Genomic DNA, 118,611 nt, shown 5'->3' with positions numbered 1-118,611 from the left:
CCTCCTCTATCTGGCTGGCTTTCACTCAGTGTTTGGGTGCATCCCAGGTCAACCCATTCCCCTTCTAATGGCATTATTTCATTCTTTTTCCTGGCTGAGTACAGCCCTTGTATACCCGTAGGACCTCCTGTTTATGTATTCATCACTCGCTGGACTATTTTGTAGTTTGTTGTCCTTTGCGATTGCTAAATACTGCGGCAAATGAAAGTTGGGGTGCATGTATCTTTTTGAATTCATGGATTTTCCGGGTAATGCCCAGGAGGGACAGCAGAAATATATGGTTTTATTCTCCTTTGTTTTCTAGCAACTGGTATACAGTGCTTTCTAGTGCGGTTATCAATGTCACATTCCACTCAACGAGTTGGGAAGGTTCCCTTTTCTCCACACTCGTTCCCCATCGTTCGCTTGTTTGGAGACTTTTTGTTGCTGGCCATTTTGCATGCTGCGAGGTGATGCCTCGCTATACTCGTGGGTTTGTATTTCTTCATATTGATCGATTTTCTGCAGTCGTGGCGTGGTGTTGAATTTTTTTTTAACAGTGTTGAGTAAACTTCCCTCTTGAAATTTGGCTTCCTGAAAGTCTGTGTTGTTGGAATTATTTTTCGGTTACCTAAATCAGCTCACTTTTGAGACACGTGTCTTTAAAAGCCCACAGCTTTGTGAATTAGGTGCCCTGAAGCACCGGGTTAAGTTTTTGTTACGGAAAACGTCCACAAGGCGCAGCATTTTCCTCGTGCCCAACTCTTTCCTGGCACCAAGAGCTTCAGGTAAGAGTAAACTTCCTGCTTGTGAATTAGAGGGAGGTGCCAGAGGGAACACCCAAGGACGTGTGTGTCACTACCTCTCCCCCGTTAGCTTCACGCCCGCGAAAATTCCGAAGCCTGGCTATAGCACCCTGCTGGGGCTGCTGCGCTGTGTAGGTGGGGTGACTCCTGGCAAGGAGGCTGGATGGTGGGAACCCCACCACCAGCAGCTTGGAGGCTCGGTCACTTTTTGAATCTCCTGCAGCCCAGATGATCCCCATGGTTCGGTGCACTTGGCTTCCTTTTAGTCTAGGAAGGCCACCCAGCTTCTGAAGTTTTGCTTCCACCCATAAAGGAAGAGACACGACAGCTCTAAGGGGCTGCATTTGCAGGCACATGGTTCTCAGTCTCTCTGCTCCACCTCAGTGCACCCCTTGGAACGCACTGCTGCTCGGCTGCGGGATGTGACACCAGCGCATATCACCGAGGCGGAGGTGAAAAGTGCCATTTCTGGCCTTTTGTATTCATTTTTAGTTTAATTCTTATGCTATGTTGCATTAGGGGTAATTTACAGTGTGGTGATTGCTGTAGGTGTACTGCAATCTGATTCATTTAAACATATAATACATCTATGTTTTTTGGATTCCTTTTCCATATATGTTTATTGCAGAACGTTGAGTAGAGGTCCTGGTGTTGTACAGTAGTCCTTGTCGAGTGCGTGTTTTATGCATATGTTTATAGGTATTTTACTGTGTGTGTGTTCATGTGAACCGCCTAACTTATATCTCCTCGCCACCTATGTTTTTTGGTAACCCTAGGCTTATTTTGAAAGTCGGTGATTCTGTTTCTGTTTTGTGAACTAGTTCAGTTGTATGTATGTTTCCATTCCTCCTATAAGTGATATTATATGCTATGGGTCCTCCTCTGTCTGACTGTGTTCACTCAGTGTTTGGGCATCCCAGGTCCATCCATGTTCTTTCCAATGGCATTATTTCATTCTTTTTCCTGGCTGAGTAACAGCCCCTTCTATACACGTAGGGCCTCCCCTGTCTCTATTCATCACTAGCTGGACTATTTGTTTTTGTGTCTTGGCGATTCTAAATAGTGCCACAAATGAAAGTTGGGGTGCTTGTGTCTTTTTGAATTATGGATTTTCCCGAGTAATGCCAGGAGTGGGCCTGCAGTAGTATAGGGTCGCTCTCGTCCGTAGTTTTCTAGGAACTGGATACAGTGCTTTCTAGTGGTGGTTACCAATGTACATTTCGACTCACCGAGTGGGAAGGTGCCTTTTACTCCACACTCGTTCCCCATCGAATGTTTGTACACGTTTTGATGCTGGCCATACTGTCTGCTGCGGGGTGATGCCTCTTTATACTTCTGATTTGTATTTCTAGAATAATCAGCGATTTTCCACTTCCAGTCGTTGTCCGGGGTTTTTTTTTTTAAACAGTGTGAGTAAACTTTCCCTTTTGAAATTTGGCTTTTTGAATGTCTGAGTGTTCGAATTTTTTTTCAGTTACCTAACCCAGGTCATTTCTGAGGACACGTGTCTTTAGAAGCCCCACAGGCTTTGTGAATATTAGGTGGCCTGCAGCACCGGTTGTAAGGTTGTTGTTACGGGACAAGTCCACAAGGCGGCAGCATTTCTAAGTGCCCACAACTGGTTCCTCGGCAACCAAACGCTTTAGGAAGAGTCATCTTACTGGGCTGTGAATTAGAGGGGAAGGTGCCAGAGGGAACACCCAAGGGCGTGTGTGTCACTACCTCTTCCCTGTTAAGCTTCACGCCCCGGAAAATTCCGAACCCTGGCTAAACCACCCTGCTGGGGGTGCTGCGGTGCATAGGTGGGGTGACTCCTGGCAAGGAGGATGGATATGGGAATCCCATCACCAGCAGCCGTGGAGTCTCGGTCGCTTTTTGAACCTCCTGCGGCCCAGACAGGCCACCAGGGTTTGGGAGCACGTGGCTTCCTTTTAGCTTTAGGAAGGCCCACCAGATTCTGAAATTTTCGTTGCACCTAGAAAGGAAGGGACACGACAGCTTTAAGGGGCTGCATTGGCAGGCACATCCTCCTCAGGTGTCTCCGCTCCACCTCAGTGCACCCTTGGGACCCCCAGGCTGCTGAGGCTGCGGGGATGTGACACCAGCGCACATCACCGAGGCCGGAGGTGAAAAGTGTACCCATTTCTGGCCTTTTTGTATTCATTTTTAGTTTAATTCTTGTGCTATGTTGCATTAGGGGTAATTTACAGTTGTGGTGATTGCTGTAGGTGTACTGCAATCTGATTCATTTAAACATATAATTATATCTAGGGTTTTTTTGGATTCCTTTTCCATATAGGTTATTGCAGAACGTTGAGTAGAGGTCCTGGTGTTGTACAGTAGTCCTTGTCGAGTGTGTGTTTATATATACGTTTATAGGTGTTTTACTGTGTATGTGTTCATGGGAAACGCCTAACTTATATCTCCTCGCCACCTATGTTTTTAGTAACCCTAGGTTTATTTGAAAGTCGGTGAGTCTGTTTCTGTTTTGTAAACTAGTTCAGTTGTATGTATGTTTCCATTCCTCCTATAAGTGATATATATGCTACAGAACACAGTCTGTCTGACTGTGTTCACTCAGTGTTTTGGAATCCCAGGTCCATCCATGTTCTTTCCAGTGGCATATTTCTTTTCTTTTTCCTGGCTGAGTAAACAGTCCCTTGTATACACGTAGGACCTCCCCTTTCTCTATTCATCACTCGCTGGACTAGTTGTTTTTGTGTCTTGGCGATTGTAAATAGTGCCGCAATGAAGTTGGGGTGCTTGTGTCTTTTTGAATTATGGATTTTCCCGAGTAACGCCCGGAATTGGGACTGCAGAAGGACAGGTTCACTCTCTCTTTAGTTTTCTAGGAACTCGGATCCGGTGCTTTCTAGTGGCGGTTATCAATGTACATTTCCACTCAACGAGTGGGAAGGTTCCCTTTTCTCCAGACTCACTCCCCCATCGATTGTTTGTAGAGTTTTTGATGCTGGCCATACTGCCTGCTGCGAGATGATACCACTTTATACTCTTGATATGCATTTCTAGAATAATCAGCGATTTTCCACTTCCTGTCGTGGTCGGGGTTTTTTTTTTTTTAAAACAGTGTGAGTAAGCTTTCCCTTTTGAAATTTGGCTTCCTGAAAGTCTGTGTGTTTCGAATTTTTTTCAGTTACCTATCCCAGGTCATTTCTGAGGACACGTGTCATTAAAATCCCCACAGGCTTTGTGAATATGAGGTGCCCTGAAGCACCGGTTGTAAAGTTGTTGTTACGTTAAACGTCCACAAGGCGGCAGCATTTCTTCGTGCCCAACTCTGCTTCCTGGGCAACTAAAAGCTTTAGGAAGAGTCATCTTACTGGGCTGTGAATTAGAGGGCAAGGTGCCAGGGGCAACACCCAAGGGCTTATGTGTCACTACTTCTTCCCCCGTTCAGATTCAGGCCCCCGAATATTCCGAACCCTTGCCAAACCAACCTGCTGGTGGTGCTGGGGTGTGTAGGTGGGGTGACTGCTCGCAAGGAGGCTGGATGTGGGGACCCCACCAACCAGCAGCCGTGGAGGCTCGGTCACTTTTTGAAGCTCCTGCAGCCCAGACGGTCCACCAGGGTTTGGGTGCACTTGGCTTCCTTTTAGCTGTATGAAGGCCCACCTAGATTCTGAAATTTTAGTTCCACCCAGAAAGGAAGGGACACGACAGCTTTAAGGGGCTGCATTTGCAGGCACACCCTCCTCAGGTGTCTCCGCTCCACCTCAGTGCACCCTTGGGACCCCAGGCTGCTGAGGCTGCGGGGATGTGACACCAGGGCATATCACCGAGGCAGGAGGCGAAAAGTGTACTCACTTCTGTCCTTCGGCGTTCATTTTTAGTTTAATTCTTATGGTATGTTGCGTTAGGGGTAAATTACAGTGTGGTGTTTGGTGTAGGTGTACAGCAAGCTGATTCAGTTACACATGTAATATAGCTGCTCTTTTCCAGATTCCTTTTCCGTATAGGTTATTGCAGAACGTTGAGTAGAGGTCCTGGTGTTGTACAGTAGTCCTTGTCGAGTGCGTGTTTTATATATATGTTTATAGGAATTTTACTGTGTATGTGTTCATGTGAACCGCCTAACTTGTATCTCCTACCCCACTTTCTTTTTGGTAACCCTAGGTTTATTTTGAAAGTCGGTGAGTCTGTTTCTCTTTTGTAAACTAGTTCAGTTGTATGTACATTTCCATTCCTCCTATAAGTGATATTATATACTATGGGTCCTCCTCTATCTGGCTGGCTTCACTCAGTGTTTGGGCATCCCAGGTCAACCCATGTCCCTTCTAATGGCATTATTTCATTCTTTTTCCTGGCTGAGTAACAGTCCCTTGTATACACGTAGGACCTCCTGTTTATGTATTCATCACTCGCTGGACTATTTTGTAGTTTTTGTGCCTTTGCGATTGCAAATACTGCGGCAATGAACGTTGGGGTGCATGTATCTTGTTGAATTCAGGATTTTCCCGGGTAACGCACAGGAGAGGGACAGCAGAAATATATGGTTGTATTCTCCTTTGTTTTCTAGCAACTGGTATACAGTGCTTTCTAGTGGCGGTTATCAATGTACATTTCCACTCAACGAGTGGGAAGGTTCCCTTTTCTCCACACTCACTCCCCCATCGCTTGTTTGGAGACTTTTTCGTGCTGGCCATTTTGCATGCCGCGAGGCGATGCCTCGCTATACGGTGGGTTTGCATTTCTTCAATATTGAGCGATGTGCTGCATCGTGTCGTGGTGTGAATTTTTTTTTAAACAGTGTTGAGTAAACTTTCCCTCTTGAAATTTGGCTTCCTGAAAGTCTGTGTTTTTGGAATTATTTTTCGGTTACCTAAATCAGCTCACTTTTGAGAACACGTGTCTTTAAAAGCCCCACAGGCTTTGTGAATATGAGGTGCCCTGAAGCACCGGGTGTAAAGTTGTTGTTACGGAAAACGTCCACAAGGCGGCAGCATTTCCTCGTGCCCAACTCTTTCCTGGGCAACCAAGAGCTTCAGGTAGAGTAAACTTCCTGCGTGTGAATTAGAGGGGAAGGTGCCAGAGGGAACACCCAAGGACGTGTGTGTCACTACCTCTTCCCCCGTTGAGCTTCACGCCCCGGAAAATTCCGAAGCCTGGCTATAGCACCCTGCTGGGGCTGCTGCGCTGTGTAGGTGGGGTGACTCCTGGCAAGGAGGCTGGATGTGGGAACCCCACCACCAGCAGCCTTGGAGGCTCGGTCACTTTTTGAATCTCCTGCAGCCCAGATGATCCCCCATGGTTCGGGTGCACTTGGCTTCCTTTTAGCTCTAGGAAGGCCCACCCAGCTTCTGAAGTTTTGCTTCCACCCATAAAGGAAGAGACACGACAGCTCTAAGGGGCTGCATTTGCAGGCACATGGTTCTCAGGTCTCTCTGCTCCACCTCAGTGCACCCTTGGGAACGCAGGCTGCTCAGGCTGCGGGGATGTGACACCAGCGCATATCACCGAGGCCGGAGGTGAAAAGCGTGCCCATTTCTGGCCTTTTGTATTCATTTTTAGTTTAATTCTTATGCTATGTTGCATTAGGGGTAATTTACAGTGTGGTGATTGCTGTAGGTGTACTGCAATCTGATTCATTTAAACATATAATACATCTAGTGTTTTTTGGATTCCTTTTCCATATAGGTTATTGCAGAACGTTGAGTAGAGGTCCTGGTGTTGTACAGTAGTCCTTGTCGAGTGCGTGTTTTATGCATATGTTTATAGGTATTTTACTGTGTGTGTGTTCATGTGAACCGCCTAACTTACATCTCCTCGCCACCTATGTTTTTTGGTAACCCTAGGCTTATTTTGAAAGTCGGTGATTCTGTTTCTGTTTTGTGAACTAGTTCAGTTGTATGTATGTTTCCATTCCTCCTATAAGTGATATTATATGCTATGGGTCCTCCTCTGTCTGACTGTGTTCACTCAGTGTTTGGGCATCCCAGGTCCATCCATGTTCTTTCCAATGGCATTATTTCATTCTTTTTCCTGGCTGAGTAACAGCCCCTTCTATACACGTAGGGCCTCCCCTGTCTCTATTCATCACTCGCTGGACTATTTGTTTTTGTGTCTTGGCGATTCTAAATAGTGCCACAAATGAAAGTTGGGGTGCTTGTGTCTTTTTGAATTATGGATTTTCCCGAGTAATGCCCAGGAGTGGGCCTGCAGTAGTATAGGGTCGCTCTCTCCTTAGTTTTCTAGGAACTGGGATACAGTGCTTTCTAGTGGTGGCTACCAATGTACATTTCGACTCACCGAGTGGGAAGGTGCCTTTTACTCCACACTCGTTCCCCATCGAATGTTTGTACACGTTTTGATGCTGGCCATACTGTCTGCTGCGGGGTGATGCCTCTTTATACTTCTGATTTGTATTTCTAGAATAATCAGCGATTTTCCACTTCCAGTCGTTGTCGGGGTTTTTTTTTTTAAACAGTGTGAGTAAACTTTCCCTTTTGAAATCGGCTTTTTGAATGTCTGAGTGTTCCGAATTTTTTTTCAGTTACCTAACCCAGGTCATTTCTGAGGACACGTGTTTTTAGAAGCCCCACAGGCTTTGTGAACATTAGGTGGCCTGCAGCACCGGTTGTAAGGTTGTTGTTACGGGACAAGTCCACAAGGCGGCAGCATTTCTAAGTGCCCACAACTGGTTCCTCGGCAACCAAAAGCTTTAGGAAGAGTCATCTTACTGGGCTGTGAATTAGAGGGGAAGGTGCCAGAGGGAACACCCAAGGGCGTGTGTGTCACTACCTCTTCCCTGTTAAGCTTCACGCCCCGGAAAATTCCGAACCCTGGCTAAACCACCCTGCTGGGGGTGCTGCGGTGCGTAGGTGGGGTGACTCCTGGCAAGGAGGATGGATATGGGAATCCCATCACCAGCAGCCGTGGAGTCTCGGTCGCTTTTTGAACCTCCTGCGGCCCAGACAGGCCACCAGGGTTTGGGAGCACGTGGCTTCCTTTTAGCTTTAGGAAGGCCCACCTAGATTCTGAAATTTTCGTTGCACCTAGAAAGGAAGGGACACGACAGCTTTAAGGGGCTGCATTTGCAGGCACATCCTCCTCAGGTGTCTCCGCTCCACCTCAGTGCACCCTTGGGACCCCAGGCTGCTGAGGCTGCGGGGATGTGACACCAGCGCACATCACCGAGGCCGGAGGTGAAAAGTGTACCCATTTCTGGCCTTTTGTATTCATTTTTAGTTTAATTCTTGTGCTATGTTGCATTAGGGGTAATTTACAGTGTGGTGATTGCTGTAGGTGTACTGCAATCTGATTCATTTAAACATATAATATATCTAGGGTTTTTTGGATTCCTTTTCCATATAGGTTATTGCAGAACGTTGAGTAGAGGTCCTGGTGTTGTACAGTAGTCCTTGTCGAGTGTGTGTTTTATATATATGTTTATAGGTGTTTTACTGTGTATGTGTTCATGGGAAACGCCTAACTTATATCTCCTCGCCACCTATGTTTTTTAGTAACCCTAGGTTTATTTTGAAAGTCGGTGAGTCTGTTTCTCTTTTGTAAACTAGTTCAGTTGTATGTACATTTCCATTCCTCCTATAAGTGATATTATATACTATGGGTCCTCCTCTATCTGGCTGGCTTCACTCAGTGTTTGGGCATCCCAGGTCAACCCATGTCCCTTCTAATGGCATTATTTCATTCTTTTTCCTGGCTGAGTAACAGTCCCTTGTATACACGTAGGACCTCCTGTTTATGTATTCATCACTCGCTGGACTATTTTGTAGTTTTTGTGCCTTTGCGATTGCAAATACTGCGGCAATGAACGTTGAGGTGCATGTATCTTGTTGAATTCAGGATTTTCCCGGGTAACGCACAGGAGTGGGACAGCAGAAATATATGGTTGTATTCTCCTTTGTTTTCTAGCAACTGGTATACAGTGCTTTCTAGTGGCGGTTATCAATGTACATTTCCACTCAACGAGTGGGAAGGTTCCCTTTTCTCCACACTCACTCCCCCATCGCTTGTTTGGAGACTTTTTCGTGCTGGCCATTTTGCATGCCGCGAGGCGATGCCTCGCTATACGGTGGGTTTGCATTTCTTCAATATTGAGCGATGTTCTGCATCGTGTCGTGGTGTGAATTTTTTTTTTAAACAGTGTGAGTAAACTTTCCCTCTTGAAATTTGGCTTCCTGAAAGTCTGTGTTTTTGGAATTATTTTTCGGTTACCTAAATCAGCTCACTTTTGAGAACACGTGTCATTAAAAGCCCCACAGGCTTTGTGAATATGAGGTGCCCTGAAGCACCGGGTGTAAAGTTGTTGTTACGGAAAACGTCCACAAGGCGGCAGCATTTCCTCGTGCCCAACTCTTTCCTGGGCAACCAAGAGCTTCAGGTAGAGTAAACTTCCTGCGTGTGAATTAGAGGGGAAGGTGCCAGAGGGAACACCCAAGGACGTGTGTGTCACTACCTCTTCCCCCGTTGAGCTTCACGCCCCGGAAAATTCCGAAGCCTGGCTATAGCACCCTGCTGGGGCTGCTGCGCTGTGTAGGTGGGGTGACTCCTGGCAAGGAGGCTGGATGTGGGAACCCCACCACCAGCAGCCTTGGAGGCTCGGTCACTTTTTGAATCTCCTGCAGCCCAGATGATCCCCCATGGTTCGGGTGCACTTGGCTTCCTTTTAGCTCTAGGAAGGCCCACCCAGCTTCTGAAGTTTTGCTTCCACCCATAAAGGAAGAGACACGACAGCTCTAAGGGGCTGCATTTGCAGGCACATGGTTCTCAGGTCTCTCTGCTCCACCTCAGTGCACCCTTGGGAACGCAGGCTGCTCAGGCTGCGGGGATGTGACACCAGCGCATATCACCGAGGCCGGAGGTGAAAAGCGTGCCCATTTCTGGCCTTTTGTATTCATTTTTAGTTTAATTCTTATGCTATGTTGCATTAGGGGTAATTTACAGTGTGGTGATTGCTGTAGGTGTACTGCAATCTGATTCATTTAAACATATAATACATCTAGTGTTTTTTGGATTCCTTTTCCATATAGGTTATTGCAGAACGTTGAGTAGAGGTCCTGGTGTTGTACAGTAGTCCTTGTCGAGTGCGTGTTTTATGCATATGTTTATAGGTATTTTACTGTGTGTGTGTTCATGTGAACCGCCTAACTTATATCTCCTCGCCACCTCTGTTTTTTGGTAACCCTAGGCTTATTTTGAAAGTCGGTGATTCTGTTTCTGTTTTGTGAACTAGTTCAGTTGTATGTATGTTTCCATTCCTCCTATAAGTGATATTATATGCTATGGGTCCTCCTCTGTCTGACTGTGTTCACTCAGTGTTTGGGCATCCCAGGTCCATCCATGTTCTTTCCAATGGCATTATTTCATTCTTTTTCCTGGCTGAGTAACAGCCCCTTCTATACACGTAGGGCCTCCCCTGTCTCTATTCATCACTCGCTGGACTATTTGTTTTTGTGTCTTGGCGATTCTAAATAGTGCCACAAATGAAAGTTGGGGTGCTTGTGTCTTTTTGAATTATGGATTTTCCCGAGTAATGCCCAGGAGTGGGCCTGCAGTAGTATAGGGTCGCTCTCTCCTTAGTTTTCTAGGAACTGGGATACAGTGCTTTCTAGTGGTGGTTACCAATGTACATTTCGACTCACCGAGTGGGAAGGTGCCTTTTACTCCACACTCGTTCCCCATCGAATGTTTGTACACGTTTTGATGCTGGCCATACTGTCTGCTGCGGGGTGATGCCTCTTTATACTTCTGATTTGTATTTCTAGAATAATCAGCGATTTTCCACTTCCAGTCGTTGTCGGGGTTTTTTTTTTTAAACAGTGTGAGTAAACTTTCCCTTTTGAAATTTGGCTTTTTGAATGTCTGAGTGTTCCGAATTTTTTTTCAGTTACCTAACCCAGGTCATTTCTGAGGACACGTGTCTTTAGAAGCCCCACAGGCTTTGTGAATATTAGGTGGCCTGCAGCACCGGTTGTAAGGTTGTTGTTACGGGTCAAGTCCACAAGGCGGCAGCATTTCTAAGTGCCCACAACTGGTTCCTCGGCAACCAAACGCTTTAGGAAGAGTCATCTTACTGGGCTGTGAATTAGAGGGGAAGGTGCCAGAGGGAACACCCAAGGGCGTGTGTGTCACTACCTCTTCCCTGTTAAGCTTCACGCCCCGGAAAATTCCGAACCCTGGCTAAACCACCCTGCTGGGGGTGCTGCGGTGCATAGGTGGGGTGACTCCTGGCAAGGAGGATGGATATGGGAATCCCATCACCAGCAGCCGTGGAGTCTCGGTCGCTTTTTGAACCTCCTGCGGCCCAGACAGGCCACCAGGGTTTGGGAGCACGTGGCTTCCTTTTAGCTTTAGGAAGGCCCACCTAGATTCTGAAATTTTCGTTGCACCTAGAAAGGAAGGGACACGACAGCTTTAAGGGGCTGCATTTGCAGGCACATCCTCCTCAGGTGTCTCCGCTCCACCTCAGTGCACCCTTGGGACCCCAGGCTGCTGAGGCTGCGGGGATGTGACACCAGCGCACATCACCGAGGCCGGAGGTGAAAAGCGTGCCCATTTCTGGCCTTTTGTATTCATTTTTAGTTTAATTCTTATGCTATGTTGCATTAGGGGTAATTTACAGTGTGGTGATTGCTGTAGGTGTACTGCAATCTGATTCATTTAAACATATAATATATCTAGGGTTTTTTGGATTCCTTTTCCATATAGGTTATTGCAGAACGTTGAGTAGAGGTCCTGGTGTTGTACAGTAGTCCTTGTCGAGTGTGTGTTTTATATATACGTTTATAGGTGTTTTACTGTGTATGTGTTCATGGGAAACGCCTAACTTATATCTCCTCGCCACCTATGTTTTTTAGTAACCCTAGGTTTATTTTGAAAGTCGGTGAGTCTGTTTCTGTTTTGTAAACTAGTTCAGTTGTATGTATGTTTCCATTCCTCCTATAAGTGATATATATGCTACGGGTCCTCCTCTGTCTGACTGTGTTCACTCAGTGTTTTGGAATCCCAGGTCCATCCATGTTCTTTCCAGTGGCATTATTTCTTTCTTTTTCCTGGCTGAGTAACAGTCCCTTGTATACACGTAGGACCTCCCCTTTCTCTATTCATCACTCGCTGGACTATTTGTTTTTGTGTCTTGGCGATTGTAAATAGTGCCGCAATGAAAGTTGGGGTGCTTGTGTCTTTTTGAATTATGGATTTTCCCGAGTAACGCCCGGAATTGGGACTGCAGAAGGACAGGTTCACTCTCTCTTTAGTTTTCTAGGAACTCGGATCCGGTGCTTTCTAGTGGCGGTTATCAATGTACATTTCCACTCAACGAGTGGGAAGGTTCCCTTTTCTCCAGACTCACTCCCCCATCGATTGTTTGTAGAGTTTTTGATGCTGGCCATACTGCCTGCTGCGAGATGATACCACTTTATACTCTTGATATGCATTTCTAGAATAATCAGCGATTTTCCACTTCCTGTCGTGGTCGGGGTTTTTTTTTTTTTAAAAACAGTGTGAGTAAGCTTTCCCTTTTGAAATTTGGCTTCCTGAAAGTCTGTGTGTTTCGAATTTTTTTTCAGTTACCTATCCCAGGTCATTTCTGAGGACACGTGTCATTAAAATCCCCACAGGCTTTGTGAATATGAGGTGCCCTGAAGCACCGGTTGTAAAGTTGTTGTTACGTTAAACGTCCACAAGGCGGCAGCATTTCTTCGTGCCCAACTCTGCTTCCTGGGCAACTAAAAGCTTTAGGAAGAGTCATCTTACTGGGCTGTGAATTAGAGGGCAAGGTGCCAGGGGCAACACCCAAGGGCTTGTGTGTCACTACTTCTTCCCCCGTTCAGATTCAGGCCCCCGAATATTCCGAACCCTTGCCAAACCAACCTGCTGGTGGTGCTGGGGTGTGTAGGTGGGGTGACTGCTGGCAAGGAGGCTGGATGTGGGGACCCCACCAACCAGCAGCCGTGGAGGCTCGGTCACTTTTTGAAGCTCCTGCAGCCCAGACGGTCCACCAGGGTTTGGGTGCACTTGGCTTCCTTTTAGCTGTATGAAGGCCCACCTAGATTCTGAAATTTTCGTTGCACCCAGAAAGGAAGGGACACGACAGCTTTAAGGGGCTGCATTTGCAGGCACACCCTCCTCAGGTGTCTCCGCTCCACCTCAGTGCACCCTTGGGACCCCAGGCTGCTGAGGCTGCGGGGATGTGACACCAGGGCATATCACCGAGGCAGGAGGCGAAAAGTGTACTCACTTCTGTCCTTCGGCGTTCATTTTTAGTTTAATTCTTATGGTATGTTGCGTTAGGGGTAAATTACAGTGTGGTGTTTGGTGTAGGTGTACAGCAAGCTGATTCAGTTACACATGTAATATAGCTGCTCTTTTCCAGATTCCTTTTCCGTATAGGTTATTGCAGAACGTTGAGTAGAGGTCCTGGTGTTGTACAGTAGTCCTTGTCGAGTGCGTGTTTTATATATATGTTTATAGGAATTTTACTGTGTATGTGTTCATGTGAACCGCCTAACTTGTATCTCCTACCCCACTTTCTTTTTGGTAACCCTAGGTTTATTTTGAAAGTCGGTGAGTCTGTTTCTCTTTTGTAAACTAGTTCAGTTGTATGTACATTTCCATTCCTCCTATAAGTGATATTATATACTATGGGTCCTCCTCTATCTGGCTGGCTTCACTCAGTGTTTGGGCATCCCAGGTCAACCCATGTCCCTTCTAATGGCATTATTTCATTCTTTTTCCTGGCTGAGTAACAGTCCCTTGTATACACGTAGGACCTCCTGTTTATGTATTCATCACTCGCTGGACTATTTTGTAGTTTTTGTGCCTTTGCGATTGCAAATACTGCGGCAATGAACGTTGGGGTGCATGTATCTTGTTGAATTCAGGATTTTCCCGGGTAACGCACAGGAGAGGGACAGCAGAAATATATGGTTGTATTCTCCTTTGTTTTCTAGCAACTGGTATACAGTGCTTTCTAGTGGCGGTTATCAATGTACATTTCCACTCAACGAGTGGGAAGGTTCCCTTTTCTCCACACTCACTCCCGCATCGCTTGTTTGGAGACTTTTTCGTGCTGGCCATTTTGCATGCCGCGAGGCGATGCCTCGCTATACGGTGGGTTTGCATTTCTTCAATATTGAGCGATGTTCTGCATCGTGTCGTGGTGTGAATTTTTTTTTTAAACAGTGTGAGTAAACTTTCCCTCTTGAAATTTGGCTTCCTGAAAGTCTGTGTTTTTGGAATTATTTTTCGGTTACCTAAATCAGCTCACTTTTGAGAACACGTGTCATTAAAAGCCCCACAGGCTTTGTGAATATGAGGTGCCCTGAAGCACCGGGTGTAAAGTTGTTGTTACGGAAAACGTCCACAAGGCGGCAGCATTTCTAAGTGCCCACAACTGGTTCCTCGGCAACCAAAAGCTTTAGGAAGAGTCATCTTACTGGGCTGTGAATTAGAGGGGAAGGTGCCAGAGGGAACACCCAAGGACGTGTGTGTCACTACCTCTTCCCCCGTTGAGCTTCACGCCCCGGAAAATTCCGAAGCCTGGCTAAACCACCCTGCTGGGGCTGCTGCGCTGTGTAGGTGGGGTGACTCCTGGCAAGGAGGCTGGATGTGGGAACCCCACCACCAGCAGCCTTGGAGGCTCGGTCACTTTTTGAATCTCCTGCAGCCCAGATGATCCCCCATGGTTCGGGTGCACTTGGCTTCCTTTTAGGTCTAGGAAGGCCCACCCAGCTTCTGAAGTTTTGGTTCCACCCATAAAGGAAGAGACACGACAGCTCTAAGGGGCTGCATTTGCAGGCACATGGTTCTCAGGTCTCTCCGCTCCACCTCAGTGCACCCTTGGGAACGCAGGCTGCTCAGGCTGCGGGGATGTGACACCAGCGCATATCACCGAGGCCAGAGGTGAAAAGCGTGCCCATTTCTGGCCTTTTGTATTCATTTTTAGTTTAATTCTTATGCTATGTTGCATTAGGGGTAATTTACAGTGTGGTGATTGCTGTAGGTGTACTGCAATCTGATTCATTTAAACATATAATATATCTAGGGTTTTTTGGATTCCTTTTCCATATAGGTTATTGCAGAACGTTGAGTAGAGGTCCTGGTGTTGTACAGTAGTCCTTGTCGAGTGCGTGTTTTATATATATGTTTATAGGTGTTTTACTGTGTGTGTGTTCATGGGAAACGCCTAACTTATATCTCCTCGCCACCTATGTTTTTTAGTAACCCTAGGTTTATTTTGAAAGTCGGTGAGTCTGTTTCTGTTTTGTGAACTAGTTCAGTTGTATGTATGTTTCCATTCCTCCTATAAGTGATATATATGCTACGGGTCCTCCTCTGTCTGATTGTGTTCACTCAGTGTTTTGGAATCCCAGGTCCATCCATGTTCTTTCCAGTGGCATTATTTCTTTCTTTTTCCTGGCTGAGTAACAGTCCCTTGTATACACGTAGGACCTCCCCTTTCTCTATTCATCACTCGCTGGACTATTTGTTTTTGTGTCTTGGCGATTGTAAATAGTGCCGCAATGAAAGTTGGGGTGCTTGTGTCTTTTTGAATTATGGATTTTCCCGAGTAACGCCCGGAATTGGGACTGCAGAAGGACAGGTTCACTCTCTCTTTAGTTTTCTAGGAACTCGGATACGGTGCTTTCTAGTGGCGGTTATCAATGTACATTTCCACTCAACGAGTGGGAAGGTTCCCTTTTCTCCAGACTCACTCCGCCATCGATTGTTTGTAGAGTTTTTGATGCTGGCCATACTGCCTGCTGCGAGATGATACCACTTTATACTCTTGATATGCATTTCTAGAATAATCAGCGATTTTCCACTTCCTGTCGTGGTCGGGTTTTTTTTTTTTTTTTAAACAGTGTGAGTAAGCTTTCCCTTTTGAAATTTGGCTTCCTGAAAGTCTGTGTGTTTCGAATTTTTTTTCAGTTACCTATCCCAGGTCATTTCTGAGGACACGTGTCATTAAAATCCCCACAGGCTTTGTGAATATGAGGTGCCCTGAAGCACCGGTTGTAAAGTTGTTGTTACGTTAAACGTCCACAAGGCGGCAGCATTTCTTCGTGCCCAACTCTGCTTCCTGGGCAACTAAAAGCTTTAGGAAGAGTCATCTTACTGGGCTGTGAATTAGAGGGCAAGGTGCCAGGGGCAACACCCAAGGGCTTGTGTGTCACTACTTCTTCCCCCGTTCAGATTCAGGCCCCCGAATATTCCGAACCCTTGCCAAACCAACCTGCTGGTGGTGCTGGGGTGTGTAGGTGGGGTGACTGCTGGCAAGGAGGCTGGATGTGGGGACCCCACCAACCAGCAGCCGTGGAGGCTCGGTCACTTTTTGAAGCTCCTGCAGCCCAGACGGTCCACCAGGGTTTGGGTGCACTTGGCTTCCTTTTAGCTGTATAAAGGCCCACCTAGATTCTGAAATTTTCGTTGCACCCAGAAAGGAAGGGACACGACAGCTTTAAGGGGCTGCATTTGCAGGCACACCCTCCTCAGGTGTCTCCGCTCCACCTCAGTGCACCCTTGGGACCCCAGGCTGCTGAGGCTGCGGGGATGTGACACCAGCGCATATCACCGAGGCAGGAGGCGAAAAGTGTACTCACTTCTGCCCTTCGGCGTTCATTTTTAGTTTAATTCTTATGGTATGTTGCGTTAGGGGTAAATTACAGTGTGGTGTTTGGTGTAGGTGTACAGCAAGCTGATTCAGTTACACATGTAATATAGCTGCTCTTTTCCAGATTCCTTTTCCGTATAGGTTATTGCAGAACGTTGAGTAGAGGTCCTGGTGTTGTACAGTAGTCCTTGTCGAGTGCGTGTTTTATATATATGTTTATAGGAATTTTACTGTGTATGTGTTCGTGTGAACCGCCTAACTTGTATCTCCTACCCCACTTTCTTTTTGGTAACCCTAGGTTTATTTTGAAAGTCGGTGAGTCTGTTTCTCTTTTGTAAACTAGTTCAGTTGTATGTACATTTCCATTCCTCCTATAAGTGATATTATATACTATGGGTCCTCCTCTATCTGGCTGGCTTCACTCAGTGTTTGGGCATCCCAGGTCAACCCATGTCCCTTCTAATGGCATTATTTCATTCTTTTTCCTGGCTGAGTAACAGTCCCTTGTATACACGTAGGACCTCCTGTTTATGTATTCATCACTCGCTGGACTATTTTGTAGTTTTTGTGCCTTTGCGATTGCAAATACTGCGGCAATGAACGTTGAGGTGCATGTATCTTGATGAATTCAGGATTTTCCCGGGTAACGCACAGGAGTGGGACAGCAGAAATATATGGTTGTATTCTCCTTTGTTTTCTAGCAACTGGTATACAGTGCTTTCTAGTGGCGGTTATCAATGTACATTTCCACTCAACGAGTGGGAAGGTTCCCTTTTCTCCACAGTCACTCCCGCATCGCTTGTTTGGAGACTTTTTCGTGCTGGCCATTTTGCATGCCGCGAGGCGATGCCTCGCTATACGGTGGGTTTGCATTTCTTCAATATTGAGCGATGTTCTGCATCGTGTCGTGGTGTGAATTTTTTTTTAAACAGTGTGAGTAAACTTTCCCTCTTGAAATTTGGCTTCCTGAAAGTCTGTGTTTTTGGAATTATTTTTCGGTTACCTAAATCAGCTCACTTTTGAGAACACGTGTCATTAAAAGCCCCACAGGCTTTGTGAATATGAGGTGCCCTGAAGCACCGGGTGTAAAGTTGTTGTTACGGAAAATGTCCACAAGGCGGCAGCATTTCCTCGTGCCCAACTCTTTCCTGGGCAACCAAGAGCTTCAGGTAGAGTAAACTTCCTGGGTGTGAATTAGAGGGGAAGGTGCCAGAGGGAACACCCAAGGACGTGTGTGTCACTACCTCTTCCCCCGTTGAGCTTCACGCCCCGGAAAATTCCGAAGCCTGGCTAAACCACCCTGCTGGGGCTGCTGCGCTGTGTAGGTGGGGTGACTCCTGGCAAGGAGGCTGGATGTGGGAACCCCACCACCAGCAGCCTTGGAGGCTCGGTCACTTTTTGAATCTCCTGCAGCCCAGATGATCCCCCATGGTTCGGGTGCACTTGGCTTCCTTTTAGGTCTAGGAAGGCCCACCCAGCTTCTGAAGTTTTGGTTCCACCCATAAAGGAAGAGACACGACAGCTCTAAGGGGCTGCATTTGCAGGCACATGGTTCTCAGGTCTCTCCGCTCCACCTCAGTGCACCCTTGGGAACGCAGGCTGCTCAGGCTGCGGGGATGTGACACCAGCGCACATCACCGAGGCCGGAGGTGAAAAGCGTGCCCATTTCTGGCCTTTTGTATTCATTTTTAGTTTAATTCTTATGCTATGTTGCATTAGGGGTAATTTACAGTGTGGTGATTGCTGTAGGTGTACTGCAATCTGATTCATTTAAACATATAATACATCTAGTGTTTTTTGGATTCCTTTTCCGTATAGGTTATTGCAGAACGTTGAGTAGAGGTCCTGGTGTTGTACAGTAGTCCTTGTCGAGTGCGTGTTTTATGCATATGTTTATAGGTATTTTACTGTGTGTGTGTTCATGTGAACCGCCTAACTTATATCTCCTCGCCACCTCTGTTTTTTGGTAACCCTAGGCTTATTTTGAAAGTCGGTGATTCTGTTTCTGTTTTGTGAACTAGTTCAGTTGTATGTATGTTTCCATTCCTCCTATAAGTGATATTATATGCTATGGGTCCTCCTCTGTCTGACTGTGTTCACTCAGTGTTTGGGCATCCCAGGTCCATCCATGTTCTTTCCAATGGCATTATTTCATTCTTTTTCCTGGCTGAGTAACAGCCCCTTCTATACACGTAGGGCCTCCCCTGTCTCTATTCATCACTCGCTGGACTATTTGTTTTTGTGTCTTGGCGATTCTAAATAGTGCCACAAATGAAAGTTGGGGTGCTTGTGTCTTTTTGAATTATGGATTTTCCCGAGTAATGCCCAGGAGTGGGCCTGCAGTAGTATAGGGTCGCTCTCTCCTTAGTTTTCTAGGAACTGGGATACAGTGCTTTCTAGTGGTGGTTACCAATGTACATTTCGACTCACCGAGCGGGAAGGTGCCTTTTACTCCACACTCGTTCCCCATCGAATGTTTGTACACGTTTTGATGCTGGCCATACTGTCTGCTGCGGGGTGATGCCTCTTTATACTTCTGATTTGTATTTCTAGAATAATCAGCGATTTTCCACTTCCAGTCGTTGTCGGGGTTTTTTTTTTTTAAACAGTGTGAGTAAACTTTCCCTTTTGAAATTTGGCTTTTTGAATGTCTGAGTGTTCCGAATTTTTTTTCAGTTACCTAACCCAGGTCATTTCTGAGGACACGTGTTTTTAGAAGCCCCACAGGCTTTGTGAATATTAGGTGGCCTGCAGCACCGGTTGTAAGGTTGTTGTTACGGGACAAGTCCACAAGGCGGCAGCATTTCTTTGTGCCCAAAACTGGTTCCTCGCCAACCAAACGCTTTAGGAAGAGTCATCTTACTGGGCTGTGAATTAGAGGGGAAGGTGCCAGAGGGAACACCCAAGGGCGTGTGTGTCACAACCTCTTCCCTGTTAAGCTTCACGCCCCGGAAAATTCCGAACCCTGGCTAAACCACCCTGCTGGGGGTGCTGCGGTGCGTAGGTGGGGTGACTCCTGGCAAGGAGGATGGATATGGGAATCCCATCACCAGCAGCCGTGGAGTCTCGGTCGCTTTTTGAACCTCCTGCGGCCCAGACAGGCCACCAGGGTTTGGGAGCACGTGGCTTCCTTTTAGCTTTAGGAAGGCCCACCTAGATTCTGAAATTTTCGTTGCACCTAGAAAGGAAGGGACACGACAGCTTTAAGGGGCTGCATTTGCAGGCACATCCTCCTCAGGTGTCTCCGCTCCACCTCAGTGCACCCTTGGGACCCCAGGCTGCTGAGGCTGCGGGGATGTGACACCAGCGCACATCACCGAGGCCGGAGGTGAAAAGTGTACCCATTTCTGGCCTTTTGTATTCATTTTTAGTTTAATTCTTGTGCTATGTTGCATTAGGGGTAATTTACAGTGTGGTGATTGCTGTAGGTGTACTGCAATCTGATTCATTTAAACATATAATATATCTAGGGTTTTTTGGATTCCTTTTCCATATAGGTTATTGCAGAACGTTGAGTAGAGGTCCTGGTGTTGTACAGTAGTCCTTGTCGAGTGTGTGTTTTATATATATGTTTATAGGTGTTTTACTGTGTATGTGTTCATGGGAAACGCCTAACTTATATCTCCTCGCCACCTATGTTTTTTAGTAACCCTAGGTTTATTTTGAAAGTCGGTGAGTCTGTTTCTGTTTTGTAAACTAGTTCAGTTGTATGTATGTTTCCATTCCTCCTATAAGTGATATATATGCTACGGGTCCTCCTCTGTCTGACTGTGTTCACTCAGTGTTTTGGAATCCCAGGTCCATCCATGTTCTTTCCAGTGGCATTATTTCTTTCTTTTTCCTGGCTGAGTAACAGTCCCTTGTATACACGTAGGACCTCCCCTTTCTCTATTCATCACTCGCTGGACTATTTGTTTTTGTGTCTTGGCGATTGTAAATAGTGCCGCAATGAAAGTTGGGGTGCTTGTGTCTTTTTGAATTATGGATTTTCCCGAGTAACGCCCGGAATTGGGACTGCAGAAGGACAGGTTCACTCTCTCTTTAGTTTTCTAGGAACTCGGATCCGGTGCTTTCTAGTGGCGGTTATCAATGTACATTTCCACTCAACGAGTGGGAAGGTTCCCTTTTCTCCAGACTCACTCCCCCATCGATTGTTTGTAGAGTTTTTGATGCTGGCCATACTGCCTGCTGCGAGATGATACCACTTTATACTCTTGATATGCATTTCTAGAATAATCAGCGATTTTCCACTTCCTGTCGTGGTCGGGTTTTTTTTTTTTTTTAAAACAGTGTGAGTAAGCTTTCCCTTTTGAAATTTGGCTTCCTGAAAGTCTGTGTGTTTCGAATTTTTTTTCAGTTACCTATCCCAGGTCATTTCTGAGGACACGTGTCATTAAAATCCCCACAGGCTTTGTGAATATGAGGTGCCCTGAAGCACCGGTTGTAAAGTTGTTGTTACGTTAAACGTCCACAAGGCGGCAGCATTTCTTCGTGCCCAACTCTGCTTCCTGGGCAACTAAAAGCTTTAGGAAGAGTCATCTTACTGGGCTGTGAATTAGAGGGCAAGGTGCCAGGGGCAACACCCAAGGGCTTGTGTGTCACTACTTCTTCCCCCGTTCAGATTCAGGCCCCCGAATATTCCGAACCCTTGCCAAACCAACCTGCTGGTGGTGCTGGGGTGTGTAGGTGGGGTGACTGCTGGCAAGGAGGCTGGATGTGGGGACCCCACCAACCAGCAGCCGTGGAGGCTCGGTCACTTTTTGAAGCTCCTGCAGCCCAGACGGTCCACCAGGGTTTGGGTGCACTTGGCTTCCTTTTAGCTGTATGAAGGCCCACCTAGATTCTGAAATTTTAGTTCCACCCAGAAAGGAAGGGACACGACAGCTTTAAGGGGCTGCATTTGCAGGCACACCCTCCTCAGGTGTCTCCGCTCCACCTCAGTGCACCCTTGGGACCCCAGGCTGCTGAGGCTGCGGGGATGTGACACCAGCGCATATCACCGAGGCAGGAGGCGAAAAGTGTACTCACTTCTGCCCTTCGGCGTTCATTTTTAGTTTAATTCTTATGGTATGTTGCGTTAGGGGTAAATTACAGTGTGGTGTTTGGTGTAGGTGTACAGCAAGCTGATTCAGTTACACATGTAATATAGCTGCTCTTTTCCAGATTCCTTTTCCGTATAGGTTATTGCAGAACGTTGAGTAGAGGTCCTGGTGTTGTACAGTAGTCCTTGTCGAGTGCGTGTTTTATATATATGTTTATAGGAATTTTACTGTGTATGTGTTCATGTGAACCGCCTAACTTGTATCTCCTACCCCACTTTCTTTTTGGTAACCCTAGGTTTATTTTGAAAGTCGGTGAGTCTGTTTCTCTTTTGTAAACTAGTTCAGTTGTATGTACATTTCCATTCCTCCTATAAGTGATATTATATGCTATGGGTCCTCCTCTGTCTGACTGTGTTCACTCAGTGTTTGGGCATCCCAGGTCCATCCATGTTCTTTCCAGTGGCATTATTTCATTCTTTTTCCTGGCTGAGTAGCAGTCCCTTGTATACATGTAGCACCTCTTTATGTATTCATTACTCGCTGGACTGTTTGTTTGTTTTTATGTCTTGGCGATTGTAAATAGTGGCGCAATGAACGTTGGGATGCATGTGTCTTGTTGAATTATGGATTTTCTCGGGTAACACAGGAGTGGGACAGGAGAAAGATAGGGTTTCATTCTCCGTAGTTTTCTAGCCACTGGGATACAGTGCTTTCTAGTGGCGGTTACCAGTGTACATTTCCACTCACCGAGTGGGAAGGTTCCCTCTTCTCCACACTCACAGCCCCATCGATTGTAGACTTTTTGATACTGGCAATTTTGCCTGCTGGGAGGCGATGTGTCGTTACACTTTGGATTTTTATTTCTCCAATAATGAGCGATGTTCTGCATCTTGTTGTGGTGTGTATTTTTTTTAAGTGTGTGTAAAGTTTCCCTCTTGAAATTTGGGTTCGTGAAAGTCTGTGTGTTTCGAATCCTTTTTCGGTTACCTACTCCAGGTCATTTTTGAGGACACGCGTCATTAAAAGCCTCATAGGCTTCGTGAATATGAGGTGCCCTGAAGCACAGGTTGTAAAGTTGTTGTTCCGGGAATCGTCCACAAGGTGGCAGCATTTCTTCGTGGCCAACTCTAGTTCGTTGGCAACCAAAAGCTTTAGGAAGAGTCATCTTACTGGGCTATGAATTAGAGGGGAAGGTGCCAGAGGCAACATCCAAGGACTTGTGTGTCTCTACCTCTTCTCCGTTAAGCTTCACGCCCCCGAAAATTCCGAACCCTGGCTAAACCACCCTGCTGCGGGTGCTGCGGTGTGTAGGTGGGGTGACTCCTGGCAAGGAGGCTGGATGTGGGAACCCCACCACCAGCAGCCGTGGAGGCTCGGTCACTTTTTGAAGCTCCTGCATCCCCGACCGTCCCCCATGGTTTGGCTTCGCTCAGCTTCGTTTACCTGTCGGAGGGCCCACCTGCAGCTGGTAATTGTGGTTCCATGGAGAAGTGACAGAAAGTACAGCTCTTTGGGATTCTCCTTTGTGGGCACATCCTCTCCTGCTCTCCCACCTCCACTTCAGTCCAGCTTTGGGTCCGAAGGCTCCTCATGCTTAGGGTATATGATACCAGCCTAGATCACCCTGGCTGGAGGGGAATGTAGTAGGCATTTCTTTTCTTTTCTTTTTTAATTTAATACTTATGGTATATTGGTATACAGTTGATTTACAATGTGGTGTTTGTTGTAGGTGTACAGTAACCTGATTCATTTATATGTATAGTTATATCCTTTTTTGTTTTGTTTTCCATATAGGTTTTTGCAGAACGTTGAGTAGACTTCCTTTTGCTGTACAGTAAGTCCTTGTTCATTATTTTTTGTATATTATTGTGTATATATTAATCTAAATGTCCTTATTTATTTCTGCCCCTGAGCTTTCCTGTTTGGGAATCCTAAGTTTGTTTTCTAAATCTGTGAGTCTGTTGTGTAAATAAGTTCATTTGTATCATTTTTTTAGGTTCCAGCTATAAGTGATATCATATGCTATTTGTCTTTCTCTGACTGACTTCACTTAGTCTATGATCATCCTTGTTCCATCCATGTTTCTTCCTTTGGCATTATTTAGTTCTTGTTTATGGCTAAGAGTCCATTGTACACAGGTACCATATCTTCTTTATCCATTCATCTATATGTGGGTATTTTGGTTGTTTTTGTGTCTGGGCTATTGTAAATAGTGCTGCAATCAACAGTGGGGTACATGTGTCTTCTTCAATCATGGATTTCTCCAGAAATACACCCCCATGTGGGACTGCTGGAACGTAGGGTAGCTCTCTTTTTAGTTTTATAGTAATTTCGATACTGCCCTTTATAGTGGCTGTTACCAATGTACATCCCCACGAACAGTTTAGGAGGATTCTTATTTCTCCACACCGTCTGCAGCATTTAGTATTTGTGGACTCTTTGATGGCCATTGTGACTGCAGTGAAGTGGTAGTTCCTTGTAGTTTTGACTTGCATTTCTCTAATAACTAGTGATGTTGAGCATCTTTCCCGTGTCTGTGGACCATCTGTACGTGTTCTTTATGAAATGTTTATTCTTCCTATTTTTTATTGGTTTTTTTGGTTGTTGTTTTTTATAAGCTGTTTGTGTATTTTGGAAATTAAGCCTTTGTCATGAGATCACTTCCAAATATTTTCTCCCCATCTCAGGTTGTCTTTTCGTTTTGTGTATGTTTTCCTTTGCTGCACAAATGCTTTCAAGTTTTGTTTAGGTCCTATTTCTTTGCTCCTCCTTTTATTTCTATTGCTTTGGGAGACTGGCCTATGAAAACATTGTTATGTTGTATGTCAGACAATATTTTGCCTATGTTCTCTTCTAGGAGTTCCGTAGTGTCGTGTCTCATATTTAAGCCAATCTGAGTTTATTTTTGTGCATGGCATAAGGGAGTGTTCTAATGTCATTGATCGATCGATTTACATGCAGCTGTCCGACTTTCCCAGTACCACTTGCTGAATAGACTAGACTGTCTTTCTCCATCGTATATTCTTACCTCCTCTGTCGAAAATTAATTGACCATAAGTGAGTGGGTTTTTTTCTGGGTTTTCTATTTCTGTTCCATTGATCCATGTGTCCATTTTGTGCCAATACCATGCTGCTTTGATTACTGTAACTTTGTAGTATTGTGTAAAGTTTGGGAGGATTACTCCTCCAGCTTTGTTCTTTTTCCTCAGAATTACTTTGGCAATTCTGGGTCTTTTGTGGTTCGATAGAAATTTTAGGATTATTTGTCCTAGTTTTGTGAAAACTGTCATGGGTAATTAGACAGGTATCACCAGCCTATGTTTTTTTGTTTTAAAAAGAAGACACACTAATCCAAGTGCTTTTAAATAATTTCATTTAAAAAGATCATCCCAACAGCACCCCCCGCCCCCCACTCCCACGTCACTGCAAGTCGGTAGGGCAAATGTACACGTGGGCCCCAAGGAGACCCCAAGTGGCCTTTACAGTGCCACCCCTTGGCATGTTGTGCTTCCCGAGAGCCCTAAGAAAACCCCATATAGAAAAATACAAGGAATATGCTCCAATCTCAGCCAGAGAAAAATACAGCTTTTAGGGGGTGGAAGGGGCATGTCCCAGGGGCTGTACCCAAAATGCATAGGCAGGCAGGACGCTCACTGGGGGACAGGTGTCAGGAGGTGTCAATTCTGGGGGGTGAACAATCCCCATGAGAAGACAGAGGAATATTGCATATAAGAAGGCCGGCATGGCCAGGAGATCCACCCGCCGGGCCTGGTTGCATACGTCTGGGGGAACCGCAGAGGCCTCAGCCCGAGGAGGGCAGAAAACTGTTCAGGGTCGCTGCATCGTCCTCGGCTGCTGTCGAGCGTAGCTTTCCCAAGCCCAGCGGGCAGACATGGTTCTGCCCTGACAGGCAGGCCAGTACCTACTCAGAGACTGTCAACCCCTTAATTGTCCAGAGGGGGTCAGACCAGAGGGGTTCAGACAGCAACGAGAAGGGACCCAGGGTGAAAGGAAGAGATGTCTTGACTCCCTATCGAGTCCCTTGAGTGGAAGAGCCTTTTTCAGGCCTCCAGGGGATTCAGGGGTAGAGGAGGATGAAGGTGGGAGTGGGCACCCCGTTTTCCTGAGACACTGTTAAGAGCTGGGCAGGGGCAGAACAGGTCCCAAGACCTGGCTGAATCCTTTCTGCCCACCTCCATCTCAGGGGCCACAGCCCAGACCACCAGGTGGAGACCCCGGGCCCTTCTCAAAACCAGAAGGGTTTCTGGACTGCAGAAAATGAGGAAAGCGATGTTAAGGGATACTGGTGCTTCCAGATTTCAAGTGAGAATCAACTTCCTTGAATGACCACTTTGGACACTGTCACTGCTGGGTGTGAGAAAGGATGGCCTGTCTCCCCTGCCTGTCTGTCTGTCTGGCTCTGCTTCTCTCTCCTCCTTCACTGATTTATTAGGCTAGGAGCTCTATCATCTTACATATCCTACTTATTTCCATGGTTTTCCCATCTTCACTGTAATAGCAGCTGAATGGAACCCCCTGGGTCTTTTGTCCTGAAATGACTCCCACCCACCCTGAGGGGCCTGGGCTAAGACGGGTGTACTCATATGGTCCAGTGGCCACACGTCCTACTAAAGCAGCAGGAGGGGCTGACAGCCCAAAGCCTGACACCAAGCTCGCCCAATGGGCCCAGAACTGAGGTCTCAAACTACAGAGGCTTCGACCAGAGTCTCAGAAATGAAAGAACCCCTCAAAGGGCCAGTGCTTCCTGGGAATCCAGACACCCCAGTTCAGAGTCTCCTAAGTGGGGATGCTGGTAAGCCCTGAACACCAGACTCTGGAGAAGGGAAGTGGCTGGACTCTTCCGCTGAGCAGCCTCCTTCCTGGTGGGAGGCTGCCCAGATGAAGTAGCCCCCACCCTCCCGCGACCGCACAGGTGGGATCAGGTCCCGCCTTGCTCACCTCCTGAGACAGGGCGCTCACTCCTCCCTCACAGCACTCAGGCTCCATGGCTCTTCTGGGAGAACACTCCTTACGTGGAGCTGAGCTGTCCCCGCACTAGACGCTCTTCCCAGGGGTTCTGGAGGTACCTGGGGCAGCCCCTGTACGCCCAGCTGAGCAGCCTGCCTTGACCCCTACTGGGCAGGCCCCACACTGGGCATCTTGGAGGTCCAACTGGAGAAAGACCTCGATATCACCGCAACTGGGCCCGGCCCCCTGTTGCCGCAGACATGGAGAAGAGTCTGGTCAGAGCCTGCCAGATGACAGATGGATGAGTGGGTGGCCACTTCTTCAGCCTGGCTGCATGTGTGGGCGCCAGGATCTTCCAACGTGTCCAGACCATGTGCTGACTTCAAAGCATCCGTGGGCCTCTGGGGCCTGGTGCTCGTGGAGCCCGGCTGCTCTGGGCCAGCGGGTTGCGGCTGATGACCAGCTCCACGACATCGCCCGCCTCGGCCAGGAGCGGCACCGTCAGGCAGCAGTCAAGGTCCCGCGTGTGAACGTGGTTGACCTGCACATGCACAGCCATGGGGCAGATGGCGTCAGCTCAGCATGCACTGAAGTAGGTGAGAATTTCCTCAAATACAGACCCTGCCCAGCCCAGACACAGGGTGAATCTTAACACTCACACAGAGGAAGGCACTCTCATTTCAAGTCTTTCAACCCTTCCATGCATCCTTCACCCTCCAGCACCTGCATGTCTCCATTTTTTTTTCTCATCTGAAAAATCTTATTTATTTTTTGTGGTACACGGGCCTCTCACTGTTGTGGCCTCTCCCGTTGCGGAGCACAGGCTCCAGATGCGCAGGCTCAGCAGCCATGGCTCACGGGCCCAGCCGCTCCGCAGCATGTGGGATCTTCCGGGACCGAGGCACGAACCCGTGTCCCCTGCATTGGCAGGCGGACTCTCAACCACTGCGCCGCCAGGGAAGCCCCTTATTTATTTATTTTTTAAATGTTTCTTTATTGTGGTAAAAGTCACATAAAACACTATTTTAACCATATTTAACTGTACAGTTCAGTGGCACTAAGTGCATTCACATTGTTATGCAACTCTCACCATCATCCATCTCCTGAATTTTTCACCTTCCTAAACTGAAACTCTGTCCCCATTAAATACTAACTCTGAAATCCGCCCCCAACCACTGGCCCCTGGCATCTACCAGTGTACTTTCTGACTATATGAATTTGGCTATTCTAGGTACCTCATATAAGTGGAGTCAAACAGTATTTGTCGGGGACTTCCGGGAAGATGGCAGAAGAGTAAGACGCGGAGATCACCTTCCTCCCCACAGATACACCAGAAATACATCTACGCGTGGAACAACTCCTACGGTGCACCTACTGAACGCTGGCAGAAGACCTCAGACCTCCCAAAAGGCAAGGAACCCCCCACGTACCTGGTTAGGGCAAAAGAAAAAAATAAACAGAGACAAAAGGATAGGGACGGGTCCTGCACCAGCGGGAGAGAGCTGTGACGGAGGAAAAGTGTCCACACACTAGGCAGCCCCTTCGCGGGCGGAGACTTCGGGTGGCGGAGTGGGGGAGCTTGGGAGCCGCGGAGGAGAGCACAGCAACAGGGGTGCGGAGGGCAAAGCGGAGAGATTCCAGCGCAGAGGATCGGGCTGACCGGCACTCACCAGCCGAGAGGCTTGTCTGCTCACCCCGCTGGGGCGGGCGGGGCTGGGAGCTGAGGCTCCGGCTTCTGTCGGAGCGCTGGGAGAGGACTGAGGTTGGCGGCGTGAACACAGCCTGCAGGGCGTTAGTGCACCGCGGCTAGCCGGGAGGGAGTCTGGGGAAAAATCTGGACCTGCCGAAGAGGCAAGAGACTTTTTCTTCCCTCTTTGTTTCCTGGTGCACGAGGAGAGGGGATTAAGAACGCTGCTTAAGAGAGCTCCAGAGACGGGCGCGAGCCACGGTTAAAAGTGCGGAGCCCAGAGACAGACATGAGACGCTAAGGCCGCTGCTGCCACCACCAAGAAGCCTGTGTGCGAACACAGGTCACTATCCACACCCCCTTCCGGGAAGCCTGTGCAGCCCGCCACTGCCAGGGTCCCGGGATCCAGGGACAACTCCCCCGGGAGAACGCAGGGCGCGCCTCAGGCTAGCAATGTCATGCTGGCCTCTGCCACCGCAGGCCCGCCCCACACTCCGTTCCCCCCCCGACCCCCCCCCCCCCCCCCGGCCTGAGTGAGCCAGAGCCTCCGAATCAGCAGCTCCTTTAACCCCGTCCTGTCTGAGCAAAGAACAGACGCCCTCCGGTGACCTACACGCACAGGCGGGGCCAAATCCAAAGCTGAGCCCCTGGGAACTGTCAGAACAAAGAAGAGAAAGGGAAATCTCTCCCAGCAGCCTCAGAAGCAGCGGATTAAAGCTCCACAATCAACTTGATGTACCCTGCATCTGTGGAATACATGAATAGACAACGAATCATCCCAAATTAAGGAGCCCTGTGGATGAAAGGCTCTTGGTGCTGCAGCCAGGAGTCAGTGCTGTGCCTCTGAGGTGGGAGAGCCAACTTCAGGACACTGGTCCACAAGAGGCCTCCCAGCTGCACATAATATCAAACAACGAAAATCTCCCAGAGATCTCCAGCTCAACGCCAGCACCCAGCTTCACTCAACGACCAGCAAGCTACAGTGCTGGACATCCTATGCCAAACTAGCAACACAGGAACACAACCCCACCCATTAGCAGAGAGGCTGCCCAAAATCATAATAAGTCTACAGACACCCCAAAACACACCACCAGACGTGGACCTGCCCACCAGAAAGACAAGATCCAGCCTCATCCACCAGAACACAGGCACTAGTACCCTCCACCAGGAAGCCTACACAACCCACTGAACCAACCTTAGCCACTGGGGACAGACACAAAAAACAACAGGAACTACGAACCTTCAGCCTGCAAAAAGGAGACCCCAAACACAGTAAGATAAGCAAAATGAAAAGACAGAAAAACACACAGCAGATGAAGGAGCAAGATAAAAACCCACCAGACCTAACAAATCAAGAGGAAATAGGCAGTCTACCTAAAAAAGAATTCAGAATAATGATAGTAAAGATGATCCAAAATCTTGGAAATAGAATAGACAAAATACAAGAATCAGTTAACAAGGACCTAGAAGAACTAAAGATGAAACAAACAATGATGAACAACACAATAAATGAAATGAAAAATACTCTAGATGGGATCAATAGCAGAATAACTGAGGCAGAAGAACGGATAAGTGACCTGGAAGATAAAATAGTAGAAATAACTACTGCAGAGCAGGATAAAGAAAAAAGAATGAAAAGAACTGAGGACAGTCTCAGAGACCTCTGGGACAACATTAAACGCACCAACATTCGAATTATAGGGGTTCCAGAAGAAGAAGAGAAAAAGAAAGGGACTGAGAAAATATTTGAAGAGATTATAGTTGAAAACTTCCCTAATATGGGAAAGGAAATAGTTAATCAAGTCCAGGAAGCACAGAGAGTCCCATACAGGATAAATCCAAGGAGAAATACACCAAGACACATATTAATCAAACTGTCAAAAATTAAATACAAAGAAAATATATTAAAAGTGCAAGGGAAAAACAACAAATAACACACAAGGGAATCCCCATAAGGTTAACAGCTGATCTTTCAGCAGAAACTCTGCAAGCCAGAAGGGAGTGGCAGGACATATTGGAAGTGTTGAAGGAGAAAAACATGCAACCAAGATTACTCTACCCAGCAAGGATCTCTTTCAGATATGATGGAGAAATTAAAACCTTTACAGACAAGCGAAAGCTGAGAGAGTTCAGCACCACCAAACCAGCTCTACAACAACTGCTAACGGAACTTCTCTAGGCAAGAAACACGAAAGAAGGAAAAGACCTACAATAACAAACCCAAAACAATTAAGAAAATGGGAATGGGAACACACATATCGATAATTACCTTAAATGTAAATGGACTAAATGCTCCCACCAAAAGACACAGATTGGCTGAATGGATACAAAAACAAGACACATATATTTGCTGTCTACAAGAGACCCACTTCAGACCTAGAGACACATACAGACTGAAAGTAAGGGGATGGAGAAAGGTATTTCATGCAAATGGAAACCAAAAGAAAGCTGGAGTAGCAATTCTCATATCAGACAAAATAGACTTTAAAACAAAGACTATTAGAAGAGACAAAGAAGGACACTACATAATGATCAAGGGATCGATCCAAGAAGAAGATATAACAATTGTAAATATTTATGCACCCAACATAGGAGCACCTCAATACATAAGGCAAATACTGACAGCCATAAAAGGGGAAATCGACAGTAACACATTCATAGTAGGGGACTTTAACACCCCACTTTCACCAATGGACAGATCATCCAAAATGAAAATAAATAAGGAAACAGAAGCTTTAAATGATACATTAAACAAGATGGACTTAATTGATATTTACAGGACATTCCATCCCAAAACAACAGAATACACATTTTTCTCAAGTGCTCATGGAACATTCTCCAGGATAGATCATATCTTGGGTCACAAATCAAGCCTTGGTAAATTTAAGAAAATGGAAATTGTATCAAGTATCTTTTCCGACCACAACGCTATGAGACTAGATATCAATTACAGGAAAAGATCTGTAAAAAATGCAAACACATGGAGGCTAAACAATACACTACTTAATAATGAAGTGATCACTGAAGAAATCAAAGAGGAAATCAAAAAATACCTAGAAATAAATGACAATGGAGACACGACGACTCAAAATCTATGGGATGCAGCAAAAGCAGTTCTAAGAGGGAAGTTTATAGCAATACAATCCTACCTTAAGAAACAGGAAACATCTCGAATAAACAACCTAACCTTGCACCTAAAGCAATTAGAGAAAGAAGAACAAAAAACCCCCAAAGTTAGCAGAAGGAAAGAAATCATAAAAATCAGATCAGAAATAAATGAAAAAGAAAGGAAGGAAACGATAGCAAAGATCAATAAAACTAAAAGCTGGTTCTTTGAAAGGATAAACAAAATTGATAAACCATTAGCCAGACTCATCAAGAAAAAAAGGGAGAAGACTCAAATTAATAGAATTAGAAATGAAAAAGGAGAAGTAACAACTGACACTGCAGAAATACAAAAGATCATGAGAGATTACTACAAGCAGCTCTATTCCAATAAAATGGACAACCTGGAAGAAATGGACAAATTCTTAGAAAGGCACAACCTGACAAGACTGAATCAGGAAGAAATAGAAAATATGAACAGACCAATCACAAGCACTGAAATTGAAACTGTGATTAAAAATCTTCCAACAAGCAAAAGCCCAGGACCAGATGGCTTCACAGGCGAATTCTATCAAACATTTAGAGAAGAGCTATCACCTATCCTTCTCAAACTCTTCCAAAATATAGCAGAGGGAGGAACACTCCCCAACTCATTCTACGAGGCCACCATCACCCTGATACCAAAACCAGACAAGGATGTCACAAAGAAAGAAAACTACAGGCCAATATCACTGATGAACATAGATGCAAAAATCCTCAACAAAATACTAGCAAACAGAATCCAACAGCACATTAAACGGATCATACACCATGATCAAGTGGGGTTTATTCCAGGAATGCAAGGATTCTTCAATATACGCAAATCAATCAACGTGATACACCATATTAACAAATTGAAGGAGAAAAACCATATGATCATCTCAATAGATGCAGAGAAAGCTTTTGACAAAATTCAACACCCATTTATGATAAAAACCCTGCAGAAAGTAGGCATAGAGGGAACTTTCCTCAACATAATAAAGGCCATATATGACAAACCAACAGCCAACATCGTCCTCAATGGTGAAAAACTGAAAGCATTTCCACTAAGATCAGGAACAAGACAAGGTTGCCCACTCTCACCACTCTTATTCAACATAGTTTTGGAAGTTTTAGCCACGGCAATCAGAGAAGAAAAGGAAATAAAAGGAATCCAAATCGGAAAAGAAGTAGTAAAGCTGTCACTCTTTGCAGATGACATGATACTCTACATAGAGAATCCTAAAGATGCTACCAGAAAACTACTAGAGCTAATCAATGAATTTGGTAAAGTAGCAGGATACAAAATTAATGCACAGAAATCTCTGGCATTCCTATACACTAAGGACGAAAAATCTGAAAGTGAAATCAAGAAAACACTCCCATTTACCATTGCAACAAAAAGAATAAAATATCTAGGAATAAACCTACCTAAGGAGACAAAAGACATGTATGCAGAAAATTATAAGACACTGATGAAAGAAATTAAACATGATACAAATAGATGGAGAGATATACCATGTTCTTGGATTGGAAGAATCAACATTGTGAAAATGACTCTACTACCCAAAGCAATCTACAGATTCAATGCAATCCCTATCAAACTACCACTGGCATTTTTCACAGAACTAGAACAAAAAATTTCACAATTTGTATGGAAACACAAAAGACCCCGAATAGCCAAAGCAATCTTGAGAACGAAAAACGGAGCTGGAGGAATCAGGCTTCCTGACTTCAGACTGTACTACAAAGCTACAGTAATCAAGACAGTATGGTACTGGCACAAAAACAGAAATATAGATCAATGGAACAGGATAGAAAGCCCAGAGATAAATCCACGCACCTATGGTCACCTTACCTTTGATAAAGGAGGCAGGAATGTACAGTGGAGAAAGGACAGCCTCTTCAATAAGTGGTGCTGGGAAAACTGGACAGGTACATGTAAAAGTATGAGATTAGATCACTCCCTAACACCATACACAAAAATAAGCTCAAAATGGATTAAAGACCTAAATATAAGGCCAGAAACTATCAAACTCTTAGAGGAAAACATAGGCAGAACACTCTATGACATAAATCACAGCAAGGTCCTTTTTGACCCACCTCCTAGAGAAATGGAAATAAAAACAAAAGTAAACAAATGGGACCTAATGAAACTTAAAAGCTTTTGCACAGCAAAGAAAACCATAAAGAAGACCAAAAGACAACCCTCAGTATGGGAGAAAATATTTGCAAATGAAGCAACTGACAAAGGATTAATCTCCAAAATTTATAAGCAGCTCATGCAGCTTAATAACAAAAAAACAAACAACCCAATCCAAAAATGGACAGAAGACCTAAATAGACATTTCTCCAAAGAAGATATACAGAGTGCCAACAAACACATGAAAGAATGCTCAACATCACTAATCATTAGAGAAATGCAAATCAAAACTACAATGAGATATCATCTCACACCAGTCAGAATGGCCATCATCAAAAAAATCTAGAAACAATAAATGCTGGAGAGGGTGTGGAGAAAAGGGAACCCTCTTACACTGTTGGTGGGAATGTAAATTGATACAGCCACTGTGGAGAACAGTATGGAGGTTCCTTAAAAAACTACAAACAGAACTACCATATGACCCAGCAATCCCACTACTGGGCATATACCCTGAGAAAACCATAATTCAAGAAGAGTCATGTACCAAAATGTTCATTGCAGCTCTATTTACAATAGCCAGGAGATGGAAACAACCTAAGTGTCCATCATCGGATGAATGGATAAAGAAGATGTGGCACATATATACAATGGAATATTACTCAGCCATAAAAAGAAACGAAATTGAGCTATTTGTAATGAGGTGGATAGACCTAGAGTCTGTCATACAGAGCGAAGTAAGTCAGAAAGAGAGAGACAAATACCGTATGCTAACACATATATATGGAATTTAAGAAAAAAAAAGTCATGAAAAACCTAGGGGTGAAACAGGAATAAAGACACAGACTTACTAGAGAATGGACTTGAGGCTATGGGGAGGGGGAAGGGTAAACGGTGACAAAGCAAGAGAGAGGCATGGACATATATACACTACCAAACGTAAGGTAGATAGCTAGTGGGAAGCAGCCGCATAGCACAGGGAGATCAGCTCGGTGCTTTGTGACCGCCTGGAGGGGTGGGATAGGGAGGGTGGGAGGGAGGGAGACGCAAGCGGGAAGAGATATGGGAACATATGTATATATATAACTGATTCATTTTGTTGTGAAGCTGAAACTAACATACCATTGTAAAGTAATTATACTCCAATAAAGATGTTAAAATGAAAAAAAAATAACCCATCTTCCACATCCTTCAAGGACTAGAAGTGAATACAGACCAAAAAAACAAAACAAAACAAAAAAAAACGGTATTTGTCTGCACATCATGTATATTGGAATGCATTTTTAAGGTTAACTTAATATATGTCCTGCAAACAGACTGGACCTTTTTTTCCCCCCGTGCTATACAGTAGGTCCTCACCAGCCATCTACTTCATATATAGTAGTGTACACACATCAATCCCAATCTCCCAATCCATCCCACCACCACCCCCACTTGGTGTCCATATGTTTGTTTTGTACATCTGTGTCTCTATTTCTGTTTTGCAAACAGGTTCATCTCTACCTTTTTTTCTAAATTCCACATATATGTGTTAATATATGATATTTGTTTTTTCCTTTCTGACTTACTTCACTCTATATGACAGTCTCTAGGAATAAACCTACTAAGGAGGCAAAAGACCTGTACTCACAAAACTATAAGACACTGATGAAAGAAAACAAAGACAACACAAACAGATGGAGAGATATACCATGTTTTGGATTGAAAGAATATTGTGAAAATGACTATACTACCCAAAGCAATCTACAGATTCAATGCAATTCCTGTCAAATTACCAATAGCATTTTTCACAGAATTAGAACAAAAAATTTTACAACTTGTATGGAAACACAAAAGACCACAAATAGCCAAAGCAATCTTGAGAAAGAAAATGGAGCTGAAGGAATCAGGCTCCCTGACTATACTACAAAGCTACAATAATCAAGACAGTCTGGTACTGGCACCAAAACAGAAATATAGACCAATGGAACAGGATAGAAAGCCCAGAGATAAACCCATGCACCTGTGGTCAACTAATCTATGACAAAGGGGGCAAGAATATACAATGGAGAAAAGACAGCCTCTCCAGTAAGTGGTGCTGGGAAAACTGGACAGCTCCATGTAAAAGAATGAAATTAGAACACTCCCTAACACCATACACAAAAATAAACTCCAAATGGATTAAGGACCCAAATGTAAGGCTGGACACTATAAAACTCTTAGACGGAAGCATAGGCAGCACACTCTTTGACATAAATCACAGGAAGATCTTTTTTGATTCACCTCCTAGAGTAATGAAAATAAAAACAAAAATAAACAAATGGGACCTAATGAAACTTAAAAGCTTTTGCACAGCAAAGGAAACCATAAACAAGACGAAAAGACAACCCTCAGATTGGAAGAAAATATTTTCAAACGAATCAACAAAGGATTAATCTCCAAAATATATAAACAGCTCATGCAGCTCAGTATTAGAAAAACAAACAACCCAATCCAAAAATGGGCAGAAGACCTAAATTGACATTTCTCCAAAGACAACATACAGATGGCCAAGAAGCACATGAAAAGCTGCTCAACATCACTAATTATTAGAGAAATGCAAATCAAAACTACAATGAGGTATCACCTCACCAGTTAGAATGGGCATCATCAGAAAATCTACAAACAACAAATGCTGGAGAGGGTGTGGAGAAAAGGGAACCCTCTTGCACTGTTGGTGGGAATGTAAATTGATACAGCTACTATGGAGAACAGTATGGAGGTTCCTTAAAAAACTACAAATAGAACTACCATATGACCCAGCAATTCCACTACTGAGCATATACCCAGAGAAAACCGTAATTCAAAAAGACACATGCACCCCAATGTTTATTGCAGCACTATTTACAATAGCCAGGTCATGGAAGCAACCTAAATGCCCATTGACAGACGAATGGATAAAGAAGATGTGGTACATATATACAATGGAATATTACTCAGCCAAAAAAGGAACGAAATTGGGTCATTTGTTGAGATGTGGATGAACCTAGAGACTGTCATACAGAGTGAAGTAAGTCAGAAAGAGAAAAATAAATATCTTATATTAACACATATATGGTGGAACCTAGAAAAATGGTACAGATGAACTGGTTTGCAGGACAGAAATTGAGACAGGGACGTAGAGAACAAACGTATGGACACCAAGGGGGGGAAAGCAGCAGGAGGGTGGTGGTGGTGGTGGGATGAATTGTGTGATTGGGATTGACACATATTCAGTGATGTGTGTAAAATTCATGACTAATAAGAACCTGCTGTATATATATAAAAAAAAAAACTACAATGAGGTACCACCTCACACCAGTCGGAATGGGCATCATCAGAAAATCTACAAACAACAAATGCTGGAGAGGGTGTGGAGAAAAGGGAACCCTCTTACACTGTTGGTTGGAATGTAAATTGATACAGCCAATATGGAGAACAGTATGGAGGTTCCTTAAAGAACTAAAAATAGAGTTACCATATGACCCAGCAATCCCACTCTTGCGCATATACCCAGAGAAGACCATGATTCCGAAAGACGCATGCACCCCAATGTTCACTGCAGCACTATTTACAATAGGCAGGTCATGGAAGCAACCTAAATGTCCACCAACAGAGGAATGGATAAAGAAGATGTAGTACATATATACAATGGAATATTACTCAGCCATAAAAAGGAAAGAAATTGTGCCATTTGCAGAGACGTGGATGGACCTAGAGACTGTCTCCATTTTTTAACATCACAAGCAGACCACACGCTGAGCCTCCTGCCTAGAATGTGGGGCATGGGAAAGGGTGTGCCAGGGATGCCCCACAGCTTCTATCTGCCCACTCACATTTCCCAGGCTCCCTTGCTGTTAGTGAGATCACATGACTTAGTTGCCATGAAGTCCGAGGCATTTACTAGAGGGTGGAGCCTCCACCAATCCAGGTGGAGCAAGGCCCACACTGGCCCACAGTGGACATATCATATAAGTGATAAATAAATGTTCATGTGTATTAAACCACTGAGATTTGGGATTGTTTGTTCCTGCAGCATAATTTAGCCTAACCTCACCAATACAACTGTGTTGTCTTTCCCTTTTTTCAGATAAGAAACCTGGGGCTCAGAGCTTCCCTGGTGGTGCAGTGGTTAAGAATCTGCCTGCCAATGCAGGGGACACGGGTTTGAGCCCTGGTCCAGGAAGATCCCACATGCCATGGAGCAGCTAAGCCCGTGCGCCACAACTACTGAGCCTGCACTCTAGAGCCCGTGAGCCACAACTACTGAAGCCCACGCACCACAACGAAGAGTAGCCCCAGCTCACCACAACGGGAGAAGGCCCGTGCACAGCAACGAAGACTCAACACAGCCAAAAACAAACAAACTAATTAATTAATTAATTAAATCTATAAAAAATACAGGATTATTTTTTTTAAAAAAAAAGAAACCTGGGGCTCAGAGAGAGGAGGCAACCTGCTCAAGGCCACTCAGCCAACGTAGAAGTCAGGCTTTCTCCCCACTATGGGGCTAGGAACGGCCACTCCATCGATAGTGCCACCACCCAGCATTACCTGGAGGACCCTGTCAAAGGGCCGGAGACCCCCACGTTGAGCTGGCCCATCAGGGCGCACAGTGTGGACATAGACGCCCTTCTCCAGGAGGCCATCTGAGACACTAAAACCGAAGTCACTCCGTACAGGGTCCTTGTGCAGTGTCACCTGGGAACAGGAGGAGGAGACCTCTGGAGCCCCGATCTTTCCCCCTAGCCTCCCACAGCTGCCTAAGCCCCTTGGTCTGGCATCTGATGCCTCCGGGACCCAGCCCTAGCCCACCTGGCTGCTCTTCCACGTGTGTTACTGCCTCGGCATCGTGCCCAAGCCTTGGCTTCTGGAGCACCCCCTCCCCTCCACCTCCACTGACCCTCCATCTACAGCACTCAGTCACAGTGGAAGCTGTAGGAAAAGGAGTTCCTTTCAGTTCTTTTTCAATCTTCCTGCTTCCATTCCAGGAGAAAGTCTCAGTGGGGTGGACGTGTGTTTTCACCACCCTTTGACACGTCCCATCTCCCCGTCCACCAAAGAGCTGGCTTCAGGCTCAGAGGCTTCTGAAGGTTATTATGGGCTGAGAGGGCTTTTTTCTCTTCTGTGTTTTGTTTTCCTAGACAGTAGCCTATAGATGGCAAAAACACTGGCCTCTCATTTAAGGTACCGATATGCACGCACACACACACATATATACACACACACATATAGAAGCCTTTATATTATACACGCACACGATAACTTAAGTGGGGAAAAAGTGAGTCTACTTAAAGTATCACAAGTGAGTGTGAGTGTGAGTGTGTGTGTGTGTGTATCGCCCAAATGGCAGGAGTTTTGGAAAACTCTACCTTCTATAAAATCTGTGTTTTATTGGTGGAGGAGAATGAAGCCCAGAGAGGGGCGGGGCCCATCTGGAGCTATGCGAATACCCACGGCATCAGGACATGCATCCAGGCCTCCTGTGCTCCCCCAGCACCCACCTTGTGCATCTCCAAGGGTGTCGGCAGCAGCACCTCCTGCATTTCTTCTGGGGAAGCTCGTATCTCCTGGTTCCTCCTCCAGGGCCGGTGGCCAGGCCTGCCCTCTAGGGCCACGTTCTGCACGGTGCCTGTCATGATGGATGCCTGTAGGGACACAGCTCTTCACTCAGATGCTTCCTGCTCTGTGTGCGGTCAACATCTATGGACACCTACTGTGTGCCAGCCTTCAAGGTCACAATGGTGAACAGGATAGATGAGGTCCCTGCCCTCCTAGGGCTCTCAGCCCGATGATGAGCAATCAGAATAATAATCATTGGCATTGAATTATTAGCACTTATACTGCGTTGGACTCAGTTCCAAGCACTTGACACACAGAACTCATTTTATGCTCTACAATATTATGAGCCAGGCAAATAACATCCCCCCCCCCCCGCCCATTTTACAGAAGAGGAAACTGAGGCTTAGAAAGATTAACATTTGAACTCAGAGTCTGGCTCCAGGGTCGAGGGTCTTGACCACTCTGCTAACTTGCTAGTCACAAAAATAAAGAAGATGAAATTACACATGGCAGTAAATGTCACAGAGGCCAAGGTACACAGAATGTGAGAGGCTGGAAACTGGTGAAACTGGTGAAACTAGTGAAACTGGTCAGTATGAGGGATCGGGAAAGCTTCTAGAGCCGAGATCTGAACGATGAGCAAGAAATTGGGAGGAAGGAGAGTCCCCGGCAGGAAGAGGAAACAGCATGAGCAAAACCCCAGCAATGGACAGATGTGGACGGAGGCCCTGCATTTGAGAGAGTGCACAGGATGGGGCTGGGAGGGCAGAAGCTTAACCCTGCAGCACGTCCTCAGTGGCAGTGCTGGGGCCCCAGGGCAGTGGCTGGTGCCACGGAATGGGGGGAAGACGCAGTTAGGGGCAAGCGGGACTGTCAGTGGCCAGCTAGAACAGGGGCAGATGACATGGGGTGGAGAGTGGTGACACAGGACGCCTGGGAAGAGAGACAGATGGAGAGACAGGCGGGGGGGGGGGGGGGGGGGAGATCCATGGTGCAGCCCCAGAGGACAGTGTTAGGAATTGCATAGACCATAAAAGTACAACTTAATCCCTGTGGGAGGCAGGTAAGTGCTTACAGGTAAATTCCTATCTTTAAATGCACGATGTTAGGGAGCAAGAAAGACTGAAGACTAAGGAGTTAAGAAACCAGGAAAAGTATCAAGATTTAAAGACAAAGTCGAAGGAAGGGACTATCGAAGCTAGACATACAAAAGAGTAAGATAGGAAACAATGAAATATGAGACATAGTTAACAAAAACAAAACTTGGTTCCTTGATGACCCTAGTAATTGGCAAGGCTGATAGAGAAAAAAAAAGGCTCAATCAATAATTTTAGGAACAAAAATAGGGCAAAAGCACAGATAAACAGAGTGTAGATTACTGCTCTCAGAATATGAAGGAGCTTCAGAATTGACCCAGTGAGATCCTCCCTAGGTCTCCCCAGGCAGCCTTTTCCATCGTGGGCAAGGCTGACCTCACAGAAAGCCGCACGCACCTCTCGGCCTCTCAGGTCCCATGCTGTTACTGATGTTGACATCCACAAGCTTCCACTGGGCATGCTAACGACATGCACACACAGACCCCAAAACTGCCCTTATGCATCCAAATGTGCACACTGACACACGTGTTCTGACAATACTCAGCATTGTGCATGCATGAGCGTGCTCACCTGCATGCACACACACATGCTCCCAGTGCGCACACACACGTTTTATGCCAAACGTGCTCACATGTGCACACACCCCAATTAATGTGCCACACCACGGTGCTCAGTCACACTTGCACACGGGTCCATCCACAGTCTGTATGCACGTGAAGGCACCTTTACACAGAGGGTGCCAGGAGAGTACCCTTGTACGTGTTACACAAGAGCACAATGCCATCAACGTGCCACCTCCCACGGGGGCCTGGGGGGGGGCAGGGCGTACCTCCAGCTCCCTCAGCAGCTCCGACTGACCGCATGACTCCAGGTCTTCAAGGGCTTCCCCGAACATGCGCCAGAAGCCCTCCTCGCAGGTGGGGCCAGGGGCGGGGCTGTAACGTAGGAACCAGAGAGCGTCAGCTCCTGGCGGGTGGGCTGGGGCCTGAGGAGTCTTCCGGGCCCTGGGGCCCTGCGTTGGGCTCAAGGGGCCATTGGGTGGGCGGGCAGGAAGGCAGGCGTCCTCGGTGGCAGTGCCGGGGGCCCGGGGTGGTGGTTGGTGACACGGAATGGGGGGAAGACGCAGTTAGGGGCAACCAGGACTGTCGATGGCCAGCTAGAACAGGGGCAGATGAGACGGGGTGGAGAGCGGTGACACAGGACGCCTGGGAAGAGAGACAGACGGACGGACAGACAGACAGACAGACAGGAGATCCATGGTGCAGCCCCAGAGGACAACCCCAGGCCCCACCCAGACACAAGGCATTGCAGGACAGTGACAGGGACAGAGCTGGAGCTGGCAAGGACACAGATGGATGGAGACGATGGAGTATTAGGGCTGGGGAAAGGGCTGTGCCACCCTATAACTTCCATCACGGGAGGTATGGCCCGTTACCAGCTCTAAAATCGGGTCTCATCAGAATGGTAACAAGCCACGTTTTCACGTTCACCGTTTACAAAGCCCTTTGCCGTCTACAAAGCCCTGGACGTTATCAAGTGTGCTTTGGTGTGCAAAGCACTCTCTCTCACGAAGGCATGCAGGCTTTCCTCTCAAAGGGAGCGGCCAGGACAGTGACGCAAATTAGGTGCCTCCTTCCCTTCCCGTTTCAGAGATGAGAAGACAGACTGAAGGCCATCTGCTCCATTCAAGTCAGTTCTACAAACGTTTTGAGCCAGGCCCTCTCCTGGGCACAGGGCTATGGAGGGGAATAAGGTGAAGGCTCTGTTCTTAAGGATCTGAGGGTCCCTCATGGAGCGTGTGTGAGCAGCTACTGGATGCCTGGCTGAGCTCGGGATGCCAAGTAGAAGACACGACAGCCAGGTGATTAACAGGTAGACCACCAGTGCCACCAGGAGGCTCACGTGAGCAGCTGTGGGTACCAGCAGAGGGAGGGAGGATCAGGGAAGCCTCCCAGAGGCAGGTCTAAAGGATGAGTAGGCATCGGCCAGGAGAGGGGAGGGGACAGCATTCTAGGCAGAAGGAACTGCCCGACCAGAGCAGAGCCGTGGGAAGCTGGTGGCTGGGGCCGCACGAGGACCAGCATTTCTCCACCGGGTGTGCTCCCCGCAGGAGCATCTGAATTCACCACAGAAACCACCACGTCCCCAGCCCAGGGCTGGCGCTCATAACCATGACTCGAGGGCCACTGCAGGAGGCCATGACCATCTGGGCCGAGTCGGGAGGGTGTGGGTCCGAGCCCTCAGTGTCTCTGGGAACAGCTGAACACCAGGTGTGGGGAGGGCCGGCCAGGCTGCCTCTCCAGCCTCACACCTTTGCCCCTGCTGTGCCCTCCGGCCAGCGTGCCCTTCCCCCACCTCAGCCTTCTGAGATGGCTCTGCTCCACACTTCCTCTCCTCTCCCAGGAGGTGCCCTCCTAAGGCCAGACAAGACTTGCCCATCGCCCCCATCGCCTTGGCACAGGGACTGGCCCCCCGCGCCCGTCCTGGCCAAGAGGGCGAGCCGGTGTCCCCCGTGGAGTCCCCACCACAGACCTAGCTGGTGGCCCCCAGTCGTCTTCCTCTTCCTCCTCGGGGAAGCTCTCGTTGGCAGGGGCTGGGGTGTAGCTCGTCCTCCGGGGCTCGGTGGGTGGGGGACTGCTTCTCAGCCGGCTGCACCGCCACTCATGGGGGGTCACGCCCCGGGCTGCCGCCTGTGGAGTGTAGGAACCTGGCAGGTGGACAGAGCGGGCGCCTATATCCTCTCTGTGCCCTTAGCTTGCCCTCCTTCCTGCCCCATCTCTAGCTGTGCTGGGTGGCCCAGGAGAGGTCTTTGCCCTCTCTGGGCCTGCCTGACTACCCAGAGTCCCCTGAGGACCCCTGCCACCCGGACTCCTACCCCAGAACCCCCTTGATCTCCTGATCAACAGCAGACTTAATGCTGGGGCTCCAGGATCCTGTCCCAGCTCCACGGGGCTCGGCCTGGCCGATCCCTGCCTGAGAGGGAGGTTCACTGTGTTAACCATCCCCTTCTCCCTGCCAGCTCTGAAGGTCTTGCCCCAGGGGGTGATGCTGAGAGATGCTCACCCACTTCTGGAGATGGAGAAGCTGAGACTGAGATCGGGCAGATATCCAGTGAGTGAGGGCCACCTGAGGCTACCTAGAGGCCTCACTCCACTACTCCCTGAGCTGGGCCTTGGGGAGTCCCTGTGGTTCTGGGTCCCAGAGGCCAGAAGGCCAGCCACCAGATTCAGATGCCCCCCAAGGGCACCCATGGGTCTCAACACGCATGGGCAGGGGAGCTCCCCCAGGGGGAGCCCTGGGGGTGTCCACCCAAGAGGGTCTCATAGGATGGGGTGCGAGGGGCTTTCTGCCTTCCCGCCTTCAACGGGATGCAATCAACACTGAGCACTTGCTGTGTGCTGGCCATCGGGCTGGGAACGAAGGAGGCAGAAGTAAGACCACTTGGTCCCAGGCCTCGTGGGGGGATCTGAATGGGCAGCTGCAGTGCTGTGGCTGCCGATCAAAGCCCAGGAAGGCCTGCAGTCCACACTCTCAGGAGTGAGCGGCCCTCAGAATGGCTAATGGGGCCCAATCAGGTCTGCCTTCAGGAAGTGTCCCTAAAGGATGAGGCCAGCAGAAGGGGAGCAAGAAGGGTTAGGCGGAGGGAACAGCCCCTACAAGGGCCCACGGAGAACACGGTGCTTGTCCAGGGGCCCGAGGTGTTACCTGGGCCCCCAAAGCCACCCTCAGTGGCCAAGCTGCCCCAGGACTCCACTGCGCTGTCCACACTGGGCACAGTGGACGAGGATCGGGCTGCCAGCAGGCCGCCTTTCAGCGCCTCTGGCGGGTCCTCATCCGCATCGCTGGCTTCGCTGAGGCTGCCCGATTTGCGGGGTAGGAGGGGGCCTGGGAGGAAAAGCGGGTGTCACTGCCACTGGCTTCTGACCTTGGAGACAAAGGTGCTCAACCAGCCTCAGTTTCCCCACTTCGCCCTGGTTTGGGAACTCACAGGCCCTGGGCTCCCTGAGCCTCCTGCTGGGCAAGCTGACAGGTGAGATGGGAGGCACGCCAATAGGCAAACCCGTTTCAGAGATGTGAAAACTGAGGCTCAGAAAGGCTGCACAGCATGCCCAAGGTCACACGGTGAGCAACAGTGGAGCCCAGATTAGAAGGAAGGCTTTAAAGCTCAGGCTCCATCCACTCCCTACCAAAGCATGGGAGACAGATTCAGGGGAACCTGAGGAATGTAAGAGTGATGGCCACAGGCAAAACAAGCAGGCACCTCAAGAGGCAGGAGGTGATGAAGAGCATGGTTCAGGCCCAGAGGGCCCCACACTGGCTGGATGACCCCAGGCCCATTGCTCCCATCACTCTGAGCCTTGTCTCCTCTGTCTCCACTGCCCCAGGTACCCTCCCACCTCCACGGGGTGAGCAACAATTCAGTGAGGTTGGGCCTCACAAAAGCTTGGCACAGAGGCTGAGGGATCTCTCTTCCTAAATGGGCTGGACGGCGCCCAGGTGTGGGGTGAGGCTCACGGTCTAGCTGCTTCTTGATCTTCAGGGTGACGGTCTCACCGGCCACCTGCAAGAGGTGGATGGCCTCACTCAGTGGCCGGCCCTTGAGGCTAACACTGTTGATGGCCAGGATACGGTCCCCAACGTGGATAGCGCCAGTCCTGGAGAGGGGGCACAGGGTAGAGGATGGGAGTTAGACAGGGCCTTGAAGTGGGGGTCTGCCCTGGGGGAACTCAGGAACCCCAAAGCACAAGCCTGGCTGACCCCAGTTAAACCCACCCTGGGTGGGGGGGAAAGCAAGTGTGATTGTATTAACAGAAGTATGAAGTCTAGCATCTGGGAGGGGATTTTCCTGCTCAAGTGTAAAAGTTAGGTTCTGGAACCAGTGTCCAGCATGAGTTTTGAGGATGGTTTGAATGCCACATACTAGCTGACAACTACTATGTGGTCTTAGGCCAGTTCTTTAACTTTCCTGAGTCTCAGTTCTTTCATCTGTAAAGTAAGGGTGATAATACGTATTTTATCAAATTATAATTGAAGGATGGATGGGTGGAATGAATTCACGTTTCCCTCCAGCTGAAATCCATGTGTAGCCTTTCCCTCTCCTTGGGTCTGTTTCCCCACCTAGAGAATAAGCCTAAGCCCCAGGGTCCAGCTGACTTCAGAGAGGGCTATGGGCGGGGGGATGAAAAGGCCAAGCAGTAGCAGTGTACTAGCCCAATGGTTTTCTACCTGGATACTATTAGAATTACCTAAGGAGCTTTTTAAAAAGTGCAGATGCCTGGCCCCTCCCCCTGACCAATGAAATCGTAACTCTGGGAGCAGGGCCAGGGAAGATAATTCTGAGAAGCAGCCAGGGCTGAGGGTGGGGAGGGGTGGTTGCAGCAGGTGCTGAGAATGCACCTGACCTGGGTGGGGGAGAAGGAAGCAGTGGACTGGAGTGGGGGGTCTTAAACTCTAAATGTAGATTTTGCCCCCAGGTGGGAGCTCACGGAGGGTCAAGCCCCTCCACGCCCAGCATTGCCCAGCAAGCTCCCTGAGGGCCTAGGGGAGTGACTGAGTCAGAATATGGTGGATTTGGGGGGAAGGCCAGAGCTGTGCCATCCAGTACGATGGCCACCAGACACATGTGGCTATTGGGCTTCTGAATTGTGGCTGGCCTGAACGGAGACATGCTGGACGTGTAAAATACACACCAGATTCTGAAGACATAATATGAAAGAAGAATGTAAAATACTTTGTTAATTATTTTTATATTGATTACATGTTGAAATAAGTACATATTTAAGATCTAAAAAATTTCTTTTTACTTTTCTAATGTGGCTGCTAAAAAGTTTATAAATAAATTTGTGGCTCACATTATACTTCAGTTAGACAGCGCTGACCTGGATCGGCCAGGCAAAGGCAGACAGGTTGTCTACTGTGCCCTGAAGGGCTGGCGCACAGTAGGTACTCAGAAAATGCCAGAGTGGATGAAGACAGTTGAGGTCAGAACCGGTCCCACTGGCCTCTGCAGTCTGCTGGACACCCAGCAGGGGGCGATCCAGGAGCACAGACGCCAACAGGTTGACGCCTCAGCCCCAGAATCCCTCCCATCCTCCTGCACCACCCCACCATGGTTTCGCCCCTTGTGCTGTGTCCTCCTCCAAGGGGCCATTCTGCCTGCCAGGCTGGGCGAGGCTTCCCTTTTACAGAAAGCTCTTCTCAGTGCCTGGAGCTCACTGCAAAGCTGTCCAGAGAAAGGCTGTCTCACCCACACTGGGGTTGCCTCCCTGTGACCCTCGTGGGGACCAGTTCCACTTCTGGGCCCAGATCCACCTGCTTCCCCCTCCAAACTGGACAGCCTGGACACCCCTCTTCTCACATCTCTCCCTTCTGCCACAATTTCAGGGAAACTTTGTAGGGGAGAGGATAGCAGGGACCCCTGCCCCAATGCCTCAAGAGAGGTGCCAGGCTGCGCTGGGACCCAGGTACCAGGGACATGGCCCCTGTACTATGAAGGCACATAGCAGGTGCTCCAGAATGACTCACATGCTGACTTTCCAGAAATGGGGTGATCTCCAGGTTTGGGGGAGCAGAGGGATGAGCATACATTTATCCAGCAGTTACCTGAAGTCAGGAGGTCTGCCAGGGGCTGGCCCGCATCTGAGGAACTGAGGCGCAGAAAGGGATGGGACAGGCCCTAGGTCACCCAGGCCATCGATGTTGGAACAAAGGTAAGATCCAGTTTGGCTGATCCCAAAGCCCAGCTCCTGCCCCATGGGGTCCCTGGGCTCACCTGTGTGTCCCCACAGAGCCCCGGCTCACCTCTCAGCCAAGCCACGCTTGGTGAGTCCTGAGATGACAATGGGATCGAAAGGCTCCTCTGTGCCTGAGATGGTGATGCCCAGGGGGCCCCCGTAGCGTTTCAACTCCACCGTGTAGCTGATGGCACCTGTGGTCTCCTGTTCATCTGCAGGGGGGGTAAACATCAGGGCTGGGGGACACCCATCAGGGGTAGGCCGTAGGAATGGGCACTCCCAGAGCCCCGCCAAGCTTTAATGCACTTACACTCATCATACTCATCCATTAATTCACCCACTCCCTCAGACATTAATTCACTGATTTACGCAGCCACTAATACACCGATTCCCTAGGCCACTAATACACCCATTCCCTCAGCCATTAGTTCAACCATTCTCTCAGATTTAATTCAGCCATTCCCTCAGCCATTAATTCACCTATATCCCTCTGCCAGTAACACACCCATTGCCTGAGCTATTAGTTCACCCATTTCATTATGCCAATAATACACCCATTCCGTCACCCATTAATTCATTCATTTCCTAAGCCACTAACAAATCCATTCCCTCAGCCAATAGTTCACTCTTTCCTTCATGCCATTAATACACCCATTCCCTTAGCCTTAATACACACATTTTCTCAGCCATTACTTCACCTATTTCTTCACCATTAAGCCTCCATTTCCTCTTACATTAAATCACTGATTCCCTCATCCAACAATATGTGTTGGATACCCACATTCCCTCAGCCATTAATATACACATTCCCTCATGCCATGAATACACCCATTCCCTTAGCCATTAGTTCACCCATTCCCTCAGCCAATAATTCACCCATTTTATTAGCCATTAATACACCCATTCCCTCATCCAGTAATTGACCCATTCCCGCATGCCATTAATACATGCACTCCCTCAGCCATTAAATCACCTAATCCCTCAGCTATTAACACACTCATTCCCTCATGCCATTGATTCACTCATTCACTCACCTATTAATACACACATTTCCACATCCATTACTTCACACACTCTCTCCCATTAATTCACCTATTTCCTCAGCCATTAATACACCCAATTCCTCATACTGTTAATTCACCCATTTCCCTCAGCTCTAATACACATACTGCATAGCCATTAATTCACCCCTTCCCTCAGCCATTAATTCATCCATTCCTACAGGCATCAATACACCCATTCCATCAGGCCATTAATACAACCATTCCCTCGGCAACTAATACATCTGTTCCCTAAGCCATTAATTCACCCATTCCCTCAATCATTAGTTCACCCATTCACTCATGGTAGTAACGCATCCAATCCCAAAGGCACTATCATACCCATTACCACAGCCATTAATTCACCCATTCCTTCATGGATTTAATACACCAATTCCCTCAGCCATTAATTCATCCATTCCCTCAGTTATTGATTCTCCATTCTCTCAGCCGTCAATTCACCCATTCCATCACCCATTAATTCCCCCATTCCCCCAGCCATTAATTTACTCATTTCGTCAGCCATTAATTCACCCATCAACCAGGCATAATACACTAATTCCCTCATGGCATTAATACACCCATTCCCTCAGCGGATTAGTTCACACATTCATTCATGCCATTAATAGTCCCATTCCCTCAGTCATAGTTCATCCATTCCCTCAGCCATTCATTCAGTCATTCACTCTGCAATTAATTCACCTCTTCCCTCAGCCACTAATTCCCTCAGCCATTAATACAACTCCCTCACGACATTAACACCCATTCCCTCACCAATTAGTTGACCCATTCATTCATTCATGCCATTAACAGACCATTCCCTCTGCCATTAACATACCCATTCCCTCAGCCGTAATTAATCCACTCCATTATTTCACCAGTTACTTCAGCCATTAATTCACCCATTTAATCAGGCATTAATTCACCTACTCCTGCAGCCATTAACACACCCATTCCCTTTTCCTTTAATATATCCATTCCCTCATGCCGTTAATACACCCATTTCCTCATGCCATTAATTCACACCTCTCCTAGTCATTAATTCACCTCTTCCCTCAGCCATTAATTCACCCATTCCCCAGCCATTAATTCACCCATTCCCCAGCCATTAATTCACCCATTCCCTCAGTCATTAATACACACATTGCCTCATGCCATCATTTCACCCATTCCCTCGGCCTTTATTCAGCCATTCCCCCAGCCAACAATTCACCTATTTCCTCAGCCATTAATTCACCATTCCCTCAGCCTTTAGTTCACCCTTTCCTTCATGCCATTAATACACCCATTCACTCAGCATTTTTAATTCATCGATTCCCTCAGCTATTAATTCACCCTTTCCCCCAGCCATTAATTCACTCATTCCCTCAGCCAGTATTTCAAACATTCTGTCAGCCATTATTTCAGGCTTTCCCTCAGCCATTAAGTCACATTCCCTCAGCCACTAAAACACCCATTCTCTCAATGATTTTTTTCCAAAGCACTTTACTTTTATTAAACTCACATTACTCTCATAACAACTTTAGATACAGGTGTTATTTTAACCTTCATTTTGCAGATGAAGAAACTGAAACACTGAGGTAAGTTGTTCACAGTGACAACTTAGTAAATGGTGCAGTTACAAGCAATCTGGCTCTAGATTCTGTGCTCTGAAATAGAAGACTCTTGCCTTTCTAGAATATATGTAATCTGGGAGCTCTTACATTAGGTGAAAATGTCAAGTTATGTCATTATTGGGGTAAAATTGAGGTTTTTTGTTTTTAAAGTTTCTAAGGATCAGATTTATCAAAGCTGCATTGAATATCTACTGATATCCATTGTTCCTGCTCTTACAGAGACAAAAAAGCAACTGTCCCCTGGGATACAGAGCCAGAAACAGCAGTGAGAAGACACCTAACCAAACAAACACAAATCAGCAGAGTAACACAAGAAAACTGCTGGGTCCAGCCCTGCCTAACAGCCTCATTAGTGCCCCTACCTAAATATGTCTTATTTTCACTAATAACTTAGAAAATATCTGGTCAGACAGAATGGCTTGCCTTTCAGAGCAGTAAATAGGTATATCTACCAATTACATATACTGGGAGAAACAAGAACATTTCCAAACACATCACTTTTGAAAATCTCAACAGTAATATTCCCTTGTCAAATAGAAATAATCTAATATTCACTTCTATTTTTTTTCCATGGAAAGGCACTTTTAAAAAATTTATTTAATTTATTTTTGGCTGCATTGGGTCTTCACTGCTGCGTGTGGGCTTTTTCTAGTTGTGGTGAGCGGGGGCTACTCTTTGTTGCAGTGCACGGGCTTCTCACTGCAGCGGCTTCTCTTGTTGCAGAGCACAGACTCTAGGCGTGTGGGCTACAGTAGTTGTGGCACGCAGACTCAGTAGTTGTGGCTCGTGGGCTCTAGAGCTCAGGCTCAGTAGTTGTGGCACACAGGCTTAGTTGCTCTGCAGCATGTGGGATCTTCCCGGACCAGGGTTCGAACCCGTGTCCCCTGAATTGGCAGGCGGATTCTTAGCCACTGTGCCACCAGGGAAGCCGGGAAAGGCACTTTATTTTAAATATAGCAGTGTGTACATGTCAATCCCAAACTCCCAATCTATCCCTTCCTGCCCACCATCCCCCTTGGTAACCATAATTTCGTCCTCTTAAGTCTGTCAGTCCATTTCTGTTTTGTAAATAAGTTTATTTGTATCTTTTTTTGTATTCTGCATATAAGCAATATCATATGATATTTGTTTTTCTCTGCCTGACTTACTTCACTTAGTATAATACTCTCCAGGTCCATCCATGTTGCTGCAAGTGGCTTTATGTCATTCTTTTTAATAGCTGAGAAATATTCCATTGTATATATGTACATCTTCTTTAACCATTCTTCTGCTGATGGACATTTAGGTTGCTTCCATGTCTTGGCTATTGTAAACAGTGCTACAATGAACACTGGGGTGTATGTATCCTTTCGAACCATGTTTTTCACTGGATGTATGCCAAAGAGTGGAATTGCTGGATCATATGGTAGCTCTATTTTTAGGGTTTTTTTTTTTTTTTTTTTTGCGGTACGCGGGCCTCTCACTGTTGTGGCCTCTCCCGTTGCGGAGCACAGGCTCCGGACGCGCAGGCTCAGCGGCCATGGCTCACAGGCCTAGCCGCTCCGCGGCATGTGGGATCTTCCCTGACCGGGGCGCGAACCCATATCCCCTACATCGTCAGGCGTACTCTCAACCACTGCGCCACCAGGGAAGCCCTATTTTTAGTTTTTTTAAGGAACCTCCATACTGTTCTCCATAGTGGATGCACCAATTTACATTCCCACCAACAGTGTAGCAGTGTTCCCTTTTCTCCACACCCTCTCCACCATTTACTGTTTGCAGATATTTTGGTGATGGCCATTCTGACTGGTCTGAGGTGATACCTCACTGTAGTTTTGATTTGCATTTCTCTAATAATTAGCGACCTCGAGCATCTTTTCATGTGCCTGTTGGCCATCTGTATGTCTTCTTTGGAGAAATGTCTCTTTAGGTCTTCCGCCCATTTTTTGATTGGGTTGCTTGTTTTTTTGATATTGAGCTACATGAGCTGTTTGTAAATTTTAGAGATTAATCCTTTGTCAGTCGCATCGTTAGCAAATATTTTCTCCCATTCTCTGGGTTGTCTTTTTGTTCTGTTTATGGTTTCCTTTGCTGTGCAAAAGCTTTTCAGTTTAAGTAGTCCCATTTGTTTTTGTTTTTACTTCCATTACTCTGGGAGATGGATCGAAAAAGATATTGCTGCAATTTATGTCAGAGTGTTCCACCTATGTTTTCCTCGAAGAGTTTTATGGTATCTGGTCTTACATTTAGGTCTTTAATCCATTTTGAGTTATTCTTGTGTGTGGTGTTAAAGAATGTTCTAATTCCATTTTTGCACATGTAGCAGTCCAGTGTTTCCAGCATCATTTATTGAAGAGATTGTCTTTCCTCCATTTTATAGTCTTGCCTCTTTTGTTGTAGATAATTGACCATAGGTGCGTGGGTTTATTTCTGAGCTTTTTAACCTGTTCCCTAAACGATTAATTCACCTATTCCCTCAGCCATTAATACACCAAGTTCCTCATCCCAATACATCCATTGCCTCAGCCATTAGTTCACCCATTCTCTCGTGCCATTAATGAACCATTCCCTAATGGGTCACCAATTCCCCCATGCTATTAATGATTCCCTAAGCCATCAATTCATCTATTCCCTCAGCCATTAATACACCCATTAATTCACCCCTTCCCTCAGCCATTAATTCACTCATTCCCACAGCCACCAATATACCCATTTCCCCAGCCATTAATGATTCCATTTACTCCACCACTAAAACACCATTACCTCAGCCATTAATTCAGCCATTCCGCCAGCCATTAATTCAGCCATTCCCTCAGGCATTAACTCACCTATTCCCTCAGCCATTAACTCACCTATTCCCTCATGAAATTGTTATATCCAACTGTCAGCCATTAGTTCACCCATTCATTCATGCCATTAATAGACCCATTCCCTCTGCCATTAATGCACCCATTCCCTTAGGCATTAATTCACCCATTCCCTCAGCCATATTTAAAACATTGGCTCAGGCATTAATATAGCCATTCCCTCTTCCTTTAATATATCCATTAGCTCATGCCATTAATACATCCATTTCCTCATGCTATTAATTCACCCATTATTACACACATTCCCTCAGCCATTAATTCACCCATGTCACCAACATTGAGTCACTATATCCCTAAGCCATTAATTCACCCATTCCCTTAGTCATTAATTCACCTATTCCGTCAGCCATTGGTTAACCTTTCCTTTGTTATTAAAACACCCGTTCCCTCAGCCATTAATTCAGCCATTCCAACAGCCATTGATTCACCTTTTCCCTAAGCTACTGATTGAGCCATTCCCTCAGTCATTATTTCAAACATTCCCTCAGGCATTAATTCAGCCATTCCCTCAAGTATTAACACACCTATTCCCTCAGTCATTAGTTCACCCATTCATTCAGGAAATTAAACCCATTCCCTCAGCCATAGTTCACCCATTCCCTTTGCCATTAGTTCACCCATTCCCTTTGCCATTAGTTCACCCATTCCCTTAGCCATGAAAAACCCATCCCCTCAGCCATGAAAAACCCATTCCCTCAGCCATAGTTCACCCATTCCCTTTGCCATTAGTTCACCCATTCCCTTAGCCATGAAAAACCCATCCCCTCAGCCATGAAAAACCCATTCCCTCAGCCATAGTTCATCCATTCCCTTTGCCATTAGTTCACCCATTCCCTTAGCCAGGAAAAACCCATCCCCTCAGCCATTAATACACCCATTCCTTCATCCATTAGTTCACCCTTTCCTTCATGGCATTAATACACCCACATCGTCAACCTTTAATTCATCCAGTCAGGCATTAATTCACCCATTCCTTCAGCCATTATGCCATTAATTCACCCATTCCGTCAGCCATTAATTCACCCATTCCCTCATGACATTGATACACCTATTGCTCGGCCATCGTTCATTTATTCCCTCAAAAACTAATACATGCATTTCCTCAGCCATTAATTCACCCATTGCCTCAGCCGTTAAACCGCACATTCCCTCAGCCCTTAATACACCCATTCTTCAGCCATTAATTCATCCTTTCCTTCAGCTAATACACCCATTCCCTCAGTGACTAATGTACCCATTTCTTCATGCCACTAATTTACCCATTCCCTCAACCCTAATACACACATTCCCTCAGCCTTTAAACCATCCATTCCCTGTCCATTAATTCACCACACCTCTAAGCCATTAATTCATCCATTCCTTCACCCATTAATATATCCATTGCCTCATGCCATTGAAATACCCATTGCCTCAGCCATTAATTCATCTATTCCCTCACCCATTAATACACCCATTCCGCCATCCATTAATTCACCCATCCCAAAGCCATTAATTCAGGCAATCCCTCAGCCATGAATTCACCCACTCCTCTGTCATTAACTCACGCATTCCCACGGCCATTAAAACACCCATTCCCTCATGCCATTATAGTTCACCCGTTCATTCAGCGATTTTTTCACACATTCCCTCAGCTATTACTTCAACCATTCCCTCAGCCATTAATTCAGCCATTCCCTGGTCCATTAATACACCCATTCCTTACGCATTTAAATCACCAATTCCCTCAGCCACTGATTGTCCCATTCTTTTAGCCATTACTCAACCATTCCCTCAGCCATTAATTCTGCCATTCCCTGAGGCTTTTTTTTTTTTTTTTTTTTTTGCGGTTCGCGGGCCTCTCACTGTTGTGGCCTCTCCCGCTGCACAGGCTCCGGACGCGCAGGCTCAGCGGCCATGGCTCACGGGCCCAGCCGCTCCGCGGCATGTGGGATCTTCCTGGACCGGGGCACGAACCCGTGTCCCCTGCATTGGCAGGCGGACTCTCAACCACTGCGCCACCAGGGAAGCCCTCCCTGAGCCTTTGAAACACCAGTTGCTGCAACCATTAATACATACATTCCCCCTTGCATTAATTTACCCATTCCCTCAGCCATAATTCACTTATACCCTCAAACATTGATACACCTATACCTTCAGCCATTTTTACACTAATTTCCTCTATGCCTAATACACCCACCTCCTCAGCGATTTGTTCACCCACTCCCTCAACCACTAATTCACCACTCCTCTCAGCCATTAATTCACCCATTCCCTCATCATCAGTTTACACATTCTCTCAGCCATTACACACCCATTCTCTCTCTCATTAGTACACCTATTCCCTCCTCCATTAATTAACCCATTCTTTCCACCATTAGTTCACTCATTCTCTAATCTACTAATTCACCTAGTCCTTCAGGTATTAATTCATCCATTCCCTCAGCCATTAGTCACCCATTCCCTCAACCACCATAGAACCATTTACTAGGCCTCTAATGCACCCATCTCTCAGCCATTAATTCAACCATATTCTCAGCCATTAACTCAGTCATTCCTTCAGCCTGCCATACACCAATTCCCTCAGCCATTAATACACACATTTCTCCATCTGGTTTAATTCGCGCACTCCCGTATCTATTAATTCACCCATTCCCTCAGCTGTTAATTCAGGCATTCCCTCACACACGAATTCATCCAGTCCCTCCGCCATTAATTCACCCATTTCTTGAGTCATTGATTCACCTAAACCCACAGCCATTAATATACTAATTTGCCCGTGCCTAATACACCCATCCTGTTAGTGATTAGTTCACCCATTCCCTCAGCCATTAATTCAAGCACTTTCTCAGCCACTAATACCTCCATTCCCATAGCCATTAAATCACCCATTCCCTCAACATTAATTGATCCCTTCCCACAGCCATTAATTCAGCCATTCCCTCAGCCATTAATACACCCATTCCCTCATGACATTGATACACCCATGCCATTGATCAGTGATGATCAATGGTATGGGTGTATCATTGATCAATCAGCCATTGATCACTTAATCCCTCAACCACTGATACATGCATTCCCTCAGTAATTAATTCAACTATTCAGTCGACCACTAATTCACCCATTCCCTCATCCACTAACTCACCCATGCCTTCAGCCATTACTTCAACTATTCCCTCAGCCCCTAATTCAGCTTTCCCTCAGCCTTTGATACACCAATTCCCTCAGCTATTAATACACACATTCCCACATCCATTAATTCACCCATGCCTGGATTCACTAATTCACCCATGCCTGGATTCACTAATTCACCCTTTCACTCAGCCATTAATTCAGCCAACCCCTCAGCCATTAATTCACCATTCCCTCACCTATTTCCTCAGCCATTATATACTCATTCCCTCCGCCATTAGTTAATACATTACTTCATCCATTACTTCACATATTCCCTCAGCCAATAATTCACCCATTTCCTAAGCCATTAACTCACCTATACCTTCAACCATTAATAAACCAATTCCCACAGGTCTAATACATCCATTCCCTCAGCCATTAATTCACCCCTTCCCACAGCCATTAATACACCCATTCCCTCATGCCATTACTTCACCTGTTAATTCAGTGATTATTTCACCCATTTCTTCAGCTATTTATTCAACCATTCCCTCAGCCATTAATACACCCATTCCATCCGAATTTAAATCACCAATTCCTTTAGCTAGCATTATACTCATTCCCTCAGCCACTGATTCTCCCTTCCCTTTAACCATTACTCAACCATTCCCTCAGCCTTTGAAACACCAGTTCCCACAACTGTTAATACACATATCCCCCCCAACCATTAATTTACCCATTCCCTCAGATATTAATTCAGACACTCCCAGAAGCCAATAATTCAGCCAGTCCTGAATCCATTAATTCAGCCATTCCCACAGCCACTAATCCACTTATACCCTCAATCATTAATTCACCTATACCCTCAGCTATTTTTACACCGATTTCTCATGCCTAATACACACATCCCCTCATGATTATTTCACACATTCTCTCAGCCATTAATACACCCTTTCCTTCATCCATTAATATACCCATTCCCTCATGCCATTAATACACTCATTCCCTCAGTCATTAATTCATCTATTCCTCAGCCATTACACATTTCCTCATGCCATTAATTCGCCAGTCCTCTCAGCCATTAATTCACCCATTCCCTCAGCCACTAATACACCTATTCCCTCAGCAATTCCCCCATTCCATCAGCCATTGATACACCCATTCCTTCATCAATTAATACACCTATCCCTCATGCCATTAATACACCCATACCCTCAGGCATTAAATCGTCTATTCCCTCAGTCATTAATACACACATTTCCTCATGCCATTAATTTACCTATTCCCTCAGCCCTATACACACATTCCCTCACCCTTTAATTCACTCATTCCCTCTCCATTAATTCATCCATTCCATCACACTTTAATATACCCATTGCCTCATGCCATTAATACACCCATCCTCTCAGCCATTAATTCACCCTTTCCCTTAGCCATTAATTCAGCCAGTCCCTCAGCCATTGATTCACTCTTTCCCTGCATCATTAACTCACCTATTACCTCAGCCATTAATACACTCATTCCCTTAGCCATTAATTCACCTATTCCATCAGCCATTAATACACCAATTCCCTCAGGCTTAATAAACCCATTCCTTTAGTGATTAGTTCACCCATTCCCTCATGACATTAATACTCCCATTCCCTCATGTCATTAATAAACCCAATCCTTAAGCCATTGGTTCACCATTCCCTCAATCATTAATTCACAGATTCCCTGAGCCATTAGTTTATCCATTGCCTCAGCCCTTACTACACACATTCCTTCACCATTAATTCATCCATTCCCTCACCTACAAATACACCCATTTCTTCAGGCCATTAATTTACTCATTTCTTCAGCCATAATACCCACATTCCCTTAGCCTTTAATTCATCCATTCAGTCCTTATTTCACTCATTCCCTCAGCCATTAATTCACCCATTCCCTAAGCCACTAATTCACCCATTCCATAAGTCATTAATTTACCCATTTTCGGCTGTTATTCAACTATTTCCTCAGCCACTTATTCAACCATTCCTTCAGACTTTGATACACCAGTACCTTCAGGCATTAATACACACAATGCCCACATCCATTAATTCACTCTTACCCTCAGCCATTAATTGTGGTATTCTCTCAGCCATTTATTCAGCCAACGCTTAAGCCGTTAATTCACCCATTCCCTCAGTCATTAACTCACCTAGTCCCTCAGTCATTAATACACTCATTCCCTCAGCCATTACTTCACACATTCCCTCAGCCATGAATTCACCCATTCTCTCAGCCATTAATATACCCATTTCCTCATGTCATTAATTCACACAAGCTGTCAATCCTAATACAAACTTTTCGTCAGCTATTAATACATCCATTCTCCCAGCCATTAGTTCTCCCATTCTCTCAGCCATCAATACACCATTTCCTGAAGTCATTAATTCACCCATTACTTCTGCCATTAATTCACCCATTCTTTCTGCCATTAGTTTACTTATTGTCCAAACCACTAATGCACCCAGTTCCTCAGGCATTAATTCATCTATTCCCTCAGCCATTAGTTCACCCATTCTGACAGCCATATTCACCCATTTCCTAAGGCATTAGTTCACCCATCCCTTAACCACTAATACACCAATTTTTCAGCCACTATGCAGCCATTCTCTCAGCCATTTATTCACCCATTCCCTCAGCCATCAATTCATCCATTCCCTAAGCGATTAATACATTCATTTCCTCAGCCATTACTTCACACATCCCCTCAGTCATGAAATCACTCATTTCTCAGCCATTAATATACCCATTTCCTCATGCCATTAATTCATGCAATCCATCAGTCCTAATGCCTTTTCGTCAGCTATTAATACATACAATCTCTCAGCCATTAGTTTACCCGGTTCTCTCAGCCACCAATATACCATTTGAGGAAGTCATTAATTCACCCATTACCCCTGCCATTAATTCACACATTCTTTCTGCCATTAGTTCACTCACTGTCTAAGCCACTAATGCACCTAGTTCCTCAGGGATTGATTCACCCATTCTCTCAGCCATTAGTGCACCCATTCTGACAGCCATATTCACCCATTTCCTGACATTAGTTCACCCATTCCCTCAACCACTAATATACCAATTTTTCAGCCACTATTGCAACCGTTCTCTCAGTCACTTATTCACCCATTCCCTCAGTCATTAATTCAGCCAATCCCTCTGCCATTATTACACCCATTCCCTCAGTCATTAATACACCAATACTTTTATGCCTCATATACCTACCCATTCGGTCACTGATTAGTTCACCCATATCCTCAGCTATTAATTCAGCTAATCCCTCAGCCATTAATACACCCATTCCGTCTGCATTTACATCACCAATTCCTTCAGCTGTTAATTCACTCATTCCATCAGCCACTGATTCTCCCTTCCCTTTAACCATTACTCAACCACTCCCTCAGCCTTTGAAACACCAGTTCCCACAACCACTAATACACACATCCTCCATCCCTTAATTTACCCATTCCCTCAGACATTAATTCAGACATTCCCTCAGCCAATAATTTATCCAATCCCGAATTCATTAATTCAGCCATTCTCTCAGCCATTAATTCACTTAGAACCTCAGCCATTTTTACACCAATTTCCTTATGCCTAATACACCCATCCCCTCAGGAATTGATTCACACATTCTCTCAACCATTGATACACCCATTTCTTCATCCATTAATATACCCATCCCCTCATACCATTAATACAGCAATTCCCTCTGTCATTAATGCATCTATTGCCTTGGCCATTAATACACACATTTCCTCATGCCCTAATTCACCACTCCTCTCAGCCATTAATTCACCCATTCCTTAGTCATTAATACACCTATTCCCTCAGTGATTTGTTCACCCATTCCCTCATTAATAGTCATTAGCTCGGCCATTAATTCACCCATTTCCTCAGCCATTAATACACCCATTTCTGCATGCTATTAATTTACCCATTCCCTCAGCCCTATACACACATTCCCTCTGCCTTTAATTCACCCTTTCCCGTAGACATTAATTCAGCCCACCCCTCAGCCATTAATTCACCCATTACCTGAGTCATTAAATCACCTATTCCTTTAGCCATTAATACATATATCCCATCCATTATTTTACTCATTCTCTCAGACATTAATTTACTCGTTCCTTCAGACATTAATTCAGACATTCCCTCAGCCAATAATTCAGCCATACTCATCACCATTAAGTAAGCTATTTTCTCTTCCATTATTTCACCCATTCTTTCAGCCACTAATACACTTATTCTGCAGCTATTCATTTATCCATTCCTTCAGCCATTAATTCACTAATTCTGTTAGGAGTAGTTCACCCACTCCCTCAGCCAAAATTTACCCATTCCCTCAGCCTTTAGTTCATCCATTTCCTCAGCCATTAATTCTCCCATACCCTCAGGCAATAATTCACCCATTAACTCAACTATTAATTCACTTTATCCCTCAGCCATTAATACACCTATTGCCTTACCTATAATACACCCATTCCTTCAGTCATTATTCATCAATTCCCTCAGCCGTTAATACACCCATTTCCTCATGGAATTAATTAACAAATACCCTCAGCCCTAATACCAACTTTCTATCAGGCTATTTTTAAAAACTAATTAATTAATTAGTTTTATTTTTGGCTGCTTTGTGTCTTTGTTGCTGCACACAGGCTTTCTGTAGTTGCGGCGAGTGGGGGCCACTCTTCGCTGTGGTGAGTGGGCTTCTCATCGCCGTGGTTCCTCTTGTTGGGGAGCTCGGGCTCCAGGCGCACGGGCCTCAGTAGGTGTGGCGCTTAGGCCTCAGTAGTTGTGGCATTTGGGCTCTAGAGTGCAGGCTCAGCAGCTGTGGTGCACGGGCATCGTAGCTCCGCGGCATGTGGGATCTTCCCGGACCAGGGCTCGAACCCACGTGTCCCACACTGGCAGGCGGATTCTTAACCACTGCGCCACCAGCGAAGTCCTAATTCACCCATTCTTTCTGCCGTTAGTTCAGTCATTCTCTAAGCCACTAATGCACCCAGTCCTTCTGGCATTAATTCACCTATTACCTCAGCCATTAGTTCACCCAGTCCATCAGCCACATTCACCCACTTCCTAAAAAATTAGTTCACCCATCCCCTCAAATTGTAATACACCCATTTTCTAGGCGACTAGTGCACCCATTCTCTCAATTGTTAATTCACCCATTCTGTCACCCACTAATTCAGCCAATGTCTGAGACATTCTCTCGGCCATTAATTATACTATTTCTTCAGCCTTTCCCCCATTCTCTCAGCCATTAATACACCCATCCCTTCAGCGATTAGTTCACTCATTAGCTCAGCCATTATTTTACCCCAACCTAATGCCGTGAGTTCACCCATTCCTTCAGTTATTATTTCAACCATTCCTTCAGCCATTCTTTCAGCCATTAATTCAGCCAATCCCTCGGCATTATTTCGGTCATTCACATAGCATTTGATATACCAATTCCCTCAACCATTAATACCACACTCCCCCATCCATTACTTATCCATTTCCTTAGCCATTAATTCAGGCAATCCCTCAGCCATTAATTCACCCATTCCATCAGCCAATAATACACCAATTCTTTCTTTCCTAATACACCCATTCCCTCAGCAATTACTTCACCCAACCTCAGCCATTACTTCAGCCATTCCCCCCAGCCTTCAATACACCAATTCCCTCAACCATTAAAACACACATTATTTCATCTGTTAATTCACCCATCCCTCAGCCATGAATTCAGGCAATCCCTTAGCTTTTCACCCTTCCCTTCAGCCATGAATTCACCAAGTCTCTTTCCGCCATTAATTCACCTATACCTTCAGCCATTTATACACCAATTCCCACAGGTCTAATACATCCATCCCCTCAGCGATTAGTTCACCCATTCCTTCAGCCATTAACACATCCATTCCCTCATGCCATTACTTCATCTGTTAATTCAGCGATTATTTCACCCTTTGCCTCAGCTATTATTCAATCATTCCCTCAGCCATTAATACACCCATTCCATCCACATTTAAATCACCAATTCCTTCAGCTGTCATTACACTCATTGCCTCAGCCAGATTGCCCCTTTCCTTTAGCCATTACTCAACCATTCCCTCAGCCTTTGAAACACCAGTTACCGCAACCATTAATACACACATCCTCCCATCCATTAATTTACCCATTTCCTCAGTCATTAACTCACCTATTCCCTCAGGCATTATTTCACCCATTCCCTCAGTCATTTATACACCAATACTTTTAAGCCTAATATACCCATTCAGTCACTGATTAGTTCACCCATATCCTCAGCCAGTAATTCAGCTAATCCCTCAGTCATTAATACACCCATTCCATCTGCATTTAAATCACCAATCCCTTCAGTTGTCAAGTCACTCATTCCCTTAGCCACTGATTCTCCCTTCCCTTTAGCCAGTATTCAACCATTCCCTCAGCCTTTGAAACACCTGTTCCCGCAATCATTAATACACACATCCCCAACATCCATTAATTTACCCATTCCCTCAGCCATTATTTCACCCATTCCCTCAGCCATTAATTCATGCAATCCTTCAGTCCTAATACAACCTTTCTGTCAGCTATCAATACTTCCATTCTCTCAGCCATTAGTTCACCATTCTCTCCATTATTACTTCACAGATTCCCTCAGACATTAGTTTATGGATACCCTCAGTGTTTAAAACACGCATTCCCCCAGCCATTAATTCATCCATATCCTCAGCTATTAATACACCCATTACCCCAGGGACAATTATACCCACTTCCTCAGTCATTATTTCTCCCTTTCCCTCAGCCATAGTTCACCTATTCCCTCAGCCATTAAGTCACCCAACCTCTTCACCATAAATTCACCTACTATCTCAGCTATTCCCTGAGCCATTAAAACACCCTTTCCCTCAGCCATGATTCCCCCATTTCTCAGCCATTAATATACCCATTTCATGCCATTAATTCACACAATCTGTCAGCCCTAATACAAATTTTCTGTCAGCTATTAATACATCCATCCACTCAGCCATTAGTTCACCCGTTCTCTCAGCCACCAATACACCATTTCTGGAAGTCATTAATTCACCCATTCTTTCCGTCATTAGTTTACTCATTGTCCAAGGCATTAATGCAACCAGATCCTTAGGCATTAATTCAGACATTCCCTCAGCCCATAATTCAGCCAATCCTGAAATCATTAATCCAGTCATTCCCTCAGCCATTAATTCACTTATACCCTCAACCATTAATTCATCTATACCCTCAGCCATTTTTACACCAATTTCTCATGCCTAATACACCCCTCCCCTCACCGATGAGTTCACACATTCTATCAGCCATTGATACACCCTTTCCTTCATCCATTAATATACCCATTCCCACATGCCATTAATACACCCATTCCCTCAGTCGTTAATTCATCTATTGTCTCAGCCATTAATATACACATTTCCTCATGCCCTAATTCATCCCTCCTCTCAGCCATTAATTCACCCATTCCCACAGCCATTATATATCCATTCCCTCACGACAATAATACACCCATTCCTTCAACCATTAGTTTACCCCTTCCCTCATCCATTAGTACACCCATTCTCTCAGGCATTAATTCACCCACTCCCTCAGTCATTAATACACACATTGCCTCCTGCCATCCTTTCACCCATTCCCTCAACCATTAATACACCCTTGCACTCAGACGTTAATTCACCCATTCCTTAGCCACTAATACACCTATTCCCTCAGCAATTTGTTCTTCCATTCCCTCATGCCATTAATAGAGTCATTAGCTTGGCCATTAGTTTACCCATTTCCTATGTCATTATTTCACTCATTCCCTCAGCCACTAATTCACCCATTCCCTCAGCCAATAATTCACCCATTCCTTTAGTTGTTACTCAGTTATTCCCTCAGTCATTCCTTCAGCCTTGGATACACCAATTCCATCAGCCATTAACACACAACCCCCACATCCATTTATTGGCCCATTCCTGCATCCATTAATTCACTCTTTCCATCAGCCATTAATTCTGGTATTCTCTCAGACATTAAATCAGCCAATCTCTCAGCCATTAATTTGCCCATTCCCTCAGTCATTAACTCACCTATTCCCTCAGCCATTAATACACTCATTCCCTCAGCCATTACTTCACACATTCCCTCAGCCATTAATATACCCATTTCCTCATGTCATTAATTCACACAAGCCATCAGTCCTAATACAAACTTTTTGTCAGCTATTAATACATCCATTCTCTCAGCCATTAGTTCTCCCATTCTCTCAGCCATCAATACACCATTTCCTGAAGTCATTAATTCACCCATTACTTCTGCCATTAATTCACCCATTCTTTCTGCCATTAGTTTACTTATTGTCCAAACCACTAATGCACCCAGTTCCTCAGGCATTAATTCATCTATTCCCTCAGCCATTAGTTCACCCATTCTGACGGCCACATTCACCCATTTCCTAAGACATTAGTTCACCCATCCCTCAACCACTAATACACCAATTTTTCAGCCACTAATGCAACCATTCTCTCGGCCATTTATTCACCCATTCCCTAAGCCATCAATTCATCCATTCCCTCAGCCATTAATACACCATTCCCTCGTGATAATGATACACCCAACACTCAGCCATTGTTTATTTATTTCCTAAAAAAATAATACATGCCTTCACACAGCCATAAATTCACACGTTGCCTCAGCCATTAATTTATCTATTCCCACAGGCATTAAAACAGCCATTTCCTATTGCCGTTAATTCACCCATTCTCGAGTCCCTCCCATCAGGAAGGTTGCACGAGCTTCTTAGATAGCCTCATCCACCAGAGGGCAGACAGGAGAAGCAAGAAGAACTACAATTCTGCAGCCTGTGGAACGAAAACCACATTCACAGAAAGATAGACATAAGGAAAAGGTAGAGGGCTATGTACCAGATGAAGGAACAAGATAAAACCCGCAGAAAAACAACTAAATGAAGTGGAGATAGGCAACCCTCCAGGAAAAGAATTCAGAATGATGATAGTGAAGATGATCCAGGACCTCAGAAAAGGAATGGAGCAAAGATTCAGAAGATGCAAGAAATGTTTAACAAAGACCTAGAAGAATTAAAGAACAAACACCTAGAAGAATTAAAGAACAAACAAACAGAGATGAACAATACAATAACTGAAATGAAAAATACACTAGAAGGAATCAATAGCAGAATAACTGAGGCAGAACGGATAAGTGACCTGGAAGACAGAATGGTGAAATTCACTGCTGTGGAACAGAATAAAGAAAAAAGAATGAAAAGAAATGAAGACAGCCTAAGAGACTTCCGGGACAACATTAAACGCAACAACGTTCGCATTATAAGTTTCCCAGAAGGAGAAGAGAGAGAGAAAGGACCCGAGAAAACATTTGAAGAGATTATAGTTGAAAACTTCCCTAACATGGGAAAGGAAATAGCCACCCAAGTCCAGGAAATGCAGAGAATCCCAGGCAGGATAAACCCAAGGAGAAACATGCTGAGACACATAGTAATCAAATTGACAAAAATTAAAGACAAAGAAAAATTATTGAAAGAAACAAGGGAAAAATGACAAATAACATACAAGGGAACTCCCATAAGGTTAACAGCTGATTTCTCAGCAGAAACTCTAGAAGCCAGAAGGGAGTGGCATGATATATTTAAAGTGATGAAAGGGAAGAACCTACAACCAAGATTACTCTACCTGGCAAGGATTTCATTCAGATTCGATGGAGAAATCAAAAGTTTTACAGACAAGAAAAGCTAAGAGAATTCAGCACCATCAAACCACCTCTACAACAAATGCTAAAGGAACTTCTCTAAGTGGGAAACACAAGATAAGAAAAGGACCTACAAAAACAAACCCATAACAATTAAGAAAATGGTAATAGGAACATACATATCAATAATTACCTTAAACGTGAATGGATTAAATGCTCCAACCAAAAGACAAAGACTCGCTGAATGGATACAAAAACAAGACCCATACATATGCTGTCTACAAGAGACCCACTTCAGACCTAGGGACACATACAGACTGAAAGTGAGGGGATGGAAAAAGATACTCCATGCAAATGGAAGGCAAAAGAAAGCTGGAGTAGCAATACTCATTATCAGATAAAATAGACTTTAAAATAAAGAATGTTACAAGAGACAAGGAAAGACACTACATAATGATCAAGGGATCAATCCAAGAAGAAGATATAACAATTATAAATATATATGCACCCAACACAGGAGCACCTCAATACATAAGGCAACTGTTAACAGTTATAAAAGAGGAACGACAGTAACACAATAATAGTGGGGGACATTAACACCTCTCTTACACCAACGGACAGATCATCCAGACAAAAAATTAATAGGAAACACAAGCTTTAAATGACACAATAGACCAGATACATTTAACTGATATTTATAGAACATTCCATTCAAAAACAGCAGATTACACTTTCTTCTCAAGTGCACACAGAACATTCTCCAGGATAGATCACATCCTGGATCACAAATCAAACCTCAGTAAATTTAAGAAAATTGAAATCATATCAAGCATCTTTTCTGACCACAATGCTATGAGATTAGAAATCAATTACAGGGGAAAAAACGTAAAAAACACAGACACAAGGAGGCTAAACAATACATTACTAAATAACCAAGAGATCACTGAAGAAATCAAAAAGGAAATCAAAAAATACCTAGAGACAAATTACAACGAAAACATGACAATCCAAAACCTATGGGATGCAGCAAAAGCAGTTCTAAGAGGGACGTTTAGAGCGATACAAGCCTACCTCAAGAAACAAGAAAAATCTCAAATAAACAATCTAACCTTACACCTAAAGGAACTAGAGAAAGAACAACAAACAAAACCCAAAGTTAGCAGAAGGAAAGAAATCATAAAGATCAGAGCAGAAATAAATGAAATAAAAACAAAGAAAACAATAGCAAAAATCAATAAAACTAAAAGCTGGTTCTTTGAGAAGATAAACAAGATTGATAAACCATTAGCCAGACTCATCAAGAAAAAGAGGGAGAGGACTCATATCAATAAAAATAGAAAAGAAAAAGGAGAAGTTACAACAGACACTGCAGAAATACAAAGCATCCTAAGAGACTACTACAAGCAACTCTATGCCAATAAAATGGACAACCTGGAAGAAACGGACAAATTCTTAGAAAGGTATAACCTTCCAAGACTGAATCAGGAAGAAATAGAAAATATGAACAGACCAATCACAAGTTATGAAATTGAAACTGTGATTAAAAATCTTCCAACAAACAGAAGTCTAGGACCAGATGGCTTCACAGGTGAATTCTATCAAACATTTAGAGAAGAGCTAACACCCATCCTTCTCAAACTGTTCCAAAAAAGTGCAGAGGAAGGAACATTCCCAAACTCATTCTATGAGGCCACCATCACTCTGATACCAAAATCAGACAAAGGTACTGCAAAAAAGGAAAATTACAAACCAATATCACTAATGGATATAGATGCAAAAATCCTCAACAAAATACTAGCAAACAGAATCCAACAACACATTAAAAGGATCATACACCATGATCAAGTGGGATTTATCCCAGGGATGCAAGGATTCTTCAATATACACAAATCAATCAATGTGATACACCTTATTAACAAATTGAAGAATAAAATCCATATGATCATCTCAATACATGCAGAAAAAGTTTTGACAAAATTCAACACCCGTTTATGATAAAAACTCTCCAGAAACTGGGCATAGAAAGGCCATATACGACATAATAAAGGCCATATATGACAAACCCATAGCAAACATCATTCTCAATGGTGAAGAACTGAAAGCATTTCCTCTAAGATCAGGAATAAGACAAGGATGTCCATTCTCACCACTATTATTCAACATAGTTTTGGAAGTCCTAGCCACGGCAATCAGAGAAGAAAAAGAAATAAAGGGAATACAAAGTGGAAAAGAAGAAGTAAAACTGTCACTGTTTTCAGATGACATGACATGATACTATACACAGAGAATCCTAAAGATGCCACCAGAAAACTACTAGAGCTAATCAATGAATTTGGTAAAGTTGCAGGATACAAAGTTAATGCACAGAAATCTCTTGCATTGCTATACACTAACAATGAAAGATCAGAAAGACAAATTAAGGAAACAATCCCATTCACCACTGCAACAAAAAGAATAAAATACCTAGGCATAAACCTACCTAAGGAGGTAAAAGACCTGTTCTCAGAAAACTATAAGATACTGATGAAAGAAATCAAAGATGACACAAACAGATGGAGAGATATACCATGTTCTTGGATTGGAAGAATCAATATTATGGAAATGACTATACTACCCAAAGCAATCTACAGATTCAATGCAACCCCTATCAAATTACCAACCTCATTTTTCACAGAAGAAGAACAAAAAATTTTACAACTTGTATGGAAACAAAAAAGACCCTGAATACCCAAAGCAATCTTGCGAAAGAAAAATGGAGCTGGAGGAATCAGGCTCCCTGACTTCAGACTATACTATAAAGCTACAGTAATCAAGACAATATGGTACTGGCACAAAAACAGAAATATAGATCAATGGAACAGGATAGAAAGCCCAGAGATAAACCCACACACCTAGGGTCAGCTAATCTATGACAAAGGAGGCAAGGATATACAATGGAGAAAAGACAGTCTCTTCAATAAGTGGTGCTGGGAAAACTGGACAGCTCCATATAAAAGAATGAAATTAGAACACTCCCTAACACCATACACAAAAATAAACTCAAAATGGATTCGAGACCTAAATGTAAGACCGGACACTATAAAACTCTTAGAGGAAGAACACTCTTTGACATAGATCACAGCAAGATCTTTTTTTTCCCCCAGTTTTAGCTGCTTTAATTGTTTAAACTCATTGTTTGGCATTCTTCCATGCTTTTTTTTTAACATCTTTACTGGAGTATAATTGCTTTACAATAGTGTGTTAGTTTCTGCTTTATAACAAAGTGAATCAGTTATACATATACATATGTTCCCATATCTCTTCCCTCTTGTGTCTCCCTCCCTCCCACCCTCCCTACCCCACCCCTCTAGGTGGTCACAAAGCACCGAGCTGATCTCCCTGTGCTATGCGGCTGCTTCCCACTAGCTATCTATTTTACGTTTGGTAGTGTATATATGTCCATGCCTCTCTCTCACTTTATCACAGCTTACCCTTCCCCCTCCCCATATCCTCAAGTCCATTCTCTAGTAGGTCTGTGTCTTTATTCCTGTCTTACCTCTAGGTTCTTCATGACATTTTTTCCCCCTTAGATTCCATATATATGTGTTAGCATACGGTATTTGTCTTTCTCTTTCTGACTTACTTCACTCTGTATGACAGATTCTAGGTCCATCCACCTCACTACAAATAACTCAATTTCGTTTCTTTTTATGGCTGAGTAATATTCCATTGTATATATGTGCCACATCTTCTTTATCCATTCATCCGATGATGGACACTTAGGTTGTTTCCATCTCCTGGCTATTGTAAATAGAGCTGCAATGAACATTGGGATGCATATGTCTTTTTGAATTATGGTTTTCTCAGGGTATATGCCCAGCAGTGGGATTGCTGGGTCATATGGTAGCTCTATTTGTAGTTTTTTAAGGAACATCCATACTGTTCTCCATAGTGGCTGTACCAATTCACATTCCCACCAGCAGTGCAAGAGGGTTCCCTTTTCTCCAACCCTCTCCAGCATTTATTGTTTCTAGATTTTTTGATGATGGCCATTCTGACTGGTGTGAGATGATACCTCATTGTAGTTTTGATTTGCATTTCTCTAATGATTAATGATGTTGAGCATTCTTTCATGTGTTTGTTGGCAATCTGTATATCTTCTTTGGAGAAATGTCTATTTAGTTCTTCTGCCCATTTTTGGATTGGGTTGTTTGTTTTTTTGATACTGAGCTGCAGGAGCTCCTTGTAAATTTTGGAGATTAGTCCTTTGTCAGTTTCTTCATTTGCAAATATTTTCTCTCATTCTGAGGGTTGTCTTTTGGTCTTGTTTATGGTTTCCTTTGCTGTGCAAAAGCTTTGAAGTTTCATTAGGTCCCATTTGTTTATTTTTGTTTTTATTTCCATTTCTCTAGAAGGTGAGTCAAAAAGGATCTTGCTGTAATTTATGTCATAGAGTGTTCTGCCTATGTTTTCCTCTAAGAGTTTGATAGTTTCTGGCCTTACATTTAGGTCTTTAATCCATTTTGAGCTTATTTTTGTGTATGGTATTAGGGAGTGCTCTAATCTCATACTTTTACATGTACCTGTCCAGTTTTCCCAGCACCACTTATTGAAGAGGCTGTCCTTTCTCCACTGTACATTCCTGCCTCCTTTATCAAAGATAAGGTAACCATATGTGCATGGGTTTATCTCTGGGCTCTCTATCCTGTTCCATTGATCTATATTTCTGTTTTTGTGCCAGTACCATACCGTCTTGATTACTGTAGCTTTGTAGTATAGTCTGAAGTCAGGAAGCCTGATTCCTCCAGCTCCGTTTTTCGTTCTCCAGATCAGCAAGAACTTTTTTGATCCACCTCCTAGAGTAATGGAAATAGAAACAAAAATAAACAAATGGGACCTAATGAAACTTCAAAGCTTTTGCACAGCAAAGGAAACCATAAACAAGACCAAAAGACAACCTCAGAATGGGAGAAAATATTTGCAAACGAATCAACAAAGGATTAATCTCCAAAATATATAAACAGCTCATGCAGCTCAATATTAGAAAAACAAACAACCCAATCCAAAAATGGGCCAGAAATCCTAACCAGACATTTCTCCAAAGAAGACATACAGATGGCCAAGAAGCACATGAAAAGCTGCTAAGCCTCACTAATTATTAGAGAAATGCAAATCAAAACTACAATGAGGTATCACCTCACACCAGTTAGAATAGGCATCATCAGAAAATCTACAAACAACAAATGCTGGAGAGGCTGTGGAGAAAAGGGAACCCTCTTGCACTGTTGGTGGGAATGTAAATTGATACAGCCACTATGGAGAACAGTATGGAGGTTCCTTAAAAAACTAAAAATAGAACTACCATATGACCCAGCAAACCCACTACTGGGCATATACCCAGAGAAAACCATAATTCAAAAAGACACATGCATCCCAATGTTCACTGCAGCTCTATTTACAACAGCCAGGTCATGGAAGCAACATAAATGCCCATCGATATTTAGGATATTTAGACGATAGGATAAGGAAGATGTGGCACATATACACAATGGGATATTACTCAGCCATAAAACGGAACGAAACTGGGTCATTTGTAGAGATGTGGGTGGATCTAGAGACTGTCATACAGAGTGAAGTAAGTCAGAAAGAGAAAAACAAATATCGTATATTAACTCATATATGTGGAACCTAGAAAAATGGTACAGATGAACCGGTTTGCAGGGCAGAAATACAGACACAGATGTAGGGAACAAACGTATGGACACCAAGCAGGGGAAAGTGGCGGGTGGTGGTGGTATGAATTGGGAGATTGGGATTGACATATATACACTAATATGTATAAAATAGATAACTAATAAGAACCTGCTGTATAAAAAATTAAATTCAGAAATTCCAAGAAAAAAATTCACCCATTCCCTCAACATTAATTGACCTCTTCCCACAGCCATTAATTCATCCATTCCCTCAGCCATTAATACACCTTTCCCTCATGATACTGATACACCCATCCCTCGGCCATTGTTCATTTATTTCCTCAAGAACAAATACATGCATTCACGTAGCCATAAATTCAACCATTGCCTCAGCTATTAATTTATCTATTCCCACAGGCATTAATATAGCCATTTCCTTATGCCATCATCCACCCATTCCCTTGCCATTAACTCACCGATTACTTCAGCCATTAATTTACCTATACCCTCAGCCAAAGTTCACCCAATCCCTAAGCCATTAATTCACCTATTCCTTCCACCATTAATACACCGATTCCCTCAGTCTAATACACCCATTCCCTTAGTCATTAGGTCACTCATTCCCTCGTGACATTTACCCCTTCCTTCAGCTCTTATACACACATTCCCTCAGCCCTTAATTCATCCATTGCCTCTCCATTAATTCACCACTCCTCTCAGCCATTAATTCATCCATTCCATCACCCATTAATATACCCGTGCTTCATGCCATTAATACACTCATTCTCCCAGCCATTAATTCATCTATTTCCTCAGCATTAATACAACCATTGTTTCCTGCCATTAATTTACCCATTCCCTCAACCATTAATACACCCTTTCCTTCAGTCGTTATTACTCATTCCCTTAGCCACTAATACACCCATTCCATAGCCACTAATTCACTCATTCCCTTGGCCATTAATTCACCCATTTCCTCATGCCACTGATACATCCATTCCCTCATGACATTGATACACCCATCGCTCAGCCATTGTTCATTTATTCCCTCAAAAACTAATACATGCATTTCCTCAGCCTTTAATTCACCCACCACCTCAGCCCTTAATTCACTTATTCCTTCAGCCATTACTTGAACTATTCCCTCAGCCATTAATTCAGCCATCCTCTCAGCCTTTGATACACCAATTCCATCAGCCTTTAATACACACATTCCCACACCCATTAATTCACCCATTCTCTCAGCTATTAATTCAGCCAATCCCTCAGCCATTACTTCACACATTCCCTCAGCAATAATTCACCCATTCCTTCAGCTATTAATTCACCCATTCCCTCTGCTGTTGATAAACCTCAGCCACTGACATACCTATTCCTTCATGCCATTATTCACCATTCCCTTGTCCCTAATAATGATTCCCTCAGCCAGTAATTCACCCATTCCCTCAGCCCTAATATTGACTCCCTCAGCTATTCAGCCATTTCCTCAGCCATTAATATATCCACTCCCTCAGCCATTAATATACCCATTCTCTCAGCCATTAACTCACCCATTCCCTCGGCCCTCAAGCAAGCTTTCCGCTACCTATTAATTCATCCGTTCTCTCAGCCGTTACTTCACTCACGCTCTCAGCCACAAATACACGATTTCCGTAAATCATTAATTCACCTATTCCCTCTGCCATATTTCACTCATTCTATCCACCGTTTGTCTTTCCACTCATTCTCTAAGGCACTAATGCACCCAGTCCCTCAGGCATTAATTCACCTATTCCCCAGCCGTTAGTTCACCCATTCCATCAGCTACATTCACCCATTTCCTAAGACATTAATTCACCCATTCCCTCAGCCACTAATATACCCATTTCCTAGCCCACTAATACATCCATTCTCTCAGTCGTTAATTCAGTACTCCCTCAGCCTTTAATTAACCTATACCCTCAGGTGTTAATTCAACCATTCCCTCAGGCATTAATTCACCTATTCCCTCAGCTATTAGTTCAGCCATTTCATCAACCACATTCACCCATTTCCTAAGACATTGGTTCACCCATTCCATTAGACTCAAATACATCCATTCACTCAGCTATTAACTCACCCTTTCCCCCCGCTATTCCCTCATCCATTAATACACCTATTCTTCAATCCATTAATATACCCATTCCCTCATGCCACTAGTTCACCCATTCCCTCATCCACTAATACAGCCATTCCCTCCACATTAATTCACCCATTCCCTCAGCTGTTATGACTCATTCCGTCAGCCACTAATTCATCCATTCTGTCCACCATTAAGTCAGCCATTTTATCACCCATTATTTCACCCATTCTTTCAGCCACTAATACATCTCTTCCGGCAGCTATTCATTCATCCATCCCCTCATCCATTAGTTATTCCTTCATCTATAATATAGCCATTGTCTCATGCCATTAATACAACCATTCCCTCAACCACTAATACACCCATTTTCTAGGCCACTAATGCACCCATTCTTTCAACCATTAATTCACCCATTCCATCAGCCATTAATACACCAATTGTTTTATTCCTATACACCCATTCACTCAGCAGTTAGTTCACCCATATCCCCGCCATTAATTCAGCCAGTCCCTCAGCCATTATTTCATCCATTCTCAAAGCCTTTGATACACCAATTCCCTCAACCATTAATACACACATTCCCCCATCCACTAATTCACTCATTCACACCTCCATTAATTCACCCATTCCCTCAGCCATTTATTCAGTTTTCTCTCAGCCATTAAGTCAGCCAATCCTTCACCCACTAAATCTCCCATTCCTCACCATTAATTCACCCATTCTCTCCAACATTAAGCCGGCCATATTCTCATCCAGTTTCACCCATTCTTGCAGCCACTAATACACCTCCTGCAGCCATTCATTCATTCATTCCCTCAGCCATTAATTCACTAGTTAACTTAGGAATTAGTTCATTCACTTACTACCTCAGCCATTAGTTTATCCATTCTCTCAGCTATTAGTTTACCCATCCCCTCAACCATTAATTCACCTATTCCCTGAGCCATTAATACACCTATCCCCTTATCTACAATATACCCATTCCTTCAAGCCATTAACACACCCATTCCTTCAGCCATTAGTTCATCTATTCCCTCAGCCATTAATACACTCACTTCCTCTTGGCATTAATTAATGCATACCCTCAGGCCTAACACAAACTTTCCTTCAGCTATTAATTCATCCATCCGCTCAGCCACTAACCCACCATTTCCGTAAGTCATTAATTCACCCATTTTTTTCTGCCACAAGTTCAGTCATTCTCTAAGCCACTAATGAACCTAGTTCCTCCAAGCATTAATTCACCTATTACATCAGCCATTAGTTCACCCATTCCATAAGCTACATTCGCCCATTTCTTAAGAAATTAGTTCATCCATTCCCTCAAACAGTAATACACCCATTATTTAGGCGAATAATGCACCCATTCTCTCACCCATTAATTCAGCCAATCCCTGAGACATTCTCTCGGCCATTAATTAAACTATTTCTTCAGCCATTCCCCCATTCTCTCAGCCACAAATACACCCACATCTTCGGCCATTAATGCACCCATTTTCTCAGGTATTAATTTACCTGCTGTGTCAGTCATTAATACAGCCAATCCCTCAGCCATTATTTCAGCCATTCCCATAGCCTCGATACAGCAATTCCCTTAACCATTAATACACACTCCTCCATCCATTAATTCACCCATACCCGTCTGTTAATTCACCCATCCCTAGCCGTTAATTCATCCATTTCCTCAGCCATTAATTTACCCATTCTCTCTACCATTAATTCACCCATTCTTTCCACCTTAGTTCACCCATACTGTAATCCACTAATCCACCCAGTCCTTCAGGCATTAATTCACACATTCCCTCTGCCATTAGTTCACTCATTCCCTCAACCACTAATACACCCATTTACTAGGCCTTCAATGCACCCATTCTCTCAGCACTAATTCAACCATTCTCTCGGCCATTAATTCAGCCATTCCCTTAGCCATTAATACACACATTTCTCCATTTCATTTTTTTATTTTCTTGTTTAAAAATTTTTTTTTGATGATGACCATTTTTAAGGTCTTTTTAAACTGCTCCAATATTGCTTCTGTTTTATGTTTTGGTTTTTGGCCACGAGGCATGTGTGATCTTAGCTCCCGACCAGGTTTCAAACCCGCACCCCCTGCATTGGAAGGAGAAGTCTTAAACACTGGACTGTCAGGCAAGTCCCTCTCCATTTCACTTAAATCATACACTCTGGCACCCATTCCCTCAGCCACTCATACACCCATAACCTAGGTCACTAATGCACCCATTCCTCCAGCCATTACTTCAGCTAGTCCCTCAGCCATTAATACAGCCATTCTCTCAGCCTTTGATACACCAATTCCCTCAGCTATTAATACTGTACACACATTCCCACGTCCATTAATTCACCCATTCCCGTACCCATTAATTCACCTTTTCTCTCAGCCATTAATTCAGGCATTCTCTCAGCCATTAATTCACCCATCTCTAAGTCATTAACTCACCTATTCCCTCAGCCACTAATATACTCATTCCTTTAGTCATTACTTCACACATTCCCTCAGCCATAATTCACCTATTCCGGCAACCATTAATACACCGATTCCCTAATGCCTAATACACCCATTCTCTTAGCAATTAGTCCACCCATGCCCTCATGCCATTAATACACCCGTTCCCTGTCTCATTTATAAACCCATTTGCTCAACCATTAGTTCACTGTTACCTCAATCATTAGTTCACAGGTCCCTGAGCCATTAGTTTATCCATTGCCTCATCCCTTAATATACCCATTCCTTCAGGCACTCAATCACACTTTCCTTTAGCCACTAATCCTCAGCCATTATTTAAGCCATTCCCTCAGCCTTTGATACACCAATTCCCTCAGGCACTAATACATACATTCCCACATCCATTAATTCACCCATTTCCTCAGCCATTAATTGAGACAATCCCTGAGACATTAATTCAGGCATTCTCTCCACCATTAATTCAGCCAATCCCTCAGCCATTAATTCACCCATACCCTGAGTCATTAACTCACTTATTCCTTCAGCCATGAATACACTCATTCCCTCAGTCATTACTTTACACATTCACTCAGCCATTAATTCACCTCTTCCCTCTGCCATTAATACACCAGTTCCCTCATGCCTAAAAAACCCATTCTCTTAGCCATTAGTTCATCCATTCCCTCATGCCATTATGGAGCCACTGCCTTGACCATTATGTAACCCATTCCCTAAGCCATTAATTCATCTATTTCCTCATGCCATTCATTTACCCATTCCCTGAGCCATAATACACAGATTCCTGCAGCCTTTAATTCACCCATTCCATCTCCATTAATTCACCACTCCCCTCAGCCATTAGCTCATCCATTCCTGAACTCATTAATATACCCAATGCCTCAACCAATAATATACCCATTCCGGGCTTCCCTGGTGGCGCAGTGGTTAAGAATCCACCTGCCAATGCAGGGGACACAGGTTCGAGCCCTGGTCCGGGAAGATCCCACATGCCGCGGAGCAACTTAGCCCGTGCGCCACAACTACTGAGCCTGTGCTCTAGAGCCTGTATGCCACAACTACTGAAGCCCATGTGCCTAGAGCCCATGCTCCACAACAAGAGAAGCCACCGCAATGAGAAGCCCGCGCACCGCAACAAAGAGTATCTCCCGCTCACCTCAACTAGAGAAAGCCTGCGTGCAGCAACGAAGACCCAACGCAGCCAACAATAAATAAATTAAATAAATTAAAAAAATATATATATATATATACCCATTCCATCATGCCATTAAAACACCTATTCCCTCAGCCTGTAGTTTACTCATTCCCTTAGCCCGGTAATCAACCATTCCCTCATGCCATTAATTCACCCTTTCCCTCAGCTCTAATCCAAAGATTCCCTCAGCCATTAATTCACCCATTCCCTCAGCCATTAATACACCCATTCCATCCTGCCATTTAAACACCTATTCTCTCCACCTTTAGTTCACCCCTTCCCTCAGCCTTCAATTCACCCATTCCCTCAGCCCTAATATAGATTCCCTCAGCCATTAATTCAGCCTTTCCCTAAGCCATTAACTCACCCATGCCTTCATGCCATTAATTCACCCATTCCTTCATGCCATTAATACACCCATTCCCTAAGCCATTAATTCACCCATTCCCTCTCCATTAATTCACCACTCTTCTCAGCCATTATTTCATCCATTCCCTCAGTCATTAATACACCTTTCCCTCATGATACTGATACACCCATCCCTCGGCCATTGTTCATTTATTTCCTCAAAAACGAATACATGCATTCACGTAGCCATAAATTCAACCATTGCCTCAGCTATTAATTTATCTATTCCCACAGGCATTAATATAGCCATTTCCTTATGCCATCATCCACCCATTCCCTTGCCATTAACTCACCGATTACTTCAGCCATTAATTTACCTATACCCTCAGCCAAAGTTCACCCAATCCCTAAGCCATTAATTCACCTATTCCTTCCACCATTAATACACCGATTCCCTCAGTCTAATACACCCATTCCCTTAGTCATTAGGTCACTCATTCCCTCGTGACATTTACCCCTTCCTTCAGCTCTTATACACACATTCCCTCAGCCCTTAATTCATCCATTGCCTCTCCATTAATTCACCACTCCTCTCAGCCATTAATTCATCCATTCCATCACCCATTAATATACCCGTGCTTCATGCCATTAATACACTCATTCTCCCAGCCATTAATTCATCTATTTCCTCAGCATTAATACAACCATTGTTTCCTGCCATTAATTTACCCATTCCCTCAACCTTTAATACACACTTTCCTTCAGTCATTATTACTCATTCCCTTAGCCACTAATACACCCATTCCATAGCCACTAATACACCCATTCCATAGCCACTAATTCACTCATTCCCTTGGCCATTAATTCACCCATTTCCTCATGCCACTGATACATCCATTCCCTCATGACATTGATACACCCATCGCTCAGCCATTGTTCATTTATTCCCTCAAAAACTAATACATGCATTTCCTCAGCCTTTAATTCACCCACCACCTCAGCCCTTAATTCACTTATTCCTTCAGCCATTACTTGAACTATTCCCTCAGCCATTAATTCAGCCATCCTCTCAGCCTTTGATACACCAATTCCATCAGCCTTTAATACACACATTCCCACACCCATTAATTCACCCATTCTCTCAGCTATTAATTCAGCCAATCCCTCAGCCATTACTTCACACATTCCCTCAGCAATAATTCACCCATTCCTTCAGCTATTAATTCACCCATTCCCTCTGCTGTTGATAAACCTCAGCCACTGACATACCTATTCCTTCATGCCATTATTCACCATTCCCTTGTCCCTAATAATGATTCCCTCAGCCAGTAATTCACCCATTCCCTCAGCCCTAATATTGACTCCCTCAGCTATTCAGCCATTTCCTCAGCCATTAATATATCCACTCCCTCAGCCATTAATATACCCATTCTCTCAGCCATTAACTCACCCATTCCCTCGGCCCTCAAGCAAGCTTTCCGCTACCTATTAATTCATCCGTTCTCTCAGCCGTTACTTCACTCACGCTCTCAGCCACAAATACACGATTTCCGTAAATCATTAATTCACCTATTCCCTCTGCCATATTTCACTCATTCTATCCACCGTTTGTCTTTCCACTCATTCTCTAAGGCACTAATGCACCCAGTCCCTCAGGCATTAATTCACCTATTCCCCAGCCGTTAGTTCACCCATTCCATCAGCTACATTCACCCATTTCCTAAGACATTAATTCACCCATTCCCTCAGCCACTAATATACCCATTTCCTAGCCCACTAATACATCCATTCTCTCAGTCGTTAATTCAGTACTCCCTCAGCCTTTAATTAACCTATACCCTCAGGTGTTAATTCAACCATTCCCTCAGGCATTAATTCACCTATTCCCTCAGCTATTAGTTCAGCCATTTCATCAACCACATTCACCCATTTCCTAAGACATTGGTTCACCCATTCCATTAGACTCAAATACATCCATTCACTCAGCTATTAACTCACCCTTTCCCTCCGCTATTCCCTCATCCATTAATACACCTATTCTTCAATCCATTAATATACCCATTCCCTCATGCCACTAGTTCACCCATTCCCTCATCCACTAATACAGCCATTCCCTCCACATTAATTCACCCATTCCCTCAGCTGTTATGACTCATTCCGTCAGCCACTAATTCATCCATTCTGTCCACCATTAAGTCAGCCATTTTATCACCCATTATTTCACCCATTCTTTCAGCCACTAATACATCTCTTCCGGCAGCTATTCATTCATCCATCCCCTCATCCATTAGTTATTCCTTCATCTATAATATAGCCATTGTCTCATGCCATTAATACAACCATTCCCTCAACCACTAATACACCCATTTTCTAGGCCACTAATGCACCCATTCTTTCAACCATTAATTCACCCATTCCATCAGCCATTAATACACCAATTGTTTTATTCCTATACACCCATTCACTCAGCAGTTAGTTCACCCATATCCCCGCCATTAATTCAGCCAGTCCCTCAGCCATTATTTCATCCATTCTCAAAGCCTTTGATACACCAATTCCCTCAACCATTAATACACACATTCCCCCATCCACTAATTCACTCATTCACACCTCCATTAATTCACCCATTCCCTCAGCCATTTATTCAGTTTTCTCTCAGCCATTAAGTCAGCCAATCCTTCACCCACTAAATCTCCCATTCCTCACCATTAATTCACCCATTCTCTCCAACATTAAGCCGGCCATATTCTCATCCAGTTTCACCCATTCTTGCAGCCACTAATACACCTCCTGCAGCCATCCATTCATTCATTCCCTCAGCCATTAATTCACTAGTTAACTTAGGAATTAGTTCACTTACTACCTCAGCCATTAGTTTATCCATTCTCTCAGCTATTAGTTTACCCATCCCCTCAACCATTAATTCACCTATTCCCTGAGCCTTTAATACACCCATTCCCTGAGGCATTAATACACCTATCCCCTTATCTACAATATACCCATTCCTTCAAGCCATTAACACACCCATTCCTTCAGCCATTAGTTCATCTATTCCCTCAGCCATTAATACACTCACTTCCTCTTGGCATTAATTAATGCATACCCTCAGGCCTAACACAAACTTTCCTTCAGCTATTAATTCATCCATCCGCTCAGCCACTAACCCACCATTTCCGTAAGTCATTAATTCACCCATTTTTTTCTGCCACAAGTTCAGTCATTCTCTAAGCCACTAATGAACCTAGTTCCTCCAAGCATTAATTCACCTATTACATCAGCCATTAATTCACCCATTCCATAAGCTACATTCGCCCATTTCTTAAGAAATTAGTTCATCCATTCCCTCAAACAGTAATACACCCATTATTTAGGCGAATAATGCACCCATTCTCTCACCCATTAATTCAGCCAATCCCTGAGACATTCTCTCGGCCATTAATTAAACTATTTCTTCAGCCATTCCCCCATTCTCTCAGCCACAAATACACCCACATCTTCGGCCATTAATGCACCCATTTTCTCAGGTATTAATTTACCCGCTGTGTCAGTCATTAATACAGCCAATCCCTCAGCCATTATTTCAGCCATTCCCATAGCCTCGATACAGCAATTCCCTTAACCATTAATACACACTCCTCCATCCATTAATTCACCCATACCCGTCTGTTAATTCACCCATCCCTAGCCATTAATTCATCCATTTCCTCAGCCATTAATTTACCCATTCCCTCTACCATTAATTCACCCATTCTTTCCACCTTAGTTCACCCATACTGTAATCCACTAATCCACCCAGTCCTTCAGGCATTAATTCACACATTCCCTCTGCCATTAGTTCACTCATTCCCTCAACCACTAATACACCCATTTACTAGGCCTTCAATGCACCCATTCTCTCAGCACTAATTCAACCATTCTCTCGGCCATTAATTCAGCCATTCCCTTAGCCATTAATACACACATTTCTCCATTTCATTTTTTTATTTTCTTGTTTAAGAATTTTTTTTTGATGATGACCATTTTTAAGGTCTTTTTAAACTGCTCCAATATTGCTTCTGTTTTATGTTTTGGTTTTTGGCCACGAGGCATGTGGGATCTTAGCTCCCCGACCAGGTTTCAAACCCGCACCCCCTGCATTGGAAGGCGAAGTCTTAAACACTGGACTGTCATGCAAGTCCCTCTCCATTTCACTTAAATCATACACTCCGGCACCCATTCCCTCAGCCACTCATACACCCATAACCTAGGTCACTAATGCACCCATTCCTCCAGCCATTACTTCAGCTAGTCCCTCAGCCATTAATACAGCCATTCTCTCAGCCTTTGATACACCAATTCCCTCAGCTATTAATACTGTACACACATTCCCACGTCCATTAATTCACCCATTCCCGTATCCATTAATTCACCTTTTCTCTCAGCCATTAATTCAGGCATTCTCTCAGCCATTAATTCACCCATCTCTAAGTCATTAACTCACCTATTCCCTCAGCCACTAATATACTCATTCCTTTAGTCATTACTTCACACATTCCCTCAGCCATAATTCACCTATTCCGGCAACCATTAATACACCGATTCCCTAATGCCTAATACACCCATTCTTTTGGCAATTAGTCCACCCATGCCCTCATGCCATTAATACACCCGTTCCCTGTCTCATTTATAAACCCATTTGCTCAACCATTAGTTCACTGTTACCTCAATCATTAGTTCACAGGTCCCTGAGCCATTAGTTTATCCATTGCCTCATCCCTTAATATACCCATTCCTTCAGGCACTCAATCACACTTTCCTTTAGCCACTAATCCTCAGCCATTATTTAAGCCATTCCCTCAGCCTTTGATACACCAGTTCCCTCAGGCACTAATACATACATTCCCACATCCATTAATTCACCCATTTCCTCAGCCATTAATTGAGACAATCCCTGAGACATTAATTCAGGCATTCTCTCCACCATTAATTCAGCCAATCCCTCAGCCATTAATTCACCCATACCCTGAGTCATTAACTCACTTATTCCTTCAGCCATGAATACACTCATTCCCTCAGTCATTACTTTACACATTCACTCAGCCATTAATTCACCTCTTCCCTCTGCCATTAATACACCAATTCCCTCATGCCTAAAAAACCCATTCTCTTAGCCATTAGTTCATCCATTCCCTCATGCCATTATGGAGCCACTGCCTTGACCATTATGTAACCCATTCCCTAAGCCATTAATTCATCTATTTCCTCATGCCATTCATTTACCCATTCCCTGAGCCATAATACACAGATTCCTGCAGCCTTTAATTCACCCATTCCATCTCCATTAATTCACCACTCCCCTCAGCCATTAGCTCATCCATTCCTGAACTCATTAATATACCCAATGCCTCAACCAATAATATACCCATTCCGGGCTTCCCTGGTGGCGCAGTGGTTAAGAATCCACCTGCCAATGCAGGGGACACAGGTTCGAGCCCTGGTCCGGGAAGATCCCACATGCCGCGGAGCAACTTAGCCCGTGCGCCACAACTACTGAGCCTGTGCTCTAGAGCCTGTATGCCACAACTACTGAAGCCCATGTGCCTAGAGCCCATGCTCCACAACAAGAGAAGCCACCGCAATGAGAAGCCCGCGCACCGCAACAAAGAGTATCTCCCGCTCACCTCAACTAGAGAAAGCCTGCGTGCAGCAACGAAGACCCAACGCAGCCAACAATAAATAAATTAAATAAATTTAAAAAAATATATATATATATACCCATTCCATCATGCCATTAAAACACCTATTCCCTCAGCCTGTAGTTTACTCATTCCCTTAGCCCGGTAATCAACCATTCCCTCATGCCATTAATTCACCCTTTCCCTCAGCTCTAATCCAAAGATTCCCTCAGCCATTAATTCACCCATTCCCTCAGCCATTAATACACCCATTCCATCCTGCCATTTAAACACCTATTCTCTCCACCTTTAGTTCACCCCTTCCCTCAGCCTTCAATTCACCCATTCCCTCAGCCCTAATATAGATTCCCTCAGCCATTAATTCAGCCTTTCCCTAAGCCATTAACTCACCCATGCCTTCATGCCATTAATTCACCCATTCCTTCATGCCATTAATACACCCATTCCCTAAGCCATTAATTCACCCATTCCCTCTCCATTAATTCACCACTCTTCTCAGCCATTATTTCATCCATTCCCTCAGTCATTAATACACCTTTCCCTCATGATACTGATACACCCATCCCTCGGCCATTGTTCATTTATTTCCTCAAAAACGAATACATGCATTCACGTAGCCATAAATTCAACCATTGCCTCAGCTATTAATTTATCTATTCCCACAGGCATTAATATAGCCATTTCCTTATGCCATCATCCACCCATTCCCTTGCCATTAACTCACCGATTACTTCAGCCATTAATTTACCTATACCCTCAGCCAAAGTTCACCCAATCCCTAAGCCATTAATTCACCTATTCCTTCCACCATTAATACACCGATTCCCTCAGTCTAATACACCCATTCCCTTAGTCATTAGGTCACTCATTCCCTCGTGACATTTACCCCTTCCTTCAGCTCTTATACACACATTCCCTCAGCCCTTAATTCATCCATTGCCTCTCCATTAATTCACCACTCCTCTCAGCCATTAATTCATCCATTCCATCACCCATTAATATACCCGTGCTTCATGCCATTAATACACTCATTCTCCCAGCCATTAATTCATCTATTTCCTCAGCATTAATACAACCATTGTTTCCTGCCATTAATTTACCCATTCCCTCAACCTTTAATACACACTTTCCTTCAGTCATTATTACTCATTCCCTTAGCCACTAATACACCCATTCCATAGCCACTAATACACCCATTCCATAGCCACTAATTCACTCATTCCCTTGGCCATTAATTCACCCATTTCCTCATGCCACTGATACATCCATTCCCTCATGACATTGATACACCCATCGCTCAGCCATTGTTCATTTATTCCCTCAAAAACTAATACATGCATTTCCTCAGCCTTTAATTCACCCACCACCTCAGCCCTTAATTCACTTATTCCTTCAGCCATTACTTGAACTATTCCCTCAGCCATTAATTCAGCCATCCTCTCAGCCTTTGATACACCAATTCCATCAGCCTTTAATACACACATTCCCACACCCATTAATTCACCCATTCTCTCAGCTATTAATTCAGCCAATCCCTCAGCCATTACTTCACACATTCCCTCAGCAATAATTCACCCATTCCTTCAGCTATTAATTCACCCATTCCCTCTGCTGTTGATAAGCCTCAGCCACTGACATACCTATTCCTTCATGCCATTATTCACCATTCCCTTGTCCCTAATAATGATTCCCTCAGCCAGTAATTCACCCATTCCCTCAGCCCTAATATTGACTCCCTCAGCTATTCAGCCATTTCCTCAGCCATTAATATATCCACTCCCTCAGCCATTAATATACCCATTCTCTCAGCCATTAACTCACCCATTCCCTCGGCCCTCAAGCAAGCTTTCCGCTACCTATTAATTCATCCGTTCTCTCAGCCGTTACTTCACTCACGCTCTCAGCCACAAATACACGATTTCCGTAAATCATTAATTCACCTATTCCCTCTGCCATATTTCACTCATTCTATCCACCGTTTGTCTTTCCACTCATTCTCTAAGGCACTAATGCACCCAGTCCCTCAGGCATTAATTCACCTATTCCCCAGCCGTTAGTTCACCCATTCCATCAGCTACATTCACCCATTTCCTAAGACATTAATTCACCCATTCCCTCAGCCACTAATATACCCATTTCCTAGCCCACTAATACATCCATTCTCTCAGTCGTTAATTCAGTACTCCCTCAGCCTTTAATTAACCTATACCCTCAGGTGTTAATTCAACCATTCCCTCAGGCATTAATTCACCTATTCCCTCAGCTATTAGTTCAGCCATTTCATCAACCACATTCACCCATTTCCTAAGACATTGGTTCACCCATTCCATTAGACTCAAATACATCCATTCACTCAGCTATTAACTCACCCTTTCCCTCCGCTATTCCCTCATCCATTAATACACCTATTCTTCAATCCATTAATATACCCATTCCCTCATGCCACTAGTTCACCCATTCCCTCATCCACTAATACAGCCATTCCCTCCACATTAATTCACCCATTCCCTCAGCTGTTATGACTCATTCCGTCAGCCACTAATTCATCCATTCTGTCCACCATTAAGTCAGCCATTTTATCACCCATTATTTCACCCATTCTTTCAGCCACTAATACATCTCTTCCGGCAGCTATTCATTCATCCATCCCCTCATCCATTAGTTATTCCTTCATCTATAATATAGCCATTGTCTCATGCCATTAATACAACCATTCCCTCAACCACTAATACACCCATTTTCTAGGCCACTAATGCACCCATTCTTTCAACCATTAATTCACCCATTCCATCAGCCATTAATACACCAATTGTTTTATTCCTATACACCCATTCACTCAGCAGTTAGTTCACCCATATCCCCGCCATTAATTCAGCCAGTCCCTCAGCCATTATTTCATCCATTCTCAAAGCCTTTGATACACCAATTCCCTCAACCATTAATACACACATTCCCCCATCCACTAATTCACTCATTCACACCTCCATTAATTCACCCATTCCCTCAGCCATTTATTCAGTTTTCTCTCAGCCATTAAGTCAGCCAATCCTTCACCCACTAAATCTCCCATTCCTCACCATTAATTCACCCATTCTCTCCAACATTAAGCCGGCCATATTCTCATCCAGTTTCACCCATTCTTGCAGCCACTAATACACCTCCTGCAGCCATCCATTCATTCATTCCCTCAGCCATTAATTCACTAGTTAACTTAGGAATTAGTTCACTTACTACCTCAGCCATTAGTTTATCCATTCTCTCAGCTATTAGTTTACCCATCCCCTCAACCATTAATTCACCTATTCCCTGAGCCTTTAATACACCCATTCCCTGAGGCATTAATACACCTATCCCCTTATCTACAATATACCCATTCCTTCAAGCCATTAACACACCCATTCCTTCAGCCATTAATTCATCTATTCCCTCAGCCATTAATACACTCACTTCCTCTTGGCATTAATTAATGCATACCCTCAGGCCTAACACAAACTTTCCTTCAGCTATTAATTCATCCATCCGCTCAGCCACTAACCCACCATTTCCGTAAGTCATTAATTCACCCATTTTTTTCTGCCACAAGTTCAGTCATTCTCTAAGCCACTAATGAACCTAGTTCCTCCAAGCATTAATTCACCTATTACATCAGCCATTAATTCACCCATTCCATAAGCTACATTCGCCCATTTCTTAAGAAATTAGTTCATCCATTCCCTCAAACAGTAATACACCCATTATTTAGGCGAATAATGCACCCATTCTCTCACCCATTAATTCAGCCAATCCCTGAGACATTCTCTCGGCCATTAATTAAACTATTTCTTCAGCCATTCCCCCATTCTCTCAGCCACAAATACACCCACATCTTCGGCCATTAATGCACCCATTTTCTCAGGTATTAATTTACCCGCTGTGTCAGTCATTAATACAGCCAATCCCTCAGCCATTATTTCAGCCATTCCCATAGCCTCGATACAGCAATTCCCTTAACCATTAATACACACTCCTCCATCCATTAATTCACCCATACCCGTCTGTTAATTCACCCATCCCTAGCCATTAATTCATCCATTTCCTCAGCCATTAATTTACCCATTCCCTCTACCATTAATTCACCCATTCTTTCCACCTTAGTTCACCCATACTGTAATCCACTAATCCACCCAGTCCTTCAGGCATTAATTCACACATTCCCTCTGCCATTAGTTCACTCATTCCCTCAACCACTAATACACCCATTTACTAGGCCTTCAATGCACCCATTCTCTCAGCACTAATTCAACCATTCTCTCGGCCATTAATTCAGCCATTCCCTTAGCCATTAATACACACATTTCTCCATTTCATTTTTTTATTTTCTTGTTTAAGAATTTTTTTTTGATGATGACCATTTTTAAGGTCTTTTTAAACTGCTCCAATATTGCTTCTGTTTTATGTTTTGGTTTTTGGCCACGAGGCATGTGGGATCTTAGCTCCCCGACCAGGTTTCAAACCCGCACCCCCTGCATTGGAAGGCGAAGTCTTAAACACTGGACTGTCATGCAAGTCCCTCTCCATTTCACTTAAATCATACACTCCGGCACCCATTCCCTCAGCCACTCATACACCCATAACCTAGGTCACTAATGCACCCATTCCTCCAGCCATTACTTCAGCTAGTCCCTCAGCCATTAATACAGCCATTCTCTCAGCCTTTGATACACCAATTCCCTCAGCTATTAATACTGTACACACATTCCCACGTCCATTAATTCACCCATTCCCGTATCCATTAATTCACCTTTTCTCTCAGCCATTAATTCAGGCATTCTCTCAGCCATTAATTCACCCATCTCTAAGTCATTAACTCACCTATTCCCTCAGCCACTAATATACTCATTCCTTTAGTCATTACTTCACACATTCCCTCAGCCATAATTCACCTATTCCGGCAACCATTAATACACCGATTCCCTAATGCCTAATACACCCATTCTTTTGGCAATTAGTCCACCCATGCCCTCATGCCATTAATACACCCGTTCCCTGTCTCATTTATAAACCCATTTGCTCAACCATTAGTTCACTGTTACCTCAATCATTAGTTCACAGGTCCCTGAGCCATTAGTTTATCCATTGCCTCATCCCTTAATATACCCATTCCTTCAGGCACTCAATCACACTTTCCTTTAGCCACTAATCCTCAGCCATTATTTAAGCCATTCCCTCAGCCTTTGATACACCAGTTCCCTCAGGCACTAATACATACATTCCCACATCCATTAATTCACCCATTTCCTCAGCCATTAATTGAGACAATCCCTGAGACATTAATTCAGGCATTCTCTCCACCATTAATTCAGCCAATCCCTCAGCCATTAATTCACCCATACCCTGAGTCATTAACTCACTTATTCCTTCAGCCATGAATACACTCATTCCCTCAGTCATTACTTTACACATTCACTCAGCCATTAATTCACCTCTTCCCTCTGCCATTAATACACCAATTCCCTCATGCCTAAAAAACCCATTCTCTTAGCCATTAGTTCATCCATTCCCTCATGCCATTATGGAGCCACTGCCTTGACCATTATGTAACCCATTCCCTAAGCCATTAATTCATCTATTTCCTCATGCCATTCATTTACCCATTCCCTGAGCCATAATACACAGATTCCTGCAGCCTTTAATTCACCCATTCCATCTCCATTAATTCACCACTCCCCTCAGCCATTAGCTCATCCATTCCTGAACTCATTAATATACCCAATGCCTCAACCAATAATATACCCATTCCGGGCTTCCCTGGTGGCGCAGTGGTTAAGAATCCACCTGCCAATGCAGGGGACACAGGTTCGAGCCCTGGTCCGGGAAGATCCCACATGCCGCGGAGCAACTTAGCCCGTGCGCCACAACTACTGAGCCTGTGCTCTAGAGCCTGTATGCCACAACTACTGAAGCCCATGTGCCTAGAGCCCATGCTCCACAACAAGAGAAGCCACCGCAATGAGAAGCCCGCGCACCGCAACAAAGAGTATCTCCCGCTCACCTCAACTAGAGAAAGCCTGCGTGCAGCAACGAAGACCCAACGCAGCCAACAATAAATAAATTAAATAAATTTAAAAAAAAATATATATATATACCCATTCCATCATGCCATTAAAACACCTATTCCCTCAGCCTGTAGTTTACTCATTCCCTTAGCCCGGTAATCAACCATTCCCTCATGCCATTAATTCACCCTTTCCCTCAGCTCTAATCCAAAGATTCCCTCAGCCATTAATTCACCCATTCCCTCAGCCATTAATACACCCATTCCATCCTGCCATTTAAACACCTATTCTCTCCACCTTTAGTTCACCCCTTCCCTCAGCCTTCAATTCACCCATTCCCTCAGCCCTAATATAGATTCCCTCAGCCATTAATTCAGCCTTTCCCTAAGCCATTAACTCACCCATGCCTTCATGCCATTAATTCACCCATTCCTTCATGCCATTAATACACCCATTCCCTAAGCCATTAATTCACCCATTCCCTCTCCATTAATTCACCACTCTTCTCAGCCATTATTTCATCCATTCCCTCAGTCATTAATACACCTTTCCCTCATGATACTGATACACCCATCCCTCGGCCATTGTTCATTTATTTCCTCAAAAACGAATACATGCATTCACGTAGCCATAAATTCAACCATTGCCTCAGCTATTAATTTATCTATTCCCACAGGCATTAATATAGCCATTTCCTTATGCCATCATCCACCCATTCCCTTGCCATTAACTCACCGATTACTTCAGCCATTAATTTACCTATACCCTCAGCCAAAGTTCACCCAATCCCTAAGCCATTAATTCACCTATTCCTTCCACCATTAATACACCGATTCCCTCAGTCTAATACACCCATTCCCTTAGTCATTAGGTCACTCATTCCCTCGTGACATTTACCCCTTCCTTCAGCTCTTATACACACATTCCCTCAGCCCTTAATTCATCCATTGCCTCTCCATTAATTCACCACTCCTCTCAGCCATTAATTCATCCATTCCATCACCCATTAATATACCCGTGCTTCATGCCATTAATACACTCATTCTCCCAGCCATTAATTCATCTATTTCCTCAGCATTAATACAACCATTGTTTCCTGCCATTAATTTACCCATTCCCTCAACCTTTAATACACACTTTCCTTCAGTCATTATTACTCATTCCCTTAGCCACTAATACACCCATTCCATAGCCACTAATACACCCATTCCATAGCCACTAATTCACTCATTCCCTTGGCCATTAATTCACCCATTTCCTCATGCCACTGATACATCCATTCCCTCATGACATTGATACACCCATCGCTCAGCCATTGTTCATTTATTCCCTCAAAAACTAATACATGCATTTCCTCAGCCTTTAATTCACCCACCACCTCAGCCCTTAATTCACTTATTCCTTCAGCCATTACTTGAACTATTCCCTCAGCCATTAATTCAGCCATCCTCTCAGCCTTTGATACACCAATTCCATCAGCCTTTAATACACACATTCCCACACCCATTAATTCACCCATTCTCTCAGCTATTAATTCAGCCAATCCCTCAGCCATTACTTCACACATTCCCTCAGCAATAATTCACCCATTCCTTCAGCTATTAATTCACCCATTCCCTCTGCTGTTGATAAGCCTCAGCCACTGACATACCTATTCCTTCATGCCATTATTCACCATTCCCTTGTCCCTAATAATGATTCCCTCAGCCAGTAATTCACCCATTCCCTCAGCCCTAATATTGACTCCCTCAGCTATTCAGCCATTTCCTCAGCCATTAATATATCCACTCCCTCAGCCATTAATATACCCATTCTCTCAGCCATTAACTCACCCATTCCCTCGGCCCTCAAGCAAGCTTTCCGCTACCTATTAATTCATCCGTTCTCTCAGCCGTTACTTCACTCACGCTCTCAGCCACAAATACACGATTTCCGTAAATCATTAATTCACCTATTCCCTCTGCCATATTTCACTCATTCTATCCACCGTTTGTCTTTCCACTCATTCTCTAAGGCACTAATGCACCCAGTCCCTCAGGCATTAATTCACCTATTCCCCAGCCGTTAGTTCACCCATTCCATCAGCTACATTCACCCATTTCCTAAGACATTAATTCACCCATTCCCTCAGCCACTAATATACCCATTTCCTAGCCCACTAATACATCCATTCTCTCAGTCGTTAATTCAGTACTCCCTCAGCCTTTAATTAACCTATACCCTCAGGTGTTAATTCAACCATTCCCTCAGGCATTAATTCACCTATTCCCTCAGCTATTAGTTCAGCCATTTCATCAACCACATTCACCCATTTCCTAAGACATTGGTTCACCCATTCCATTAGACTCAAATACATCCATTCACTCAGCTATTAACTCACCCTTTCCCTCCGCTATTCCCTCATCCATTAATACACCTATTCTTCAATCCATTAATATACCCATTCCCTCATGCCACTAGTTCACCCATTCCCTCATCCACTAATACAGCCATTCCCTCCACATTAATTCACCCATTCCCTCAGCTGTTATGACTCATTCCGTCAGCCACTAATTCATCCATTCTGTCCACCATTAAGTCAGCCATTTTATCACCCATTATTTCACCCATTCTTTCAGCCACTAATACATCTCTTCCGGCAGCTATTCATTCATCCATCCCCTCATCCATTAGTTATTCCTTCATCTATAATATAGCCATTGTCTCATGCCATTAATACAACCATTCCCTCAACCACTAATACACCCATTTTCTAGGCCACTAATGCACCCATTCTTTCAACCATTAATTCACCCATTCCATCAGCCATTAATACACCAATTGTTTTATTCCTATACACCCATTCACTCAGCAGTTAGTTCACCCATATCCCCGCCATTAATTCAGCCAGTCCCTCAGCCATTATTTCATCCATTCTCAAAGCCTTTGATACACCAATTCCCTCAACCATTAATACACACATTCCCCCATCCACTAATTCACTCATTCACACCTCCATTAATTCACCCATTCCCTCAGCCATTTATTCAGTTTTCTCTCAGCCATTAAGTCAGCCAATCCTTCACCCACTAAATCTCCCATTCCTCACCATTAATTCACCCATTCTCTCCAACATTAAGCCGGCCATATTCTCATCCAGTTTCACCCATTCTTGCAGCCACTAATACACCTCCTGCAGCCATCCATTCATTCATTCCCTCAGCCATTAATTCACTAGTTAACTTAGGAATTAGTTCACTTACTACCTCAGCCATTAGTTTATCCATTCTCTCAGCTATTAGTTTACCCATCCCCTCAACCATTAATTCACCTATTCCCTGAGCCTTTAATACACCCATTCCCTGAGGCATTAATACACCTATCCCCTTATCTACAATATACCCATTCCTTCAAGCCATTAACACACCCATTCCTTCAGCCATTAGTTCATCTATTCCCTCAGCCATTAATACACTCACTTCCTCTTGGCATTAATTAATGCATACCCTCAGGCCTAACACAAACTTTCCTTCAGCTATTAATTCATCCATCCGCTCAGCCACTAACCCACCATTTCCGTAAGTCATTAATTCACCCATTTTTTTCTGCCACAAGTTCAGTCATTCTCTAAGCCACTAATGAACCTAGTTCCTCCAAGCATTAATTCACCTATTACATCAGCCATTAGTTCACCCATTCCATAAGCTACATTCGCCCATTTCTTAAGAAATTAGTTCATCCATTCCCTCAAACAGTAATACACCCATTATTTAGGCGAATAATGCACCCATTCTCTCACCCATTAATTCAGCCAATCCCTGAGACATTCTCTCGGCCATTAATTAAACTATTTCTTCAGCCATTCCCCCATTCTCTCAGCCACAAATACACCCACATCTTCGGCCATTAATGCACCCATTTTCTCAGGTATTAATTTACCCGCTGTGTCAGTCATTAATACAGCCAATCCCTCAGCCATTATTTCAGCCATTCCCATAGCCTCGATACAGCAATTCCCTTAACCATTAATACACACTCCTCCATCCATTAATTCACCCATACCCGTCTGTTAATTCACCCATCCCTAGCCGTTAATTCATCCATTTCCTCAGCCATTAATTTACCCATTCCCTCTACCATTAATTCACCCATTCTTTCCACCTTAGTTCACCCATACTGTAATCCACTAATCCACCCAGTCCTTCAGGCATTAATTCACACATTCCCTCTGCCATTAGTTCACTCATTCCCTCAACCACTAATACACCCATTTACTAGGCCTTCAATGCACCCATTCTCTCAGCACTAATTCAACCATTCTCTCGGCCATTAATTCAGCCATTCCCTTAGCCATTAATACACACATTTCTCCATTTCATTTTTTTATTTTCTTGTTTAAAAATTTTTTTTTGATGATGACCATTTTTAAGGTCTTTTTAAACTGCTCCAATATTGCTTCTGTTTTATGTTTTGGTTTTTGGCCACGAGGCATGTGGGATCTTAGCTCCCCGACCAGGTTTCAAACCCGCACCCCCTGCATTGGAAGGCGAAGTCTTAAACACTGGACTGTCAGGCAAGTCCCTCTCCATTTCACTTAAATCATACACTCCGGCACCCATTCCCTCAGCCACTCATACACCCATAACCTAGGTCACTAATGCACCCATTCCTCCAGCCATTACTTCAGCTAGTCCCTCAGCCATTAATACAGCCATTCTCTCAGCCTTTGATACACCAATTCCCTCAGCTATTAATACTGTACACACATTCCCACGTCCATTAATTCACCCATTCCCGTATCCATTAATTCACCTTTTCTCTCAGCCATTAATTCAGGCATTCTCTCAGCCATTAATTCACCCATCTCTAAGTCATTAACTCACCTATTCCCTCAGCCACTAATATACTCATTCCTTTAGTCATTACTTCACACATTCCCTCAGCCATAATTCACCTATTCCGGCAACCATTAATACACCGATTCCCTAATGCCTAATACACCCATTCTCTTAGCAATTAGTCCACCCATGCCCTCATGCCATTAATACACCCGTTCCCTGTCTCATTTATAAACCCATTTGCTCAACCATTAGTTCACTGTTACCTCAATCATTAGTTCACAGGTCCCTGAGCCATTAGTTTATCCATTGCCTCATCCCTTAATATACCCATTCCTTCAGGCACTCAATCACACTTTCCTTTAGCCACTAATCCTCAGCCATTATTTAAGCCATTCCCTCAGCCTTTGATACACCAATTCCCTCAGGCACTAATACATACATTCCCACATCCATTAATTCACCCATTTCCTCAGCCATTAATTGAGACAATCCCTGAGACATTAATTCAGGCATTCTCTCCACCATTAATTCAGCCAATCCCTCAGCCATTAATTCACCCATACCCTGAGTCATTAACTCACTTATTCCTTCAGCCATGAATACACTCATTCCCTCAGTCATTACTTTACACATTCACTCAGCCATTAATTCACCTCTTCCCTCTGCCATTAATACACCAGTTCCCTCATGCCTAAAAAACCCATTCTCTTAGCCATTAGTTCATCCATTCCCTCATGCCATTATGGAGCCACTGCCTTGACCATTATGTAACCCATTCCCTAAGCCATTAATTCATCTATTTCCTCATGCCATTCATTTACCCATTCCCTGAGCCATAATACACAGATTCCTGCAGCCTTTAATTCACCCATTCCGTCTCCATTAATTCACCACTCCCCTCAGCCATTAGCTCATCCATTCCTGAACTCATTAATATACCCAATGCCTCAACCAATAATATACCCATTCCGGGCTTCCCTGGTGGCGCAGTGGTTAAGAATCCACCTGCCAATGCAGGGGACACAGGTTCGAGCCCTGGTCCGGGAAGATCCCACATGCCGCGGAGCAACTTAGCCCGTGCGCCACAACTACTGAGCCTGTGCTCTAGAGCCTGTATGCCACAACTACTGAAGCCCATGTGCCTAGAGCCCATGCTCCACAACAAGAGAAGCCACCGCAATGAGAAGCCCGCGCACCGCAACAAAGAGTATCTCCCGCTCACCTCAACTAGCGAAAGCCTGCGTGCAGCAACGAAGACCCAACGCAGCCAACAATAAATAAATTACATAAATTTAAATATATATATATATATATATATATACCCATTCCATCATGCCATTAAAACACCTATTCCCTCAGCCTGTAGTTTACTCATTCCCTTAGCCCGGTAATCAACCATTCCCTCATGCCATTAATTCACCCTTTCCCTCAGCTCTAATCCAAAGATTCCCTCAGCCATTAATTCACCCATTCCCTCAGCCATTAATACACCCATTCCATCCTGCCATTTAAACACCTATTCTCTCCACCTTTAGTTCACCCCTTCCCTCAGCCTTCAATTCACCCATTCCCTCAGCCCTAATATAGATTCCCTCAGCCATTAATTCAGCCTTTTCCTAAGCCATTAACTCGCCCATTCCTTCATGCCATTAATACACCCATTCCCTAAGCCATTAATTCACCCATTCCCTCTCCATTAATTCACCACTCTTCTCGGCCATTATTTCATCCATTCCCTCAGCCATTAATACACCCATTTTCTCAGCCATTAATACACCCGTTGCCTCCTGCCATTAATTTACCCATTCCCTCAACCATTAATGCACCCATTTTATCTACCATTAGTTCAACCATTCCCTGATGCCATTAATACACCCTTTCCATCAGCCTAATTCATGTACTCTCTCAGCCACTAATACACACATTCCCTCAGCCACTCATACACCTATTCCTCCATCCATTAATACAGCTATTCCCTGTGCCATTAATTCACCCATTACCTCAGCCATTAATTCACCCATTCTCTCAGCCATTAATTCAGCCATTCCCTCATGCCCTTACTCCACCCTTTCCCTCAGCCATTATATCATCAATTCCTTTTGCCACTAATACACCCATTCTTTCATGCCATTAATACACCTATTTCCTCAGCCATTAGTTCAAACATTCCATCAGTCATTAATTCACCCATTCCTCCCGCATTAACACATCCATTCCCCCATGCCAGGACTTCAGATAGCACCAACTGAGGCCATCTTCTGCTTCCAGAAATGTCTCCTTCCACTCAAACAGCTATTCTAAAAAGGACAGAAATGTGGAAGCAGCATTTAATAATAAAGATTTCACACACCACACAAAATAACAAGGATATGGTGGTGATGATAATATCGACGGTAAGAAAACCCCAGATTTCCAGTTTTTCTTAAAAAAATTTGAAAGCTGCCCACAAGTGATCCTCTTTCCCAGGGTAGGAGCTGGCAGCAGCTGCCCGTCTGAACAAGAGATTCTCTCCCCTTCCTTCTGTCTACCCAAACTGTATTGTTTTTCTTACCTTCAGCCCAATTCACTCACTCCTGTCAGCTGTGCAGTCTCAGATGTGTCTGAGTTTGCAGCCTCGGCTTACTCACAGCCACCCATGGAGCAGTACATCTCCCACCCCCACCCATTCACCATCCCATCCAATCATTTGCCCACAGTGGCTTTGCGCAGGGCTTGTTGGATCCAAGCTGCCATCAAACTCCAGCCAACCTCGCAAGGGCCCTTGGAGAAGCCCAGACCCGGGGGTAGGGAGGAATCTGCCATCCACCCCACTGCATCCTCATTCAAGGGGTCTCCACCAGCAGCCCCTGGGTGGCACCCACCACGCTCCCTCCTTGGCCGCAGGGAGCCCCGGACTGCCAGCTGGGCACTGTCTGGTCTGCGCGGGCAGGGTCGGGGGCTGGCGGTGGAGCGGTCAGGGCCCTCACCGGAGTTGTCCTCATCCTTGCGGATCTTCAGCTTCACCAGGTCCTCACACTGGCGCAGGATTTGTACAGCGTCCTCCATGGGGCAGTTGTCCAGGCGGATGTTGTCGATGGCCAGCAGCTTGTCACCCGGCTCAAGGGTGCCCGTCCTGCAGAAGCAGGGTGAGGACAGGAAGGAGCCTGGCACACGCAGGCCCCGAGCCCATCCTCGTGGGCCAGCCCCCCGCCCTGCCAGGGGCTCCCCTACCTGTGCGCCACGCTGCCTTTCTTGATGTCGGAGATGACCAGGGGCTCCCCTCGCTTCCTGCTGGCCGCTGGAGGGAAGGAGCCATGAAGCCCACCTTTGGTCACTTCAGCCTTGGGGGGCCCAGGAGCTGGGCGTAGACTTGGAGCCACGCGCCCTGCTCCCACAGCTCCCTGGCTGGCTGACTGTGGGCAAATCAGCTCCTCTCTCTGTGCCTCAATTTCCCCTCTGTAAAATGGGGATGAGGCCACAGAGTTCACGGGGACATCAGAGATTAACTAGACAAAGTGCGACAACACCTCCCACGCTCAGCCCATCTCCCAGCAAACGGAGCTCCCTGAGGGGCTGTGTCTAGCTGGTGTCTGTGTCCCCAGCACCTGGCACAGGGCCAGGTCCCAGAACTAGGTGACTTCAACAATTGAGTTCTTCCTTCCCCTGCTGCAGGGAATGCTGGCTGCCACAGCTCACAGCAGGATCCCGCTGGGGAATGGCTTTTGGCTGAGGGAGCAGCCTCACCCAATAAAATGCCTGCACCCAATGACTGGTTCACGTAGTGGTACCAAGGCAAGGCTCCCAGCCTCGGCTCAGGACAACTCCCGTGGCCTCCCCAGCAAAGAGCTCCCCGTGGGATTGGCCGAGCCCTCTACTGGGACTACATCGCAGCACAGCTCCTCCCTTTGCCTGGTCCTGAGGCCTCCTCCGCCCACAGGTGTTGACCCTGAGAGCCCTCCTCAATAAGGTCCCTGCAGGTAATTCCTAGCGTGAAAAGCTGTTTCCCAGGGAGCACGATCTAAGACAATGGGTGGCTGAGTTTTCCTGCATAAAGAATCCATTTGGGCTAATGGGTTTTTCCATGAGTGACCAGGTGTAAGGCGGTCCTTCTAGCCCATGCAGCACCTTTGCAAATGAGACAAAGGTGCCCTTTCTAATTAGTCTGTTGAGAAAATGTTAGAAAACTGTAAGTGTACCTTGAATGGGCACCTTGTGTCCTGTACAACCTGGGCAACTGCACCTGGTTGCCCTGCCCAGTGGTTCCTGGGCTGGAAGAAGCTTCTCCCCCTCGATTGCTTAAACTCCCACCACCACTGACTGCAGGGTCCAGGGCAGGAAGGAGCTGCGGCAGCAGCCCTTCTGGACAGTTACCCCTCCGGGGCATGACGAGGAGATGGCAGGAGATGAAATCAGAGGACTTCGGCTTTTCCTGAGTGAGATGCAGGCTGGGGAGGGCTCTGACTGTTCCCATGCTTATGTATTCTACCTTTCTCTTTCCATTCTGCAGTCCCTCACTTTCATTCCTTTGACAAACATGAATTAAGCACCTACTGTGTTCTAGGCCTTTTCTGGGCCCTGGGAACACAGAGGCAAACAGAAAACTAAACCTGGCCTGTATGTCTGGCACCTTACAAACCACTTCACTACCCCCGGAGACTAAAAAGCCCAGGAGATTCCCATTGTGCAGAATGGGAAACCGAGGCCTTGAGAAGCCTTGCCTAAGGACACACAACCGGGCACTGCGGTGGAGGGAAGCCACGTCAGACAGCCCTCCCTCCCACCCAGAGCCTTCCCGCCCGGCCAGGTGCTGGGCGTTTTCTCGGGGCAGGCGGAGAGCGTGCGGGGAGCGGACTCACAGCTGATGGTGATGCCCAGCTCCACGCCACGCCTCTTGGGCAGCTTCACGTGGAAGGTGCCGCTGCTCGGGATGACGGACTCTGGGTGCAAACAGACACACACCCACGTGAGACTCAAGGGAAGGGCCTCAGGGAGTCCCTGCCCCACATCCATTCTGGTCCAGTGGGGAGGGACCCCAAACAACCCCATCCTGCTTCTTGCACCCACAGATGAGGAAACTGAGACATGGTGCACTGACTTGTCGGAGACAAGCACCCATCAGGTCAGAGCAGAGTCAGGACTAGAACCCAAACCTTACGGCTGCCGCCTCTCCGGGGGCCCCATGGCCCAGCCCAGTCCGTTCGGATCCAGCAATGACTTACTGGACGCCTCTCATGGGCCGGGCCTCAGCTGGTGCTTTCACACGCTTTATCTCGTCTAGTCTGAACAACACCCCTTGTGATAGAGGATTCCATTCCCTATTTTACACTGGGGGGAACTAAGGGTGGGGGAGGAAGGGTCCTGTCCAAAGTCACACAGTGTTCAAATCACAGAACCAGAATTCTAACCGAGTTGTTTGGGGTTCTCTGCGTAAACCCTCATCCCACCCCACCCCCCAGCTCCTGTTCCACTGCAAAAACCCTCATCAACCCTCACACTGGCATGTGCAATTCCTTCCACCCCGGCGAGTGCCTTTCTCCCACCATTAGTGCTGGGGACACACTGCAAATGCGGGGAGAAGGATCAGGGCAGGGCGGGAGGTTGGGGGGAGCAGGGTAGTGAGAGGAGGGAGCACAGGGTCCCGAAGGAGAGCAGGAAGCTCGGGGCACCCACTCACCGGCAACGTCAAACTCCACCTCCAGCACGACCTTGTGGGCCAGAGCCGCGTCCCGCAGCAGCTGGTTGGCTTCCTCCATCGTCCCGTCCTCGGTGGCAACGCCATTGATGGCCAGGATGCGGTCCCCTACCTGCAGCAGCCCACACCTGAACCGGACAGCCCGGCAGAGAGAAGAGGCCCCGTTGGGAGACAGGAACATTGCGCAGGAGCAGGGCCAGGCCCCAACCTGGGCCCCGCCTCCCGGGCGGGGGTGGAAAGCTCAGCTCCACCCTGTGCCAGCTGTAGATCCTCAGGCAATTTACCACAGGACTCTGGCTAAAGTGTGACCTTGCTGGGCCTCAGTTTCTCTGTCTGTCCAATGCGGATGATGCCATGCCTTAGGAGATGTATATAGAGGACTCTGACTTCAGTCACACAGGGGTTCACGTCCTGGGTCACTCGAGTTGTGTGACCCTAGGCAGGTGAAATCAGCTTCTCTGAGCCTCAGATTCCTCATCTACAAAATGGGGCTGGTAACGGGGTTGACGTGATAGTTGATGAGATACAACTGTGCAGCCAGGCTTGGTGTATGACTTGGTTTCCCTGGCTGCCCGTAAGCCCCCCACCCCCGAATTGGAGAGTGGTAGGCCCAGTGGGTTGGGGGCAGTAGGCTCACCTCTCCGCCGGGCTGTCAGGCTCAATAAAACGCACGAGGGGTGGGGAGGACAGGGTCTCGGTGGCGAAGATGCCTCCCTGCAGCTGGAGACCGAAGCCGCTGAGGGGGTCTCCGCAGAGCACGACCTCGGTGGTCTCTGTGTGCACAATCTGGCCGCCTGGCCCCACGGTGCTGGAGGCCAGCGACACTGCGGGGCAGGCAGGCACGGCGCTCAAGGCACAGCCCCAGGGACGCCTTCCTGCCAAAGCCCATCCTCCCTCGGCCCAGACACCTGAAGTCAGAGAGGTGAGTGAGCGGGAGGCCTGACTGGCCCGGGGTGGGGCGGGGCAGGGCAAAGTCGAGGCCCATTCTAAGCCTTGGTTTCCTCACCTGAGCAATGAGATCACGAGTCCCACCTGGCAGAGCTGTGGCAAGGATTAAGGAAGACAGCTCTCGGGACTGCCGTGTTGTAAAACAGAGGCTCTGAGGGTCGGTGATACTATGTCATGTCATGTTGTGTGATGTTATATTTCAATTTGTTTTATTATTATATCATATACCAAATATCACATTATATTACTGTTAGATACGATAGTATATATTATGCCATTTTTGGTAACAGCTTTATTGAGATACAATTTGGCTACCACAGTATACACCCACAGAGTGTACAATTCAACACTCTGTTTTTAGTATATTGAATACTTAGTACGTTCAAGTTGTACAGCCATCCTCTCACTCAATTTTGGGACATTTTCAATCCCTTAAAGAAACCCTGTTGCCTTTAGTTAATCACCCAAATCCTCCCATCTCTTCCAGCCCTAAGCAACCACTAATCTACTTTCAATGTCTTTAGAGTTGCCTATTCAGGACATTTCATATCAGTGGAATCATACTATACACGGTCTTTTGTGTCTGGTTTCTTTCAATTAGCATAATGTTTTCAGGATTCATCCATGCAGCACATATCAAAACTCCCTTCCTTCTTGAAGCTGGCTAATATCTAACTGTATGATGATAGCACATTTTTAAAATCCATCCATTGATGGACATCTGGGTTGTCTCCACCTTTTGGGTATTATGAATAACACTGTATAAACATGTGTAAATATGTTTTTGGGTGAACATGACATATGTTTTCATTTTTCTTGGGCATTTACTTAAGAGTGGAATTTCTGGGTCATATGATAACTCTGTTTAACTATTTGATATGTTATTTAATATATTTTATTTTATATTCCATATATAAAATACATTTGTATTATTAATATGGATAAGGATATCGATAAGGATATCAATTATTAAATAAAACTTATTATATTTCTTTCTATTAATTATACTGTTGTGTCTTTATATATTATTTTCTTATATATTATATATACATTACAATACATGTAACACTTTATTGTTGGGTATATTGTGTTATTATATTTATATTCACTATTTTTTTCACTATTGATTTTTTCATTATTTCATTATTTTTTCACCTCAATGATAAGATTGTACCTGGAACATTGGAGGTGTTCAAAAAATTTTATTTAACTAATTAATTGTTATCATCAAGGAAGGAGACAGGTAAGGGGTCCCAAGACTTCCCAGGCTCCATAAGCTCCTGCCTGTGAACGACACTTCTGAATCTTTTCACCTACACACCCCCTGCTTCAGTGGGTGACAAAGGTGCTGGTAAAGGGGTATTGTATCTCTCATCTGACTCTGAATTCTGTTTCCCTTTCCACCTTGGCTGCCAGGAAGCTCATATCCATATTTCGCTCCTTTCAGGTGCCAGATGACTTATATTTCTCTTTTCCCTCACCTGGTTCAATCCTAAATGGCCCAGTCTGACCTTCCGTTCTTTCTGGAGGCCTCCCCAACTCACATGGAAGGAGGCTGGGAACACTTTCAACATCAACAAAGGAAAGATTCTTCCCAGGACAGATTTCAAAATTCTGGGCATTCTTGTGACTTTTGCTACTTCCACATGTTTCCTGCATTATCATTCATCACTATTTGTCTTTACATTTATTCATCTTTAAAAATACTTAAATACAGGCTTCGCTGGTGGCGCAGTGGTTGAGAGTCTGCCTGCCGATGCAGGGGACACGGGTTTGTGCCCCGGTCCGGGAAGATCCCACATGCCGCGGAGCGGCTGGGCCTGTGAGCCATGGCTGCTGAGCCTGCGCGTCCGGAGCCTGTGCTCCGCAACGGGAGAGGCCGCAACAGTGAGAGGCCCGCGTACCACAAAAAAAAAAAAAAAAAAAAAAAAAACCTTAAATACCTTCATTTCAAAAGGAACTATATATAGTGATCATAAATAAAGAGAAATGTTTATAAGCAAAAGTTAAGTAGAAATATATATCTAATAAAACTAAAAATTACTATATTCTGGATGGCTAGTTTCAGGCCTGTGTGTCTCTGTCTTAGGGAAAATTAACAAATGTCAGAGAGGTGGTAAAGACAAAGTAACACCACACCCTGGAATGGATCAGAGGGCTGAAGGAGAGAAAAATGAAATGGAGTTACTATGAGACCTTCGTGCAAATCTGAAAAGGCATCCTTTCCTCAAGACACTTTGCCACCACCTGCTGGGAATTTTTCATAATAAAAATACAAGACAAAGTGTACAAAGTAACTGTCACCCCTCAGGTGTGCCCTTGTGCAGTGCACAACCTGCCCAACCATCCGCAGCAGCCTGGTGTACCACGCATGCTATTTGATGCCCCCCACCCACCCCCAGCCCTGCCCCAAATACCCCATACCCTTTGGCAAATCTCTCTCTCAGGCACAGAGGCAGCCCAGAGGGGAGGGAAGAGACCATGGCTTACATGAGCTCTTGTGTTCTCTTCTTCGCTGCCTCCTCCGTCCCATTGTGGTCCGGGGGCTCATGGGCTGGGATCCGCGAGGAAGGGTGCTGGGATTGGTGCAGGGAAAGGTGTGGTTCATGGTCGGTGAGGAAAAGGGAGATGAGGACAAGGCTGGGGGAGATGAGAGCACAGAACAATGAGCCCCAGCAGAGCCCTTCACCCTGCCTCAGGGAGACACAGGGATGCCTTCCCCCCTCCACCGTGCTCGCTGTGTGACCTCTGCGAGCCAGTCTCTCCCACTCTGGGCCTCAAAGCTTGCAGGGTTTTCACAGACCTGTTGAAACCCAGCTTCCAGACAGGGGCCCATCTCGTCACTAATGTGTGAGGTGATGCTGTGAGGACCCCTGACTTCTCTGAGTCTTGGCTTCCTTCCCTATAAAGCAGGCTCCAGCCCCTCCCTAGGAATAGGGGAGAGTGACAGCGGGGAGGGCACTTTACATCGGCTCTGGTCCTGGCTGGCAGGGGTGGCCCAGGTGGGTGTCCTGCAGTGGCCAGGCCGGGGGCTGTGGCAGGAGGGCATGCAGGGGTCCCAGCGATGTGGCTGCTCGCTCCTCTGCACCTTCACTGTGGCGGAGAAAGAGGAGAGACAGACGTTGGGGGCTGAGCAGGTCTGGATCACCACACCCATGAAGGATGAGCTCCTGCCCGCACAATGAGGGGAGGAGAGCAAGAAGAGAAGATGCAGAGTTTCCCAAGCCAAGCCAGGCATTCGAGATTTTGCCGGCACGTCCTGGATGCCCACCGTGTGCCGGGCACTGTGCTCAGGGCTCAGCCCGAGAGGCAGGGACAGGAGAGGGAAAGCTGGCTCAGATCAAGGCCCACAGCTGGGAGGTGCTGGAGGAGCAGGATGTGAACCAGGCTGACTGGCTTTGGAGCTCAAGAACTGACCGGTCCCCTCCAAGGAGTGCAGTTTGCCGACGATGACCAGCTGCAGCACCTTCGGAGTCTGCCGCAGTGCTGCAGCCTGGGCCGGGGGCTGGGCACGCAGGGCACCAGGGCCTGGCATTTCTGCCCCGCGCTGGGCTCTCGGGGGCCACCTGGGTCCCTGTTGGGTTGGCCCAGGCCTGCCCGGACCTGCATCGCAGTCTGAGGCTGTTCCCGCTTCCTCCCCTCCACCTTCCACAGGCATCAACCCCAGCGAACTCTTTACTCCAGCTAAGCATCTGCTTCCCAGGGGACCCCGCAGACCCTCTACCAGATCCTGCCCCCCTCACATCCCCAGCATCCCCCTCCTACCCACTGCCCCAGGCCCTGTACTGGTGCAGGACTTCTGCTGCAGGCCCTTCTGCTGCAGGACTTGTGGGGGGATGTCCAGCCTGGTGCAACATGTTCTTGGAGGGATGGGTGAGGTCTCCCGGTGATCTCAGCCCACTGACTCTGCCTCCCTGTTTGGTGACTCCAACCCCACCCGGGGGCTGGGCCACCTCTGGGGCTAGCAGCCGGGTCCAATCCTGGCTCCATCACTGACCAGCTGTGGGACTGGGATAAGTCACTTAGCCCCCCTGTGCCTCATTGTCACATCTGTAAAATGGGACAAATCCCTAGGGAAGCTGGGAGGATCAGAATGAGTTAGCACGTATGATGTGCTTACAGCAGTGCTGGGTGCTTAGCAGAGGCTTATTCAGTGAGAGCCAGGGGCACTGTCAGCAGCTGTGTGCTCTTGGAAGGACCTGCCCTACTGGGCGCCTCAGCACCTCTGTACCAACCTTGTAGACTTGTCATGTGGGTGAACCCACATGACCCGTGGGAAGCCCAGGCACCACAGCAGGGGGTAGGGGAACAGAGGACGGGACTTCAAGCCCCAAAGCCTCCTCCATCAGCCCCTGCTGTGGCTTGTCGGGGTCCTGACCGACCCTGGCAGAGACCAGAGATGCCGGTCCTCACACATCTGATCTGCAGAATTTTTCTCTTCTGGAAGATTGGGGTTGCAAAGGGTGGGGCAGGCAGACTCCATCCTCGCCCCCCTCCCCCACTGTGCCCCAAGGGCTGGAATTCACAGCCTGACCCCCTTGACCAAGCCTGTGCACTCGGGGTCTTGACGCCTACTTACAGATGAGGCAGCTGAGGCTCAGAGAGGCAAAGCACCTGTCCAGCTGTTAGGGACGAAGCTGGGATGTGAACTCGAAACCCAAGGGTTAGGCTGCTGGAAGCACTTGCCTGCCCTGAGCAGGAGGCTGCCTTCCTCTGACCACCCTCCAGCCTGCCCCAGGCCCCCGCTCTGCCCTCTGGGACCCCAGACCATCTGCTCCCTCTGCTCTTAGAACTGCCCAGCGCCTAGGTCCCTGGTCCAAGCTGGGAGCCCCGACCCCTCACAGGGGTGGCTCTAGGCCCTCCGTGACTGCTTGGCTGCCTCCTCTGGACCTGCCGAGGGCCCTGAGCTGAGTCCAGGGTCCAAACTCTGAGTAGCACAGGGCACAGAAGACTGTCCCCTCCCTTGTTCTAGCCTTTATACTTCTATTAATATAACCAGTGATGGAACTAGCTTTTGGGCCAACCATGCCAGCAAGCTGTCAAATCAAACACCCAAGTTGTTTATCCGCCCCACCTCCCCACCCTTAGCTGCTGCACTTGACAGTTCGAGCTTCCCTGTGGGAATGGACATTTGTTCCAGTAAATTTTAGCCTGCCCAAGGCTTTGGTCCATTAGCCTTCAGGTTTGAGCTCTGAGGTCTGCCAAGGGGACCCACCTGCCTCTGAGGGCTTCAGGGGCCGCCGACTCTGGGGCGCAGGTAGGATCTCCAGCCGCACTTTCTCCGACACGCTAGCCAGGAGCTTGGTGGCTTCAAGCAGCGAGCAGTGTTCAGTGCTGGTGCCATCGATGGACAGGATGCGGTCTCCGGCATGCAGGGCCCCACTCCTGGCCAGGTCAGGGAGCAAAGGGGGAGGCTGGTCCAGCCGGACAGAGCTCTGGGCAGCTCTCCCCCTGCAGCCCCCACGCCGTGGCAGCTCTCAGTGGGTGCCCACCTGTCCACCACACTGGCCGGCTTGATGCGGTCGATGGTGATGACTGGATTGTTCCGGTGGGAGCCGGTGGTGAGCGAGATCCCCAAGGTGGACCCTGGTGTCTTGGTTATTTCCACTATCAAGGGCCCTGAAGCGTTGGCCACTGTGTCTGGTAAGTGGAAGGAAAGAAGAGTTTGAGATGCAAATATTGAGCACCTTTCTCCATCTCGACTTAACCCTCACTGCCAGGGAGGGATCACTGCACCCACTTTACAGACAAGAAAACTGAGGTGCGTGGAGGCAAAGACCTCGTCCAAGGTCACACAGCCACTCAGAAGCAGATGAGGGGTAGGAATTCAGGTCTCAGGGGCTCTGAGCCCAGGCCTTTGCTGGACAATACTAATTTGCTCGCATATATTCGAGAGCCGACTGAATACACGGAACTGTGGGTTTCACTACGAGCATTCCCCCTTTCAGAAAACGGCATCCCATTCACCCACCCAGTGGCTGGAAAACAAAACCCTGCTCCTCCTACTCTCACCCCCACCCCCATGTCCAAACATCAGCAAACCAGGCCAGTGGACCTTCATTGTACTTCCCGAATCTGACCCCGTCTATCCCCCAGCTCAGCCCCTGGCCCAGCCACCATCACCTTTCTCTCACCTGGACAGCTGCAGATTAGAGGGCATCACGCAGCCTTCCCATCTCTCTCCCTGATTTTTTTACACACTTATCATCATCTGACACACTCTATATGTGATTTATTCCATCTATTGTCCGTCTCTCTCCACCAGAATATCCCATGCGAATGGAGACCTCATCTGTGTTGTTCTCAGGTGGATCCCCAGTGCAACAAACAACACCTGGCAGAGTATTACTACCCAGAGAGGCTCAGAGAGGCTGTGACTGGGCCAAGGTCACACAGCCTTTGCAGTGGTGAGGATCTATACCTGCTACCCCCTTCCCTCTATCCCCGGGCCTCTTCCTGCTCCAACCCTAGCCCTTAGGCCCCCAACTCACCTGGAATGGCCACATCATACTCCACCTGGAAGAGTGCCTCGTGGCTGCACTGCCGCAGGGTGGCCAGAGCAGTGGCGTGGCTGGCCCCATGCAGCAGTATCCCGTCAACGCTGAGTAGCCTGTCCCCCACCTTCAAGGAGCCCTCCCTGTGGGGAAGGGCCCGGTCAGTCAGCCTCACCCAGTGCGAGCCAGAGAACAGAGGGAGGGCAGGGTGCGGGAGAAGGAGAAAGGGACAGAGCGGATGAGGGAAGGAATGCACATGTGGGTGAAAGAACCAGGGAGGTTATGTGGAAGCAGCTGAATAACTGAAGCGGGCACTGAAGACGGGGGTCGGGTCAGCTCCGACCCCTCCCAGAGGCGCTTAATAAATTCAGTCCCAGCTCAGCCCTCCAGCGTCTGAGCTGGAGATGCCCTTCGAGGTCACCACCAGGGCCCCGACAGGGTCCCAGCCCTGCCGGGCCACTCAGCATCAGGGGCGGGCAGTCTGGAGGCTTCGAGCTGCCAGCACAGCGGTCCCTGCCCAGGTCCCCACCCTGGTTCTCAGCAGTGATTCTGGGCTGGTGAGAAACATGCCTGGGAAGGAATTCCACTGGGCCCCAGGGGAGGGGCATGAGGTGTTCACCTTGGTTTGGGTCACATCCCAGCTCTGGAATGCCTGCCCAAACAGGTGGCCAAAGCTATTCTGGGAGGTTCTATGAATAACTCATCACAGACCCGTCCCAAGGTCAGGTTTAGATTTCTGACAAGGCCTTTCCAGGCATTTCTTAAAATGGCCAGGAATCTCCCGCTGGGAGGTCATGGGGTCAGGAGTTGGAAGCTGGGTGTGTTCCTACTCCACACTCTCTCCTCCTGGTGCTTCTGAGCTTCTGAGCGGGGCTCAGGCAGGGCCAGGCTGGCAGCGCAGCCAGGACTGGGGAAGCTGCATCACAGAGAACCACAGTGACGCTGGTCACCATGCCCCACACTTCCTTCACAGCAGCTCTTAGGGGCTGCACTATTGGACCCACTCCACAGACAGGAAAATGAAGGCCAGGGAAGGGGTAATATGACACTAAAGCTCACTCTCCATCCCCATCCCGCCCCCGCCCCGCCCCCCCCCCCCCCCCCACCGCCTCGAGATAGCAGGACCTTGGGGAAGAAAGGTTGGGGGAAGCTCTCATTTGGGGTTTAGTGCTGGCTCCACCAATAATCTGCTGAGCGACTCTGGGCAGGGGTGTCCCCTGTCTGGACCTCAGTTTGCTCATCTGGAGAATGTGTATGATGTCCCTTCTGCCTTCTTCCTAGGGGAGCTGGGGGAGGGCAGTGCAGGGTGAGGCTGTAAGCTGCATCCCGGCTAAGGCTCACCTGTCGGCAGGGCCGCCGGGCCGCACGTAGGTCAGGACGAGCGGCCGGGACTTGTGCCCGTCTTCATGAGCACCTCCTGGACAGAATTCGACAGTCATCTATCCACTCCCTCCCTGGCGCCCGGAGGCCCCAACCCAGACCTTAAGCAGGCTTCCTTAATTAAATCTGCTTGAGGACTCTGTGCTTGCTTTTCATAGTCCCTCCTATGAGATATCAACTGCAAATCCCACCCAGAGTTCGGACAAAAAGTAGGGAATAGGACCAAAGTCCTCTCTCTATTAAACAGCTTGCTTCCTTTCCTGTGACCTCATCCTATTTCCCTTTTTCCCCTCGTTGCTAGGCAGCTCCAAACTTCATTTTCTGTTACAACTTTTCCCTCTCACTCCCCCCAATCATTTGTTGCTTGGCCAATTTTTCCATTTAATACTTGATTTTAATGGTTGCTTGGCCACTTTGTTGCTTGGCCAATTTTTCCGTTTAATACTTGATTTTAATGGTTCTTAAAAGTCAGAAGGAAGATTATACATGTATGTAATTCATTAGAGCAAAATAGAACATACATAGAATTGGCATTAGCCTTCCCGTCCCTTGACCCCAGATGTGACTCTTACACTGACCTCTGAGGACAAAGCCAAAGCTATTGCCCTCCTTGTAGAGGGAGACATCCACTGTCTTTGAAACGATCCCTGGGTTGTTCTCAGGGGCTGGGGAGAAATGGAGGACTCCTTGAGTCCTTCAGTTGCATCACCAAGCTGGCAGATGTCCCCAAAGCTCATTCCAGGAGAGTTGGGTGACCAGTCAAAGACATTACAGGAAGGGTAAATTCCCCTTGCTCCATTTTACAGGTAGGACAAGTGAAGCTTAGAGGCACACTCTTCCCTAAAACCCACTCAGTCCACCACTTAGAGAGGGGAAAGGGCCAGCCCATGCTCCCACAGAGATAACAGTAGAACTCAGGCTTGAGTCCATGGCTCACAGTCTTAGGCCAGAGCTGAATTCCAGACAGTTACTCAAATTTCAAGACTTCAGACCAATTTTGAAAATTCAGAGCTAAGCTAAACCCTAGGCCACTGTACTCAGTGCAGCATGGGAGGGCGGGGAACAATTTATTCAGTGACATTCCTAAAACCTTCCCTCCTAAAGGAGAAGCATCTGGAAACTAAATATGCAGGATGACAAGGGGTTATAAGCAGGTCCCTACCACCTCCTGGTGACAGCGTACTGCAGCTGTAGGCAAGGCCCCAGGTGCAGCATGGGTGTTTGTGGCCAGTCCCCAGGACCAGTCCACCCCAGCTGGCATGATGCCCACCCACCACCCAGGTGCTGGCAAGGAGGCAGCTTTGTCCACCCATGACCAAGGCAGTGGAGAAAGTTCCCGGTCCAAGGGCACCCACCGGGCGGGGGCAGCTCATACTCCACCTCCAGCACCACACGCTCTCCCACATTCTTGAGCAGAGTGATGATCTCATCGTGGCGGAGCCTGGTCAAGTGGATCCCGTTTACTGACCGAATGTAGTCGCCCACATTCAGCAGGTCACTCCTGGGAGAAAGGAGGCCAGAGCACACGCGTGGTGACAGGTGCTGGCATTTCATGTCCCCCCTCCCACTGAATCCTTATGGTCTCTGGATCCCCATTTTACAGATGGGCAAGCTGAGGCTCAGAGAGGTCAGACATATCCAGGGTCAGACAGCGAGTGAGTTAGGAGAGTGGGGATTCTAACCTAGACCTGCCCGACACCCAGGCCAGCTTTTCCCCTGATGCTGGTCTGCCCGCTTTCCCTCCTGCTGAGGTGTCACCCTCATAGTCATAGCTCTAACCGGCCCCAGACAGCCCACAGAGTGGCCAGATCATCACCCCCTTTGCTATTCCTTAATGCTCTTCCTGGGCCCAGAGGGGCAGTGATAGAGAGGCTAACTCCTAGGTTTCATGGAACTCATGGTCCAAGGGACCCCGGAGGTAAAATAATAGGTGCAGGCAGTGTGTGCAGAAGTGGCACACAGGGCTGTGCCAGCAGAGCCGATCGCCTGCCTCAGCCTGGGGTGCTGCGGGCTTCCCAGAGGCAGTGTGGGGGGATGAACAGGATGCAAAGGCCTGGAGGGCCCAAGAGCGGCGAGCATGGGATGCTGTGGCCGAGCTGAGTCAGCTCTGGTGCAAAGGGAAAGAAGCAGCCAGGGCCTAGAATCCCAGCCTCCACTGGGGGCCTTCCCTCCACAGACACCAAGCTCTTAGGTGCTCCAGGAAACAGCTGTCTGATTGCTCTGCGGAAAGCCCTAGTACCCTCCTCCACTGCCGCCTGGCCCCCTTCCTGCTGCCCCCACTGAGCCCACTTCTCACCTGGCTGCAAGCCCCCCAGGCCTCAGGTTGGAGACCCTGGGCTTCCCATCCTTGTCGGTGCCACCCGAGATGGTCAGGCCCAGCGTGCTGCCTTCCTTCTTCGTCAGCTCCACCATGGTGACCCCTCGGAACTCCTCTGCTGACAGATAGGGGGTGAGTGGGCAGCGTGGGGCAATTCTAGGCCCCCAGCTCCAGGACAAGTGAGGCCAATACTTGGTAAGTCCCCTCAGTACCCTTGGCTGCATGACACTGGGTGAAATCCTCCTTACAAAGGAGGATCAGAGAGGTTAAGTGACTAGTCTAAGGTCACAAAGTGATTTAGCTGCAGAGACAATGCTGTCTGACCCCCACCTGGAGCTCTCTGTGCTCCAGGACAGAGAAGGGGAAGGAGAGGAGGCTGGTTACCTGGAATGCTCTGCCTGCGGCACGCCAGAGCCACATCAGCCCCTCCTGCGTCCTTGCCTCCTTTGGAGTAAGGCCCATCGTCTGCAGGAGAGAAAGAAAGGCCCTGAGTTCCGCTGTCATTTCCATCAGGCAAAGCGCTCCTGCCTTGGGAATCTTCTGCTTCGTGGATGTGGCCTGTTAGAGGGGTTCCTTCCTGCCACCAGCTCCACCTGAGTCTCCGCTGGGGGAGCCTCATGGCTTCTCCCCGCAAGGGCAACTCTGTCTGTGCTCTTGAGTAACGCTCTTTGGAGCACCCACCAGACTGGGCTCTGCACGACGGTCCAGTGATTAACCATCTCCACAACTATCATTCCACATATACAGAAAGAAGCTGAGGCTCAGAGAGGGACAACTTGTGCCCACGGTCACACAACCCTTGGCCACGAGAGCCTCTGCTAATAGCCAGGACCAGACCCCAGGCACCTCTGCCCACCCTGCCCCATGCTCCAGGCTCCCTTGACCAGGTTCTTTTTGTCACATTCCTTCTACAAGTCTCTTCTCAGCCCTGGACTGAGATGGGTAAGGTCAACTGGCAAACCGTCAAGCGGGCCACCCCTGCCCCTCCAGGCACTGTACACCCCCCCAGGCTTCTGCTGCTGTCTCAGGCCTCACCCAAGCCTACACCCCGCCCCCCTCCCTGCTCTGCCCCCACGCCCATTCACCAGCTGTGGGCAGGCCACTCCCTCCCCAGCCCCCTGGCCACAGCAAGGCCTCTCACAGGACTGTCCCCCTCCTCACTCTTCAGAGGAGGGGGAGAGAGGGGGCTAGGGAGGAAATCAGCCCCAGTTGGGGGCAGAAGCCTCTTATCCCATCCCAGCCACATCCTTTTCACGAGGTGGGGAGGGGCTCAGATTAGCGTTCAGCCAGAGGTGGTGTCAACCTGGGTCAAGATCAGGCCACAGCCCGGCCAAAGTCCGGGCTCAGTCAGAACCAGAAATCTACAATCTACAGCACGTTTCTCAACCTCAGCACTATTGACATTTCTTTTTTGCTGGATTGCTGTACGATGTTTAGCAGCATCCCTGCCCTCTAACCACTAGATGACAGTAGCATCCCACCCCAGTCACCACACCAAAAATGACTCTAGACAACCCACACTGTCGCCCCCAACCCCGCCCTGCCCCTCACTGAGAATCACTGCTTTAGAGTCAGGGGTGGGGCTCAGGCTGGGTCAGGGTCAGGTTCAGCTTGGGGTCAAGGCTGTAGCTCAACCTGGGTCCAAGGAAGCCTGAGAACCTTCACCACCTGCAGCTCTAACCATTGAGAAATGGCTTCTCCGGACCAGGGATAGGTTCCCTTAGCTTTGCCAGAAGGTGGGAAATAACGAATCATTTCCAGGGCCCCGGGAATTGGCCCCCAGCAGCTTTGCTCACCTCCCCCACCCCTAGGCCCTGTGTTCACATCCACAGCCACGGATTCAGGCAACACCCCATTAAGTATAAAGCCTCCTATTACGGTTCCCTAATTTGCACTTAATTTAGATTCAACAAGACGTTTCTGAGCTAATAAAATTAAAAAGACTGGGTTCTATCAACTGTGTGACAGTGAACATCTCTGGTATTTCATGTGGGCAATTCTGGAATTAAAATCTGTCTTATCCCATGCAAATTAGACTCTGCCACTGGAAAATCCTTCTCTCCCCGGGCTGTCCTGGGAAGACCAGAGATAAGCTTGCTGGCTCCAAGTTTAGGAGTCTGGAGGTGGGGGAGGGGGAAGATTATCTCCTATGGACAAGAAAGCAGAGAATCAAGTTTGCCAAATTCAGAGCCGTAGAATCCCAAAGAATGGAGCGGAACAGCGGTGGGTTAACGCTGATTCTGAAGCAGAGGGTGCGGGATGTTGGCTGCTGAAGCAGAACGCCCATTTCCTGCGGTGTCTCTGTGGTGTGTCTTCAACACTACCTCTCTGCCCTTTCCTCATCCCAATATTCACATTTTGATCCAGTGAATGACACGGTGCCAAACTGGGCTGCGATGGCACACTTGGCACAGCTGAGATGTGGGGGTCTGCTGCCTTTGGGCTCAGCTGTCAGACAGGCCTGACTGTGTGATGATGCAAACCAAGACTCATACAACTGTGCGCAGAGTCAGTGGGCAATAAGTGAGGACTTGAGAGACTCTTCTGTAGAGAACGCACGTGCATTTTAGGGTGTGGCCTTGATGACCTCTCTCGGCGGTGGAGGCCACTCAGGATAGCTGATGGCCAGATACGGGGCTTCTGGATATCTAAGACCCCTGCCACATTCAGAAAGGCACCCATAAGGAATGCTACAATGTCTGCTGATGCTTGTTCGGAGGGGACAGTGCCCCACTCTCACAAACATCCTCAGGTCGGGGGAAACAGGCAGCATTCAAACCAAGAACCAAGGCAAGGACAGAATTGCTAGTTAACCGTGTGACTTGAGTCTCTATTTCTTTATCTGTAAAACGGGGGTGTCTCCAACTATCGCTGGCTCCAACCAGCCCAGGCATGAGAATTTGAGGGAATTATTTTATTTATAGAAAACCCCAGGAGGGTTCGGACCCCAGTCCTCCTCCCTCGGAGAACATGCCTGCTCTCTCCCGCTCTCTCTCTATTTTTTGTTCTGGGACCTGGTAATTATATGCTTATAGATGAAGGCTTTTCAAAAACATCTTTCCCACCAATTTTCAGCTGGAAAAGTGCACAAAAAACAGAGATATTTTTATCCGAGTGTTTTTCCTGTCTCCTCCTTCCAGCAATGGGCAATTATGAGCTTTTTCCTTCAGTCAATCTGTCCTGTAAGAACTCGCTTCAGAGGGAAATTCATTTCGCAGCAATGCCAGACCATCCGGCCGACTCAGGCTGGGCAAGTCGGGGGAGCAGGAGGGAGAGACACCGTGCTGAGCACAGACCGCACACCTGGTCCCCGGCCCCCAAGCTGCAGCCCGGGTGGATGGGTTTCTTTTTTATTTTATTTCTCCTGAAAGCATTGCTAATTTGCCTTCATTACCTCCGTTTCTCTGGAGCCCCAGGGAGCCACTGAGCTCTGAGAAAGGGAACAAGGAAGTCAGCCCTTGGCCAGGCTGCCTTTGTCAGGGTCCCGCCTAAGCAGGACAGGGCCTTGGGAAGCGGGGGCTGGGGAGGGCTGTCGATGGGGGCGTGACTGATGCCTGGCTCTGCGGGACTCCAGGAGGGAGCGTTCACCATCAGAGAGGGGCCACTGGGAAAACCAATGCCCGGAGGCTCAACTTGGGCTGAAGAGAAAATAACCGCTTGACAGAAAGCCAGCATCAGGGCCAGCCGGCCCAAGTGCCACTGAGGAGAAGGGGGCCCCCAGTCGCCCCTGGGTCCAACCACAACTGCACACAGCGGCCCATTGCTGATTGCACTCCGACAAGTGATCGGCCAATCCTGGATGGGTCGGCCCCACCTCCGAAGGCATCGCTGGCTCGATGGAAAGGGTAGGATGGGCTTTGGATCCTAAATCTGCTGCCGACTGGCTAAGGGATCTGGGACAAGTTGCTTCTCCTCTCTGAGTCTCGGCACAGTGGAGGAGCCAGTGCCCACCTCGTGGGTTGGTGGGAGGCATCAGCGAGGTTATGTGGTACACAGAGCCAGGACACATGGAAGTTCTCTCTCCGGCCCTTTTACTCACTTCGTTAGAAAGATTTTCCCATTGGTAATGGTATCAACTCCTCCTGATCAAGTGCCAGGTGCTGTGCTAGGTGCTTCGCAAGCTTTGCCTCACGTATCCCCATCAACTTCTGAGGTGGGATGATCGTTATTTCCATTTCACAGATGGTGGAGCTGAGGCACGGGCAGGTTAGGCGACTTCCCATTGTAAGGGGCAGGGTCAGGATTTGAACCCAGGCCATATTCTAAGAAATTTTAAATTATTACCACTTTATCCTCATGATAATCTTATGTGGTGGGTGTCACGATCATCCCCACATTATAGATGAGGAAACTGAGGCACAGAGAGGTGGTTAAGGGAACTGCCTGGGGTCACACAGCTCCTAAGCGGCAGAGCCATGGGCCCCCTCCTGCCTTCTCCCCTCACCCCATGACAGTCCTGGGGTGACTGAGGACTGACATGTTGACCGGCACTGACATGTTTAACTCTTCTGCGAGCTCACTAACAATCCCATTTTACAGACAAGGAGACTGAAGCCCAGACAGGCCACTCAGCTGGGGAGCTGCAGAAGACAGACTGGAATTGGTCTGTCTGGCCCCCAGCAGACCACATCCTTAATCCTCAGCTCTGCTCTCTCCCTCCAAACACAAGGGCAAAAGACCCCAAAAGAGGGGCGCCCAGGGAGGCAGCACCGGCACCCAGGAGGCCCACGTTAGCGCTCGGGCACCCACAGGCTGGACACGACCAGAGAGGTTGCCAGCCCTGCAATCCCTCTTCCACAAGGTGTGCGGGGCCCGTGGCACTGGGCCCTGAGCCCACGCTTGGGCTGACACCCCCCTCCATGGGACCACGATGGCCCCAACGTCATGTGGGGCAGGGATGCAGGCTCCAGAGGGGCCGTGGCCTTCTGGGTCTGTGCTCTCCCACGTCCCTCTCAAACCCACAAAACTGGGTCACCAGCGGAGCAGTGAGGACTCAGTCCACCCAGCGGAGAATAAAAGCAAACGTTCTCCCCACAACTGACAGTCCCCGGGCCTCCCTGACCTCACCTCCTAATGCTCTCTCCTGGGCTGCCTCCACTCCGGTGCGCTGGTCTCCTCGCCATTCCACACACCAGACTCAGGCTCACCTCAGGGCCTTTGAACTGGCTGTTCCCTCTGCCAAGAATGCTCCTTTCCAGACACCCACAAAACCCCCTTCCTCACCTCCTTCAGGAACCTGTGGAATCTTCACCTTCTCATCTTTCCCAAGCGGCCTGTTTGAACTTACACCTACACTCCCAACACCTCCAGCACTTCCCATCGCCTTCCTTACCTAGCAGACCTCACTTTTTTTTCCTTTTAACTTAGTGATCTCATTTCCTATCTGCCCCTTCCCACTATGATGTCAGCCCTGGGGGGCTGGTTTTTTGCCTGTCTGTTCACTGCTGTTTTTGGCATAGAGAGTCTGGCACACAGTAAATTCTCGGTAAATCATGTGAAATTCAATTCCCACTTACAGATTAGGAGAATGGGGATCAAAGAGGTGGAATGAGTTGTTTAAGGTCGTAGAATCAGGAAGAGGCAGAGATAGGATGCAAACCCAGGCCTCCCTGGGTCTGGAGGCCTTGGCCTCCGTGGTCTGGGAACTGGGGTTTTTCCCACAGCCATGGCCCTGAGGAGGTCAGGCCTGACAGAAGATCCAGGTGGTTCTGGTGAGGGCCCCCCAGAGGAGTGGGCAGCTCAGGCCATGGCAGAAGTACCCTCCCACCCACCCCGACACACACACACCCTGTCTGAGCCTTCCCAGGAGCTGGGAACAAAGACCACTTGGTGGCCAGGAGTCAGAGGAGGGTGGACACTGTGGGGCATGGGAGTTTCCTGCCCGAATCTGCTTTCAAGCCTACTGTGTGCCCCAGGCCCAGTCACATCCCTTCCTGCAGGGGCTCAGGGTTAGTGGGGTGAACAAGCCTCCCAGGACCAAGACAGCATGGCCAGGGCATGGGCCTGAGAAAGGACTCGTGCTGGCAGAGTCCATCGGGGAGGAGAAAGGGCCCTGGGCACTGTGTCCCACTGGCCCCAAACCCCAGCCTGGCTCTCCCTGAGGAGCACTGCATGTGGCCTGACTGCTCAGGGTCTCAGCCTGCTCTGTGAAATGTGGAGGGTGCAGGGAGTGGCCACCTGTTGGGGATGTTTGCTGAAACTATTGGAAACAGGTTCTCTTTCCTTGAGGAGGATCAAGCTGTCTGACCATAAGCTCTAAGGTACTAGGGGCCCTCTGGGAGCCTCAAGGAGAGGAGTCTGTGTGGAAATAAAGCTCACCTAAAAAGAAGCAGAGACCTGGAGTCCTAATCATGTTAACTGAGCACCTGGATCCCACTGTGCCTGAAGCTCCCTCTTTAGACTTTTCTTTAAAAAAGCCTCAGTGTTGACACCAAGTGAGACACGTGTGATCATGAAGCTCTGTGACCTGGGGAGGAGACTAGGGTGGGGGCTGCAGGGGTGAGGGTGGGGGTCAAGGAAGTCATCAGAGAGAGAAAAAGCCAGGGAGATCATGAGGGGCCTTGAATGCCAGGATAAGAAGCTGTGATCAAACCTGAGTTTTAGCAAACTCCCTCCTACAGCAGCATGGAGGGGGTGGGGTGCAGTGGGGGATGAGGGCCAGGAAGCCAGGGAGGAGACTGGGGCTAAGGTCTAGGCAGGCGATGCTGAGGCCTGAGCCTGGGTAGAGGGGGCAGCTCCATGAGGAAGAGGAAGACACCTCCTTGGCGGTGCCCCAGATGAGGTCTCCAGGGCACTGCTGCCCTTGTGGCTCTGACCACTGCAGGACCAGGTGACCCCACTTCCTGGGCCTGATGTTGAGAGGACAGATGTGCCCAAGCCAGGAGGGCAGTGGAGTCGCCAGGAGGGGGCAGGGGCAGACCGCATGGGGTCGAATCCCAGCTGTGCTACTTCTAGCTTTAGCCTTGGACAAGTCACTTAACACCTCTGTGCCTCAGTTTCCCCAACTGTAAAATGGGGAGAATAACAGTGCTGAATACACAGTGGTGTGAGGATTAAATGAGAAAATGCACAGAGAGAGCTCCGAACAGAGCCTGGCACGGAGTAAGGTCTCAACAGCTGTAAGCTACTATTATTAACCACATTATTATGATCTGGGGACCTAGGGGTAACCCTGTCTCTGCCCTCTGCGACAGGCAGGGAGGTGGGAGCCTAAGTTCACGGGCCCTCGGAAGCATGGTTGGGGGAGCTCTGCTATGAAAGTCATCAGGGGGCCAATCCCGGCTCAGCCACTATGGGCCTTGGTCAGCCACTGGCCCCTCCGAGCCTCAGCTTCCCCATCTGTCTGTCCACTGGGACCACAGTCCCTACCCTTGGAGCTGCTGCAAGGACGTAACACCAGGAGTACATCGACTATGGGAAGGCATTGACAGGACGGCCAGGACATGGAGTGAAGGGTGACCTAGCCAGCCCCAGAGCCCCTCCCAGGGTCCCAGCCCCGGGCCCACCCAGGAATGTGGCAGCTGAGCAACACCTGTCCCCTCTGCATTCCTAGAGCCTGAGGCTCACCGACCAGACAGCACCACGCCGGGGCCTCTGCCTCTTGCCATGAGCCCATGTAGAAGCTCCCCCCAAAGCACCCTGACCAGGGAGCCGGCGCCCAAAGCTCACGCAGGGGCAGGATGCGTCTCCCTGGGGCACGCCTGAGGCAGGAGCGCTGCCCTCCGGCCGTGCCATGCAGGACAGCCCAGCGGACTCAGTCCCGCAGCCACGGTCAGACAGACAGCCCTTTCCCCTGCCCACCGGCCAGGTGTCCCATGCCTGCCCTCCCTCCAAGCTCTGGGTCTGGGAGTGGCTGTCCCAGACTTTGCCATCCCAGGCCCCTCTCTGGGTGGCAGTTCCAGAGGGATCAGAGGGTTCGGCCCCGCCACTCTGCCTACTGGTCCCCGTTACTCACCCGCCTCTCCAGGGGTCTCCCGGCTGAGCCCACACAGCATGTCTGCTCGTCTCCCCGGTGCCACTGACTCCCTTGGGAGCCAGGGAGGGGCTATGGGAGGGGAGCTCAGAGCTCCCACTGGCTGGGCAAGAGTCCACCCACTGCAGCGGGCGGCTCTCTGCTTAAAGGGGACACGGCCCTTGTCACGGCTGATCCTTGGATGGGGTTCAACACCCCCCCCTCCAGCCTGAGTCTGGGCAGGGGTCTTTGAAGATGGCAGGCCTCCCCCAGGGTCCCCAGGCAGACAGACCCCTGAGGCCAGCTCTGCCCCTGACTCGCCCTGGGTCTTTGGTAAACGATTGCCTCCCAGCCCAGACTCAGTTTTTCTACCTGGAAAAGAGGAACAGGGCCTTCCAAACTTTTTTTTTTTCTTTTTTTTAAGTAGCAGATTCCAACAGAGTC

The 118,611-nt window shown here is 46.6% G+C and overlaps 1 protein-coding gene and 1 long non-coding RNA gene across 2 annotated transcripts; one reads left to right on the top strand and one right to left on the bottom strand.

Moving 5' to 3' along the window:
- Positions 1–24,791: 24,791 nt before the first annotated feature.
- GRIP2 (glutamate receptor interacting protein 2) lies at positions 24,792–118,224 on the bottom strand. Its single transcript, XM_033865493.2, has 24 exons — positions 118,171–118,224; positions 110,601–110,681; positions 110,196–110,331; positions 109,255–109,400; positions 108,478–108,564; positions 107,861–107,936; positions 106,517–106,662; positions 105,518–105,665; positions 105,241–105,410; positions 102,993–103,118; positions 102,516–102,665; positions 99,715–99,901; positions 99,060–99,205; positions 98,242–98,322; positions 96,617–96,683; positions 96,373–96,518; positions 46,798–46,942; positions 44,512–44,651; positions 43,702–43,881; positions 42,529–42,703; positions 40,826–40,931; positions 38,842–38,985; positions 37,892–38,038; positions 24,792–26,931 (listed from the first exon to the last, which is right to left on the bottom strand). Exons 1-24 carry the CDS (start codon positions 118,208–118,210, stop codon positions 26,773–26,775), a joined length of 3,129 nt encoding a protein of 1,042 aa, XP_033721384.2. The 5' UTR covers positions 118,211–118,224; the 3' UTR covers positions 24,792–26,772.
- On the top strand, positions 26,836–37,866 carry LOC141275706 (uncharacterized). The gene is made up of 3 exons (XR_012323931.1): positions 26,836–26,986; positions 27,622–27,800; positions 37,428–37,866. It is a non-coding gene; the product is annotated as an uncharacterized lncRNA (long non-coding RNA).
- Positions 118,225–118,611: the final 387 nt, after the last annotated feature.

This window comes from Tursiops truncatus, chromosome 10 (genome assembly GCF_011762595.2).
Source record: "Tursiops truncatus isolate mTurTru1 chromosome 10, mTurTru1.mat.Y, whole genome shotgun sequence".
NCBI lineage: Eukaryota > Metazoa > Chordata > Mammalia > Artiodactyla > Delphinidae > Tursiops > Tursiops truncatus.
The sequence above is the reverse complement of the archived record's forward strand: the minus strand, read 5'-3'. Positions and strand labels throughout refer to the sequence as shown.

What these genes read in the sequence shown, in the direction of transcription:
- GRIP2 (XM_033865493.2), bottom strand. Translation starts at nt 118,210, where the DNA reads ATGCTGTGTGGGCTCAGCCGGGAGACCCCTGGAGAGGCGG. An exon ending in CCTGAAGCCCTCAGAGGCAG is followed by an intron (nt 103,119 to 105,240) that starts GTGGGTCCCCTT and finishes TCTCCGCCACAG; the next exon opens with TGAAGGTGCAGAGGAGCGAG. An exon ending in AAGCGTGGCTTGGCTGAGAG is followed by an intron (nt 44,652 to 46,797) that starts GTGAGCCGGGGC and finishes CCCCCTCTCCAG; the next exon opens with GACTGGCGCTATCCACGTTG.